The sequence below is a fragment of the Macaca mulatta genome, chromosome 12, assembly GCF_049350105.2.
Source record: "Macaca mulatta isolate MMU2019108-1 chromosome 12, T2T-MMU8v2.0, whole genome shotgun sequence".
Lineage (NCBI taxonomy): Eukaryota > Metazoa > Chordata > Mammalia > Primates > Cercopithecidae > Macaca > Macaca mulatta.
Genome location: NC_133417.1, coordinates 129,006,298 through 129,129,330, shown reverse-complemented (window position 1 = coordinate 129,129,330; position 123,033 = coordinate 129,006,298). Strand labels below are relative to the sequence as shown.

General features: G+C 42.8%; 1 protein-coding gene and 1 pseudogene across 2 annotated transcripts; one reads left to right on the top strand and one right to left on the bottom strand.

The window, feature by feature from the left end:
- Nucleotides 1–12,186: 12,186 nt before the first annotated feature.
- LOC706817 (chromobox protein homolog 1 pseudogene) lies at nucleotides 12,187–14,116 on the bottom strand (annotated as a pseudogene).
- A 26,414-nt stretch (nucleotides 14,117–40,530) lies between these two features.
- On the top strand, nucleotides 40,531–116,003 carry AP1S3 (adaptor related protein complex 1 subunit sigma 3). 2 transcript variants are annotated; one of them, XM_001098858.5, is made up of 5 exons: nucleotides 40,531–40,780; nucleotides 99,051–99,229; nucleotides 100,884–100,992; nucleotides 110,832–110,969; nucleotides 115,762–116,003. In XM_001098858.5, exons 1-5 carry the CDS (start codon nucleotides 40,778–40,780, stop codon nucleotides 115,795–115,797), a joined length of 465 nt encoding a protein of 154 aa, XP_001098858.2. In that variant the 5' UTR covers nucleotides 40,531–40,777; the 3' UTR covers nucleotides 115,798–116,003. The 2 variants fall into 2 exon arrangements, with proteins under 2 accessions (XP_001098858.2, XP_028686985.1); XM_028831152.2 differs by lacking the exon at nucleotides 115,762–116,003 and adding an exon at nucleotides 111,744–112,273.
- The last annotated feature ends 7,030 nt before the right edge of the window (nucleotides 116,004–123,033 follow it).

The window sequence follows — 123,033 nt, the reverse complement described above, 5'->3', positions numbered from 1 at the left end:
TACAAAAAATTAGCCAGGCGTGGTAGCAGGCACCTGTAGTCCCAGCTACTCAGGAGGCTGAGGCAGGAGAATCACTTGAACCCGGGAGGCAGAGGTTGCAGTGAGCTGAGATCGTGCCACTGCACTCTAGCCTGGGCAATGAGAGGGAGACTCCATCTCAATAAAATAATAATAATAATAATATAAGAAGAAGAAGAAAAGGAAAAGAAAAAGAACCAAAAAGTATAAAACAAGTTGTTTTAAAAATCATCTCATCCTACCACCTGGAGAAATCACCATTAAGCTTATCCTGTATATCTTTCCAATGTTTTTTTTAAATGTCTCCATAGATATGTAACACATACTTAGAGATACATTGTTTTAATGGGACCATACTTGTTTTTCCACGTGATACATTATGGATAGTTTGCCCATGTCAGAAAGTAGAGCTCCATGTTAGTATTTTTTATAGCTGCGTGGTTGCAGTAGACATTCGCTCTTGCCATCATCTGGACACATGTTGGGATCCCACGTCTCCAGCTGAGGTCAAGAAAGGCCCTTGTAACTTGCTTTAGCAAATGAAACGTGGGCAGAAGCTCCTTACTGCAGGTGAGAGGCTCTGGTACCATGACACTTTCTTCTGTGCCCCTCATGAAGCGTGTGTTGGTGAAGTGTAATGCTAAGCCATTCTACAGATCACAACCGCTCTAGGACTGCAGTGGACTTTGCATGATCGAGAAATAAGTCATTGTTTTAGCCCACTGAGGTAGGGGTGGGTGGTGTATGTGTCAGGGATGGGAGAGTGGCTAGGGATTTGTGTGTGTCTTAACTACAGCATAATATTAGCGTGTATAGCAGTATTCCATTGTCCTACTATGTGGCTAAACTGTCATGTATTTTACCAGTCTCATAAAATTAGATTATATATGTTTAGATTATCTTTTTAATTAAAACACTAAATATTTAAAAATTTTTTTAATTTAAAAATACACAAGCTCAGCATGCTTATATGTTTATCGTGCCCACTTTTCCAATTATTTTCTGAGGATAAAGTCTTAAAAAGTGGGAATTGCTAGGTGAGAATATGCATGTTATTAAGTTTTTTATTGTTATTGATATTATCCTCACACTGTTGCCAAGATTTGAATTTGTGTTTTTGGATAGGCAATAAAAAGATATCTCTTAGTGTTTTAATTTATGGAATGGCAGTTACTTTACAGTGAAAATAATACCACTTTCCCAAGTGGAAAACTGGAAATTCTGAGGCCAAAGTCCAGCCTCCTTTTCTAGTAACCCTGTACTGCAAAGCAATTATTTACTTCCTATATTCTCTAAAGAGCAGTGATTCTTTTTATTTATTTATTTATTTTTTGAGATGGAGTCTCACTCTGTCGCCCAGGCTGGAATGCAGTGGCGTGATCTCAGCTCACTGCAAGCTCCACAAGCAGTGATTCTTAATTGGTGTTTTATAATACCATATTTTCTTTATTTTGAAATTTTAAAAAAAATTTATACTTTAAGTTCTGGGATGCATGTGCAGAACATGCAGGCCTGTTACATAGGTATACTAATGGTGGTTTGCTGCACCCATCAACCCATCATCTACATGAGGTATTCCTCCTAATGCTATCCCTTCCCTAGCCCCCCACTCCCCGACAGGCCCCAGTGTGTGATGTTCCCCTCCCTGTGTCCATGTGTTCTCATTGTTCAACTCCCACTTATGAGTAAGAACATGCGGTGTTTAGTTTTCTGTTCCTGTGTTAGTTTGCTGAGAATGATGGTTTCCAGCTTCATCCATGTCCCTGTAAAGGACATGAGCTCATCCTTTTTTATGGCTGCATAGTATTCCATTGTGTAAATGTCCCACATTTTCTTTATTCAGTCTACCATTGATGAGCATTTTGGTTGGTTCCAAGTCTTTGCTATTGTGCACAGTGCTGCGATAAACATATGTGTGCATGTGGCTTAATTCTTTCTAGAAAGTACATTTTATTTTTTAATTTTTGAGATGAAGTCTGGCTCTGTCACCCACGCTGGAGAGCAGTGGCATGATCTCGGCTCACTTCAACTTCCGCCTCCTGGATTTAAGCGATTCTCTTGCCTCAGCCTCCTGAGTAGCTGGGACTATAGGCACATGCCACCATGCCTGGCTAATTTTTATATTTTTAGTAGAGACAAAGTTTCACCATGTTGGCCAGGCTGGTCTTGAACTCCTAACCTCAAGTAATCTGCCCGTCTTGGCCTCCCAAAGTGCTGGGATTACAGGCATGAGCCACTACCCCTGGCCTAATTTTTATCAAAAATAGATTAACATTAATGCACAGCAAAGAATGGAGGGGTGCCCCAAAATCGAGCTAATAAATTTGAAAGAACCTGGGACTCAGTCTTCTAGAGTACAGCTGTTAAACCTATGATGCTCTTAAAGGACTTTTACTTAAATCCTCCTTTGTAACAGGGATTATTATCTCTTCCTATAATATTGAGAATAGCCAATAGCTTTTCAGACTCTACTGTGAAAATCCAACACAACTAATAAAAGTTACAAAACAATCACATGATTTTAGTATTTCAAATTTCCAAGTATCATTCCTTTGTTAAATAAATGTGATATTGAGTTTTGGCAAGATAATAGTAAACAACCAGATTTTTTAATAGCTGTAGATTTCTTTGGTTAATTCTGTGATATCAAGATTGTAGGCTTGCATAATTTGTTGAATTCGAAATACCTTAACTCAACCGGGCGCAGTGCTTCACTCCAGTAATCCCAGCACTTTTTAAGGCCGAGGCGGGCAGATCACCTGAGGTCAGGAGTTCAAGCCCAGCCTGGCCAACATGTTGAAACCTCGTCTCTACAAAAATACAAAAATCAGCTGGGCGTGATGACGGGTGCCTGTAATCCCAGCTACTCAGAATGCTGAGGCGGGAGAATCACTTGAACCCAGGAGGTGGAGGTTGCAGTGAGCTGAGATTGTGCTACTGCACTCCAGCCTGGGCAACAGTGCGAGACTTTGTCTCAAAACAAACAAAAAAACCTTAATTCAGAGAAAGGAAAATTGTTTTTGAACAATTTCACATTTATTTAAATGATTCTTCTAGATCCACCACATGCTTAAACTCTTGTTGTGAGACTCGACCCATGCATGATAATAGCCTGTAACCTGCCTTTCTACGCTAGCTTGGAAGCCTCTGGAAGACAGGGGCTGGTCTTTTTATCCTCAGTGTCCATCACACAAGACCTGCTCAGTCCCTGATCTTTAGACCTTTGATTTAGATCTTGTTTTCATTTATTCCAGTTTGGAGAGCAAAACTGGATACGTTTCTTCCCATGCTTTGAAAATGCCACATTAGGCTGAATGTGTGGAAACTTCTGTTGTGCAATTTTCCTCAAGCTGTTGGGGTTAGAGGAACTCATTAAAGAGCAACTTTTGTAATTAGGAACATCTGGTTGAATGAACACACTGTGGTGTTAGGAAGAAAGGGAGAAAAAAAGGAAAACATACAGTCAGGCAGAAATTTTTTCATTTCTGGACTTACCTGTATAAAAACAGTTCTTTGCTCAGGTGATTTGAGGACTTCATTTCTAAGTTATTCATGTACTTTTTTTTTTTTCTCGAAACAGAGTCTCACTCTTTTGCTCAGGCTGGAATGCAGTGGCGCAATCTCAGCTCACTGCCAACTCTGCCTCCTGGGGTCAAACGATTCTCCAGCCTCGGCCTCCCAAGTAGCTGGGATTACAGACATGTGCCACCACGCCTGGCTAGTTTTTATATTTTTAGTAGAGATGGGGTTTCACCATACTGGACAAGCTGGTCTTGAAATCTTGACCTCAAGTGATCCATCCACTTCGGCCTCCCAAAGTGCTAGGATTACAGGTGTGAGCCACCACGCCCGGCCTATTCATGTACTTTCATATTTCTTGTATTGTCAGGTATATATTATCTATTATCTGAGGGAGTCATATCAGCTGTTATCTGTCAAACAAATCTCAAGTTGAAACTGTGTGCCAACAACATAGGTGAGTTTGCAGACATAAACCTTGGCACAGGCCTAATGGCACTACCTTCCAATAGACCCCCCGAAACAGCCACTTCTCACCATTCTGCTGCTACTCCCATGGGGCAGCCCACACTCATCTATTCCAGTAGCCCCCTGGATTAGTCAGGGTTCTCTAGAGGGACAGGACTAATAGGATCGATAAATCTATGAAGGAGAGTTGACTCACACGATCGCAAGGTGAAGTCCCATCATGGGCCGCAATAGGTCTGCAAGCTGAGGAGCCAGGAAACCAGTCCAAGTCCCAAAACCTCAAAAGTAGGGAAGCCGACAGAGCAGCCTTCAGTCTGTTGCTGCAGGCCCGAGAGCCCCTGGCAAATCACTGGTGTAAGTCCAAGAGTTCAAAAGCTGAAGAATTTGGAGTCTGATGTTCGAGGGCAGGAGGCATCTGACACGGGAGAAAGACAGAGGCCAGAAGATTCAGGCAGTCTAGGCCTTTCATGTTCCTCTGCACGCTTTTATTCTAGCCTTGCTGGCAGCTGATTAGATGGTGCCCACCCAGACTGAGGGTGGGTCTGCCTCTCCCAGTCCACCAACTCAAAGTTACTCTCGTTTGGCAACACCCTCACACACACACACCCAGGAACAGTACTTTGCATCTTTTAATCAAGTTGACACTCAGTATTAACCATCAGCCGGGCGCGGTGGCTTATGCCTGTAATCCCAGCACTTTGGGAGGCTGAGGTGGGTGGATCACGAGGTCAGGAGTTTGAGACCGGCCAGGCCAACATGGTGAAACCTCGTCTCTACTAAAAATACAAAAATTAGCTGGGTGTGGTGGTATACACCTGTAATCCCAGCTACTTGGGAGGCTGAGGCAGGAGAATCGCTTGAACCTAGGAGGTGGAGGTTGCAGTGAGCCGAGACCGTGCCATTGCACTCTAGCCTGAGTGACAGAGCAAGACTCTGTCTCAAAAAAAAAAAAAAAAAAAAAAAATTAACCATCACACCCCCTAAACACTCTCCTTGTTCCTGCCCCTGTCACTATTGGCTTGTTCTCAATGCCGCTATCAAAACATGATTCAAATCATGCCATTCTTGTACCAAAAAAAAAACTTCACAGCTCCCCTCCCATTCATAGTAGAAGTTCCAGTTCTAAAATGTCCATCATTCTCTCCCTGGCATCTCCCACTAGTCTCCCTGCTGACTCCTGTCAAGTCACACAGTTCTCTGTGTTATCCTCCCTCTTAACTTCTATAAGAACAGGGAATTTGTGCATACAACAACATGAGCACAGTGTCAGGCACGTAGTAGGCACTTAATACATAATGATGCTTGTATATGTATAATTTAGGTGCTCTATGCACAAATGAAAAGGAAATTATGTGGATTTGCTTAGGAAGTGAGCCTGTAGTGAAAGTTTTGAATGGCTGTTCCCCTACCGTGATCATTCCTACCCATCCCATTACACCTGCCAAGCTATTGTCACAATCTCCAAAGGCTGAAAGGAGCATTTAAAGGGAGGTTTAGGAGAGATTATAAAGGATAAATTCATGAGGGATGTGATGAGATTTTTTTTGTCTTTCTAAAACATCAAACTCCAGTTCTGGGGGGTCTGATCATCATTAAGCCTTCTTTAAGACAGCTCCACTTTGCAGCTTATGTTTGTATGTGTGGTGTGCTGGTTTGAAAATATTTCTGCAAATGTCTATTTTTTATTTTTTGAGACAGGGTTTTGCTCTGTCACACAAGCTGGAATGCAGTGGCATGATTATAGCTCACTGCAGCCTCAAATTCCTGGACTCAAGTGATCCTCCTGCATCAGCCTCCTGTTCAGTTGGGACTAGAGGGATATACCACCACACTCAGCTTTAAAAAAAAAAAAATTTGTGGAGACAGGGTCTCACTGTGTTGATCAGGCTGGTGTCAAATGCCTGGCCTCAGCTATTCTACTGCCTCAGCCTCCGAAAGTGTTGGGATTACAGGCATGAGCCACCACACCCAGCTCTGCACATTTTCCTATTTATTTATTTATTTTGAGACGGAGTCTGGCTCTGTTGCCCAGGCTGGAGTACAGTGGCCCGATCTTAGCTCACTGCAAGCTCCGCCTCCCGGGTTCACGCCATTCTCCTGCCTCAACCTCCCAGGTAGCTGGGATTACAGGTGCCCGCCACCACGCCTGGCTACTTTTTATTTTTTGTATTTTTGGTAGAGATGAGGTTTCACCGTGTTAGCTAGGATGGTCTCGATCTCCTGACCTTGTGATCCGCCCGCCTCAGCCTCCCAAGGTGCTGGGATTACAGGTGTGAGCCACTGTGCCCGGCCTAGCTCTGCACATTTTCAGACCTTCCTTCCACTTATTGAGTGGTGGGGTCTGTGTGTCCCTCCCCTTGAACTGGGGCTAATCACTAATAGAATCACTAACAGAATATGACAAAACTGACACTGTGCCATGTCTGAGGCTAGATGAGAGTATGTCATGCAGTTTATATCTGGCTCTCTGTGGGAAGCCAGCTGCCTGAGACTGCCAGGTGTTCTGGTTGACAGCTGAGCTGAGTTCCCAGCCGACCACCAGCAGCATCAACTACCAGCCATGTGAGTGTGCCATCTGGACATCCAGCCCCACTGAGCTTGCGGTGCAGTTGCAGATCCAGCCGGCAATGGTTGCAGATTTCATACAACAGCGTGAAAGGCCCCAGGTGAGGATAGTCCAGCTGAGCTCTTGAATTCCTGACCCGTAAAATAGTGATCAAAATAAAATGGCTGTTTTAAATCACTAAGTTTTGGAGTGATTTGTTACACAGCGATACTAACCTGAACAATAGGCCCCTGGTCTCTTCATTCCTCGTCTCGGGGGCAGAAGGCAGAGCAGTTTTCCAAGCAGAAAAGGTGATGTGGTTAAGGGACCTGCCCAACCTCGTCAGTGTAGAGCCAGGATTCAATTCCAGCCCTTGTTGGCTCCCATGGGTGCTTATTCTTTCTGCTAGAGCACTCTAGAAACATTCTTTCTCAACTGGAAGCTTATGTGCTGGCATTCTTAGTGTTTGCTGGTTTTGTGTTTGTTTGTTTGAGTTGGTGCTTCCACTCTGTCACCCAGGCTGCAGTGCAATGGTGCAATAATGGCTCACTGCAGCCTCCAACTCCTGGTCTCAAGTGATCCTCCTGCCTCAGCCTCCCAAGTAGCTGGGACTACAGGCGTGCACCACATGCCCAGCTAATTTTTGTATTTTTTGTAGAGACGTGGCCTCCCTATGTTGCCCAGGCTGGTCCTGAGCTTCTAACTTCAAGTAATCTTCACACCTGGCCTCCCAAAGTGCTGGGATTACAGGTGTGAGCCATGGTGCCCAGCCTGCTTCTTTCTCACATTTACTGCTGTCTCTATATAAGTCAGAATTAATTGTTGCTTAATGGATGTCACTGCTTTCTGAATTTCCCCTCTCCCATATCAATAGATATTTCAATATCTTTATATCTACAGTCCACTTAATTCATTTACCCATTCAATTTATTCTTGTTGTTTACTGTCTGGCATAGCTTGAACACATTGCTACTTAAAACTGTTAAAGCCAGGTTGCTTTTTGTGCTAACTATAATTTTTAAATTGTAGATAAATAATTTCTAACTGTAAGTATTTAAGTATCTATGGTTTCTAAGTATTGGTATGTAAATGACCAACCTGTAGTTTATCGTATTTTTGCTGTGTTGACTTCTGAACCATTATATTTAGTTTTTATATTGTTTACATTTTTACATTTATTTTTACACTAATAGCACCAGATGTTCTGTTAATCAGGAATGCCAGATAAAATATGTTTTTACATCTTGCTAGACTTCTGTTAATATTACATGGACATATTTAATAGAACAAAGATATTGATGAAATGTGGAAATGTGAGCAGCTTAGGCCACATGAATAAATGCCTTTGCCTGCTAACATCTTCAGCCTTTAGCATGTGGGGTGTGGGGTGGGGGAACTAGTCTGAAATACTTGGTTAGATGCCTTTATTGTCTATTGAGAAGAGGAGGCTACAGACATTTCATTATCCCATTGCGGAAAGCCATACCAAATATTTCATTTTAGAAGGGGGAATGTGGGCTGGGTGCCGTGGCTTGTGCTTATATGAGGCTGGGGAGGGAGGATGGCATGATTCCTGGAGGTCAAGGCTGCGTTGAGCCTAGATCACACCACTGCAGTCCAGCATGGATGACAGAGACCCTGTCTCAAAGAGAGAGAGAGAGAGAAAAGAAAGAAAGAAGGAAAAGAAAGAAGGAAAAAATAAATAGAAGAGTGACATTGTCCACTGAGAGCTCTGTGATGAAGACAGCCGGTAACTATAGTACTTCCTTTGGCATGTGGGCTACGTGCAAATTACAGCGGCTTCAGAACACCTCAAGGCTTTTCAACCTTGACTTTTTAGTTTCAATTACAACTTAAATTCAGTGGAATCCTGTTCACCTTCAATCACTCTCTGGTGTCATCCATTGGTGCAAAATTTAAGGAGGTTCTGCCTCTTAGAATCTTGCAAGAGCAGGATTGATACCCCTCAGTCTTGACTCCTTAAATTCTCCACCCTAATGGCCAGGCTTTCCTCACCTTAATCCCAACCCTGAGTCACATTACCCTGATTTGCTTAGTATTTATCACAGTCTGAAACTACCCTGTTCATTTATTTACTAATGTCAGTAAATTATTTGAGATGGCGTCTCCCTATGTTGCCTAGGCTGGTCTCCAACTCCTGGGCTCAAGGGATCCTCCCACCTTGGTCTCTCAAAGTGCTGGGATAACAGATGTGAGCCACCATGTTCAGCCCATAGTCTTTTATTTTATTTCATTTTGGGATAGAGTCTTGCTCTGTCACCCAGGCTGCAGTGCATTGCACAATTATGGCTTACTGTAGCCTCGACCTCCAGGGCTCAAGGCATCTCCCGACCTCAGCCTCCCAAGGAGTTGGGACTATAGGCATGTGCCACCATGCTTGGTGATTTTGTAATTCTGGCATCCTTCTACATACATTAGCTGCTTTCTGCTGTAAGAAGAACTTTTTCTTTACCTCGTCTGTTTGCTTGTTTATTTATAAATAAATAAATCCATATTGACCTATGAGTTTTAATTTTGCTCAAAAGATTATAATGCTTAATTATTACTATTTATTTTGTTGCTCAAATTGTTCTAAAATTTGCCAGTGGGAGCCCTTTCAGGCTGGCTCCCTTGTCCTCTTGACCTGTCACTTTCATTCTTTGTGTACTTCCTTGCTTTCTAGCACAAGGAGACATTTCAGATTCTTTTGGTACTCTCCTTGTGTCAGCTGTGGTATCTGCCATTTCTTCAAAAAACTGTGGTTCCTTTCATGGTCATTAGAAACCAGATCCAGGTGCTGCGTGTGTTCACTGCTTCTGTGGTGTGCCTACTTCTAGGCCTTCTCAATGGAGAGAGCTTAGGAACTACTAATAGGTGTATATATCTACACACACACAGATAGACTTACACACATGTGTACCTACATACCTGCACACACAGATGTATATTTCTGTACCTCTATTCTGCAGTCTTCATGATAGCTTCAATTCCAATCCAACACTACAGGGCTCACATATCATCCTCCCTTTCTAGATTGATAACTCCCTTCCACGACTGTGAGAAACCTGTCTCCCATTATTCATAATAAATCTGTTTGTTGAATCCTAGAACATACAGAAAATAGCTTCAGATCTCCTAATGCATACCTCCAAGAAGAAGAGGAGGAGGAAGAGGAAGGAAGAGGTGGAGGAAGAGGAGGGGGAAAGACAAGAAGTTGTTTCCTAATTCAAGTTCAATATTTAAGAGTTATTCATCTTGGCCAGGTACAGTGACTCACACCTGTAATCCCAGCACTTTGGGAGGCTGAGGCAGGTGGATCACCTGAGGTCAGGAGTTTGAGACCAGCCTGGCCAACATGGTGAAAGAAAAGGTGGAGGTTCCAGTGAGCAGAAATCGTGCCACTGCACTCCAGCCTGGGTGACAGAGTGAGACTCTGTCTCAAAAAAAGAAAAAGAAAGAAAAAGAAATGTACATTTTAACATAGGGTTATTTCAAATCTTTTTTTTTTTTTTTTTTTTTTTTGAGGCAGTGTCTCGCTCTGTAGCCCAAGCTGGAGTGCAGTGGCATGATCTTGGCTCACTGCAACCTCTACCTCCCAGGCTCAAGTGATCCTCCTGCCTCAGCCTCCCGAGTAGCTAGGATTATAGGCATGTGCCACCACACCCAACTAATTCTTTGTATTTTTTGTAGAGACGGGGTTTCGCCATGTTGCCCAGGCTGGTCTTGAACTTCTGAGCTCAAGCAATCCACCTGTCTCGGCCTCCCAAAGTGTGCCACTGTGCTTGGTCCTTCTTTAATTATGATTAAAAAAAAAAACTAAGTCCTAATTATGCAATGATGTAAAATGTGTGCCTGGCATCTGAGAATGTAAGGTATATATCATTCACATGACTCCTTACAAATTTTTTAGAAAAATTTTACATTGTTTTACAAAGACTGAGATTATACTTGTGTGAATTTGAACCATTTAAAACGTTGGTAACGTAATGGATGAAGAGGAAGAAGGAACTTTTATATATTTTTTTAGATTTCAAATCTTCAAAGATAGTTTTTAAAAAAATCTGTCTTTTTAAAAAAAACTAAAATTGTTTTTAATCTAGTGTTTTATATGTTAAAATGTATTAACTAAGGATAGTGCACAATTAGGCACCTAATTGTGTTGAAAATGCAATTGCACATTTAGAAAAATTCTCCCTGGTTTGTGAAGTTGTTTCTGTGCTCTTATAATCATTTCAATTGCTCTTTAATCTCTCTGTTTAAACTGTGTGTCTACATCTTAATGAATCCAGTGGAAGCTTCTAATTAAGTGCATAGTGCTGGATTTATTTACACCAATTGCCTAAGTCTCAAAACCAAGTCACAGCAGGATCCAGGAAAACAGTTACATCTCAGAGAATAAAACACCGTTACAGGATTTATTCCAGTGTTTACACTAGTGTCTAGAAGCCAAATACTGAAAAGAACATAAAAGGAAGTGGGTGTGCTTTGAGTAAGTCTTGAAGCCTACTTAACTTTTTTTCCCCCCATCAAGGGCCTTATTAGAGTTAATTTAATGAACAACAAAAAAACATGATTCGGCTCGCACCTGTAATCCCAGCACTTTGGGAGGCTGAGGTGGGCGGATCATGAGGTCAGGAGATCGAGACCATCCTGGCTAATATGATGAAACCCCGTCTCTACAAAAAAATAAAAAATTAGCCAGGCGTGGTGGCACGCACCTGTAGTCCCAGTTACTCGAGAGGCTGAAGCAGGAGAATCACTTAAACCCAGGAGGTGGAGGTTTCAGTGAGCCAAGATCGCACCACTGCACTCCAGCCTGGGTGAGAGAGCAAGACTCTGTCTCAAACAAAACAAAACAAAACAACAAAAAAACATGATTCAATATATTCTTCGATGCATCTCTGATGAAGCGAAGGAAATTGGTTATTACCCAAAGCCAATTGGTGATTTTAACAGAGTCAGGTTAAAAGATAGGGCATTGAAGATACAGATGGATCCCTGCCTCCTGGACATTACATTGCAATATAAAGAAATGAAACAGGGAAATGTTGCTGAAATTCTGGTGTCAAGTGACAATTGATAATCTATTTAAATCTTTTTTATATATATGTATAGTTTTATTAAGACAAAAACTGACAGTGTAGTATGAAGTTTACATTTAAACAAAGTTTACACAGAAATCTAACACATGCCTAAAAGGATTTTACAATGTAGCTCTAGATGCAAGTCTAGATAATACCAAGAACTGATGGATCTGGCCGGGCGCGGTGGCTCAAGCCTGTAATCCCAGCACTTTGGGAGGCCGAGACGGGCGGATCACGAGGTCAGGAGATCGAGACCATCCTGGCTAACATGGTGAAACCCCGTCTCTAAAAAAATACAAAGAAACTAGCCGGGCGAGGTGGCGGGCGCCTGTAGTCCCAGCTACTCGGGAGGCTGAGGCAGGAGAATGGTGTGAACCCGGGAGGCGGAGCTTGCAGTGAGCTGAGATCTGGCCACTGCACTCCAGCCTGGGTGACAGAGCAAGACTCCGTCTCCAAAAAAAAAAAAAAAAAAACTGATGGATCTCAGGACTCAAGACAGAGCATTTTGGGTATCAGTTACTTCTTAGGATTTCTTTAAAAAATTGTGTGTGTGTGTGTGTGTTTTAAAGTGAACCACTGCCCAATATGAAAGTTTAATCTTCTGAGACCAAGGCTTTTGAAATCACTAAACTCTTGGATCAATTCAGTGAAACTTGTGCTGTCAGTGACTGAACCCTGCCAACAATGATTTCAGAGTTCAACGCTCAAAAAAGGGAATGACTCCAAGAGTTCTCCCCACTAAGAGCATGGGTCCTTGTCTTCCCTACTGTCTTATCTCCTCTACCACCCTCTTCCTCTTTCCTAACACCTCAGCCAGTGGCTTGGATGAACAAGCTGATACTTATAACTTCATTACTGGAAGAGAAAGGGTCTTCTAATTTCAGGAGTTAGCACCTCTGAGACAGAATAATCTGCTTGTATACTCTCCAATAAAAGACCTTCCCTCCTCATCAATTTCCATCTCCAAAATGGCAACTTTGTTAACTTATGAACTGACTTAGTCCTTTGCAGGAACAGCAATAAGTTTAGGCAGGGAACACCTTGACTTATAGGTTTCAGACACTCACAGCTTTTAAACAGTCTCTCACAGTCCTTATTTATGGTGCCAATGACATTTTTTTTTTTTAAGGTAAAATATTCTGGACATAGAAGCAAATCATTAGTTGTCTGTTCTTTTCCATTGCTTCACCATTTCCCTATCAGGCCCCAAATGTTAATCAAAATGATGCTACCCATCCCCCCCCTCCCCATCCCTCCCTCCCCCAAATAATACACCAGTAATAGCCAAAGACTGCACACATGCTATGCTGTAAAAATGCAGAGTTACCACTATTGGGAAGAAGGCTGTGGGTTGTGGAGATGCTCTTTGAAGATCTACAGTATGTTTTTGCTCTCCCACACCCCCAATTCTGCAAGTTTTGTCCTTCATAGAAGGCCCTTTGCTTTTCTCAGCAAAGTGCAGAAAAGGTTGCCTTGAAACCCTTATCCCCTTTCCCCTCCACTGGGATGGGTGTGTCAACTATACAGCTTGAAATGGCTTTAAAGCACTTGGGCCGCTGCAGGGCACAGAAACTATACTGGCTCTCCAAAGGACATCTTCTCAAGCCACCTCTATGGTGTCGAGACAAGTAGAACCCCTTCCCTTCCCACTTGAAACCCACAGTCAGAGGTGACAGGGGTGGTACTCAGGAGTGTTAATTCTTATCATCTTTTTTGTCATCATCCTCCGAGGGGTAGGAATGCCACGTCAGCCTTTCCTCATAGAAGGATGTGACAACCTGTGGGCACTTGACATTGGCTGCCTTGGCAGGGACCAGGAAGCCTCATCAGAGTTTTTCCATTTCATCAGGAACATGAGCTCTCCACTGGAGTCTGTAGCTCCAATAATCCCCTCCGGCTCCTCGAGCAAAGCCTGGTGGCTTTTCTGACTCTTCTTTCTTCTTCTTTGGTTTGCTCTCCTCTCCCTTATCTTCAGAATCAGAATCAGCTCTGCGTTTGCCTCCCTCTGATTTCTCTATCTCATGTGCTGTTTTCTGTAACTGCAGAAACTCAGCAAGGAGGTCGGGGCAATCCAGGTTCTCTTCTGGCTCCCATGTGTTGTCCTCATCTGAGAAGCCCTACCACTTTAGGAGGTATTCCACTTTGCCCTTGACCACTCGACGGTCGAGAACTTCTTCCACCACGTATTCCTCTTCCTCCTCTTCTAGCACCTCCTCCACTTTCTTCTCGCTTTGTTTTTTCCCCATAGTGCCCGCCAGCTTTCTGGTGTAAAGGGTGACGCTGCTCAGAGCAGCGCCCAGGAGCCCGAGAGGAATCGGTGCTGCGCTACTGGTGCGTCGCGTGGGGTCGGCTGGGGGAGTGGCGCCCAGGAAGGCAGCAAGCCGGGTGGCCGCAGTGGAGCCCCTCACTGAAGCCCGGCAGGCCCGGGCAACGGCCCTCCCCTTGGCCGAACGAAAGAGCCTGGCACGCTGCGCTGCCCACCGCCGGCAGATAATCTATTTAAATCTTAATAAAAATTCCAAAGTCTTTGAGGAATATACAGGATTTCATAAGAAGGAAAAGTCCATCTTCCTGGGAAACTTCAGTTAATTAGAGATGACTCCTTACTGAGGTTGAGTGGGGATTGCCAGTTGGTTAAAGACCAGTTAGATCGATGGGTGAAGAGGCTCTGGGGGTTGTGTCAGTCATTCCAAGATGTATTCAACAGGAACCAAGCAAAATGGTGGAACAAGTCAACTGCTGAGGTAGGGTCCACATGGTTAGTACAGGAGGATAAAACGTTTGGAGGGAAAAAGAGAAGCCTTTCCCTGCTTCATCCTATTGACCTTTTGGCTAAAGAGACGTGATTGAAAAGGAAGTGGCTGATGCCCTAGGTGGAGAGGACAGTGAAAGCAGCTGGCTATGGTCTCACTTGGGTTGCATTGTCTGTGTCCTGGGTCCTTCCGTTTCCTTTTCTCTTTCCTTTTCTTTCTCCTTACTTTCCTCTTTCCTTTCTCTTTCTTTCCTTTCCTCTTTCCCTTCCCTTTCCTTCCCTCTTCTTTTCTTCCCTTCCTCTCCTCTTCCCCTCCCCTCCCCTTTCCTTTCCTTTCTGTTCACGTCCTCATTTTGGTAGAACACCTCCGATAAACTTCTCCTTTTTTTGAGATGGAGTCTCACTCTGTTGCCAGCCTGGAGTGCAATGGTGTAATCTCGGCTCACTGCATCCTCTGCCTCCCGGGTTCAAGAGATTCTCCTGCCTCAGTCTCCCGAGTAGCTGGGACTACAGGCGTCTGCCACCACGCCTGGCTATTGTTGTATTTTTAGTCGAGATGGGGTTTCACCATGTTGCCCAGAATGGCCTTGATCTCTTTTTTTTCTTTTTTCTTTTTTTTGAGACGGAGTCTCGCTCTGTCGCCCGGGCTGGAGTGCAGAGGCCGGATCTCGGCTCACTGCGAGCTCCGCCTCCCGAGTTCACGCCATTCTTCTGCCTCAGCCTCCCGAGTAGCTGGGATTACAGGCGCCCGCCACGTCGCCCGGCTACTTTTTGTATTTTTTAGTAAAGACGGTGTTTCACCGTGTTAGCCAGTATGGTCTCGATCTCCTGACCTCGTGATCCGCCCGTCTCGGCCTCCCAAAGTGCTGGGATTACAGGCTTGAGCCAGGTCTTGATCTCTTAACCTCGCGATCAGCCTGCCTTGGCCTCCCAAAGTGCTGGGATTACAGGCGTGAGCCATAGCGCCTGGCCTCCATAAACTTCTTAAGGAAGAATGCCTGGGAGATGATTACGTTTTTAGTCTGTGATATGGTTAAGCATTTTGTCCTCACCCAAATCTCATCTTGAATTATAATCCCCGTAATTCCCACATATCGAGGAAGAGACCAAGTGGAGGGAGGTAATTGGATCATGAAGGTGGTTTCCCCCATGCTGTTTTTGTGATAGTGAGTGAGTTCTCACGAGATCTGATGGCTTTATAAGGGGCCCTTTCTCCTTTGCTTGACGTTTCTCCTTCCTGCCACCTTGTGGAGAGAACCAGCTACAGGCAGTTCTTTATAATAGTATGAAAATGGACTAATAGTGGCCGGGCGCCGTGGCTCACGCCTGTAATCCCAGCACTTTGGGAGGCCGAGGAGGGTGGATCACCTGAGGTCAGGAGTTCGAGACCAGCCTGGCCAACATGGAGAAACCCTGTCTCTACTAAAAATACTAAATTAGTCAGGCATAGTGACGTGTGCCTGTAATCCCAGCTACTCGGGAGACTGAGGCAGGAGAATCTCTTGAACCTGGGAGGCAGAGGTTGCAGTGAGCCAAGATTGCACCATTGGCACTCCAGCCTGGGCAACAAGAGTGAAACTCCGTATATATGTATACGTATGCTATATATATACATATATACGTATATATGTGTATATATACTATATACATATATACGTATATATGTGTATATATACTATATACATATATACTCTATATATACATATGTGTGTGTGTATATATAGTGTTTGTGTGTGTGTGTGTATATATATATATTTGCTGTCAGCCTATGATTTTAGGTTGTGTTCCTTTGAGGCCAAGCCTGTATGGATGCAAAGTTGGTTACCTTTCTTTACAACTAGGCTGCTCTCTCCTTTTCCAAATGGCCTGGCGTTACTGCTTTTATTGTGTGAGCACCTGAGTCCAGAGAGGGCAGAGAAGGTAAAGGTGAAGGAGGGGGAGAAGAATTCCCAGTATGCATTGTTATTCTTTTCCAATCAAAGTACTAAATTCTTTACCTGGATTATTTTATGTAATCCTTTAAATAACTCCTTGAGGTAGGAATTTATTTTTATTCCCATTTTATAGGTGAAAAAATGGTCCTCAAATTCTGCTTTTTCCCTTTCCCAAACACATCCTTTTATTGCCTGCCCAGGGATTCTGGGCTCCCAGAGGTGGCCAAAAGGAGGGGCTAAGGAACACGTTCATGCCAGCCTAGGGTAGAAAGAGCTTGGACTTTGGACTCAGACTTATCTTGGTTTGAATTCCAGTGCTGCTACTCACTGGCTATGTTAACACTTGCAAGTTATGCAAACATTGTGGACATTCACAGGTTTTATTTTCTGTAAAATCAAAACCAGTGTGCAATAATATAATGTATGCAAAGATTAAGACATGTAAAGTAGCTAGCCCGGTATCCTCGGTGGATAATAAATATTGGTTTCTTTCTGCTTCCTTCTTTCAACTGGAGATGATGGAGATGAACTGGAGCTTGAAGCTGCCTTGTGGAAGGAGATGGAGGAGAAGGAGCCTTTGTGGGAAGTGACCGGGAAGGCAAAGCTCACCCTGCAGTGGCGAGTTGCCATGTCTATAGACTGGTTGTTGCATCCTGAGTTCCTGGTTCACGGCCTAAAAAGAATGTAGGGTGAGGCTGGGCACAGTGGCTCACACCAGTACTCCCAAACTTTGGGAAGCTGAGGTGGGAGGATTGCTTGAGTACAGGAGTTTGAGACCAGCATGAGCAACACAATGAGATGTCATCTCTACAAAAAATACAAAAATTAGCCCGGTGTGATGGTGCATGCCTATAGCTCCACCTTCTCAGGAAGCTGAGGCAGGAGGATCGCTTGAGCCTGGGAGACTAAGGCTGCAGTGAGCAAGATCATGCCACTGCACTCCAGCCTGGGTGATGAAGTGAGACCCTGTCCCAAAAAAGAAAAGAAAAAAAGACTGTAAGGTGTTTTTCCAAAAGGCTAGTACTGGGCAGTGCCAGTCAGTTCTCTGACCCAGCCCTTAGAATACTTGTTACCCCTAGTTTCCTGGAAGAGGGAACTATAAAGACTGAATGAGCAGGGTGGGAGGTGTGGGTGAGGCCCCACTCTCCAGGGGTGGCCAGGATGCCTCAGCATGGTGGACACCCTCCAATGGAGCTGCGGGGCTGAGAATCAAGGTCCAGAAAGGAAGAGTATCTGGAACCCAGGAACATTCCTCAGAGGGATCTTTTTTTTTTTTTCTCTTTTTTTGAGATGGAGTCTCACTCTGTCGCCCAGGCTGGAGTACAGTGGTGTGATCTTGCCTCGCTTCACCCTCTGCCTCCCAGGTTTGAGCGATTTTCCTGCCTCAGCCTCCCGAGTAGCTGGGACTACAGGTATTTTGTATTTTTAGTAGAGGCGGGGCAGAGTGAGACTCTGTCTCAAAAAAAAAAAAAAAAAAGAAAAAGAAATGTTTGGAAAGACATCAACAAAATATACTTACAGAATTAATGAATGAAGTTTCTAAGAACTTCATTCCTAACCCTGGTGCATAAAGACCATTTTCCCACATAATGCCTTCAATTTTCTCTAGGTCAGAAGATGGGGAAAAGCTCTTACTGGTAGCTATTACTCAAAATGAACACAGGAGGTCTCCACTGCCATGCCTTGGCCTAAAATGATCTTAGTTTTCCTTGGAAGTCATCTGCATCTGCCTCTCATAAGACTGTTAACTTAGTCCTTAAGGTTCAGAACAAAAATAGAAAATGTTTATGTGGGCTGGGCGCAGTGGCTCACACCTGTAATCCCAGCACTTTGGGAGGCTGAGGCGGGCGAATCACGTGAGGTCAGGAGTTTGAGACCAGCCTGACCAACATGGTGAAACCCCGTCTCTACTAAAAATAGAAAATCAGCGTGGTGGTGCTTGCCTGTAATCCCAGCTACTTGGGAGGCTGAGGCAGGAGAATTGCTTGAACCCGGGAGGCGGAGGTTGCAGTGAGCCAAGATTGCGCCATTGCACTCCAGCCTGGGCAACAAGAGTGAAACTCTGTCTCGGTGGGGGAAGCGGGGGGCGGAAAAAGAAAACATTTATGTGCTGCTCTGGTAGATTCATTTTGACCAGATATCCAACTCTGAGCATTCAGGCTCTGATTTTGCCTGAAAGTGTAAGTTTTATGCCAGAGAACCATCTAGGCAAATGTTCAGTGATGACTAAATGGGAGAGATGGAAAATGTAAGACATTCCCAGTCACCTCCCAAGGAAAACGATTTCCTGTGTTGCACAGGGAGGCTCAGGTAAGCAAGCACCCCACTGCTATGGCCTGGGGGAAGGGGGACACCATTTGAAAAAGGATTCAAAGAGAAAAAAATGAGACTGGGCGTGGCGGCTCATGCCTGTAATCCCGGCACTTAGAGAGGCCGAGGCAGGAAGATCACTTGAGCCCAGGAATTTGAGACCAGCCTGGGCAACATGGTGAGGCTCTGTCTTCACAAAAAATAGAAAACTTAGCTGGGCGTTGTGGTGTACGCCTGTGGTTTCAGCTACTTGGGGGGCTGAGTTGGGAGGACCCTTTCAGTGCAGGAAGTTGAGGCTGTGGTGAGATATATAATTGCACCATTCACTCCAGCCTGGGTGACAGAGAACCTGTCTCAAAAGAGAGAGACAGACAGAGAGAGGGAGGCACAGGGCTGTGTTCACGAGTTCTTTACCGATGAGGACTGATGAGGTTTGGGTGCTATTCTGCTCAATAAGCTAAAAGAAACAGGATGTTTTCTAATAAAATTCCATCTCTGTATCAGAGCCCAGCAGGCCTGCCTCACCTGGATCTCCTCTCACCTGCTGCTGCCTCGATTCAGTCTCAGGCACTCTCTGTCTCTCCCATGCCCTTCACCTGGTTGGTCTCCTTTCAGGCTTCAGGGTAAATGTTTCTTCCTCAAAGAATCTCTCCCAGAATCCCCCCATCTCAGTAGATTTCCCCATTATTCTCTATCACTGGCCCCTGGTTTTATCCATCAAAGAACTTTCATTATTTTTATTTTATTTTATTTTTTGAGACAGAGTCTTGCTGTTGTCGCCCAGCCTGGAATGTAATGGCACAATCTCGGCTCACTGCAACCTCTACCTCCCGGGTTCAAGCAATTCTCCTGCCTCAGGCTCCCGAATAGTTGGGATTACAGGTGTGTGCCACCACGCCTGGTTAAGTTTTGTATAAACTCACCTAGGGCAGGGGTACCATCTGTTTCAGATGCATCCTGTTGAAAGGATGCACCACTGGTGCGTCCTGTTGAAAGGAAAACTTCAGCTGAATTAAATTTAAAGGAGTTTAATTGAGCAATGAATGCTTCGTGAATCGGGCAGCCCCCAGAATCACAGCCGATTCACGGAGACTCCAGGGTTGCCTTATGGTCAGAACGAATTTAGAGACAAAAAAAGGAAGCGATGAACAGACATGGGCAGTGAGGTACAGAAACAGCTGGATTGGTTACAGGTTGGCATTTGCCTTATTTGAACACGGTTTGAATACTCAGCAGTCTGTGAGTGGGTTGAAGTATGGCCACTGGGGTTGACTCAGGTGTTGTTACCGGTGCATGCTCCCAAATGAGGTTTTCAATCTTGCCCGCCTATTAAGCCAGGTTGCAGTTTATCTACGAGGATTTAAATATAGAAGTACGGAGTCCTTCTCAGGCCATATTTAGTTTGCTTTAACAATGTGTACCTGGCACATAGTAGGTACTTAATGTAGAATGGCTGAATCGAGCTTAATAAGGAAATAACTAATGGTGGGTGAATGAGGTGCTTGTGAATAAGGAAAGTGGCCCTAGGAGCCTGTAATCATTTAACGATTATTAATAAATTAATAGAAAATTAATGCAAGTTCCCCAGTCATTTATGTCCAAAAGTGAGGTATATTATCTGCCTTAAATCTGGTATTCTTTACCTAGATCAGCCTTCAGGGCTTCACTTGTGATGAGAGAACTGGGTATGAAGCAAGTGGGCTGAAGCGAACAGAAAAAGAATTCACTCTGAAACCTGTGGAACGTGTGTGTTATAGGCAGAGAGAGAGTCGGAACTCTAAAGCCTCTCCTGGTCATGGGGTAGATGCGGTCCAAGTAAGTTCTTTGCGTTTGCCTAGGACAGTGGTTCACAGATTTTGGTATCAACGAGAACAGTTAACTTCTATTTATTTATTTATAATAGATGGGCTATGCACTCTGAAGGAGGAAAGAGGAGATTGAAAGTTCAGGAACACAACAAGATGAAAACAACATTTTTGTTTTGAGACAGGGTCTCACAGCTGGGTGTGGCGGCTCACACCTGTCATCCCAGCACCTTGGGAGGCCGACACAGGTGGATCACAAGATCAGGAGATCGAGACCATCCTGGCTAACATGGTGAAATCCCATCTCTACTAAAATACGAAAAATTAGCCAGGCGTTGTGACAGGCACCTGTAGTCCCAGCTACTCAGGAGGCTGAGGCAGGGGAATTGCTTGAACCCAGTAGGTAGAGATTGCAGTGAGCCGAGACCATGCCACTGCACTCCAGCCTGGTGACAGAGCGAGACTCCGTCTCAAAAAAAAATAAATAAATAAATAAAAATAAAAATAAAAGAGAGAGAGAGACAGGGTCTCACTCACTCTGTTGCCCAGGCTGGAACACACTGGCCTTATCTTGGCTCACTGCAGCCTCAACCTCCTGGGCTCAAGTGATCCTCTCACCTCAGCCTCCTGAGTAGCTGGGACTGCAGGCATGTGCCACCATGCCGAGCTAATTTTTTTAAAGTTTTATTTTTAGTAGAGATGGGGTTTCGCCAGGTTGCGCAGGCTGGTCTTGAACTCTTGAGCTCAAGCTATCCACCCACCTCAGCTGTCCAAAGGGCTGGGATTACAGGCATGAGCCACCGCGCCTGGCTAGAACAGTTAACTTTTATCAAGCACTTGCTAGGTACCAGGCATCACGCTAAACACTTTTCAGGTAATTATTGTGGTTAATTCTCACAAGAAAACTGTAAGTTGGGTACTAATATTATTTCCATTTACCGATGAGGAAACTGAAGCATGGAGAGGTGCTGTAATTAGTCCAAGCTTGCTGTGGTTTTAGTGTGTTGCCTCAGTGACTCTGTGCACACCAAGCCTGGGGCCACTTCTCTGGAGGAAGGGTTTCCATGGCTTCCCTGAGGCCTCAGCAGAACTTGGCCCCTGGGTGTGTGAGTTCTCTCTTTGAATCCTTGGAACCTTGGCCCACATCCAGGGTGGCAACTCCACACCTCAGGCTGGACGAAGAGATGTGAATGTGGTGTGCAGGACAGGGGGCCCTCTTCAGAATTTTGCCCATAAACATCCACGGTTTGGGTAGAATAAGTACAGCTAAATGAGTGGAGAATGAAGGACAGGCATAGAGGAAAGCTCTAAGTCCAGATACAAACTGGAGGCTGCAAGGATAAGGGCAGTGGAAAGACCACGGGCTTGAGAGCCAAGATAACCCAAATTAGAGTGCCAGTGCTTTGCTAGTGAGATGATCTTAACAAGTTACTTAATCATTCGGAGTCTGTGTTCTTGCTGATAAAAGAGAGATAATAACCTACAGAGAAGACCTGGAACTATCTCAGTGCTTTCTAAAATATGTTAGGAAAGAGGAAACAAGTGTCAAGGAAAAGAATGTGGTTTAAGAAAATAGAGAAAAGGAGGATGAGTTTGCAGAGAAAACCTCCATGCTGAGTGAATTCCTGGAAATTGATTGCTTCACCCATGCCTAACATCTCTAGGTCAAAGGGGCAGAATGTTTGACTTAAAGATAAGATGGACAGCCAGGACCTATTACCAATTTAACACTGTTTTTAGACCCACATCAGAAAAAGCCAACATGAAACTACATTCTTAAGGTGGCATAATATCATAAAGACAGAAATTAGAAAGTAAAGTACTTGATTGCCTTATTTTTTTACTATTATTTTTTAAACAGAGATGGGGTCTTGCTATATTGACCAGGCTGCTCTTGAATTCCTGGTCTCAAGCAACCCTCCTGACTTGGCCTCCCAAAGTGTTGGAATTACAGGCATGAGCCACTGCAGTAGCCCTGATTGTTTTAAATAGAAGAAGGTAAAGTATTTTCTCACAAAAATTTCTGAATGTGGGAGGCAGCCTACTGACATTTTTTCACGTAACAATCTCCACTTTACAGATCCACCAAATACCAGTATGCTTTTATATTCCTTACCCTGCAGAATCCTATGCATGTGACCAAGCAAACCCTGCTTCTGTGTGTGATGACTGTTCTGCTTGTTTGTTGAGTTTCATGTGAAATTCGAGTGGGGCTTGCACTGCTGGTGATATCCCAAGGCATCTCATTCAGCTCTCATCATTGCTTTTATTTATTTATTTATTTATTTTTGAGACAGAGTCTTGCTCTCTCACCCAGGCTGGACTGCAGTGGTGCAGTCTTGGCTCATTGCAACCTCTACCTCCTGGATTCAAATGATACTCAAGCCTCAGCCTCTTGAGTACTGGGATTACAGGTGCCCACCACCACACCCAGCTAATTTATTTTTGTATTTTTAGTAGAGACAGGGTTTCACCATGTTGGCTAGGCTGGTCTCAAACTCCTGGCCTCAAGTGATCCGCCCACCTCGGCCTCCCAAAGTGTTGGAATTACGGGCATGAGCCACCGTCCTCAACCCACCATGGCTTTTAAACATGCTTGTAAGACTTCACCATCTTCACATGCTTTGGAAAAAGGTATTTTGAGCAGTGAGTGTGCAAGGCAGGTTTTCCATGCTGAATTTTATAATTTTAATTAACAATAGTTAATATTTTCCACTAGTGTTACCAGAAAGGGGTCCCTATCCGGACCCCAAGAGAGGATTCTTGAACCTTACGTAGGAAAGAATTCAGGGCAAGTCTGTAGAGTAAAAGTGAAAGCAAGTTAATTAGAGAAGTAGAGAAAAAAAAGAATGGCTACTTCATAGACAGAGCAGCAGGATGGGCTGCTCAACTTAGTTATAATTATTTCTTGATTATGTGCTAAACAAGGGGTAGATTATTCATGAGTTTTCTGGGAAAAGGACAGAGATTTCCCAGAACTGAGGGAACAGGCTATATAGGGTAACTTCTATATAGGGTCTTTTAGAGTATATCGACTATAGTCTTTTAGACTGTCTAGGATAACTTCTATATAGGGTAACTTTACAAATGCCATGGTACTTGTAAACTGTCATGGCACTGGTGGGAGTGTCTTTTAGCACATTCGTGTAGTTGTGATATAATGAGCAGTAAGGACGACAAGAAGTCACTTTCATCACCATCTTGGTTTGGGTTGGTTTTGGCCAGCTTCCTTACCGCATCCTGTTTAATCGGCAGGGTCTTTGTGACCTGTGTCGCATGCTGACCTCCTATCTTATCCGGAGATTAAGAATGTCTAACCTTCTGGGAATGTGACCCAGGAGGTCTCAGCCTTATTTTCCAAGCCCCTATTCAAGATGGAGTCACTTGGGTTCAAACACCTCTGATGGATGGGTACGGTGGCTCACACCTGTAATCCCAGCATTTTGGGAGGCTGAGGCGGGTGGATCACCTGAGGTCAGGAGTTCAAGACCAGACTGGCCAACATGGCGAAACCCCGTCTCTACTAAAAGTACAAAAATTAGCAGAGCATGGTGGCACGTGCCTGTAATCCCAGCTACTCGGGAGGCTGAGGCAGGAGAATCACTTGAACTCAGGAGGTGGAGGTTGCAGTGAGCCAAGATTGTGCCACTGCACTCCAGCCTGGGCAACAGAGTGAGACTCTGTCTTAAAAAACAAACAAACAACAACAACAACAAAAAAAAAACACCTCTGATACTAGTAGTAATAATAGCTATACTTATTGAGTACTGACTAATCCTACCAGCATCTTTAGGAGGTATAGGAATTATTATATTCATTTTATAGATTAGGAAACTGAGGCACAATGAAGTGAAGTATCTTGCCCAAAGTCATTTGGCTGGTAGGAGAAGAAGCTGGACCAGTGCTCAAGGCTTCTAGCTGCAGATGCTTCTCTTCTGCTGTAAGACAATCCAGGGCTCAGCACAGGACTACAAATCCACAATACCCTGGGTAAGGCTTAGCTCTCAAACATTTCGCTTTCCAATTCACTTGAGGGCTAGGTGACTGATTGTTCTCCATCCTCCCCAACCCTCCAAGCCCCAACCATGCTATGGATTTTGAATCACCATCCTTGAGGTTTGTTTGGTCCCTTGCCCAATATATACATTTATCTAGTGACTGCACTTATGCTGAACCTACACATGGTCATAGGATTACACAGGGAGTTCACCTAAAAGCAACAAAACCAAGGATTACTCATCAGAAGCACCAGGGCTAACGATTCTCTGGCTGATGTTGAAATTTAACACCAACTATGGAGTTCAGTGTGTTGGATAGGGGGTTGGCAATGTGTGATACTATCAAGCTTCAGACCAAACCAAAGACCTTTCATGTATGAAGCTCTGTCCTACACAGCTCTGAACATGGCCCCAAACACCACTTAGTTGTACTGAGCAATTACCTACACCTTCTCCTGGAGTTCTAGGCCAGTGGATATGTCAAATAGCCATATGCACCTTTTTTCTTTTTCTTTTCTTTCCTTTCCTTTCCTTTTCTTTTCTTTTTCTGAGATAGAATCTCACTCTGTCGCCGAGGCTAGAGCACAGTGGCACGATCTCGGCTCACTGCAACTTCCATCTCCTGAGTTCAAGCAATTCTCATGCCCCAGCCTCCTGAGTAGCTGGAACTACAGGTGCATGCCAACACTCCTGGCTATTTTGTATTTTTTTGTGAGACGGGGTTTCACCTTGTTGGGCTGGGAAGGCTGGTCTCAAACTCCTGACCTCAAGTGATCCACCTGCCTTGGCCTCCCAAAGTGCTGGGATTTCAGGTGTGAGCTGCTGGAGTTGGCCTAAGCACTTTTTATAGTGTGGCAATTATTTGAGCATTCAGATTTCCAAAGTAGGATGCATGTGGATGGTGAGTAAATGGTAGCAGAACTCAGATAAGAGTGGGATGCAGCAGTCAGGAATGACGCCCGTTCTTTTAAACCAAGACCCTGAGTGGGGAAGGCAAGTCAACCAACATTGACTGTAGGATCAACTCAAAAGCTGGTCTTTACATGGGAACACATTCTGGTTGCTCTAATGGCTTTAAGTCTTAGCATCCATTACTCCAACATATACCGTGTTTTTGACTGTGACTATAACTGCCAGCCCATATCTAAGGTGCATTTGGATGCCATACTTTTTCCTTTTTGATATAGCCGTGATAACCATCAGCATGCTTTGTTCAAGTACTTCATATTCAGTAGAACTTACCAGATAAGAAACTCAGGAGCTGCTCCTCTCTGAGCCAATGAGAAACTCAGTTGCTGCTCCTCCCACGGGCACTTATCTTTAGTTGAGTTAGCCTTTAATCAGATTGTCATTATGATTGGGCTCTGTTCTGAAAGAAAGACCTCATAAATCTTGTTTGATGATGCCAAGTAAGTCATGTCTATTTGCAGATTTCAAAGATTATTTCTAAGAATTCAGGCTAGGTGTGGTGGCTCATGCCGGTAATCCCAGCACTTTGGGAGTCCAAGATGGACAAATTACTTGAGCTCAGGAATTGAGACCAGCCTGAGCAACATGGGTGAAGCACCATCTCTACAAAAAAAAAAAAAAAAAAAAAAATGATAGGCATGGTGGTGGGTGCCTGCGGTACCAGCTACTCAGGAGGCTGAGGTCAGAGGTTTACCTGAGCCCAGGAGGTCGAGGCTGCAGTGAACCAAAATTGCATCACTGTACCCCAGCCTGGATGACAGAGTAAGACACTGTCTCAAAAAAGAAAAGAAAATAATTCAATAGCCATTAGGGCAGGCTTTGCATAATCACGTAGACAAAAATGTCCTCTTTTGCTGGGCATGGGGATTCACACCTGTAATCTCAACAATTTGGGAGGCCGAGGTGGGTGAATCACCTGATGTCAGGAGTTTGAGACCAGCCTGAGCAATGTGGTAAAACCCCATCTCTACTAAAAATACAAAAAAACTAGCAGGATGTGGTGAATCATGTGGTGTGTTCCCTGCTACTTAGGAGGCTGAGGCATGAGAATCACTTGAACCTGAGAGGCAGAGGCTGCAGTCAGCTGAGACTGCACCATTGTACTCCAGCCTGGGCAACAGAGCCAGACTCCATTCCACCCCCCTACCCCCCAAAAAAGTCCTGTTTTTCCTTTGAATATATACTTTTTTTTTTTTTTTTTGTAAAGACAATCTAGCATTTTATATTAGTCTGTTCTCATGCTGCTAATAAACACATACACAAGACTGGGTATTTTATAAAGGAAAGAGGTTTAATTGACTCACAGCTCCACATGGCTGGGGAGGCCTCACATTCATAGCGGAAGGCAAAGGAGGAGCAAAGTCACATCTTGTATGGCAGCAGGCAAGAGAGAATGAGAGTCAACTGAAAGGGGGGACCCCTTATAAAAGCAACAGATCTTGAGAGAGTTAGTCACTATCACGTGAACAGTATGGGGGAACCTCCCCCATGATTCAATTATCTCCCACTGGGTCCCTCCCACAACACATGGTTATTATGGGAGCCACAATTCAAGATGAGATTTGGGTGGGGACACAGCCAAACCATATCATTCCACCCCAGCCCCTGCCAAATCTCATGTCTTTACATTTCAAAACCAATCATGCCTTCCCAATAGTCCCCCAAAGTCTTAATTCATTTCAGCATTAACTCAAAAGTCCACAGTCCGAAGTCTCATCTGAGATAAGGGAAGTTCCTTCCACCTATGAGCCTGTAAAATCAAAAGCAAGTTAGTTACTCCTAGATATAATGGGTGAACAGGTATTGAGTAAATACACCCATTCCAAATGGGAGAAATTGGCCAAAATGAAGAGGCTAAAGGTCCCATGCAAATCCAAAATGCAGCAGGGCACTCAAATCTTAAAGCTCCAAAATGATCTCCTTTGACTCCATGTCTCACATCCAGGTCACACTGATGCAAGAGGTGGGTTCCCATGGTCTTGGGCAGCTCCACCCCTGTGGCTTTGCAGGGTACAGCCTCCCTTACAGCTGCTTTCACGGGCTGGCATTGAGTGTCTGTTGCTTTTCTAGGCACACGGTGAAAGTTGTCAGTGGATCTTTCATTCTGGGGTCTGGAGGCTGGTGGCCCTCTTCTCACAGCTCCACTAGGCAGTGCCCCAGTGGAGACTTTTTATCGGGGCTTCTACCCCATATTTTCCTCCTCACTGCTCTAACAGAGGTTCTCCATGAGGTCCCCACCCCTGCAGCAAACTTTTGCCTGGACATCCAGACATTTCCATGCATCCTCTGAAATCTAGGTGGACGTTCCCAAACCTCAATTCTTGATTTCTGTGCACCCACAGGTTCAACACCATGTGGAAGCTGCCAAGGCTTGGGGCTTGCACCCTCTGAAGCCGTGGCCTAAGCTGTATCTTGGCCCCTTTTAGCCATGGCTGAAGTGGCTGGGACACAGGGCACAAAGACCCTAGGCTGCACATAGCACAGGGGCCCTGGGCATGGCCAGGAAACCATTTTTTCCTTCTAGGCCTGAGGGCCTATGATGGGAGGGGCTGCCTCAAAGGTCTATGATATGCTCTGGAGGTATTTTCCCTATTATCTTGACAATTAACATTAAGCTCCTCGTTACTTATGCAAATTTCTGCAGCTGGCTTGAATTTCTCCTTGGAAAATTGGATTTTCTTTTCTATCACATGGCATCATCAGGCTGCAATTGTTCCAAAATTTTATGCTGTTTCCCTTTTAAAACTGAATGCTTTTAATAGCACCTAAGTCACCTGTTGAATGCTTTGCTGCTTAGAAATTTTTTTTCCGCCAGTACTCTAAATCATCTTCCTTAAGTTCAAAGTTCCACAGACCTCTAGGGCAGGGGCAAAATGCCACCAGTCTCTTTGCTGAAACATAGCAAGAGTCACCTTTACTCCAGTTTCCAACAAGTTCCTCATCTCCATTTGAGACCACCTCAGCCTGGACTTCATTGTCCATATCACTCTCAGCATTTTTGTCAAAGCCATTCAACAGTTCTCTGGAGAGTTCTAAACTTTCCCACATTTTCCTGTTTTCTTCTGAGCCCTCCAAACTCTTCCAACCTCTGCCTGTTACCCAGTTCCAAAGTCACTTCCACATTTTTGGGTATCTTTATAGCAGCGCCCCATTCTATCAGTACCAATTTACTGTATTAGTTTGTTCTCATATTGCTAATAAAGACATATCTGAGACTGCATAATTTATAAGGAAAGAGGTTTAATTGACTCACAATTCCACGTGGCTGGTGAGGCCTCACAATCACGGTGGAAGGCAAAGGAGGAGCAAAGTCAAGCCTTGCATGGCAGCAGGCAAGGGAGAATGAGAGCCGAGTGAAAGAGGAAACCCCTTATGAAAACATCAGATCTCATGGACTTACTCACTACAAGGAGAACAGTATGGGGAAACCACCCCCACCATTCAATTATTTCCCACTGGGTCCTTTCTATGACACATGGGAATTATGGGAGTTACAATTCAGGATGAGATTTGGGTGGGGACACAGGCAAACCATATGATATTTATAGTGTGATAACATTTGAATAGTATTAATTAGTAGATATAGGTGATATGGTTTGGCTGTGTCCCCACCCAAATCTCATCTTGAATTGTAATTCCCACAATTCCCACATGCTGTGGGAGGAACCCAATGGGAGGTGATTGAATTATGGGGGCAGGTCTTTCCTGCGGTGTTCTCATGATAGTGAATGAGTCTCACAAGATCTGATGGCTTTAAAAGGGGTGTTTCCCTGGATAAGCTCTCTTCTCTTGTCTGCCTCCATGTGAAACATGGCTTTCACCTTCCACCATGATCGTGAGGCCTTCCCAGCTACATGGAACTGTAAGTCCATTAAACCTCTTTCTTTTGTAAATTGCCCAGTCTCGGGTATGTCTTTATCGGCAATGTGAAAATGGACTAATATGATAGGTCATCTGGATTAAGATGCCATTAAACCCCTAGTGCAGAAGATGAAAGTGACTCTAGGTATATTTGCCTCATTCTTTAATAATTTTACATTCTCACAGTTTCACATTATGCTACGTCTACACAAATCCTAAGGATGTCATGAACAAACAATAAGGCAGACCAACCCTTGGTGATATGTATGTAGCTATGTTTTGTTTAATGAATTCGTGGTCTTTAGAGATAATGGGCAAAAGTAATTTATGGATGGACCTGGAGCCTGGCAGTCCAAGCCTTTTCCTGAAGAGGGAGGGACCTACTCAAGGCATCCACTGCAGAGCACATCCCTGGTGACTATAAACCTGTGGCAACTGGCTTGCTGGCTTTTGCACTTTCCTTAGGGATCTGTCTGGCACCCACCATGGCTCTGGCTCTGGATTCGAACCCCTCTTTTCATAAATCCTGACTGCATGGAAAGCATGTTGTAAACATGCTCAGGTAGAAATGGAAACAACTCGAGAATTTGTATACGGGCCTTCCCTGGTGATTAATTTCAATTGGCAATAAGAGCCACAACCTAAAGGAACTGAATGAGGAATTCAAAGAGTTGCTTCTATGGGGGCATGTGTGTGTGTACGTGTGCACATGTTTATGAATTAAGTTATACACAGACTTTTAATTTCATGGCCAGATGACCAGCTTCTTCTCAGATCTGGAAAAAAAAAATGCATTTAAAGTCTCACCCAATTGGGCTCGCAGCTGTTTGAACAGTTTCTTCCAGCATTATGTCCCTATGCCCTGCAGCCTAATACCTTCTCAAGTTCATCTCCCCCCAGGCACAGCCTTGTTCCAGCCACACAGTAACCCCTTGCCCTGTACTCTGCCCCCATCATCCTCATCCTGACTGAGAACTAAGCTCTGATTTTTTTTATCTTGCCCAAATTCCTAAGGGGTCTGGAGAGTCATGCCCTACAAACCATAAATTCTCATCAGATGGGTTTTATTTAGCCCTATATATCATGAGTTACTTTCCAACATGACTCTGGCATAACATTACAAGATAAGGAAGAAAATAAAAATATTTTACCCCAAAACATATTTCTTTGCCATATCTTGAAAGGCCCTGCAAAGTTGTCCTTTGTGGGAGAAGATTTGCATCTGCGAAGAATCTCCATTAACATAGCTAGATCTTTTTCTTCCAGGTCCCCCCGACCCCCCACCCCACAATGGTAAAGATATTAACTAAAAGTCTAGCACCTTTTAAAGATCTGAATAGGAAACATTTGTCATCGGTTGTCTCTAAGGGCAGCCACTGCAAAAAGAACCTTGTCCTCCACAATTTTTTATCTTAACCTGAACATTTCCTTTCTATCAATCCCAGGTCTTTAGACAAACTCAACCAATTGTCAACCAGAAAATGTTGGAAGTTCCCTCCTACCCCGCCCGCCTTTGAGTTGTCCTGCCTTTTGGGACCAAACCAATGTGTTTCTTAAATGTATTTGATTGATGTCTCATGCCTCTCTAAATGTATAAAAGCAACTCACCCCAACCACCTTGGGCACACCTCCTGAGGACTGGGTCCACAAGCCATGGTCACTCATATTTGGCTCAGAATAAATCTTTTAAAATATTTTACAGAGTTTGACTCTTTTCATCGACATGATTCAAAACCCTGTGATAAATCTTCCTTGTCTAAATTATTTGACTGGCATAAGTTGTCTTCAAAGTATGGGTCTCAACCTATACTAGCAGGTTTAAAATACCCACTTTCCTAACTTTCTCCATGTTCCAGCTAAACTAGGGGGTGAGTGTGAAGATGAGAGCTGTCCAAAGACTGAACTTGGGGTATGACAACATGTAGAAGTTTGGAAGATGAGAGGGATTCAATAACAAAGGGACATGGCCAATGAAGTAGAAGGAGAGCCCAGAGAGGGGTGCTGTAGAGGCCAAGAGAGCAGTGTTTCTTCCTGGAGAGGGTCAGGAGCAGTGTGGTCAAAGGCTGCTGATGTGTGAAATGAGATGAAGTCTGAGTGTTGCCCATTGGATCAGACAGTGCAAGCTCATGGTGATCTCATCGGTAATCTTATAAAAGTATCTTGGTGGAGTGCGAGAGCAGAAGCCTAATGAGAGTGGATTGAAAGAATGTGGGATGAGATCATACCACACCCAGCAGGAATTTATTCCTAACTCAAGAATCACATGAGTTGTCATTACTGATAGGAACTGGTGAAACGGAGACTCTCATATACCAGTGGAAACCCAGTACAATCTTTCTTGATGAATAGATAGATACTGATGCAATAAGCCCTGATTGTGCAACTGCACTTCATCCTGGGCAACAAAGCAAGACCCTGTTAAAACAAAACAAAACAAAAACCCTAAACAACAACAACAAAAACACACACACAAAACCCTTTATGAATTTATCCTGATATAACCAGAAGCTTGGACACAAATTTTATGCACAGGACTTCTGTTGTAGTATTTGTAAAATAACAACTGGAAACATTCTCTGTATTTCGTTTTAAGAACATAGACTCCAGGAATTATATTACTTATCCAATTATAAGGAAATAGAGAATGAACAACCCGAAATGGTCTATTAAATGTCCTTTAAGTATCATGGATTTTTTTTTCTTTTTTAAGTTAGAAATTGGCCGGTGTGGTGGCTCACACCTGTAATCCCAGCACTTTAGGAAATTAGGAAACTGAGGTGGGCGGATCACTTCAGGTCAGGAGTTCGAGACCAGCCTAGCCAACATAGCAAAACCCCCCATCTCTACTAAAAATACAAAAAATTAGCTGGACGTGGTGGCACGTGCCTGTAATCCTAGTGACTCGAGAGTCTGAGGCAGGAGAATCGCTTGAACCTGGGGAGACGGAGGTTCAGAGAGCCAAGATCATGCCACTGCACTCCAGCATGGGTGACAGAGTGCAACACTGTCTGGAGAAAAAAAAAAAAAAGCTAGAAATTGATATTGGGAGATTCTCATGTATAATAAGTGAAAAGTCCACTATGACTATCCTGGTTGAAGCCACCATATCATCTCTCACTTGAAATGTTATGCCTATTAACAAGTCTTTTATCCTCTCTCGTCTGCCATGGTTCTATTCTTGACACTGTAGCAAATAGGATTATGGAATTATTTATTATTATTATTATTTAGACAAAATCTCACTCTGTTGCCCAGGCTGGAGTGCAATGGCATGATCTTAGCTCACTGCAACCTCTGCCTCCTGGGTTCAAGCGATTATCCTGCCTCAGCCTCCTGAGTAGCTGGGATTATAGGCATGCGTCACCATGCCTGGCTAATTTTTATATTTTTAGTAGAGATGGGGTTTCACCATGTTGGCCAGGCTGGTCTTGAACTCCTGACCTCAAGTGATCCACCCGCCTTGGCCTCCCAAAATGCTGGGATTATAGGCGTGAGCCACTGCATCCGGCCAGATTATGGAATTATTAATAAACATCTCTAAAGCGTGATCTTGCCACTTCACTGCTTGTGTAAGCCTTAAATGGTCTCCATTTCTTGGTCTCCCATTCTGAATCATTAATGAGACCTCCAAGGACCTGCATGATCCAACCGCTTCCTGAACTCTGGCTTTCTTGCTGCAATATTCTGTGGCCACTTCCACTCCAGGTCTCTTGCTCATGACACAGGCTGTCTCCTCTGCTTCAATTGCTCTTTGTGTTTCATTTCTGCTCCAGACCAGCTTAACTCTCGCTCATTCTTCAAGCCTAAGTTTATACTTCTGTTCCCTGACTCTTTTATGTCCTGAATCAACTTGGCCACAAGTGACAAACCAAATTGGTTCAGTTTACTGCAAAGTCCAGGGTTAGCATCAGGTTTGATGCAGGCCTCAAAAAGTGTCACTAGGATCTGTGTATCTCTCCTCCTCTTAGTCCAATCCTTGATGTGGGCTCCATAGAGAAGCTCAGCCTTCATGGTGCTAAACTGGCTGCAGCAGCTCCAGCTTCTTCCTTCGCATTCAAGCCTAACAGGAAGAGTGGATGCACTCTAAGAGGGTTCCACAAAATGTCCCAGAATGTACTCTGTTTTTTTTTTTTTTTCTGAGACAGAGTCTCACTCTGTCACTTAGGCTGAAGTGCAATGGCGCAATCTCGGCTCACTGCAACCTCTGTCTCCAAGGTTCAAGTGATTCTCCTGCCTCAGCCTCATGAGTAGTTGGGATTACAGGTGCGCACCACCACGCCCAGCTAATTTTTGTATTTTTAGTAGAGATGGGGTTTTGCCATATTGGTCAAACTGTTCTTAAACTCCTGACCTCAGGTAATCCATCTACCTCAGCCTCCCAAAGTGCTGGGATGATAGACATAAGCCACCGCGCCCAGCCCAGAATTTAGTCTTATTGGCTTGAATTATTTGACTCTGGGAATATGCTTATTTTAGAACCAATCATTATTGCTGTGGGAAAGCAATATTCTGATTGGCCAGGAGAGCATCATGTGCAACTCCTAAAGTTAAGAGTTTATGTGTGGGTTGGGTCCCCAAGCCCAAACTGAAAATTACAGGAAGCAGGTGAATGGACCTGGGGAGGCAAACAGGAAATGTCCACCAGCAAATTCTTTGTTGCATGTTTGCTAACATCTTATCCTTTCCTTTCAGAGCATTCATGATAATTAAACATTTATGTATGCTATTATTTATTTCATATTTGTCTTCCCCCATAACACTGTACATTCACCCTGAGAGGGACCATGACTCCTCTCTTCACTGTTCTATGCCCAGTGCCAAGCACAGTTCTTATCACGAGAGTAGATGTTCAAACAATATTTGTTCCATAACTGTGCTACTACAAGAAACCCAGTAGGATGCAAAAGAGTACATACAATAGGTGTCTCAGTTCGTTCGTGCTGCTATAACAAAATGCCTGAGTCTGGATAATTTATAAGAAATAGAAATTGATTTATCACTGGGCATGGTGGCTCATGCCTGTAATCTTAGCACTTTGGGAGGCTGAGGCTGGCAGATCACGCGGTCAGGAGATTGAGACCATCCTGGCCAATGTGGTGAAACCCCGTCTCTACTAAAAAAAAATACAAAAATTAGGGCATGGTGGCACTCATTTGTAATCCCAGCTACTTGGGAGGCTGAGGCAGGGGAATCGCTTGAACCCGGGAGGCAGAGGTTGCAGTGAGCCAAGATTGCACCACTGCTCACCAGCCTGGTGACAGAGCGAGTCTCTTGCTAAAAAAAAAAAAAAAAAAAAAAAAAAAAAATAATAATAATAATAATTTCTCACAGTTCTGGAGGAGGCTGGAAGTCCAAGATCAAGGCATCAGCAGGTTCAATGTCTGGTGAGGGCTCAGTCTCTATTCTAAGATGGTGCCTTGTTGCTGCATCCTCCAGGGGGGCGAAAGTTGAGTCTTCATGTGGTAGAAGGGATGGAAGGCTAAAAAGGGACTAAGCTAGTTTCCTCCAGCCCTTTGGTAAGGTACTAATCCATTAATCCACTAATCATCACTTCTCCAAAGGCCCCACCTCTTAAAACTACCACAGTGGGGATTAAGTTTCAACATGAAGTTTAGAGGGGACTCTCATTCAAACCACGGCAGTAGAATTTCAATTTTGGTTTTAAAAACATTTCAGCTGGGCACAGTGGCTCACGCCTATAATCCCAGCACTTTGGGAGGCTGAGGCAGGTGGATTACTTGAGCTTAGGAGTTCGGCACCAACCTGGGCAACATGGCAAAACCCTGTTTCTAAGAAAAATACAAAAATTAGCCGAGTGTGGTGGTGCATGCCTGTAGTCCCAGCTACATGGGGGGCTGAGGCAGGAGGATCACTTGAACCAAGGAAGTCGAGGCTGCAGTGAGGTGAGATCATGCTATTGCACTCCAGCCTGGGCAACAAAGTGAGACCCTGTCCAAAAAATAAAATAAAATAAAAAAATCTTTCTATCCTTTTCTATCTCTGTAGAATACAAATATGCAAGGAAATACGCCAAATATAACAATGGTTATTTCTTGTTGGTAGAATTATTATTATTATTTTTGAGACAGAGTCTTGCTGTGTCACCCAGGCTGGAGTGTAGTGATGCAGTCTCGGCTCACTGCAACCTCCGCCTCCTGGGTTCAAGCAATTCTCTTGCTTCAGCCTCCTAAGTAGCTAGGATTACGTGCATGTGCCACCACACCCAGCTAATTTTTGTATTTTTAGTAGAGACAGGGTTTCACCATATTGACCAGGCTGGTCTCGAACTCCTGACCTCAGGCAATCCACCCGCCTCAGCCTCCCAAAGTGCTGGGATTACAGGTGGGAGCCAGCTCACCTGGCCTCTTGTTGGTAGAATTAGAGGGAGGTTTTTATTTTATGTTTATTTTTTATTTTTTGAGATGGAGCTTTGTTCCTGTTGCCCAGGCTGGAGTGCAATGACGTGGTCTCGGCTCACTGCAACCCCCGCTTCCTGGGTTCAAGAGATTCTCTTGCCTCAGCCTCCCAAGTATCTGTGATTACAGGCATCTGCCATCATGCCCAGCTAATTTTTGTATTTTTAGTAGAGACGGAGTTTCACTATGTTGACCAGGCTAATCTCGAACTCCGAACCTCAGGTGATCCACCAGCCTCAGCCTCCCAAAGTGCTGGGATTAGAGAGGTGAGCCATTGCACCCAGCCTAGAGTGAGGTTTTGAAATAACACCTTCCGATGTTTTCCAAATCTGCAATGAACCTATATTATTTTATAATTAAAAATTTTCTGAAAATACTCTTTAGAAATATATTAAGTAGAGTTTTTCCATTTGGAATAATAGGCCCTCTTTTGAAAAGTAAAGGGTGTTTCTAAAGAGCAAAAGGCCTCATACTAAAAGTTTCACCCTGACAAGATGAATTCCTGAACGCTGCAGAAGGGATTATTGGTGATGTAGATTACTTAAGACATTAATAAGAGGGCAGTAAAGAACAGCAGGACCAGGCTTCAATTAATGCCTGTGAAGGCACTGCGTAAGCTGACTTTGAAGTTGGCCTCTCCTTTGCTTCTTTCCGTTTCTTAAACTCACAGCTTGATCTTTCACAGTTTCTCTGAAGTTAGTATTTTGGTAGATTATCATTATTTTACTTTATTATCTTGTCCCTAACTTGCTCTTCTCCCTTGCTGTGGACTTGATGGTGGCTTTTACTGCACTCTCTCTGCATCTTCTGCTAATATTTAAATATAGAATGATCTGAGAAGTGAAACTCCTAAATCAAGTTGACCAAATGCCAGGGCATTGTTTTATGAGTAAATATACACACACAGAGTCACATGCACCAGCTCATAAACAACCTAACCGGAACCACGTAATACACTGTACTGGTCTTCTATGACATTAGATTTTGAATCTAAAACCCTCTTCAGGATCTGACCAGGGAACTCCTCTTTAGAGTGGTACATCTTGAGTGATAGGGCCTCTGGGTCCTCCCTGGGGTTTTGCTATTGGTGGGCCTGATGTGGAGTCAGGAGTTTGAACAGGAGCATGATGGGATACAGAAGTCGAGACTAAGGCTGGGTGTGGTGGCCCATGCTTATAATCCCAGCACTTTGGGAGGCCAAGACAGGAGGAGCCGTTGAGGCCAGGGATTCTCAAGATCAACCTGGGCAACATAGTAAGATCCTAGCTCTATAGATTTTATTTTTTTTAAAGGAGAAGTCAAAGCTTAAAAATGCATGTTATTCTTCTGAGACAAATGAGTGACGACATAAATGCTGCTTAACTCGCACTGTTGTGTTCTGAGTAGGTCTGTCAGGAGTAGGGCTTTAGGGGGAACCAACTTGAATCTTAGTGCCTTGATTCTAGGCTTATCCCTGCCTCTTATTAGCTTCTTTTTATACTTATTTTTGTTATTATTATCTTTAAAATAGAGATGGGGTCTTCCCATGTTGCCCAGACTGATCTCAAACTCCTGACCTTAAGCAATCCTCCTGCCTCGGCCTCCCAAAGCGCTGGGATTACAAGCCTGAGCCACTGTGCCCAGCATGCCTCTTATTATTCCTTTTGAGCCTCTGAGCCTCAGGCTCTCACCTGTACCATGTCCACGGTGCTCCCTTTCTTACACATTATTTTAGGGGCAGCTAAGATAACCCTGTGAAGTGTGAGGCTCACTGCAGGCTTCCCTCTTTGGTGATTTGGGGTATGGTGTGAGAATCTGGAGGGAAACATACTGGGTGGCAGAGGCCCCAGAGAGCATCCACTGCCCATCTCAGCCAGGCCAGGAGGAAAGGCAAAGGACACTAATACTTTTTAAGTTACCTGCCCCCCTCAACCTCCACGTCTTTAATTACACCCTCTCCGACCATGAGCCACACGGTAAGGGAACCTTCTCCTGCTTTATTTTTTTAATTTTAATTTTTTGAGATGGAGTTTAGCTCTTGTTGGCCAGGCTGGAGTGCAGTGGCACAATCTAGGCTCACTGCAACCTCCATCTCCCAGGTTCAAGCCATTCTCTTGTCTCAGACTCCCAAGTAGCTGGGACTACAGGCACGTGCCACCACGCCTGGCTAATTTTTTTGTGTTTAGTAGAGACAGGGTTTCACCATGTTAGTCAGGCTGGTCTCAAACTCCTGACCTCAGGCGATCCACCCACCTCAGCCTCCCAAAGTGCCGGGATTACAGGCGTGAGCCATCACTCCTGGCCTCTCCTGTTTTAATATTTGACTTAACTGTCATGGCAAGAGCACTGAGAAGATTTCTTCAGCTTTTAAAAATTTTTTTATTTTTTTGAGATAATCTCATAGTGTTGCCCAGGCTGGAGTGCGGTGGGGATCTCGGCTCACTGCAAACTCCGCCTTCGGGGTTCAAGCGATTCTCCTGCCTCAGTCTCCGGAGTAGCTGGGATTACAGGCACCCGCCACCACACCCGGCTAATTTTTGTATTAGGGGTTTCACCATGTTGGCCAGGCTGGTCTTGAACTCCTGATGTCAGGTGATCCACCCACCTCCGTCTCCCAAAGTCTTGAGATTACAGGCATGAGCCATGGTGCCTGGCCTGAGATTTCTTTAGCTTTGAAATTCACCTTTAGTAATTCTGCTTCTTTCCCACTAGCAAAGAAACCCTTACAACAGAAGGCTCTGGATGGTGACACAGAGATGGGCCCTGTCCTGAAGTTACCTAGAAAGGAGGAGAAGCACAAACATTAGATTCTATCTAGTTAGATAAAGCATGATGTCCTGAGTTAGGGAAGGAACAGGCCCTGCGGGGAGAACACAGGAGTTAAAAAGTAGCTCTCCTAGATTCACTTTTCTTTCAGGAAGTGAAATCACCCCACTGCCTGGGGTTTAACTGTTGTCAGACAGTCCTCTTCCAATGCCCCCGGCAGAATGTCACAAGTCCAGGTTTCAGAGCTTTGAGGCTGGAGGCTCTGGCTCTCCTGGGGGCTTGCAGTGATGCCCTAATGTAGAGAACACTCATTGCCTCTGGCCCCTGCCCACCTCTGGGCCTCCTGGCACTTAACTCACATAGAGGCCTTTTTTTGAAGTCTTTCCAGAAGGACTTTTTTTTCTTCTTCTTCTTCAGAGCACTGGCTTCTCACATCCAAGTCTCCTGTCACCTCCCCAGAGGGCACTTACTTGACCACTCAGCTATATCAATGTAGCTTCCCTGTGCCCATCCCAGGAACTCAAATATCTCCTTCTTAGCACTCATTTGAATTTCTTATATTTTATATTTTATTTACTTGTTTATTATGTGTTGTCCCACAAGAGACTGTAAGCTCCAGGAGACAGACCACCTGTTTGTTCCCAGCTGGGTCCCCCAGGCTCCTGTTGCAGGGCCTGGCCTAGTGATGAATATTTGAGTGTGAATGCAGGGGTGGATGGAGTTCCCCTTACTTTCAGTCACCTGGGTGGGCCTACATCCATAGGAAGGTACACAACAGATCCTGGGAAGGACTTTCACTGATTTGGGGTTCCAGGGATCACCCAGGAAATGGTGTTTTGTTTTGTTTTTTTTCCCAGACTGAGTCTCACTTTGTTACCTAGGCTTGATGATCTCAGCTCACTGCAACCTCTGCCTCCCTGTTCAAGCGATTCTCTCCTGCCTCAGCCTCCCTAGTAGCTGGGACTACAGACGTGTGCCACCACGCCTAGCTAATTTTTGTATTTTTAGTAGTGATGCGATTTCACCATGTTGGCTAGGCTTGTCTCGAACTTCTGGTTTCAAGCGATCCGCCCACCTCGGCCTCCCAAAGTGTTGGGATTACAGGCGTGAGCTACCAGGCCTGGCCCAGGAAATGATTCTTAACTTTTGCAGGGTGTAGGATCTCTTTAGCTATTTGATAAAACCAGTGGACTCCCTTTCTCAAAAAAACAGAAATATGCATTCAAAACTTTGTTTACATCTAGTCTGTCTATCTGGTAAATATAATTAAAAGAAAAAAGAAAAAACTGTGCTTACAGGTTGGGGGTTTAGAGACTCTCAACGCCCCAGGTAAAATCTCTAGACTTAAGAAAAGTCAAGGGGAGGAGAGAAATTGGAGAACCTACTCTCTACACCACAACTTCTTAGGAGAGACTTCTTAAAAGGAGGGCGTGCTGCCGGGAGCAGTGGCTCACGCCTGTCATCCCAGCAGTTTGGGAGGCCGAGGTGGGTGGATCACCCTGAATGCAGGAGGCGGAGGTTGCAGGGAGCCGAGATTGCCCCACTGCACTCTAGAGTGGGCGACAGAGCGAGACTCCGTCTCTAAATAAACAAACAAATAAATAAATAAAGTCCTGCTTAAAATGATCTTTGCCCTTAAACTTCAGAGTTTACTTTTTAAAAAGTGAAATAGGGGCAGAAGGGGATAAGAAATCGCTTCTAGTTCCTTCTCTGCCAACTGCTCCCTCCCTAGGAGGCTCGGGATAAGACAGCCTCCGGCACTTTTCTGCGAGTATATCGGAAGTATCTTTGTCAGGTCTGATGAACGTTTGTAGAAGGAATACAGGACACAATCGTGCGGCAGAATCGCGAAAGGTCCCCAGAGTTCTCCGCGCAGGGAGTTCCTAGCGGGCCACGAGCTCTCGCCTGCCCACCTGCTCCGAGCTGCGGGCTGTCGGGGTAGAGGCGCGCGCGCGAGCAGGTGCATTCTCCCCAGGTGCGGCCGCGCTGGGCGGGAGCAACTGCGGCCAAGGCGGGGGCGGGGAGGGGGTACAGAGGAGAGGCAGAAAGGAGGAAGGAGGAGGAGGAGAAGGGAGGAGGAAGGAGAAGGGAAGAAAGAAGATGAGGAGAAGGGAGAAGGGGGGGAGCGGGGAGGTGTGCGCAGGGAGGAGGCAGCGGGGAGGAGCGCGCGGGGAGGAGGCAGCCGCGCTGGGAGGAGTCTGAAAACTTTCAGCGCGAGGGCATTGTGGGAAGCAGCCATGGTCTAAGCGGGGCGCCTCACCTGTCAGCCGCACCGGCTCTTGCGCTCGCCTCTCGCCTTCTCTTCTCCAGCGCTCCTTGCTCGCAAGGCGGGGGCGGCGGCCGCCCAGCCACCATGGTGAGTGCGGGGGAACCGCCGGCCCGGGTAGGCGATGGGGGCGCTCGCGCTCCGGGGAGGCACCTGGAGCGTCCGGGCCGGACGCGCGGCCGGGTCGGGGTGCGGGCCGAGTCCTGCCCGGTCCCCCGAACCGTGCGCCCGGGTGGACCCGCCGCCCGGGACGGTGCGGGCGCGCCAGGATCGCTTGCCCGGGATTCCTGAGGCAACGCGGCGCGGCGGCTCCATTCATTCATTCGATCCCGGTTGGCCGAGTACTTAGTCTGTGCCGGGCTCGGAGCTGGGCGCGGGGATGTCGCGGGGGACTAGGCGGAGCCCCTGCTCTCCAGGAAGCTTACCTTCTAGGAGGGGTATGCGGAGGGAGGGAAGCATGTAATATACAAGTAAAATGAAGAGAACTTCTATAGTAAGAAGCGCTCTGAAGTCTCAAATACAACCGGGTGGAGTGGCAACTTTTGATTTGGCAAAGCCTCTTCAAGGACATGACGTTCTAGCTGCTGGAGGTCCTGGAGGGGCGCTACAGGTGGATTAGAGAGAGCAAAGCGGGGGGTCGGGGGAGAGAAGGCCTTGTTTGTGGCAGGAGAGGTGGGCATGTGCCAGGTGAAGCGGGTTCTTATAGGCCAAAATAAGGAGTTTGGTTTTGGTTCCAACTGAGTAGGGGAAACCTTGGGAACGTGTTAGCAAGAAAACTGACCTTACCCGTTGTGCACTTTTTTTTTTTTTTTTTTTTTTTGAGACGGACCTCGCTCTGTCACCCAGGCTGAAGTGCAGTGGTGTGATCTCGGCTAACTGCAACCTCTGCCTCCTGGGTTCAAGTGATTCTCCTGCCTCAGCCTCCCGAGTAACTGGGATTACAGGTGCGCACCACCACACCCAGCTAATTTTTGTATTTTTAGTAGAGACAGGGGTTTCACCATGTTGGCCAGGCTGGTCTCGAACTCCTGACCTCAGGTGATCCGCCTGCCTCGGCCTCCCAAAGTGCTGGGATTACAGGCGTGAGCCACTGCACCGGCCTTGTGTGCACTTTTAAGAGATCCCTTTGGCTGTGGTTGGAGAATGGACTGGGGTGTGTAAGGGCAGGGGATAGGGGGTCAGGATGGAAGCTGAGGCCGGCTGCAGCCCTGCTGGTGAGCGATCTGGTGAACTGCACTTGGGTGGAAGCGATAGCTCAGGCTCCTCTTGCTCTCTTGCCTGCTGTTTAGGGACAGCCTTTTGAGAGTGTGGTGGTCTGAAAGTCACTAGTCCCACTTCCCCAAGTGTGTGATCACTTCCCAAATCCACAGAAGGGAAGTGACTTGCACCCTGTGGGCCCACCGGAGGCAGGAGTGGGTGGGCCACGTGGGCTAAGAAAGTTGATTAACAAGGAGAGCTGAGCACCTGGCCAGCAAGACCACAGATGCTGGTTCCTGCTAAAGGTTTGGCTGCACACACTGGCGGCGTCATTTTTGTCTGTTGAGGGTTCCTTGTAAATACAGCGTGATGCAAAAACAATGCTGTAAATAATGGAGCAGCTTTCTTGGCTTGCTCAAGTTTCCCAAGGAACAAGGTGACAGATGCCCAGTCCACCAGGGTCATTTGCCTAACGGAGGCTGGAATAAGGCCCTGCCTTTCTGAGTCATCAAAGGCTGCTTTTGTGCTGAGGAATGGGCCAAGGTCTTGTCTCTGAGGAAAAGCTCCTCCTCTGGAAAATACCTATGGTGGAGTTTTATTTTTTCTTGCTGGTGTCATATGTATGATGAGTTGATCAGAAATGTGGGAAGTTTCTTCAGCTTTTCTACAAGATTTTGCCGAATGGGAAGCATTATTGTTATTATTGTTTTCTTCGAGATGGAGTCTTGGTCTGTCACCCAGGCTGGAGTGCAGTGGCGTGATCTTGGCTCCCTGCAACCTCCATCTCCCAAATTCAAGCATTTCTCCTGCCTCTGCCTCCTAAGTAGCTGGTATTACAGGCACCTGCCACCATGCCCGGCTAATTTTTGTATTTTTAGTAGAGACGGGGTTTTGCCATGTTGACCAGGCTGGTCTCAAACTCCTGACCTCGTGATCCACCTGCGTCGGCCTCCCAAAGTGCTGGCATTACAGGCGTGAGCCACCACACCTGGTGGGGAAACATTAATATTATTGGGCATTTGTGATAAGCCAAGCAGGATGTCCTGGTCTTTATATTCATGATCTCATTCAATCCTTGCAACAAACAAACAAGGTTAAGTCTGTTATGGTCGTTGCATTTTATCTGCTCTGAGCTATTCTAGCAGTATGGCTTTGGACAATTCCTTGACCTCTCTGTCTCAGTTTGCCCGTTTGAAAAATGGAGATAATATCTCCTAACTCATAAGGCAGAGGTTCTGAAAGTATGGCCTGGGTACCCCCAGGAGTCCCCAAGACTTTTACTGGAGGTCTGCAAGGTCAAAACTATTTTCATAACAATACTAAGATATTCATTTTCCCATTTCATTCTCATCCTCAGAAGACTACAGTGAAAGTTTCTTGCAGCTACATAAGCTGAGATAGTATAACAGATTGAACACAGATGCAGATAGGAAAGTCCAACTGTCTTTGATAAGCCCAGATATTAAGGAGATTTGCAAAATTGTAAAACAATGCCATGCTTTTCACTATTTTTTTTTTTGTTGTGGAAAATATTGTTATTGGTCATAAATATGTTATTTATGTTTAATGTGTAATAGGTTTACTCTCTTTTTTAATTTTTATTTATTTGTTTTTGAGACAGGGTCTTTGTGTCACTCAAGCTGAGTGCAGTGGTATGATCACGGCTCACAGCAGCCTCAACTTCCTGGGCTCCAGCAACCCTCCTACCTCAGCTTCCTGAGTAGCTGGGACTATAGGCACATGCCACCATGCCCAGCTAATTTTTTATTTTTGAGACAAGGCTTGTTCTGTCACACAGAGTAGGGTGTAGTGGCATGAACATGGCTCACTGCAGCCTCAACCCACTGGTCTCAAGGCATCCTCCTACCTCAGCCTTCCATGTAACTGGGACCACAGGTGTGTGCCATCACACCCAGGTAGTTTTTTGATTTTTATATAAATTAGATCTTACTTTGTTGCCCGGGCTGGTCTTGAACTCCTGAACTCATGCAATCTTCCCATCTTGTCCTCCCAAAGTGCTGAGATTATAGGCATGAACAATTGGGTCCAGTGGAATTTTTTACTTTTTACAGAGAATGGAGCCTACCTATGTTGCCCAAGCTGTATTGTTTTAAAATATATATAATATCTATTTTTTTCATTTTAATTTCAAATACAATAAATATCAGTGGATATAACCTACATAAACAAAAAGGTCTTTGGGATTGGCAGGCGGATCACCTGAGGTTGGGAGTTTGAGACCAGCCTGACCAACATGGAGAAACCCTGTCTCTACTAAAAATACAAAATTAGCTGGGTGTGGTGGCTCATGCCTGTAATCCCAGCTACTTGGGAGGCTGAGGCAGGAGAATCGCCTGAACCTGGGAGGTGGAGGTTGCAGTAAGCCAAGATTGCACCATCACACTCCAGCCTGGGCAACAAGAGCAAAACTCTCAAAAAAAAAAGAAAAGAAAAAAAAAGGAGTGTAAAGGCATCCAAAAAGTTTCATAATCACTGTCCCAAAGTTTAACAGGTACCATGAGTGAATGGGTGTGAAGGTGCTTCAAGCAGCTTTGCCGTTGTAAGTGCTCAGTAACCATCACCTCTTCTCTGTTATTACCTTCAAGTCATAAGAAAGAATTGGCAGCCCTTGCCCAGCAGCTCTGAGATCTTTGTTGAGGCTCACTGTGTAACTCACTGTCTTTCCTGGTGCTTCATTCCTGACTTTTGCTGACTCTTATGCTAGGAAACTGGTAGATGCTTACTGGCAGATCTAGGCACCTAGTACTTTACACACAGAAAATGGTTCTTGATTCCACGGTGCCAGTGACCCTGGTTTCTGGCACAGAGATTTCATATCTGGTGTATTTTGGGACTGTATTTGTATCTGGATCACACTGCAATTGTTTATTTCTCCATCTCACCTTTTAGAAATCTCTACCTTGGAAAACAGTGTTAGGGCTACCATGTTTCAGGAATCCCACGGGCTGAGCCCAGGGTGCTTAAAAAGGCTTATGAGGCGGAATGTGTGTTGAATGGTTGGCAATGTTAACAGATGAAGGAGGATTATGTTGTTTATGTATGTATTTATGTATTTATTTTGCCTTTAACAAAATAGGGGTGTATAGGGTACACTTGAAATGCTTTGGGGTACTTTTAACAAAACCACAAGTGCTGATGTATGTAGTCCATGTACTTCTGAAAAGTTGAGGTGATTCAAAACCATACTGTGAACAAAACAGTAGAGCCACCCATTGAAAGAAACTCAAATGGTGATCGCTTTGGGAACATGAATAACCATCTTTTTGTGCTGCAAATTCTGTTCTCATAATGTGTGTTATTTATGTAAAGTAGGATAGACTTATGCTAAAAAAAAAATCAAGGTTTTTTTTTTGGGTGCACGATTTAAAATCTGACTTGAGAGAACTTACCAAACAGAACTGGAAAGCCATTTTTTATTCAGAATATATTTAAGTTTGAAATAGTAGGAGTACACCCTTCTCCCCCCGCAAAAAAAAAAAAAAAAAAAAAAAATTCCCTGTTCATTGTAGTCTCATGGAGCTGTGGAGGGTGAGGGTGACTTTTGCTGACTCCCAACTATGAACCTGTAGGTCCTGCCACACCCCCTTCCCCTTCTATATCAATTTTATTGTCTGAGGCTTCAATGAATTGTAATAAGCATGTAATGATTTTGGCAGTTTAAGTTCCAGTTTGAGGGTGAAGTGATCTGTTACACTAATGAGTGCTTTCCTCCTTGGAAATTTGATCTAAGCTGCTGGCCAGTAGTTAGTGTAAGGTCGAGGGCTTTGGGATCCGGGGAGAAATGACCTTTGTGGTGTTCAGTTGTCCCAAGAGGGCTCACCTCCACTGGCCCTTCCCACAGGTCTCCTAAAAACATCAGTGAGACTTGTATTTACTCCTTACCAGGATTGTTACTTCTGAGTTTCTATCACTCGTTTTTTTTTTTTTTTTTTTTGTGGTGAGTATTGTCAACTGCTGATAACTTTTGTGTGGCATTTTGCCAACAACAGCTGTAAGGAAGCAGCACGCTGTGTATTTGCTGAACTGTGTTGCCAATATCTCTGTCCTTTTGGGTCCCGTGAATTATTTCATTTTAAGACATAATGATAAAACCCTTTCCAACACACACACACATGCGCGCACACACATACGTGCACACACACACACACACACGCACAAAACTCCTTAAATAATCCCCAGAACAAGTACCCTTTTTTTTTTTTTTGAGACAGAGTTTCACTCTGCTCACTCTGTTGCCCAGGCTGGAGTGCAGCGGTGCCATCTCTGCTCACTGCAAGCTCCGCCTCCCAGGTTCACACCATTCTTCTGCCTTAGCCTTCTGAGTAGCTGGGACTACAGGCTCCCGCCACCACACGCCCGTCTAATTTTTTTGTATTTTTAATAGAGACAGGGTTTCACCGTGTTAGCGAGGATGGTCTCGATCTCCTGACATGGTGATCCACCCGCCTCGGCCTCCCAAAGTACTGGAATTACAGGCATGAGCCACCGTGCCCGGCTGACAGAATAAGTTCTTGATGTCTTCATGAATTGTTCTTTTGATATTGTTTTGTTGTTACAATAGTGAGTGGTTCTCCCAGAGACCTGAAACTTCACTGTGGTTCTGTGGTTCATTTCTTCCCTGGGGCCTGCCTTTGTCTCTCTCAGTCTCCCTTTCTGGTATACCTTGTTTTCCCCGATACTTTCCCTGTTCAACCTTTAGTGTCCAGGAAAACTCCCTTTAAACCTATGATACGAAAGCTCCCCCATAACCTGTGATACGAAAGAATGTACACAAATGTCAGAGGCAAATGCCCCTAAATTCTCTCAGTGGCATATGAAGCTATCCAGCCAGCACCCTAACTAAGGAAATGTATTGGGCACGGTGGCTCACGCCTGTCATCTTAACATTTTGGGAGGCCAAGGTGTGTGGATTGCTTGACTCTGGAAGTTTGAGACCAGCCCAGGCAGCATGGCAAAACTCCATCCCTATGAAAAATACAAAAAGTATTAGCTGGGCGTGGTAGTGCACCCATGTAGTCCCAGGGAGCCGTGATTGTGCCACTGTACTCCAGCCTGGGTGACAGAGTGAGATCCCAGGGTTAGAGGCTCATGCCAGCACTTTGGGAGACCGAGGAGGGAGGATTGCTTGAGCCCAGGAGTTTGAGACCAGTGAGACTCTGTCTCTATTAAAGCGAAAAAAAAAATGTATTTCTTGTATCACTGCTAGTAATAAGGCAAGTTAAAAATTTTAACAGTGAAAAAGGGATACTGAAAATCATTCAAGTTAGAAATAGAATGCTATTGACCATCATGAGGAAACTGGCCTCTGCCAACACCCACTTCTAAAAACTTTCCTACAGGCATCACTGGGCTCTGAAAATCCTGCCTCTCAGTAGCTTCTGAAACTGCCTGGGGAAGAATATGATCCCTCATTAGTCTTTCAGTGTGATGGGGCATGAACCTAGTACATTCAGTTAAGAAAAAGTGCACAAGAGATTCTGTATTTAATGTCCTTGTTGGATCTTCCCTAACAGGATTTTCTGGGCTGGTAAGAAATGATTGGTGTGGGTCGACACTGAAATGCTGCGGGAGACTTCCTTCTACACTAGGTATATCAAAGATGACGAATGAAGGCATGGTTTGCAAACTGGGATGCCCATACCTTCTGTGTACTCATCCTTGTAGACAGGGGTCGTCAAGGGATAAACACGACTCATCCCTGGAGCATAGTTCAGAATGAGAATTTTTTTTTTTTTTTTTTTTTTGAGAGGGAGTCCCACTCTGTCACCCAGGCTGGAGTACAGTGGCGTAATCTCGGCTCACTGCAACCTCCGCCTCCCGGGTTCAAGCGATTCTCCTGCCTCAGTCTCCTGAGTAGCTGGGACTACAGGTGCATGCCTACACGCCCGGCTAATTTTTGTATTTTTGGTAGAGACAGGGCTTCATCATCTTGGCCATGCTGGTCTCGAACTCCTGACCTCAAGTGATCTGCCTGCCTTGGCCTCCCAAAGTGCTGTGATTATAGGTATGATCCACAGTGCCCAGTCAAGAAAATATTTTTCTATTAATATATTAATATATTTGGCTCCCAGATGCAAAATTCACACACACAAACCCTAAGACATATATTGTTTATGGCTTGCTGCTTAGGCTACCCTCCTCGTCTCATGAGGCCACCTGCCTTTCCTGCTGTTACAGTTATTTGGATAGAAAATTGGGAGAGAAAATTTACTAAAGCAGGGGACAGTGAACTTTCTCTGTAAAAGGCCAGATGGTAAATATTTTAGACTTTGTGGACCCTACAGTCTTTCAGTATTCCTCAACTCTTCTGTTGTAAAGGGTAAGTGCCACAGACAAGACACAAATGGATGGAGCTGTGTTTTTTTTGTTTTGTTTGTTTTTTTTTTTTTTTGAGATGGAGTCTCACTCTGTCACCCAGGCTGGAGTACAGTGGTGTGATCTCAGCTCACTGCAACCTCTGCCTCCTAGGTTCAAGTGATACTCCTGCCTCAGTCTCCCAAGTAGCTGGGATTACAGGTGCCCACCACCTCACCCGGCTAATTTTTAAATTTTTTTTTGAGACAGAGTTTTGCTTTTGTTGCCCAGGCTGGAGTGCAATGGCATGATCTCGGCTCATTACAACCTCCGCCTCCTGGGTTCAAGCGATCCTCCTGCCTCAGCTTCCCGAGTAGCTGGGATTACAGGAATGCACCACCACGCCAGGCTAATTTTGTATTTTTAGTAGAGACGAGGTTTCTCCATGTTGGTCAGGCTGGTCTTGAACTCCCGACCTCAGGTGATCCTCCCGCCTTGGCCTTCCAAGCTAATTTTTGTAGTTTTAGTAGAGACGGGGTTTTGCCATGTTGGCCAGGCTGGTCTTGAACTCCTGACCTCAGGTGATCCTCCCGCCTTGGCCTCCCAAAGTGTTGGGATTACAGACATGAGCCACTGTGCTTGGCTGGAGCTGTGTTTTAATAAAACTTTATTTACAACAACATGCGGAAGGCCAGATTTGGTCTGTAAGTCATGGCTTATTGACCTGTTTTCTAAGGCAGCTTCCACTAATTCATTCATGGGTATATTGGACAAATAATTTGGATGCCTGCCCCATGACAGGCAGGACTGGCTACGTAATTTGCGGTGCCCAGAGCAAAATGAAAATGCAGGGTCCTGGCTGGACGCGGTGGCTCATGCCTGTAATCCCAGCACTTTGGGAGGCCAAGGTGGGTGGATCACCAGGTCAGGAGTTCAAGATCAGCTTTGCCAAGATGGTGAAGCCCTGTCTCTACTAAAAATAAAAAAATGTAGCTGGGTGTAGTGGCAAACACCTGTAATCTCAGTTACAGGCTGAGGCAGGAGAATAGTTTGAACCTAGGAGGTAGAGGTTGCAGTGAGATGATCATGCCACTGCCCTCCAGCCTGGGTGACAAAGTGAGACTCTGTCTCAAAACAAAACAAAATTATGGACTGCAGATACTGGGGAGGTGGGGGAAGATAAGGGTTACAGTAATATCACTTTTTTAAAAAAAACATGATTCAGAAGTCTGTGTAGAACTTTTTTCTTTTGTTGTGTAAACAAGTACCTACCTTCAGTTTCATTACTAAGAAGTCATGTCTTCAATGCTAAGCCCACTACATAAGAGAGTCCTGCCTTTCAAAGGCCATTCTGTCTCTGATAATCTAGTCTACATCAACCATTTTTGCAAAAACTATGGGGAGAGGGCAAGACTTGAATATACAATAAGGCAGGTTTGTCTCAGACGGATGCTTGAAGTTTGTTAGTGGTCAACTTTGAAAGGGTATGATGGATATACCGTTGCTCGCCTCTTACAAAATTTTGCTTGTAACAGAAGTCATCTTTGTCAAGGTATAAAAGGCCCTGGGGATGGATTTTTAATGAGTGTTGAGTAGGAAGAAAATGAAAGTTCTTAATAACCATTAAGTGGTCATTACCATGCAGGGTGTTGAGTTTACCTTAGTAAGCATAGCCTCTTGAACAACGTTCAAAAAAAGCATCTCAAAATTAGCTGGGCGTGGTGGTGCTTGCCTGTATTCCCAGCTACTTGGGAGGCTGAGGTGGGAAGATTGCTCGAATCCAGAAGGCAGAGGTTGCAGTGAGCCGAGATTGTGCCCCTGCACTCCAGCCTGGGCAACAGAGTGAGACCCTGTCTTAAAACAAAACAAAAACAAAAAACTCTTTGAAATATGAATAGAGTCCTAAGTTATTAATTTTGTTTTGTTTTGTTTTGAGACGGAGTCTCTCTCTCTGTCACCCAGGCTGAAGTGCAGTGCTGCAATCTCTGCTCACTGCAACCGCTGCCTCCCAGGTTCAAGCGATTCTCATGCCTCAGCTTCTCAGTTAGCTGGAATTACGGGCGCACACCACTATCCTCGGCTACTTTTTGTCTTTTTAGTAGAGACGGGGTTTCACCATGTTGGCCAGGCTGGTCTCGAACTCCTGACCTCAAGTGATACACCCCCGCTTGGCCTCCCAAAGTGTTGGGATTACAGGCATAAGCCACCATGCCTGGCCCCAAGTTATTAATGTCTTATTCAACTTCAGAGTTGTACTGAAAATTTCCTGGAATTTCTGCCCCCTATTTCCAGTCTCTTTTTTCTCCTTGGATGACTTGAAACACAACACAGGACTAGTCTGCTTCTCAAAAGACTCCAGGAGAAATTCAATCAGCATATTTACTATAGGAAAAAATTAAACAACTGACAGGTGTTGTGGATATATTCAAAGTTGATTACTCTGTCAGGGAAAAATGATGAATGGAAAAATAATACTGTTTCAGGGTATTTCCCACCTGTTCATCTGTGTGTTCTTTTTTTTTTTTACGAGATGGAGTCTCACTCTGACATCCAAGCTGGAGTGCAGTGGCACAATCTCGGCTCACTGCAACCTCTGGTCCTGGGTTCAAATTATTCTTTCACCTCAGCCTCCCTAGTAGCTGGGATTACAGGTGCCCGCCACCACGCCTGGCTAATTTTTGTATTTTGAGTAGAAATGGGGTTTCACCATGTTGGCCAGGCTGGTCTCAAACTCCTGACCTCAGGTGATCCACCTGCCTTGGCCTCCCAAAGTGCTGGGATGACAGGCCTGAGCCACCGTGGCCAGCAATCTTTGTGTTCTTAACTGCAGTGGTTATTACTAATAGGAAAAAACCCCACAAGTATAAGATCTATTTCTTGATTACAAGATACTTGTCGTGTTGTTGGGCAAAATTTTTTACATGCATAGCAAATCTAGAGTGGAAAATTAAGCTCTGAAGTATGTCGTTAAATTATATAATTACTGCAGGAATTCAGTGGGGAGGAGATGGGAGACAGGCCTGGGGCTGAGCCTGGAAGGGTGGGATGACCCCGCCTTCAGTTTTCAGAAAACAGTGTGTGTATGAGTGTCTGGATATATGTGTGAGAGGGAAGGGATCAGTGAGCAGAATAAAGAAAGGGAATAATTATTAAGGAAATAGAAATGCTGGAGGAGAACTGGGTGAAGGTCGCCCATGAGCAACTGTTTTCTTTCTTTTTTTTTTTTAATTATTATTATTATACTTTAAGTTCTAGGGTACATGTGCATAACGTGCAGGTTTGTTACATATGTATACTTGTGCTATGTTGGCGTGCTGCACCCATCAACTCGTCAGCACCCATCAACTCGTCATTTACATCAGGTATAACTCCCAATGCAATCCCTCCCCCCTCCCCCTCCCTTGACACTCCCATCTCCACCCTTTCTCCCCAACTCTTCCCCTCCAGTTAACCCCACTAATGACTTATTTATCCAGTATTATTGGAGTGACATTTCCCACGTGTAAATTTTTCACATAACTAAAAAACAAACCTAAAAAATATTTAGAGTTAAAAAATTATTAATAACTTCCTTTTAGGCCAGTTGCGGTGGCTTATGCCTGCAATCGCAGCACTTTGGGAGGCCGAGACAGGTGGATGATTTGAGGTCGAGTCGAGACCAGCCTGGCCAAATGGTGAAACCCTGTCTCTACTGAAAATATAGAAATTAGCCGCGCATGTGGCAAGCACCTGTAATCCCAGCCACTCGGGAGGCTGAGGCAGGAGAATCACTTGGACCTGGGAGGAGGAGGTTACAGTGAGCCGAGATCACGCCACTGCACTTCAGCCTGGGTGACAGAGCAAGATTCTAAACAACAACAACAACAACAACAACAACAAAAACAACCCACCTGCCATTTGAATTTGGGGAAATGAATCAAAAGTAGCTTGTGGCTTATCCAAAGTCAGGAGGTGCCTCAGCCACTCAACTGCATGGCTTAGGGGATGACCTTACCTTACCTTCCGCACAAGGTGTGATGCTGTTGAAACTGCAGGTCTATTTAGGAGTCTCTATGTATATCTTTTGTCTCTGAGTGGATTATCTCATGTATCTTTTTTGGATATTTTTGTGTATCTTTAAAAAACCATCTATAGCTGGGCCCGGTGGCTCACATCTGTAATCCCTGCACTTTGGGAGTTTGAGGCAGGCTGATTGCATGAGCCCAAAAGTTTGAGACCAGCCTGGGCAATATGGCAAAACCCCATCTTTACTGAAATCATACAAAAGTTAGCTGGGTGTCTGGGTGTGGTGGTGCATGCCTGTAGTCCCAACTACTCAGGAGGCTGAGGTGGGAAGATCAATTGAGCCCTGGAAATTGAGGCTGCAGTGAGCCATGATCACACCACTGCACTCTAGTGCAAGACCCCATTTCAAAAAACAAGCACACAAAAACAACGATAAACCATCTACCATCTCCCTCTACGCGCCTATGTGTCTGCTCCCAGGCTCTCTTCCTCTGCCACTTTAATGTGTACTTTGAGAAGGGAAGCTTATTTTTTAAATCTGTTTTTAAAAATGGACAAAAATTGAATACATTTACACTGTACAACAGGCTGTTTTGATATGCATACACATTGCAAAACGGTTAAATCAAGCTAATTAGCATATGTATGACTTCACCTATTTATAATTGTGTGTGTGATGAGAACACAGAAAATATACTCTTAGTCATTTTCAAGTATACAATACATTGTTATTAACTATAGTCACCGTGTTGTACTATAGACCTCTTGAATTTACTCCTGTTGTCTAACTGAAAGTTTGTATCCTTCAACCAATATCTCCCCAATTTCCTCTGTACCCCCAGCCCCTGGTAACCACCGTTCTACTCTCTGCTTCTATGACTTCATCTTTCATTGATTTCACATTTAAGTGTGATCGTATGGTACTTTTTCTGTGCTTGGCTTATCTCACTTAACATAATGTCCTCCAGGATCATCCATGTTCTCACAAATGACAGGGTTTTCTTCTTTCTAAAGGCCAAATACTATTCCATTGTGAATATATACCACAATTTCTTTATCCATCCATTGATGGACATTTAGGTTGATTCTACATCTTGGGCCATTGTGAAGAGTGAGGCAATGAACCTGGGATTGCAGATATCTCTTCCAAATGCTGATTTCGTATCCCTTGGGTATATACTCAGTAGTGCGATTGCTAGATCATATGTGAGTTCTATTTTTAATTTTTTGGGGGGCCTTGATACTGTTTTCTATAATAGCTGTACTAATTTACATTCCCACCAACAGTGTACCAAGGTCTCTTCTCTCCAACCTTGCTAACACTTATTATCTTTCATCTTTTGATAGTAGCTTTTCTAACAGGTGTGAGGTGGCTTTTCACTGTGGCTCTTAATTTGCATTTCCAGATGATTAGTGATGCTGAGCATTTTTTTTCCCATATACTGGTTGGCCATCTGTATATCTTTTTTTCAAGAACTGTCTATGTAGGTTCTTTGCCCTTTTTTTTTTTTTCCAGTTGGGTTTTTTTTTTTTTTTTTTTTTTTTGCTATGGAGTTGTTTGAGTTCCTTATGTATTTTGGACATTAACCCCTTACTGGATTTATGGATTGCAAATATTTTCTCCCATTCCATAGGTTGTGTCTTCACTCTGTTGGTTGTTTTCTCTGCTGTGCAGAAGCTTTTTAGTTTGATGTAATAGAGGAGTTTATTTTATTTTATTTTACTTTTATATTTATGTATGTATGTGTGTATGTATATATGTATGTATTCATTTATTTTTGAGACGGAGTTTCGCTCTTATTGCCCAGGCTAGACTGCAATGGCACGATCTCGGCTCACTGCAACCTCTGCCTCCCAGGTTCAAGTGATTCTCCTGCCTCAGCCTCCCGAGTAGCTGGGATTACAGGCATGCACCACCATGCCTGGCTAATTTTCTATTTTTAGTGAAGACAGGTTTCTCCATGTTGGTCAGGTTGGCCTCTAACTCCTGACCTCAGGTGATCTACCTGCCTCGGCCTCCCAAAGTGCTGGGATTATAGACATTAGCCACTGCGCCCGGTCTATTTTTATTTTTTTAAAGACAGGATCTTGTTATGTCAGTCAGACTGAAGTGCAGTGGAGTGATCATGGCTCACCACACCCTGGGCTCAGCGATCCTCTTGCCTCAGTCTCCCGAGTAGCTGGGACTACGGGTCGTGATACCATGCCAAGCTCATTTTTTCTATTTTTTGTGGCGACAAGGTCTCACTATATTGCCCAGGCTGGTTTCGAACGCCTAGACTCAAGCAGTCCTCCAATCTCGGCCTCCTAAAGTGCTGGGATTACAGGCATGAGCCACTGTGCCTGGCCAGGAGTTGATTTTGATAGCAGCTTAAGACAAACACCATTAGAAAGGCAGAATTGCATATTGCTTGGAAGGATTGCTGGACTGGACGATGAGGGGCTTCGTTTCTGTACTCAGCTGTGCCGATAACTGCGACCTCCCTGCAATGTCTAGCTTCTCTGGGGCCTGTCCTCGGTTGTCAAATGAGAACTGGGGCCTGAGATACAATCTTAAAAACCCTTTCTGGCTCTCAGTCTGTTTTCAGCTACAAGAAAATATTAATATGCCTCTATGAACATAATGTACATTATTTTCCGAGTATGTCAGAATCCAAAGCAAGGCTGGCCTAACGCTCAGTTGTTAAGCATATGTCCTTGTGTCGCTGTTGCCCAGGAGCCAGGCTCATCCAAGTGTGGCTGGAAGATGGGGGTTTTCATGTCCACAGCTGGCTGGAGGGGCCAACAGCCAAGCACACAGGAGGCACGTGGCTGCATTGCTCACGAATCTTGCCTTGCTCGTGAATCTCTGTGTGTGTAGCTGCTATGGTAAGCGCAGTTTTGCCTTCCATCAGATCAAGTGAGAAGCAGCACAGCACTACTATTTTGCTTTAGGCATGTATTTATTGAATACCTACCAGAATTGGGACATTATTAAGACATAAAAAGTTAACAAAACTGGCTCGCTCTAGTGGCTCACGCCTGTAATCCCAGCGCTTTGGGAGGCCGAGGCAGGTGGATCATGAAGTCAGGAGTTCAAGACCAGCCTGGTCAACATAGTGAAACCCTGTCTCTACTAAAAATATAAAACATTAGCTGGGTGTGGTGGCGGGCGCCTGTAATCCCAGCTATTCGGAAGGCTAAGGCAAGAAAATCGCTTGAATCCGGGAGGTGGAGGTTGTAGTGAGCTGAGATGGTGCCACTGCACACTCCAGCCTGGGTGGCAGTGAGAGATTCTGCCTCAAATAAATAAATAAATAGATAGATAAATCAATAAATAAACAACGTTAACAAAACTGATTATGCTTCTGCTCCAGGGAGGGAAGGCATGCATACCTAGAGCAGCTTGGATGTCGTTCTAAATAGAGGGTTTCTCTCAAGAGCATGGAAGGTGAAGGTATGGTCGGGAGGCTCATGGTGCGTGGGGAACTATGTGCTTTGAGAGGGCCCTGAAAGTATGTTAGAGACTTGGGTTAGTGAGAAGCGTATTTCAGGCACGATGGGGAAGGAGGAGCTGGGGCAGTGAGACTGGTTCCAGCAAGGTGTGTTTCGGGTTTGCAAAGCAGATTGGTTTGGCTGCGCATGGGAATGAGTTTGGGAAACACACACATACCCCCAAAACGTCAGTTGTCTAGTCCTGGAGAAAAAGTGGAATCATTTGGTGGAGGATGTTGATTTGCAAAGGAAATTTTCTCCTTGTCATTTGTCTGGAGGGCAGTCCAGGAAGGTATGGCTTTTTTTTTTTTTTTTTCCCCTAGTTTGGAATCACTGAATCATCATTTCCTGGGGATATAGAATACAAGTAAAGTAATCGGTGCTGTTGGGACAAACACTTAGACTGAAATTCTTGCCTTTCTGTGACTTTTTTTGGATGATAGGGATAGGATGTACCCCTATAGATGTTACTGATTTAAAGTATTAAAGTGAAGTTTAAAGTTTTATGTTCATTTTCTGATATATAAGATGAGTTAAACAAGCACACCCCGTACCTCAGAAAAACTTGAACTCATCTTTGCCTTGGACATTTTGAAAAAAATATATTCAGGCAATAAATATTTATTGAACAGCTATATGTCAGTCGATGCATATTAAGTTCCAAACCATTAAGTATATTTAAGAATAAAACATTTAAAAATGTAATGGACCTAAATGCGAAAACTTCAACTCTGGTCCCTTGTGTGAATCACTGGGAAAAAGACCTTTTTCTTACATCGGTTGCAAACTAAATGTCTTTCAGTCTGAGAAAAAAACCTTTTAAAAGTGAGCTTCCTTGAAATAATAGACTTGTCTGATTTATTAGCAAAATTGACATCAAAGTGCCTTTAAATCATGATAGAAACAAATTCTGGAGCTATTAGTTTAGGAAACATTATGCCAATAAAATTTGCATTGTTGCAATCTCTTTTACACATAAATCAGTTTCAGGGTCAAAACACTGATATTTTAAAGGCCACACTAAATCTTTCTAGCAAGTGTTACATTAAGATTTTTTTTAACATAACTATCTTTTAAATCCCATTTTTCCTGAACTCATTTTTTATAACCAGTGAATATAATAGTATTTTATCAGTAAAAGTTCAAAAAGCAGAAAATTTAAGGTAACTAACTTAGCAATAATCACTGTGTTTAAAGCAAATGTTTGTAACATGAGTGCTTCTATAATATACTACTAATTTAGAATTATATTCTGTACTAGAGTCTTGACTATGGAAACTAAGAATTTAGGACCTTGAGCAAAAATGGCCAAAAATGATGCAAAATTCTTTTTTTGGTTAACTGTGAAATTAGATAATCACAAAGATAGTAGGACTTTAATTTTTTTTTTTTTACACAAAGCATCTTGAAGCAGTATTTTTTTTAACACCCTTGAAAGATATATAATTAAATGTCAGTTTTATTGCCAACTGCCAGTTATTTATGGATGCCAATGACTTTATAGTTTATTTCTGTAGCTACACATTGCTAAAATCGGGTTAGATTTCTGCATTTTAAAAGAACGAATTAAAATATTTGGCAAGTGGAAGAAGTGAGCAAACAGTGTGCTTTTTCTCTGATGAGTGATGTAAAGAAAAATTATTTCCAGCAAAAGAGACCTGAAAATATCTGTTGCATTCTCCCTCCAAAAAGCTTTATGCAATTCAGCTACTTGGCAGGTAGATTAAAAATAAACAAAAAGCCAGTGTTTAAAATTGAAGATGTTAAATCTCTCTGCATGTAACTGATCGCTATGACACCAAAACAGTCCAGGGCTGGGTGTGGTTCTGGCTTTCACTGTACTACTTACTACTTTCATGTAGGGAGATGGAAGCCACCAAGTAGAGGAGAAATGCCATATTCATTTCACTACTCACCCTCAGTCACATCACATGATGAGTGTAGCAAAAGGCCCTGAAAAAGTACGTAGTGGGATTTGAGCATGAAGCCTGGTTCACTATCAGGTAATTAGCCCTGCAGTTACTTTAATGGCAATTAAAATAGTATTAAATTATTTCCCCATGCCTGAAGCTTAAATCTATAATCATTAAGTGATGTCATCTTTAAAGCAGCCAGTGGTCCTTAAGGATTTCTGGTATAAGAACAACTTTGAAAATTTGGCCTGCTGCAGTGGCTCATGCCTGTAATCCCAGCACTTTGGGAGGCCAAGGCGGGCAGATCACTTGAGGTCAGGAGTTTGAGACCAGACTGGCCAACACGGTGAGACCCCATCTCTACTAAAAACACAAAAATTATCTGGGTGGGGTGGTGCATGCCTGTAATCCCAGCTAGTCAGGAGGCTGAGGCAGGAGAATAACTTGAACCCCAGGAGGTGGGGGTAGCAGTGAGTTGAGATTGCACCACTGCACTCCTGCCTGGGTGACAGAGCAAGATACCATCTCAAAAAAAAAAAAAAAAAAAAAAAAAAAGAAAAAGAAAATTTGCTAACGTTTCTGGGTCTTTTCCCAAGAGCACTGCTTATAATTCCAAAATTTTTCATATGCTTCTAGGATGCCTACAGACACTCCTTTTCCTTCCAGATTATCTTGGAACCTAGGACTTTGTTTTTTGTTTTTTGTTTTTTGTTTTGAGATGGAGTCTCATTCTCGCTCTGTTGCCCAGGCTGGAGTGCAGTGGCTCGATCTCGGCTCACTGCAACCTCTGCCTCCTGGATTAAAGCGATTCTCCTGCCTCAGCCTCCCAAGCAGCTGGGACTACAGGTGCACACCATGATGCCCAGCTTATTTTTGTATTTTTTGGTAGAGACTGGATTTTGCTATGTTGCCCAGTCTGGTCTCAAACTCATAAGCTCAAGGGATCCACCTACTTTGGCTTCCAAAAGTGCTGGGATTACAGGAGTGAATGAATTGCGCCTAGCTGGACATTTTTTATAGAGGTATAGAATCCAAGATGCATTTGATACCTACCCTGCCACTTATATTTTGACAATTCTGGGAAAGTCTTTCAACTGTCAACAACTTAATCTTTTTTGTCTTCAATATGACGCATTGCCTAGATTTGGGGATTAAACAATATAATGTACATAAAAGTGCCCAGCATCATGCCTGCCATGCAGTGGGTCATTTGTACTGATGAATGTAATTGTCATGTAGAATACCATGTTCTTGTTATTTGGTCAGCATATTTGTCTCTTTTTGGAAAAAGGTCTCCTGGGAAGTTAGATGATGATCAGAAAATTTCTTGGGAGAGCTTAGAATCAGAGTAGTAAGAGTTAGTGGGCCAAATAGTCTCTGATGTTCTTCAACTCATAGCTGTTGTATCTATCTCCACTCCAGTTCAATAAATCAACAGTGGATACACAGAGAAGCCAGACACGGCATCTTTTCCCAGAGATACGGTCCCAAACTCTTCCAAATTTTTTTTTTTTTTTTTTTTTTTTTTGAGACAGAGTCTTGCTCTGTCACCTAGGTTGGAGTGAAATGGCGCAATCTCTGCTCACTGCAACCTCCACCTCCCGGGTTCAAGCAATTCTCCTGCCTCAGCCTCCCGCGTAGTTGGGATTACAGGCATGCACCACCATGCCTGGCTAATTTTGTAATTTTAGTAGAGACGGGATTTCTCTATGTTGGTCAGGCTTGTCTCGAACTCCCGACCTCAGGTGATCCGCCTGCCTCAGCCTCCCAAAGTGCTGGGATTACAGGCGTGAACCACCATGCCTGACCCCCAAATTGTTTTCTTTTTCCGGGACTCTAAGCAGACCATTGCTGTTAACACATCTTTCTTCAGGCAGACCCTGGAGCCAGGTTGACTTTTGGTTGTCATCCAGCCATGTCTTACTAACATTATGCTGTGGTCATGTTGAGTGGACCACCTCTCATACAGAGGGCTAATTTTATTGCCTACAGGCTATTTTATTTTATTTTATTTTACTGAGATGGAGTTGTCTCACTCTGTTGTTGAGGCTGGAGTTGCAGTGACAGAGCTCAGCTCACTGCAACCTCCGTCTCCCAGGTTCAAGCGATTCTCCTGCCTCAGCCTCTCGCATAGCTGGGATTACAGGCGTGCGCCACCACGCCCAGCTAATGTTTGTATTTTTAGTAAAGACAGGGTTTCAACGTGGTAGCTAGGCTGGTGTTGAACTCCTGACCTCAAATGATCCACCCGCCTTGGCCTCCCAAAGTGCTGGGACTACAGGCGTGAGCCACTGCACCTAGACTGGGCTATTTTATTTTAATTGCCAAGTTATGGGGGATTGTCTGTCATCTTTTATGAGCAGTCTGTAATATGTTGACTCTGGTGTCATGGATCTATTTAACATAGACTCAAAAGCCTCATATTGGTAAACAGCAGTCCCACTGACACTGCACATATGTGAAAACGGCATTGATTGCAGGGAGGGTTGAGGCGTGGATGCCGGGAAGACCTCAGGCTTCGGTGTCAGACTGATCTCGTTAGAATCTCTCTCTCTGCCACTTACTAGCCTTTGAGCTCAGTCATTGACATAGGTATTATGGGACCCTATCCATGGTCTCCTGTGAATACTTTCTGTTCCTTGCTGTTGGTTCTCGTGATTGTTATGGTTTGTGGCTACTCACATTTCATGCTTCTCTTAGCAAAGCTACGTGTTCATGGCTTGGAAACCTGGCTTTGCTTAAAAAGACCATTTGATCTCTTCATTTGTTTTTGACAAGTGGCCAGTTGAAGTAGTTTTTTCAGAAGCATGGAGAAGGAAGGAAGGAATAATTGCCCACTATCTGTCAGAGAGGTTTATCATCAAATAAATTACATTGCATTCCTCATTTAAACAATCAACCCAACTGGTGATAAAGTAGTACAGTAAGTCTTCACTTAACGCTGTTGATAGGTTCTTAGAAACTGTGTCTTTAAGCAAAATGATATGCTGTATGCCATAGGAACTTGGAAAAAAGTAACTTGATTCTCTTTTTTAAAGAGGTCTTCCTTTATTGCCCAGGCTGGAGTGCAGTGGCATGATCACGGCTCACTGCAGCCTCAGCCTCCCAGGCTCAAGTGATCCTCCCACTTCAGCCTCCTGAGTAGCTGGGACCACAAGCATATGCCACCATACCCAGCTAATTTTTGTAATTTTTGTACAGATGCGGTTTCACTGTGTTGCCCAGGCTGGTCTCGAACTCCTGGGCTCCAGCTGACTTCCTGCCTTGGTCTCCCATAGTGCTAGTATCAGAGGCCTGTGCCACTGCCTGTCCCTGACTCTTGTTTCTGTCAGTTAGCCTGTGGTAAAACTAGTTTTGTTACATAGTATGTTGTTTTGCTTAAAGTTTCAGTTTTCAAGAACCTATTGCTGAAGTTAAGTGAGAACTTAAAAACTGTATTATATTCTGTGGAATACAGAGTACTGTATGCATAAGAACAGTTTATATGCTCGGATTATTTGCTGTAGAATTAAAACGCTTTTGTATTTATTAGGAAACTAGGACCGATTACCTTAGTTTTTCAGGGTTCACAAGTTTGGTTGGCTTTACAAGTCTATGCATGCATTCATTTTACATTGGTTAGTACCACAGTCCTCAGGAATTTGAAGGTGGCTTGTAAACTTGGGAGGGAAAGTGATTTTTGTTTTGAGACTTGGGTCAGACCCTAAAGAATCATTACTTAGGGCTGACTGGAATTAATTAACCGGATCTTTCTGCTTTCCTTGGATTGCATCCAAAATCAACCCTGGTTGGTTTCTGCCAGCATTAGCTCCTTCATACTCTGCATCTCAAAGATGTGTTATAGACTGTAGCCCATGACTAAAATTTACCAAGCAAGGAGAACTGATGACTATGTTCTTAGTTTGATACCAAAAAGTACTCAAAGATTTTCCAACATGGTTTATGGCACATTGACATTTATTTTCAGAATCAGTGATATTGTTTTGCTAACTGTGTCACCCCATTGGTAAAATGAATTGAAAGTCTAAGTGAAATACTAAATCACATTTATTTAAAATAAAGATTGGGGCCAGGTGCACTGGCTCATGCCTATAATCCCAACACTGAGAGGCCAAGGCAGGAAAATCGCTTGAGCCCTGGAGTTCAAGACTAGCCTGGCAACATAGTGGGACACCCCTCTCTACAGATAAAAGAATTAGCCCGGAGTGGTAGTGTGTACCTGTGGTCACAGCTACTTGGGAGGCTAAGGCAGGAGGATCTCCTGAGCCCAGGAGGTTCAGGCTGCAGTGAGCTGTGATTGTGCCACTGTACAGCAGCCTGGGTGACAGAGTAAGACCCTGTATCAAATTTTAAAAAAAAGTAAATAAAAACTGAGTCTTAGTTCTTATTGTTAGCCTGAAATCTCCTGTGTAGTTTGAGAACACCTGTCATATTTTTTAGTTTAATGTACAAACCTCATTTTGATTGAAGTGTAACTAAGAGTTCTATATTTGAAATGAGAATGTTTTGCAAATAGTGGAGGGTCATGTGACCAGTGAGAATTTCGTTTGTGAAGTTTGTTAGGGTCTTTGGAAAACTAACCCCATGTTCAAGTCCCTGATTACTTTGTCCTGGAGGGCGAGGAATGGTCTAAATGTACATTCAAGTACATTTGATTTCAGAATTAGGTGATGCCTGAGGAGCAGAAAGGCCAACCCCTTGCCATTTTTGCCGCTTTATTAAACTTCTTATAGTGGACATGGTCTCTGCTGAGGCTGCCGGCTATGAACTAGATGGGGCAGAACAGAACGTGAAAGGCAGAGAACAGCCATGTCCCACTGTTAACACAGAAAACAAAGAACAGAGTGCGAGATATCCAGTGATGCCAGCCGTATCCACTGAGGCTCTCCCCACTGTTTTTTTCTCTTGCTTGCTTCACGAAGTCTTTTTCCCAGAGTCACAGAACGTCAGGACCTCTCAGGGTTGGAAAGCTCCTGCCACTTCCATTTTCTGAAGCCACTGGTATGTGAAAAAATGAGGGTAGTGTGGAAACAAGGTTATAAATATTGGGGCACGGCCGGGCGCGGTGGCTCAAGCCTGTAATCCCAGCACTTTGGGAGGCCGAGACGGGCGGATCACGAGGTCAGGAGATCGAGAGACGATCCCGGCTAACACGGTGAAACCCCGTCTCTACTAAAAAATACAAAAAAATAGCCGGGCGAGGTGGCGGGTGCCTGTAGTCCCAGCTACTCGGGAGGTTGAGGCAGGAGAATGGCGTAAACCCGGGAGGCGGAGCTTGCAGTGAGCTGAGATCCGGCCACTGCACTCCAGCCTGGGCGACAGAGCAAGACTCCGTCTCAAAAAAAAAAAAAAAAAAAAAAAAAAAAAAAAAAAAAAAAATATTGGGGCACATCTGATGCTAGCTGGTGGCACATTTTAAAGGCTTGCGCTTAACGAGGTAATGAATGTGTCATTTATAAAATACATTTCCTTCTGCCTTCTGCAGAATGTTTTAAGGATTTATAAAGATGCATGGGCCCACTCTCTGTGCATGCCAGGAGCTTGGGCTGGGAGGAGGACATGTGCTTATTGATGTATAAAGGATGTCTGTCTTTTGGCCTCATTGGGGTTTCTCTGGGACAGCCTAAATAAGGCCATGATTCCAAGTGTGGGACCCTTTGTGGATGTGAGGGCTGCCCCTCCCTTCTTACCCCTTTCACTCAAGGAACTACCTTCTATTCTGAGGATGATTTGTTTGTCTTTGCTATCCCATACATTGGTGTTCACCTTTTAGAAAATGTCTTATGAAGGGATAGAGGGGCTGTGTCAGAGTGTATTTAGCTTAGCTGTGTTCTCCAAACTGGGCTATAGTTGGTAAAAATATTCAGAGTTGGGGATCTGCTGCCAGCCTGCCTGGTTTCTAAGCGCAGTTGTACCGCTTATAGCTGTGTGACCTTGGACAAATTACTTAATCTCTCTAATCCTCAGTTACCACATTTTAAAAGATGGAAAATAATTGTTATCCTCATGTATTTGTTGTGGGGATTAAGTGAGGTAAAATACTTATCACAAGATGTGACATGTAGTAAATGATATTCCAAATAATGTACAACAGTAGTAAATTAATATTATTTGGCACGGAGAAGCTGAACATCATCTCCAGGCGTAAACTTTCAAAGGCACACTTTGAAATTCATAGGAAAATTGCTCACTAAGGTTTCAAAATGGCATATGTGGGCCGGGCATGGGGGCTCACTCCTGTAATCCCAGCACTTTGGGAGGCTGAGTGGGGTAGATCACTTGAGGTCAGGAATTCGAGACCAGCCTGGCCAACATGACAAAAACTCTTCTCTACTGAAAATACAAAAATTTTTATTGTAAAATACAAAACCTGGGCGTGGTGGCACACGCCTGTAATCCTAGCTACTTGGGAGGCTGAGGCAGGAGAATCACTTGAGTCTGGGAGATGGAGGCTACAGTGAGCTGAGATCATGCCACCTCAGTCCAGCCTGGGCGACAGAACAGGACTCTATCTCAAATTTAAAAAAAAAACAAAAAAACCCACACAAAATGGCATACATGAACAGTAATAGAAGAAAAGTGATTTTTGATTGTTTTTATTGACAATTTTGAGTGCCTTACTCATTTTTGTAACTTTACTGCACATTCCTGATTTACTCCTTCTCTCTCTTTCTACTACTGAACAGGAAGATGTGGCACTCAAAGGCAGTGGTTTTTCAGGCCAGGCTTTATAATCCCCGAATACCTTCCAAACTCTCTTAAACCAGAGTAGCTCTAATTTTACATTTTATTCTTCATAATTAAGTTTTATTTTTCAGAACTAGAGTTTCCATGTTTAGAAAAAAATCCTCAAAATGTAAAAGCCACTTCTCTAAGAGCAAGGAATTGGAAAGGGAACCAAAATTTACTGCTCTGGTGTTTTATAAAGGCTCACATGCTGGCTGGGAGTGGTGGCTCACACCTGTAATCCCAGCACTTTGGGAGGCCGAGGGGGCTGATCATCTGAGGTCAGGAGTTCGAAACCAGCCTGGCCTGCACTTCTTAAAAGAATGTTACCCTAAATGAGTCTGTAAGAGAGGAATCTTTTAATACCATAATGATTTATTATAATATAAATAATAACTACCTACTTTATTAGGAGTTTTCTATTCATCATACAGTATTTGTTGAACATTTTCTGCATAGTATTTTTTGTTTTTTTTAAGTGGGACAGCACATCTGTGCATTTAGGTATGTAGACCTTTGTGTGTTGTTTCTAGAAAGGAAATAGTACTGGCCAACATGGTGAAACCCCATCTCTACTAAAAATACAAAAATTAGCCAGGCGTGGTGGTGCGTGCCTATAATCCCAGCTACTTGGGAGGCTGAGACAGGAGAATCACTTGAACCCAGGAGGTGGAGGTTGCAGTGAGCTGAGATCGCGCCACTGCACTCCAGCTTGGGTGATGGAGTAAGACTCTGTCTTGAAAAGAAAAAAAAAAGGCTTACATGCCTGCATGTGTAAATGGAAGAAGACTTGGGTCAATAAATGTGATATTTGTGTTATTTTATAATATTTGGCTTCCGAGAAGTATGTAAAACAAATGCTTTGTGACTACTGACCTGAGAATCGCTCTCCGGATTCCAATATTTTGAAGAATATATAGTTATCATTGGCTTGTGGATAAAGGTCTAGTGTCAGATAGTTAAAATCGAACCTTGGAAATCATCTCACGTTCATCTCCCTGGAGATGCTGGTCAACTTACATGTAGAACTGGTTCTTGGCAAAATCTGGGCTTCTGACCACAGTTTATGCCACTGTGCCAGATTGTTTCCTATGGCCATTATTTTATCAGCTCAATAGTAAATAGGCAGAGAATAAGCAGGCCTTAAGACAATTATAGGACACCTAAAACCTTCAGCCTCCTGAATAGCTGGGATTACAGGTGCCCACCACCACGCCCAGATAATTTTTTTGTATTTTTAGTAGAGACAGGGGTTTTGCCATGTTGGCCAGGCTGGTTTCGAACTCCCAACCTCAGGTGATCCACCCGCCTCGGCCTCCAAAAGTGTTGGGATTACAGGCATGAGCCACCATGCCCAGCCAAATATTTCACTAAAAATACAAAAAAATTAGCCGGGCGTGGTGGTGGGTGCCTGTAATCCCAGCTACTCGAGAGGCTGAGGCAGGAGAATGGCGTGAACCTGAGGGACAAAGGTTGCAGTGAGCCGAGATAATGCCACTGCACTCCAGCCTGGGCAACAGAGCAAGACTCTGTCTCAAAAAAAAAAAAAAAAAAAAAAAAAAGGTTAAGATAATAAATTTCTCAGACTTCACCACTTTACAGTTCATTCATGTAACCCAAACCACTTGTAATTCAAAAGCTATTGAAATAAAAAAAAGATGGGAAATTTCATGTTATGTATATTTTATCACAAAATTTTTTTTTTAATTTGAAAATTAAAATAATGGAGCTAAAATTTAAACCATAATAAAAAGATGTTGCACTTCTTAAAAGAATGTTACACTAAATGAGTCTGTAAGAGAGGAATCTTTTAATACCATAATGATTTATTATAATATAAATAATAGCTACCTACTTTATTAGGAGTTTTCTACTCATCATACAGTATTTGTTGAACATTTTCTGCATAGTATTTTGTTTTTTTAAGTGGGACAGCACATCTTTGCATTTAGGTATGTAGACCTTTGTGTGTTGTTTTTAGAAAGGAAGTAGTACTGCTTCCCTGGGCCAGGTGCGAACTGAAGAGTAATATATTTAGAAAATTAGATTACAAGGCTAGGCACTGAGGCTCACGCCTGTAATCCCAGCACTTTGGGAGGTCAGGATGGGTGGATTGCTTGAGTTCAGGAGTTTGAGACCAGCCTGAGCAACATGGCAAAACCCTGTCTCTACAAAAACTACAAACATTAGTCTGGTGTGGTGGCGCATGCCTGTAGTCCCAGCTACTTGGGAGGCTGAGGTGGGAGGATTGTTCGAGCCCAGGAGGTTGAGGCTACACTGAGTGGTAATTGTGCCACTGCATTCCAGGCTGGGTGATAGACGGAGACCCTGTCTCAAAAAAAAAAAAAAAAAAAAAAAAAAAAAAAAAAAGAAAAAGAAAAAGAAAATTACAAAAGAGAGAGTGATGGGCATGGGGTCAGGTGTCTTTATTTTCCCCTGTCATATATTAAGCCATTTAGTCTAAATTTTCACTGGCTCAGCCGTGTTTTGCTTTTGTCAAAAGACAACTGTGTTTGAGGTCAGGATCCCCAGATTCTTGTCCTGAACAGTTTAATAAGCCACATAACTTTGAGTAGAGGCTTCTCCCCAGAACTGTGAGAGACAAAAATCATTGCTCCATGGAGCTCTATTATAGAGTAGAATAATGGCAATACATAAAAAGTAAATAGGCCGGGCAAGGTGGCTCACACCTATAATCCCAGCACTTTGGGAGGCCGAGGTGGGTGGACCACGAGGTTAGGAGTTCGAGACCAGCCTGACCAATATGGTGAAACTCCGTCTCTGCTAAAAATACAAAAATTAGCTGGGCACGGTGGCGTGTGTCTGTATTCCCAGCTGCTTGGGAGGCTGAGGCAGGAGAATCACTTGAACCTGGGAGGCGGAGGTTGCAGTGAGCTGAGATTGCACCACTGCATTCTAGCCTGGGCAACAGAGCAAGACTCTGTTTCAAACAAAAAAAAAAGTGAAACAGTAGTGGTGATAGTGCATTTTATATAGAGTGGTCAAGGTAGGCCTTACTAAGTAAGAAGGTTTTTTTTTTCTTTTCTTTTCTTCTTTTTTTTTGAGACAGAGTCTCTTTCTGTCCCCCAGGCTGGAGTGCAGTGGCGCGATCTGGACTCACTACAACTTCCACCTCCTGGGCTCAAGCAATTCTCTGCCTCAGTCTCCCGAGTAGCTGGGATTACAGGCACCTGCCACCATGCCTGGCTAATTTTTGTATTTTTAGTAGACACGGGGTTTCACCATATTGGTCAGGCTGGTCGTAAACTCCCGACCTCAAGTGATCTGTGCGCCTTGGCCTCCCAAAGTGCTGGGATTACAGATGTGAGCCACCATGCCCAGCCAGAAGCGGGGTTTTGAACAGATTCAATGGGGGTAAGGGAGGGACCCATGAGATACCTGGGGGAAGTGTTCTGAGCAGAAGGCATAGCTGGTGCAAAGGCCCTGTGGTCTGGTGAACGAAGGGAAGAGTAGAGGACTTCAGAGGTCGCGAGGGGGCATGTTGAGTATGGCCTTGCAGGCCATGGTGAGGATCTGGATCTTTCCTGGAGAGAGGGTTTCAGCAGGGGAGTTACCTGCCCTGACCAAAGACAAATCTGGCTGTTATATTAATAACAGATTGTAAGGGAGCAATGGTTGAAATAAGTGTTATAATGTTCTTAATGCGATCTCCTCAAACTTCCCCAGTCAGTCCATTTTTATTTATGTTTTTTGGACGGGGTCTCCCTGTGTCATCCTGGCTGTAGTGGAGTGGCACAAACACAGCTCACTGCAGTCTCAACCTCCTGGGTTCAAGTGATCCTCCTGCCTCAGCCTCCCCAGTAGCTGGGACCACAGGCATGTTCCTCCACGCCCAGCTAATTCTGTAGTGATGTGGTTTCACCATGTTGCCCAGGCTGGTCTTGAACTCCTGGGCTCAAGCGATCCGCCTGCCTCGGCCTCTCAGAGTGCTGGAATTACAGGTGTGAGCTACTGTGCCCCGCCAAGCCTGTTAAATTTTATTGAAAAACAAAGTGTGGAGTACTCTGAAGGAAACTGAGTATTTATAAGGAAATAAGTATTTATAAGGAAATTTAGTTGCTAGATTGTTTTCTAGTGCATTAATCTAGTATGTTCTAGTCAATATGCTACAGAGTATCAAAAATGAGGGGTATGTTTAGGTCTGCCTAATGAAAAGATGGGTCATTTAAAATTAGGAAATATACATTCTGCAACTTTCTAACATAAAAGTGATTGGAAAGAGTCCTTTCTTCTGCAGTGCTTCAGGTACTTTATGGATTGACCAAAAAAACAGCATCCCCACCAAACATGTAGCATTGGATTCAATCCCCATTACTTAGCCTAGAGTTCTAAGCTTGTCAGAAGGGAGGGGCCCTCCCAGAGGAGCGGGGCAGCTCTCTGCAGCCCAGCTTCCCTGGGCCTGCCGGGTTAATGTTGCCTCATGTCTGCCAATGATGTTGAGCAAGATGGGGTTCTCCTTGAACCTTGATGCTCAGTGCTGACCATGTCACCTCCTTCTGCTCTGGGGCCTTACTTCACCGTTTAGGAAGAACTTATATCAGCTCTGTTCACTGTTTGTATAAATCCATTTTTGTACTGCTATAAAGAAATACCTAACAGCCTGGACAACACGGTGAAACCTTGTCTCTACAAAAAATACAAAAATTAGCTGGGTATGGTGGTCTGTGCCTGGAGTCCCAGCTACTGAGAAGGCTGAGGTGGGAGGATCACTTGAATTTGGGAGGTGGAGGTTGCAGTGAGCCAAGATCGCACCACTGCATGACCACACCTGTCACTGCCTGGGTGACAGAGTGAGACCTTGTCTCAAAAAAAAAAAAAAAAAAATGCCTGAGACTAGGTAATAAAAAAAAAAAAAGAGGTTTAATTGACTCATGATTCCGCAGGCTGTACAGGAAGCATGCTCGACTTCTAGGGAGGTCTCAGGAAACTTAAAATCATGATAAGGAGAATGGAGAGCCAGACATCTTATATGGGGGAGCAGGAACAAGAGAGAGAGAGCGGGGAGGTTCCACACACTTTTAAAACAACCAGATCTCATGATAACTCCCTCACTCACTATCACAAGAACAGCACCAGGAGGATGATGCTAACTCATGTATGAGAACTCAGCCCCCATGATTCAATCACCTCCTACCAGGCCACCTCTAACATGGAATTTCAGTTGAACATGAGATTTGGGTGGGGACACAGATCCAAACCTTATCACTCTGATTAAAAGAATGCTTACAAATACTGGGCTCTTTCTTGACCCAAACCCAATATCGACAAAGCCATATTTTATTGAGTAGGGTGTGTTGAGGTGGTGTCCCTGAGTAATACCTATTTCTAACTGTCCAGAATTCCAGAAAGCCCAGTTCTTCCCTTCCTGTATTGGAGTAGCTACTATATTTTGTATTTTTCTCTCTGTCTCTCTTTTTTTAGACAGGGCCTTGCTCTGTCACCCAGGCTGGAGTGCAGTGGCATGATCATGGCTCACTGCAGCCTCTATCTCCCAAGCTCAAGTGATCTTCCTGCCTCAGCCTCCTGAGTAGCTGGAACTACAGGTGTGCACTACTACGCCTGTCTAAATTTTTGTATTTTCAGTAGAGATGGGGTTTCGCCATGTCGTCCAGGCTGATCTCAAACTCCTGGGCTCAAGCAATCCTCCTGCCTTGGCCTCCCAAAGGGTGGGATTACAGAGGTGAGCCACTGTGCCCAGCCTATTTTGTATTTCTCTAGCAATCTTTACTTAAATTTTTAAAAATTATGACAGTAATGTGTAATTATTGTAGAAACTTTAGGAAAAAAACAGAAATGTAGAAAAAAGCCATCTGAAATTATGCTCTGGGAGAGCCATTGCAATGTTGTTTATTCTATTAATTTTCTTCTTAAGATGTTATAAAAATAAATATGAACAAAGCTGAAATAATTAGGACCCCAAAAAGAAAGTTTGTGATCTCAGTTTCACACACACACACACACACACACACACACACACATATGTTTATATCTATAAGAATGTAAAGAATGTACACATATTCTAAATATTGAAAGTATAAAGGTAACTTCTGACTGGAAGAAAAGTAAAAGGACAATCGAATTTATATCATATACAGTTAAAATGACATAAAAAGAATCCTTTGTTTATATAAAAAAGTGAAATGCCACCATTACTTTCACACGGCATGCATTTTGCATTTCCTGACGTGATTACCAGGAGGTGTTATTTGGGTGTGGTGCTTTCAATAGTGAAAACATGGTCATCTACTGCACTGGAATTTGTCTTGTTTCTTTTTGACTTGACAAGGTGGCCTGCCAGAGAGGTATGCAGTTTTCCTAGTGTTTGACCCAAGTTTGGCTTTTTATTTATTTTTCTAGAAGTTGAGAGTCTGATGTTCTTTTAAGTTCTCTTTCCCTTTGTAATTTGGTAAAATGTTTTCTTAGTAGAGTGCCAACTCTGGTGACATTTTTGCTTCTGCACTTGGCTGATTAGTGTTAGGAATGGAGGTTTCTGGTATACTCAGCCTAGTGAAGGCACAGAACATATTCAAATTTAACCTCAGAATAATAATTATTTGTAAAAGTTCTGAGAAAGTTATAATTATATATAATACATGGGTAAAAAAGAATAAAGCAAAAGGAAAAAATAACCGAACTCACTGAAACTTCAAAGCAAAGCAGTTTGAGGATCAGCCTTCAAGAAATGCCAGCTATTTCAAAACACATTGTTTAAGATTTATAAGAAGTTAGACATAGTTCTGAACTATAATAAGGCTTTAGCATATATTTGTTAAAGTAAATTAGAATGGTGTTGAATAGATATATCAAGTACCGCTGGATGACTTAGTAGAATAAATTTTGAGACTAAATTTTATCTTGACATCAGACGTGTAGCATTGTATGTTATATTGAAAGGCAGGAAACATAATCTTCAGAAGTATTTTGGGAAATTGTACATAACACTTTTTTTTTTTTTTTTTGAGATGGAGTTTTCTTCCTGTCCCCAGGCTGGAGTGTAATGGTGCGATCTTGGCTCACTGCAACCCCTGCCTCCCAGGCTCAAGCGATTCTCCTGTCTCTGCGTCCCAAGTAGCCAGGATTACAGGCGCCGGCCACCATGCCCAGCTAATTTTTGTTTCTTTTTTTAGTAGAGACGGGGTTTTATCACATTGGCCAGGCTGGTCTCAAACTCCTGACGTCAGGTGATCCACCCACCTCAGCCCCTCAAAGTGCTGGTATTAGAGGCGTGAGCCACAGCACGTGGTCCACAATATGTTAAAGCTGCAGTGGTCACTATTTCATTCTTCCTAAGCCCGCTGATGAGTTTTCAAGGCTTCTGCCTAATGCTCTCTTTTTCTTTGCTGTGCCATTCTGAGGCAACTTCATTTCTGCTGTTGTTTCTCTATAAATATTTTCTTACAGGTTGTTTTCTTTTGACTCATGGTTGTATGTGTGTAAGTTTTAAGCCTAAACCATTTCTGTTGTTAGTTTAAGATATTTTTCAACTAACCAGATCTGCCAATTCCCTGTAACACTGCTGCAAAATTCAGTCTTTTCCTAAAGGTAGATATTTGAGCTGGATGCCCAAACATAATTCGCAGATTTTGCATTAATATCCTTTCTAAAAACACTCTCCTTCCTTTCATTTGATCTAGAAGAGTCTAGTAATTTCTAGAAACGTCTTTATTTTATTTCGTTTTTTTTGGAAACAGTCTCTGTCAATCAGGCTGGAGTGCAGTGGCATGAACATGGCTCACTGCAACCTCCACACCACCATAACCTCTGCCTCCTAAAATCAAGCCATCCTTCCACCTTAGACTCCTGAGTAGCTGAGACTACAGGCATGTGTCACCATGCCTGGCCTAATTTATTTTAAAAAGTTTTTTTGTGGATATAGAGTCTCACTATATTGCCAAGGTTGGTCTTGAACTCCTGGGTTCAAGTGATCCTCCCACCTCAGCTTCCCAAGGTGCTGGGAGTACAGGCATGAGCCACCATACTGGGCTGATCCTCATCTTTTCTATTCTCCTGTCATTAGAATCAATGACCTTGAAAACTAGAAGAAAGGAAATTCTGGCATTGGCAAAGCAAGTGTGCTAACTTGAGAGTGCATTGTGAAGTCAATTAGTGGGTACTCTCCCAGGTTGGCAGCAAAGATCTGTAGCTGCCACTTTGGAGGTATGGGATCTTTGTTCAGCCATTACTTGGCTGGTGGCTTCTGTCTCGCTGGAGCCAGGGGTAGGACCTAAATTTAAGAGCATGAAACTAGCCATCAATTGGGAGGTTCACATGTCTAGCTTTACCTGACTCTCATCACACTCATTTTTTTCTTTGGAAAAGGTGCATTGTTCAGCCTGTGAAATCAGAGATGCAGGGTAGGGTGGATTGTGTAATTCAACATTCCACCTAAGTTTGAATAAAGACATCCTCGCACTTTACATTTGTGCTGTCCACTTCACCTTTCAAAGGTCAGGAAAATTGCATTCATTATTAAGTATCTTTTGGAATTGATACTTCCATCTTTTTTTTTTTTTTTTTTTTTTTTGAGACGGAGTCTTGCTCTGTTGCCCAGGCTGCAGTGCAGTGGCATGATCTCGGCTCACTGCAAGCTCTGCCTCCCGGGTTCATGCCATTCTCCTACCTCAGCCTCCTGAGTAGCTGGGACTACAGGTGCCCACCACCACACCTGGCTAATTTTTTCTATTTTTTAGTAGAGACGGGGTTTCACCATGTTAGCCAGGATGGTCTAGATCTCCTGACATCGTGATCCACCCGCCTTGGCCTCCCAAGATACTTCCATCTTTATAGTTCCTCTCTCTTGTTTTAGTGACTTCAAATTTCCTACATTATTTTCTAAACTCAGGCATACAATTTTCATCACAAAGGCATTACGTGGCCAGTCATCCTGGGACTTACAAGAACAATTTTCATTGAGTACGTCGCCTTTACCACTGTCCTAAGTGCCATGCTGTTAGGAAAAAACTACTGAGTTGTTGCATGAAGCAAAAAGCAATTACATACGGAATTTTGAGCAGTAACATTTAGTAACACTAAAATTGCGCCATGAAACTGGGACATTAAAATCCTTACTGATAGCATTTTGCATACCATGTTAGCCCTTCTTGACTCATCTTGCATATATGTTAAAAAATTAATTTGCTGTATTTGAGTTTGAATAAAGCTTTAACTTTCTGAAAGAGTGAATTTATAAGTAAATTTATGACCTGCTTGGATACGGAAGATCTTGAAGCTGGGGTGGATTGCCTTCATTAAGTGGCAGTAATTTACAAGAAGAAAAACAACACTTCTTACTCGGTTGTTGGTAGATATATTTATGTTTGTTTACATTTGATAACATCATAAAAATTTAAAATTGCTTTCAACAGGGTTCAAGCAGTCATAGGAAAAGGTTGGTCTGTACTATAAACCATACTGAAATTTTCATTGCTAGAAATGTTCAGATTTTAACACAATTAAGTTAATTGTAGTAATGGAAAAACCATCTTACTTTGGTTCTACCATATATTGATTTAGGTAGCACAGGATATAGATTTATTGCAGTTTCACTACGAAAAATGGTTGGTTGTTCAAAAAATATTCCCAGATTATTTGGTTTCCAGAAAGTTACATTTTTTTGAGAACTGTGAATGAACCATGGGGTAGAATCAAAACTCCAGAGAAAATGCCCCTTCCTGAAACCACTGATGAAACTGGTAACAATTTATTTCACACTGTGATCCAATATGTTTCAGAGTAAATGAAAGCCAAGTAGGCTATTAAAACAGTTTGGCTTTGGCCAGGTGCAGTGGCTCACACCTGTAATCCCAGCACTTTGGGGGGCCGAGGCGGGCGGATCATGAGGTCAGGAGATCAAGACCATGCTGGCTAACACGGTGAAACCCCATCTCTACTAAAAATATAAAAAAATAAGCCAAGCGTGGTGGCGGGCACCCGTAGTCCCAGCTACTCGGAAGGCTGAGCCAGGAGAATGGCGTGAACTTGGGAGGTGGAGCTTGCAGTGAGCTGAGATCGCGCCACTGCACTCCAGCCTGGGTGACAGAGCAAGAGTCTGTCTCAAAAAATAAATAAATAAATAAATAAATAAATAATAAAAATTAAAGAAAAATAAAATAAGATAAAATAAAACAGTTTGGCTTTGGTGCATTTGGGATTTGTGTGGTGATTTGTTAAAGTTGTTTAAGAGCTGTTGGCCAGGCGTGGTGGCTCACACCTGTAATCACAGCACTTTGGGAGGCCAAGGTGGGAGGATCACCTGAGGTCAGGAGTTTGAGGCCAGCCTGGCCAACATGGTGAAACTCCGCCTCTACTAAAAATACAAAAAAAATAGCCAGGCGTGCTAGCAGGTGCCTGTAATCCCAGCTACTAGGGAGGCTGAGGCAGGAGAATTGCTTGAACCAGGGAGGCAGACGTTGCAGTAAGCCAAGATCGCACCACTGGACTCCAACCTGGGCAATACAGTGAGACTCTGTCTCCAAAATAAATAAATGAAAATTTAAAAATTAAAAAGAAAGTAAAACTGGATGCTTTCTCAGTAAGGAAGAAAGCCCAGCAGACAGTGACTGTAGCTTCCTCCCCTCCTTCCTTACCATCCTCCCATCTGATTTCTCTTAGAAACAGGGGTTTGCCTGCCAATACAAGGTTTGTTTAGTTATCTTAAAATCTCAAAGGAAGTAATGACTCCTCCTCTCAATAACGTTCCAGACCCTCAGTAAAGATATCCAAGCAATCTTTTCTAAGTTAAGTTCCTCATTACTCTCTAGGAAGAGATAAGGGCCCGAGCCAAACTGTTTTGATCAAGCTAAACTAGTTAGATGGCCTCAGATTTTTGCAAAATGTTGGCAGTTCAAAAACTTTGCTTAGAGCTTTTTCTACCTATTTTATTGTCACTTCTTTGATAAATGTAATACTAGTGACGCAGAATGACTCAGTACTAATGTCATTATTGTCTTCAGTTGAATTTTTATTTCTTCCATCTTAACCTCTGTAAGCCTAGGCCTCTTGGCTTCTCTGCTTGTTTTTATGATTGGCACAGAAACTGTTAGTATTAGATGGGGCCGAGGGAGCTTTAAGTGTTACCCTCTCATGGGCCGGGTGTGGCGGCTCACGCCTGTAATCCCAGCACTTTGGGAGGCCAAGGTGGGCAGATCACTTGGGGTCAGCAGTTCGAGACCAGCCTGGCCAACGTGGTGAAACCCCATATCTACTAAAAGTACAAAAATTAGCCGGGCTTGGTGGTGGGTGCTTGTAATCCCAGCTACACGGGAGGCTGAGGCACAAGAATTGCTTGATCCCAGGAGGTGGAGATTGCAGTGCCACTGCACTCCAGCCTGGACAACAGAGTGAGGCTCTGCCTCAAAAAAAAGAAAAAAAAGAGTTACCTTCTCATTATATGGATGGTTCAATATCATAGCGACTTTAAAAGTGGGCAAGGCCAGTCTAATTGGTGCCAGTGTGTATCTCTTTGCTTTCTACTCAAGGAGGCAATGTTGCATTACTGTTTAGAGAATGGGCTCTGGAATCAAAGCCCAGCTCTGAAACCTTCTAGCTCATTGATGTGGAACAGGGTACTCAACTTTTTTAAGCCCTAGAGTCCTTATCAAGTGGGAATAATAATAGTATCTACTTCTCATGGTTATGAGGACGATTAAATTAGGTACTGCATGTAATGTGCTTCTTCCATGGTGTCTGACACATGCTCTACACATGTCAACCATCAACTATTATAAATAGGTCTCTGGTATTAGCAGAAGACTTCTCTGGTTATAATTATTTGCATGACTGGAAAAAATGAACAGTAGGGGTTTTAGCTTTGGTGGATGAGAAAAAGTGTCAGATGCTAAGTGCAAATAGCCCTGGGCTGGGAATGTGGAGATCATCTTAATTCTGCCTCAAACTGTACCACTGAAGGTATAATCACCAGGTCTCTGGGCCTTGATTTCTTCAGTTTTCTTTCTTCCCTATTTGTATACTTTTATTTCCCTTTCTTGTCTTATTGCATTAGTTAGGATTTCTTGTATGATATTGAAAAGCAGTAATGCGAGAGTTCATCCCTGCCTTGTCCCTGATCTGAAAGGGAGAGCTTCTAGTATATCGCCATTAAGTATAATGTTAATTGTAGTTTTTTGTAAATGTTCTTTACCAAGTTGGAGGCATTCTCCTCTATTCCTTGTTTGCTAAGAAGTTTTATCATGAATTGATGTTCAGTTTTCTCAGATGCTTTTTCTGTATCTATTGATATAATCGTGTGATTTTTCTTTTTTAGACTGTTGGTGTGATAAATTATATTAATTGATTTTTTTTTTTTTAAGAGACAGGGTCTTGCTCTGTCACCAGACTGAAGTGCAGTGGCATGATCATAGCTCACTGCAGCCTTGAACTCAGGCTTAAGTGATCCTCCCACCTCAGCCTCCTGAGTGTCTAGTATTACAAGTGTGTTTCACCATGCCTGGCTATTTATTTTCTGTAGGGATGGAGAATCGATATGTTGCTCAGGCTGGTCTCAAACTCCTGACCTCAAGTGATCCTGTTGCCTCAGCCTCCTGAAGCTCTGGGATTACAGATATGAGCCACCATACTTGGACTACATTAATTTCATTTTTTATTTTTAAGACAGAATCTCACTCCGTTGCCCAGGCTGGAGTGCAGTGGTGCAATCTCAGCTCACTGCAACTTCTGCCTCCTGGGTTCAAGCAGTCCATCTGCCTCAGCATCCCGAGTAGCTGGGATTGGAGGCATGTGCCACCATGCCTGGCTAATTTTTGTATTTATAGTAGAGATGGGGTTTCACCATGTTGGTCAGGCTGGTCTCAACTCCTCACCTCAAGTAATCCGCCCTCCTTGCCCCACTTTGGGAAGTGCTGGGATTACAGGTGTAAACCACCACACCTGGCCATACATTAATTGATTTTTGATTGCTGATCTAACTTTGCATCCTGGAATAAAGCCCACTTGGTTGTAGTGTGCAATTCTATTTATATATGATTGGATTGGAATTGCTAATATTTTGTTGAAGATTTTTTTTCACCTACGTTCATCAGAAGATTTCTTCAGTTTTAGGATAAGAAGTTTTGTACCAAATCAGCTTTATTGTCCTTTCTAATGCTAGAATTTTGTGAGTCTAGGAATGAGTTATTATTTCATTTTAAATACCTCACTGTGGTAGATACTAAATAAATATTTGCTAAGTTGAATGGAATCTGCTGACTTTATCTTTGGAATGTAGATGATCTGGTTTTATAATATTGAACTGTAACAAGATAGAAAACAATAGTGATGATTTTTGAGATTAAAAATAAAAAGGCATAAAATTCAAAGCCAGAGATATACGATGGATTAGTTTGCTAAGCTGCCATAACGAAGTACCATGAGCTGGGTGGCCTAAACAACTGACATTTATCATCTCATAGTTCTGGAGGGTAGAAGCCCGGCAAGAATGATTTCTTCTAGGAACTCTGAGGGAGAATGCATTGCTTGACTTTCTTCTGGCTTCCGGTAGTTTAAGGGCAGTCTTTGGTGCACCTTTGCTTCAGTTGCATTGCCCCAGTCTCTGCCTTCACCTTCACATGGTGGTGTGTGTGTATGTGTGTGTGTATGTCTAGGCCCAAATTTCCTTTTTATGAGTCCACCAGTGACAATGAACTAGGGGCCCACCCTACGCTAGTATGACCTCATCTTAACTAGCTACATCTGCAATGTCTATTTCTTCTCTCTCTCTCTCTTTTTTTGAAATGGAGTTTCACTCTTGTTGCCCAGGCTGGAGTGCAGTGGCGCAATCTTGCTCCATGCAACCTCTGCCTCCTGGGTTCAAGTGATTCTCCTATCTCAGCCTCCCAAATAGCTGAGATTACAGGTGCTCGCCACCACACCCAGCTAATTTTTGTGTTTTTAGTAGAGATGGGGCTTCACCATGTTGGCCAGGCTGGTCTCGAACTCCTGACCTCAGGTGATCTGCCCACCTCAGCCTCCCAAAGTGCTAGGATTACAGGCATGAGCCGCTGCACCCAGCTGCAACATCTATGTCCAAATAAGGTTGACTTCTGAAGTACTGGGGGGTTAGGACTGTAACATATGAATTTGGGGGACACAATTCAATTCATAGCGGGTGGATTATTCCGTCCTTTCAGTGTAACTACCTGTCTATACTTTCTTTTCTTCCATTAAATGTTACTGTGCCATATGGGTGGATGGACAACAGACAGACAATGTTATGAGGAATTGTCTTTATAGAGAGAATGTTCACATTAAGTAACCTAAGCGGCTACTTAATAGTTCATAGTGGTTAACCTTTGATTCTGCAGGTTACTTGTAGCTGGCATTGACTTCATACATGTCAACAGTTTGTTTCTGTGTCTTGTTTCTATGTCTTTCCATTTTTTCCCCTTATTGTTCCTCTTATCTTGTTCTTCCTAGCTCTGTTCTATCCCCTCAGATCCACTTAATTTGCCTTTCCCTGAACATTTCACAGTAGCTAGTTCTGCCACCAGATGGTGTGCAAGGATTAGGAAAACAATTGAAATATGTTGGTCAGAGTCTTTTCAACATTTGATTTCAGGAAAAAGGCTGAAATGACAGGCCTACCTGAGATTCTGAGATTGACAGCAGGCCCCAAATGACATTCTGAGATTGTGTAGATATAATTTTTTATTTAAATTTTCCTCTCATTTATCACAGAAACCTGAGCCGGCAATCTTGAGGGAAAAAGAAACCTGTAACATTTGATGTATATATATAAATGAGAGACTTTGATCTCAGAACAGATTTGACAATAATATTAGGCTGAGATACAGAAGCAAGGTTCTTGGGTCAGAGGACCACTTCCTCAATAGGTAGTCTCAGAAGCCACAGAAAGGAGAAATCTCTTGAGCCAAGCAAAGCTGTAGAGTGTTAGTGTGATGAGGGACTCCAGCCATCATCTGATTCAGCGGCCTCAAATGCGGCCTGCAGCCAAAGGGAGCTTGCAGACCATATTCACACACAGTGTGCTTTGTTTAGCTTGAACAAGGTTTTATTTTATTTTTTATTTATTTATTTTTTTGAGACAGAGTTTCGCTCTTTTGCCCAGGCTGGAGTGTAGTGGTGCGATCTCGGCTCACTGCAACCTCCGCCCCCTGGGTTCACGTGATTCTTCTGCCTCAGCCTCCCGAGTAGTTGGGATTATAGGCACCTGCCTATAACCATAGCTGGATAGTTTTTGTATTTTTAGTAGAGACGAGGTTTCGCCATGTTGGCCAGGCTGGTCTCGAACTCTTGACCTCAGGTGATCCACCTGCCTCAGCCTCCTAAAGTGCTGGGATTACAGGCAAGAGCCATGTCCAGCCTGAACAAGGTTTTATTATTACTAATTGACAACGTTAAGACAACCCCAATATTTCACCTAATCATCCAGATTTCAGGCTTTTGGGAAAAGATTGTGAAGACTCAGCAACAGTGATTGACATGTTTTTCTTGGCCACACTTGACTATGGCAGAGTTGCGGCTGTGTCTTTTGTTGGAGCTTGTGATTCATAGTTGCTGCTCTCTCCTCCACCCCCTATTGTATGATGCTGAACCTTTACCCTTATTTAATATGTTACCTGCCTCTGCCCAGCCCGTGAAAGGCATCTGGGTATGTGACCTGGCTCTCCTATTTCTTGGATGAAGACATGAGGTCTGGAGAGAGAGACGAGGGGAGTTGGTTCAGGCCACACCTGCCTTCTGATCCACCCTAACTGGTGCTATGTATGCACCTAGAAACCGGTGGGAAAAGAGTGGAAGTGATTCACCTTAGAGGAGTGATGCAGCACAAGTATGGAGTCAGCAGGGAAGGTGAAAACTCAAAATCCAAAATTCTGCTGCTGCCACTCAATTATAGAAAAAGAAGTTAGAGGACCAGGTGCCGTGGCTCATGCCTGTAATCCCAGGACTTTGGGAGGCCAAGGTGGGTGGATCACCTGAGGTCAGGAGTTCGAGATCAGCCTGGCCAATGTGGTGAAGCCCAGTCTCTACTAAAACTACAAAAATTAGCTGGGCGCAATGGCGGGCACCTGTAATCCCAGCTACTCGGGGGGGCTGAGGCAGGAGAATCGCTTGAACCCGGGACATTGGAGGATGCAGTGAGCTGAGATTGCACCACTGCACTCCAGCCTAGGTGACAAGAATGAAACTCCATCTCAAGAAAAAAAAAAAAAAAAAAAAAGGATGCTAGAAGAATACACATCCACAAGTGAAAAAATGGGGAACCGTGAAGTAAACACCTTATAGGGAACTTGAATAAATACATAATCAGAAGACCATTGGTCAGCGTTCAAGCGAAAGAAAGGAACTCCAGATTACTCACCTCTAAGTACATCCCTGCTGTTTCTGGGATAAACTTATTATTTAAATAATAATAATGGAAAGGTGATTGATGAGACCAGGCGATTAAGGAGACAAGGCAAGTAAGTCAGCTAGACAGCAAATAGTTTGTTGTTTCCCAAGAATGTCCTTCTGGGTGCCTGTGAAATGGCTGTCAGAGGCTCTTTCCATCAGAATGTGGAAACTGTTAGAGAAATAAATAATGGGGTAGTAATGGGATGATTCTGAAAGGGGAAGCATAGGTTGTTTTTGCCTGCCTTGATGAAGATAAATGGGAGTATAAATGTGAGGTGCTGACCCCTGGATAATTTATTTTTTATTAATTAAATTTTTTTTTTTTTTTTTTTTGAGACGGAGTCTCTCTGTGTTGCCCAGGCTGGAGTGCAATGGTGCGATCTTGGCTCACTGCATCTTCCACCTCCCGGGTTCAAGTGATTCTCCTGCCTCAGCCTCCCAAGTAGCTGGGATTACAGACGCCTGCCACCACGTCCAGCTAATTTTTGTATTTTTGGTAGAGACGGGCTTTTGCCATATTGGCCAGGTTGGTCTCGAACTCCTGACCTCAGGTGATCTGCCCGCCTCAGCCACCCAAAGTGCTGGGATTACAGGCATGAGCCACCGTGACCCGCCTGGGTAATTTATTAACGATTACAGACATTTACTGAATACTCATTCTTTGCCAGACTCTACACTATAGAGGTTGACATGTGTAATATCGTTTCGTTCTCCCATCATCACTGAGGTCCTTACCGCTGTTTTTCCTATTTTGTTGATGAGGAGACTGGAAAGATCAGGTAACTCTTTCACATCGACTTAGCTCATAAATGACAGAGGCAGGATTTAAATACAAGCTCTCAAGCTACTGATTACCAAAGTTTTCCCACTTAACCAAGCTACTCCACTGCCTCCCAGCACCCTCTGCCTGGCCTAGTGATAAATGCCCAGTGAGCCCTGGACAAAATCCGAAAGCAGTGATTGAGCTATACCATTTTGGCCGGATGGCATGCAACAAGCTTGAAAAAGCTAACATTTAAATTTGTGGAATGTAACAAATTTGTTTCAAAAGGTCACTAAAATAGAAGACCGGCAGATGTCAGTGAATCTTCATCCTAAGAACATGTGTAAAAGGTATCTGGGAAACTTCCATCTGGCAAATCTTATTTCTACCCAGAGCATGCTGGTAAAATCTATACTAAGGGTACATCACGAAAGACTTCAGCAGATGGCCTTTTTAAATTAATTTTTTTTTTTTTTAAATTTTTGAGACAGAGTCTCACTCTTGTTGCCCAGGCTGGAGTGCATTGCTGCAATCTTGGCTCTTCGCAACCTCTGCCTCCCAGGTTCAAGCGATTATCCTGCTTCAGCCTGAGTAGCTGGGATTACAGGCATGAGCCATCACGCCCGGCTAATTTTATATTTTTAGTATAGATGGGGTTTCCACATGTTGGTCAGGCTGTTCTCAAACTCCTGACCTCAGGTGATCCGCCCACCTTGGAAGTGGTGGGATTACCGGTGTGAGCCACCGCGCCCTGCTTGCAGATGGCCTTTCTAGGGAGAAGGCAGCTTGGCTTGTGGAAGAGGGAACTGGATTTGGCTGGAGCCCTTTGAGAAGGTGAATATGCCATGCTGCTGAAGAAACAGTGAACATCCCTCCTTTCCACCTTCAGAAAGCCCCTCTGATGGGGGTTCAGACGCAAGGGAGAGGGTTGAGAGGGAGTAGCCTTGGAAAGATAGTCTTGTGGCTTTCAGAGTGCGCTTAGAGGAAGGACATCAGGATAATTGTTTTAAAGGCTCATCCCGACATGCAAAGGTAAACCGTGGAGCCCTGGAGGAATGAGTGTTCAGATGAGTCATGTGTAACATTTTTATAATTGATCTAGCAGAAAGAAGAGGGCAGCTGGGTCTCTTGGTTTGCAGATGCTATTAGGCGCTTCTGGCCAGAGAACTGTTAAACCTGTCAGGATAAAGCTGCCAGAAGATGTGGCAAATACAAGTGCTAATTGAGTTTATCGTATCTGGAGAAAAGTAATTCAAGTTGTAAGTTTCTGATACCCAATAAAACCCTGAGCTTTTTAAAGGAGGGCTTTCTCGAGAAAACCATAGGAGGGACTGACTCCTGGATAATTTATTTTATTTTATATTTTATTTGGTTTTATTTTTTTGAGACGGAGTCCCTCTGTGTCGCACAGACTGGAGTGCAGTGGTGCGATAGTCTTAGTGTTATAGGGGTTAGTTATAGGGGTTAGTGTTCTCTAACCCTTATAGAAAAGCCAAAGTACTTCTCCACCCAGAATATTAATAGAGGGCTAGTTGCTATTTCTCAAAATTTAAGAGTTCCACCAATATGTGAGTCCTCATTCCGAACAAGAAATGGAGTTAGGCATGATTCAGGAAGAAAAATGCAAAATGATAAGGGAATTAAGAAACCTATGGTAGGAAAAAAAGCTCAAGAGGTGAAACCTCTTTAATCCAAAGGTGATAGCTGAGGATCATATGTAGTAACTTACTAAAACACAAAGGATAAACACAGAATCAGTAAAAACTATCAATCCTTTCTACTTAAAACTTATAGACTGAACACAGTGGCTCACGTCTGTAATCCCAGCACTTTGGGAGGCCAAGGCGGGAGGATCACCTGAGGTCAGGAGTCGAGACGAGTCTGGCCAACATGGTGAAACACCATCTTAAAAACAAAACAAAACAAAAAAATGTATTAGGTAGTGGTGGGAAAAGGGGAGATGTTGGTCAAAGGGTACAAAGTTTTAGTTAGGTTGAATAGGTTCTGGGGATTTAATGTACATCTTGGTGACTGTAGTTAATAATAATGTATTATATACTTGAGCATGCTGTACAGATCATCCCATCACCTAGGTATTAAGCGCAGCATCCATTAGCTATTCTTCTGGATGCTCTCCCTCCTCCCACCCCACTCCCCATTGTTCCCCCCATGTGTCCATGTGTTCTCATCATTTAGGTCCCACTTCTAAGTGAGAACATGCAGTACTTGGTTTTTTGTTTCTGCATTCGTTTGCTGAGGATAATGGCTTCCAGCTCCACTATGTCCCTGCAAAGGACATAATCTCATTCCTTTTTATGGCTGCATAGTATTCCATGCCTTGTATGTACCACATTTTCTTAGTCCAGTCTGTCATGGATGGGCATTTAGGTTGACTCCATGTCTTTGCTATCGTGAATGGTGCTGCAATGAATGTACACAGGCATGTATCTTTATAATATAATGATTTATATTCCTTTGGGTATATACCCAGTAATGGAGTTGCTCAATCAAATGGTTTTTCTGCCTGTAGGACTTTCAGGGATTGCAACACCGTCTTCCATAATGTTTGAACTAATTTACACCCCCACCAACAGTGTAAAAGTGTTCCTTTTTCTTCACAACCTCATCAGCATCTGTTGGTTTTTGACTTTTTAGTAATGACCATTCTGACTGGTGTGAGGTGGTATCTCGTGATTTTGATTTGCTTTTCTCGAATGATTAGTGATGTTGAGCTTTTTTTTTTTTTCATGTTTGTTGGCTGCATGTATGTCTTCTTTTGACAAATGTCTGTTCATGTCCTTTGCCCACTTTTTAGTGGTTTTTTTTTTTCTTGTAAATTTGTTTAAGTTCCTTGTAGATGCTGGATATTAGACCTTTGTCAGATGAATAGATTGTAGAAATTTTCTCCCATTCTATAGGATGTCTGTCTACTCTGATGACAGTTTCTTTTGCTGTGCAGAAACTCTTTAAGTAGATCCCACTTGTCAATTTTTGCTTTTGTTGCAATTGCTTTTGGCATTTTCGTCATGAAATCTGCTCGTGACTATGTCCTGAATGGTATTGCCTAGCTTTTCTTCTATGGTTTCTGTAGTTTTGGTTTTACATTTAAGTATTTAATCCATCTTGAGTTGATTTTTTTATATGGTATAAGGAAGGAGCACAGTTTCAATCTTCTGCCTATGGCTAGTCAGTTCTCCCAGCACCATTTATTAAATAGGAAGTCCTTTCCTCATTGCTTATTTTTGTCAGGTTTGTCGAAGATCAGATGGTTGTAAGTGTGAGGTCTTACTTCTGAGTTTTCTATTCTGTTCCACGGTCAATGTGTCTGTTCTTGTACCAGTACCATGCTGTTTTGGTTACTGTAGAATTGTAACATAGTTTGAAGTAGTATAGTAGCCTCAAAGTAGTAGCCTTGTAGTATAGTTTGGGTAGCGTAATGCCTCCAGCTTTGTTCTTTTTACTTAGGATTGTCTTGGCTATTTGTGCTGTTTTCTGGTTCCATATGAATTTCAAAATTTTTTTTCTGATTCTGTGAATAATGTCAATGGTAGTTTAATGGGAATAGCATTGAATCTGTATATTGCTTTGTGCAATATGGTCATTTTCAGGATATTGATTATTTCTGTCCATGAGCATGGAATGTTTTTCCATTTGTTTGTGTCATCTCTGATTTCTTTGAGCAGTGGTTTTTATTAGCTATATTCTTAGGTATTTTATTCCTTTTGTGGCAATTGGGAATGGGAATCCATTCATGAGTTGGCCCTTGGCTTGCCTATTGTTGGTGTATAGGAATGCTAGTGATTTTTGCACATTCATTTTTGTATCCTGAGACTTTGCTAAAGTTGCTTATTAGCTTAAGATGCTTTCAGGCTGAGATGATAAGATTTTCTGAATATAGGATCATGTCATCTGCAAATAAAGATAGTTTGACTTCCTCTCTTCCTATCTGAATATGCTTTATTTCTTTCTCTTGCTTGATTGCCCTGACCAGAACTTCCAATACTATGTGGAATAAGAGTAGTGAGAGAGGGCATCCTTGTCTTGTGCTGGTTTTCAAGAAGAATGTTTCCAGCTTTTGCCCGTTCAGTATGATATTGGCTTTTGTCACAAATGGCTCTTATTATTTTGAGGTATGTTCCTTCAGTATCTAGTTTATTGAGAGTTTTTAACATGGAGGGATGTTGAATTTTATCAAAGGGCTTTTCTGCATCTATTGAGATAATCATGTGATTTTTGTCTTCATATCTGTTTATGTGATGAATCACATTTATTGATCTGTGTATACTGAATGAACCTTGCATCCTGGGAATGAAGCCAACTTGATCATGGTGGATAAGCTTTTGGATGTGCTGCTGGATTTGGTTTGCCAGTATTTTGTTGAGGATTTTTGCATTGATGTTCATCAAGGATATTGGCCTGAAGTGTTTTTGTTGTTGTTGTTGTTGTATCTCTGCCAGATTTTGGTTTCAGGATGATGTTGGCCTCATGAATGAGTTAGGAGAAATCCCTCCTTTTTAGTGTTCTGGAATATTTTCCGTAGGAATGGTCCCAGTTCTTTGTACCTCTGGTAGAATTCAGCTGTGAATTCATCTGATCCTGGGCTTTTCTTGGTTGGTATGCTATTTGTTACTGTCTCAACTTCAGAACAAGTTACTGGTCTATTGGTCTATTCAGGGATCAAATTTCTTTCTTGTTCAATCTTGGGAGGATGTATGTGTCCAGGAATTTATCCATCTCTTCCAGATTTTCTAGTTTATGTGTATAGAGGTGTTTTTGTGTTCTATGATGGTTAGTTGTATTTCTGTGGGGTCAGTGATAATATCCCTCTTATCATTTCTGATTGTGATTAACTGAATCTTGAAAGTAGATCTTAAATGTTGTCACAACACACACACACAGATTTTAACTATGTGAGGTGATGGATATGCTAATTAGCTTGATTGTGGTAATCACTTTATAATGTATATGTATAAAAATCACATTTTATACCATAAATATATACTATTTTTCAGGACATATATTAAAGTGTATTGCTCCACCTACAGGCCAGTAGACTCATGACATCCTTATTCTATGAACCTGTACAGGCTGAAAAAAAACTGTATTAGGTAAAAATCAAACGATTGCTGGGCGCGGTGGTCATGCCTGTAATCTCAGCACTTTGGGAGACCAAGCCAGGTGAATCACTTGAGGTCAGGAGTTTGAGACCAGCCTGGCCAACATGGCAAAACCTCATCTCTACTGAAAATACAAAAAAAATTAGCCAGGCATGGTGGCAGGTGCCTGTAATCCCAGCTACTCAGGAGGCTGAGGTACGAGAATTGCTTGAACCCGGAAGTGGAGGTTGCAGTGAGCTGAGATCATGCCACTGCACTCCAGCCTGGGCAACAGAGCAAGACTCTGTCTCAAAAAAAAAAAAAAAAAAAAAAAGACTGAAGGCAATTTCTTTTCTTTGTATTTTTAGTCTTTGCATGTGTCAAAATGTCATGTCTCTTGATTGATAATTTGGCTGGATGTAGACTTCTCATCTTTCAGCATCTACTATTGCAGGTTCTGGTTTCTGATCCATTGCATGTAAACTGTCTTCCTGGAATCTCAGGCTACTCTCTTTGTCATGGTTGTTCTGAAGTTTCATGTTGATGTGTTTCTGAAATTCATTGTGCTGCACACTTGATGAGCTTTTTAAAATCGGAAGTCTCATCTACTTAGTTCTGGAAAAAATTTTGAATTCTGTCTTTGGTATTTTCTTCCTCTCCATCATCTCTGCGCCATCTTTCTAGATATCATTACACCTTCTTGTTCGATTACCTATAGTTTTATTTATTTATTTTTTATTTTATTATTATTATTTTTAAGATAGAGTCTTGCACTATCACCTAGGCTGAAGTGGAGTGGCATGATCGCGGCTCACTGCAACCGCTGCCTCCCGGGCTTAAGCAATCCTCCTACCTCAACCTGAGTAGCTGGGACCATAGGCATGTGCCACCATGCCTGGCTTTTTTTTTTTTTTTTGAGACAGATTTTGTCATGTTGACCCAGGCTGGCCTTGAACTCCTGGTCTCAAGTGATCCACCCACCTCGGCCTCTCAAAGTGCCAGGATTGTAGGCATGAGTCACCACACTCAGCACCCCCTCTATAGTTTTATATATTCCATTAATTTCCCATCTATTAAAAATTATTTTTGAAGGATGGGATCTCACTATATTTTCCAGCCTGGCCTTGAATTCCTGGGCTCAAGTGATCCTCCTGCTTCAGCCTCTGGAGTAGCTGGGACTACAGGCATTCCACTGTGCCCAGCTTACATCTATTGTTTGAGGGGGTCCAGTTTATTGGAGATACCTTTGACTTTATTTTGGTTATCATAGTTTTTGACTTTTAAGAACTTTTTCTTATCTCTTTTTTAAAAAAGAAACTCTGTTTTATTAACATAGGAACATCATCTTTTAACCATCTCTGAGTATATTGTGTGTGTGTGTGTGTGTTTGTATATAGCAATTTGTTCAGCTCTGTGATTTGTTACTGTATCTGGTGGGTTTTTTTTTTTTCTATTTGTTCTTTTCTGTCTCTTTCTTGTCACAGGCTGTTTTCAAATGCCTGGGACTCTTGTCATCTACTCATATTTAGAAGCAGGGTGCTTAAATGCTGACAGGCAGTTCTGAGGGTGTAGACAGGTTGACTGGAGTCTTCATTGTTAGAACCTAAGGTCTTTTCTCTGCCATTTAGTGGCTTCAGGGAAGAATCATCCAGTCTCTTGAATTAAGAGATGGATTTTTCTGTACAACAAAGCTAGAGATGGAGGTTCAGAAACCTTACATATATAGCTTTAGGTTTAGGATCCCGGAGGATTGCAGACATCTGTAAATCTCTCTCTCTCTCTCTCTCTTTTTTTTTTTTTTTGAGACAGAGTCTTGCTCTGTCACCCAGGCTGGAGTGCAGTGGTGCAACCTTGGCTCACTGCAACCTCTGCCTTCCAGGTTCAAGCAATTCTCCTGCCTCAGCCTCCCAAGTAGCTGGGATTACAGGCATGTGCCACCATGCCCAGCTAATTTTTGTATTTTTAGTAGAGTTGAGGTGTCACCATGTTGGCCAGACTGGTCTTGAATTCCTTGCCTCAGGGGATCTGCCTGCCTCGGTCTCTCAAAGTGCTGGGGTTATAGGTGTGAACCACTGCACCCAGCCAAGTATCTCTTCTTAAGGACGAAGATGATGTAAGTCCTTTGAGTGGGGATGTAAGCCTTAAGTATATAAGAACTGTGGCAATCCAGCCTGGTGCAGTGGCTCAGGCCTGTAATCCCAGCACTTTGAGAGGCCCAGGTGGGTGGATCACTTGAGGTCAGGAGTTCGAGACCAGCCTGGCCAATGTGGTGAAACCCTATCTCTACTAAAAATACAAAAATGAGCCAGGCATGGTGGCACATATCTATAATCCCAGCTACTCGGGAGGCTGAGGCACGGCACGAGGATCACTTGAACCTGGGAGGTGGAGGTTGCAGCGAGCCAAGAACACACCACTGTGCTCCAGCCTGGGCGACAGAGTGAGACTCCATCTCGAAAAAAAGAACTGTGGCATTTACATTGGAGCTTCTCAGATTAGGTAATGCCCTGCTTTGTGTGAACAGTGTCAGCAGCCCTGCTTGGGAGGCTACTGACTCTGGGGGCCGGAGCAAGCTGTGCTAAGAGGTTCTCCAACTGCATGGAGTTCCTAAATTTCTGTACCCTTGGATAAAGCAATTGGAAACTTATTGTGTGGTATAGTGTGTGTGTGTGTGTGTGTGTGTTGCATATGCATGTGCATTTTCACTTAGCTGTAGTCCCTAGAAATCTGCATGTGGCACATGTCAGTTACTCGACAGGGAGACTTTCAGCCATTCTCCCTTCTTTCAGAACTCTGCCTTATCCCTTGTATTCTAGGGACATGGTGCCCCCAAGTGTTGCTCGCAGGCATTCTCTGGGGAGACATATCTGGTTTGTCTTGGGAATTCACCCTTTCAGTGACAACTTCCCCTATTTTGCCAACTCTGTCATCTCATTTCTGTCTCTATCTTCCAAAGTTTGGTTGAAGATTTCTGTCAACCTTCTTAGCTCAGGAACACCTTTCTCCCTTAAATGAAGACATATGCCTTTGCACACTCTGAAGGGTTAAGACCCAGGAGTGTTACAGATGTCTACAAATATTTCTTCTTGTATTCATCCGTCCTTGCATTGCTGTAAAGAAATACCCGAGACTGGGTAATTTATAAAGAAAACAGGTTTAATTGGCCCACGGTTCTGAAGGCTGTATAGGAAGCATAGTAGCTTCTGCTTCTGGGGAGGCCTGAGGAAACTTACAATCATGGTTGAAGGCAAAGGGGCAGCAGCACCTCACATGGCTGGAGGAGGAAGGAGAGGGGGGAGTTGCCACACACTTTTAAACAACCAGATCTCACAATAACTCACTCACTGACTCTCATGAGAACAGCATCAAGGAGATGGTGCTAACCCATTCATGAGAACTCTAGATCCTCATGATCCAGTCACCTCCCACTAGGCCCCGTCTCCAACACTGGGGATTGCAATTCGACATGAGTTTAGTGGGGACACAGATCCAAACCATAACACTTTTTTTTTTTTTTTCGAGACAGGGTCTCACTTTGTCACCCAGGCTGGAGGGCAGTGGCATGATTTCAGCTCACTGCAGCCTCCACCCCCAGGGTTCAAGTGATCCTCCTGCCGTAGTCCCTCAAGTAGTTGGGACTACAACGGCACCACCATGCCTGGCTAATTTTTGTATCTTTGGTAGAGATTATGGGGTTTCACCATGTTGCCCAGGCTGGTTTTGAACTCTTGAACTCAAATGATCTGCTCACCTTGGCCTTCCAAAGTGCTAGAATTATAGGCATGAGCCACCACACCTGGCCTTCTTCTTCTTCTTCTTCTTTTTTTTTTTAAATTTAAAACTTTTTTTTGTAGTGACACAGAGTCTCACTATGTTGCCCAGGCTAGTCTTGAACTCCTGACCTCAAGCAATCTTCCTGTCTCAGCTTCCCAAAGTGCTGGGGTTACATGCAGGAACCACCATAAAACAATCCAGGGATTGTTTTATTATGTTGATTACAATCTACTAAATTTGTTTTGTAACCCACTGGATTGCACCTGTTGTAAAAACAATGCTCTAGTTAATGTGAATGAAACCTAAACTGCAGGTTCACACTTTCCTGCCCTTTCACTTTCTTTAGTTTATTGCCAGAATTAAATGACATTGCTTTGAAATTAGAGAAAAACAGTTATTAGGGCTCCTCCATCTTAACAAGGCAACAATGATCATTTTTAAATGATCCTTACCTATTACTGTTTTCCCTATGCATATGTAATTGTCATCTTAGTTGTGTAGCTAGGAGATACTTTGGTTACACAGTACATACATTTCTTAAGACTTAATTTTTTTAGAGCAGTATTAAGTTCACGACAAAATTGAGTGGAAGGTACTAGATATCTCATATAGCTCCTGCCCCAACACATGTGGAGTCTCTCCCGTTATCAATGTCCCCCACCGGAGTGGTACAACTGTTGCAACTGATGAGCCTATACCGACTCCTCTCTGTAGTTAATTTATTTTTTGTTTTGTAATTTCAACTTTTATTTTAGATTCAGGGAGTACAGTGTGAGCTTGTTACATGTAGAGTTCATTGTTGGTGTTGGACATTCTATCAGTTTGGACAAATTTATAATGACATGGATCCTCCATTATAGTATCATACTGAGTATTTGCACTCCCATAAAATCCTCTGTCCTCCACCTGTTCATCCCTCCCCGACACACTGCCACAACCACTGGCAGCCACACAGTCTGCAATTCTTTTTGCCATTACTACAGGGTCACCTGAGTAGTGTACTATCTCTTTGAGCTAAAGTTTTATTTGTTGAAAGAACTTTGGCATTTACTTAGTATTAGACCTTCAGATAGAATGTTGACTGATTTTTATTGAACTCATGGATATTCTTTTTATTAAGCACTTTTTTTCTAACTACAGAATCATACATATGAATTTTGGAAAATACAGACAAGTACAAAGAAGAAAATAACATTTACAATTTCACTGTTGTAAGATAACCACTGTAACAATTTAGTGTATTTCTTTCATGTAATTTTTTTTGCAAGAATATTTTTACATTTTTACTCTACTACACACACAATATAATCTTTTTTATTTTTATTTTTTTGAGATGGAGTTTTGGTCTTATTGCCCAGCCTGGAGTGCAGTGGCGTGATCTCATCTCACTGCAGCCTCTGCCTCCCGGGTTCAAGCAATTCTCCTGCCTCAGCCTCCTGAGTAGCTGGGATTACAGGCACCCGCCACCACACCTGGCTAATTTTTTGTATTTTTAGTAGAGATAGAGTTTCGTCATGTTGGCCAGGCTGGTCTCGAACTCCTGACCTCAAGTGATCCGCCCACCTCGGCCTCCCAAAGTGCTGGCATTACAGGTATGAGCCATCGCGCCTCGCCATCTTTTTAAAACAACGTTGTATCATAAGCATTCTTACTTTGTTGAAATTATTTAGTAAATATCATTTAAACTCTATTATTGGATATTTAGGCATTTTTTAGTTTGTTTTTGTATGCTAATATAAAGAAGTGTAGTAAACATCTAATGCCTCAATATTTGTCTGCATTTTAGGGCACATTCTTAAGAAATATTTAATTAATTAATTATTATTATTATTATTATTTTGGTAGAGATACAGTCTCCGTATGTCGCCCAAGCTGGTCTTGAACTCCTGGGCCCAAGTGATCTTCCCGCCTTGGCCTCCCAAAGTGTTGGGATTACAAGCATGAGCCACCACACTTGGCCAAAGACAGATTTTAAAAGCAGAATGACTGAGACCGAAGATACGGGCACTTCTCTTGACACTTACTGCTGAGTCACTTTTCAGGAGAGTTGGAGGTCTGGGCGGGGAGTGATTGTTTTTTAAAGATGAGAGAGACTTGAGTTATTCAACATTTGCAGGTGAGGGGCACAGCCTGGCAGTGGGGGAGTGACGATGCCGTGCTCTCCAAGAGGTAGGTGAGGGTTGAAAGCCAGGATGTGAGAAGCGTTTTGCTCTCTGATGCAGGAAGAAAATACATCGTGTTGGGGAGTGGGTGTGACAAGTCTGTGCACACAGTGATACAAGTGTGGGAGGAGCCAAAGGAGTCCCCAGAATGACTTTTATCCTCTCAGAGTCAGGGAGTGAGGATGGAGACTGGGAATATGGGGGCATGGTGGTGATATGAAATGACCCACGTGGGGGATCAAAGGGGAAGATGCTTGGAAGTCCTTTGCATTGAGAGGTACGTGAAGGGTCTCCGAGTACCACAGGAGATTCAGCCGAGCTTGGTCATCAGACCTTAACAGTGGCACCAATTTGCAAAGCCCTGTTTGGTTTTTCTCAGGGGTGTCTAGTGACCTCCATGTAGAAGTAAAGGTGAGGGTGGATGGGCTGATTGGGTTTGGGAATTTGCAGAGTGGTTGTAGATGCAGGAAAAAGGACTGAGGAAGTGAAGATCAGAGCAGTGGCGTTAAGTGATGTGTCATTATCTGGGCCACCGGACGACGGCCTCTCAGGTTGATGGAACCTGTGTTAGAGCACAGATTGCTGTAAATAAGGTGGTAATAGCCCCTATATGTAGTGTAACGGCCTTCAGAACCATGGGCCAATCACAGCCTGAGTATTTGTCTGAGCAGCTCAGGTCCTGAGATAGGAGCTAGTCCTGAAAGGCTGGTGTTTGGAGTGTGACAATGCTGGGGACAGGGCAAGGTCTCTCTTCTTAGAAGCTGGCTGTGGGTCCATTTCATGGATCCAGGTCAAGAGCAGGGAGTTGTGAACCAAAGCTGCTACTGGAAGCCTTCAGGGTTCCTCTTCGCCTAGAAGGAAAATGCCGACACCGGCCAGAGCGCGGACTCAGCAGACTGGTGCTGCTCCGCTCCATGCTTCCCTCAGAGGACTACCAGTGTCCCCCAGAACATGCTTCAGAAAGAGATTAGAAAACGCCCAGAGAAGTTTGCGTTCTGAGTCTAAATGAGAATTTGGGGCTGTGCCCAATTAGGTCAAGGATTGCTCTAGTAGACACTCTGAGGACAAAGAAAGCTGGAATCACCTGATGTCTTTGGGTTTGAAGGATAATCTGTTAACAAGTGAGACCTCTCAAGATGGCGGCTGACAGAAGTTGCCCCTTTGGAGGTGGGGATGGAGGTCTTGGTGGGACCAGCTGCCCACTTGGTGCCAAGCATGTGAGTCAAGTGTAAGAAGTCAGCACGCCTCATTGGATGTTACAGCTGTTGCTGAAGTTGGTGTCTCTTGGGAGAGTCCCTCCATTGTTCCTTTTGTCCCAACAATATTATTGAAAGGGAATGCTGGAGTGTTGTTTTCCGAAGTCAGATGCACTTGTTTATGACATCTACTTGCATTTAAGTTGGCTCTTGGCAAACACTGAAAAAGTCTTCCCACGCCTTTTTTTCTACTCTCAAGCGAATACCAATCAAAAATGGTATTTTTTTAAATTAACCTTTTGAAGAGTATTATTCAAATGCGCCCTGAATGACTAAACTGATAAATTGGATAAAATTAATTGCTGGAGGTGATGAACTCTTGTGAATCATTACAATTCATTCTTCCAGTTTGTTCAAGCTACCTCATTAAATCTGGAGAGGTGACAGACGCGACAACACAAGCCCAGTTCTCAAGCAGAGCAGAACTTGAGAGGGCTAAATCTCCGAACACTGCCTCAGGCAATGCAATTACTGGATAAGTTTGAATCTATTGCTGTTTTTGAGTTTGGAATGCATATTTGCATTTTATATGGGCTTAATGGATGTATTATTTTCCTGATCATCCTTTCTCCTTGAATTTGTTGTTAGAATGAAACGTTGCTCTTTGTTTGTTGTTCTACATTGTTGATTCTTGTTTAAGAAGGCAGGCATCTGATCCTGAGATAAGTTTGCACTACAGACCAACTAGAAAAGCATCCATTATTAAACCCAGCAACAGTCACACCTCTCAACAGAACTTCCAACGTTGATCTAGGTGCCCTGGATTAAAAGTAACATTTAGCCTATGGAGAATTCCCAGAGGATGCTCAACGATGATGATTATGAGATCTGAAAATAGAACCAATAAAGATAAGACATAAAACCTGGTTTATTTAGTCTGGAAGGAAAAGGCTAAAAGAAGACTTAAAGGCGGCTGGGCGCAGTGGCTCACGCCTGTAATTCCAGCACTTTGGGAGGCTGAGGCGGACCAATCACATGAGGTCAGGAGTTCAAGACCAGCCTGGCCAACATGGTGAAACCCCGTCTCTACTAAAAATTCAAAAATTAGCTGGACATGGTGATGGATGCCTGTAATCCCAGCCACTCCGGGGGGCTAGGCAAGAGGATCACTTGAACCTAGGAAGAGGAGGTTGCAGTGATCCAAGATTGTGCCACTGCCCTCCAGCCTGGGTGACAGAGTAAGACTCTGTCTCAAAAAAAAAAAAAAAAAAAAAAAAGACTTAAATCCGTGAAGTTAGTTATTCTTCCAAAGATACTTGATACATTCTCCTTTTATATAATCTATGGATAAAGTCAGGGAAAACTGGTTTAAATTATAACAAGAAATTTAGGTTAGATGGCAGAAGAAAAATTTCTAGCAGGAAATGCAAGAGAACACCAGGCAAATGTGTGGACTTCATTTTCCCAGTAAAAATGGAACTGTTCACTAGGCATTGGATTGAATAATCTTACTCACCGTGATGATGCAATGCTGAGCCTTATTCTCTTGTGATCATATAACCATTCTATTTTATGCCCTTAGAATGTCAGTCACTTTTATGATCTCTTCTTGGAAGCAAAAATACCCTTCTCAATACAATTCTCAGAAGGTAGTGTTTGGTTATTGAATTTGATTATTATTATTATTTTAGATAGATATGGAGTCTTACTATGTTTCCCAGGCTACTCTCAAACTCCTGGGCTCAAGCAATCCTCCTTCCTCAGCCTTCCAAAGTGCCAGGATTACAGGTGTGAGGCACCACACCTGGCCAAGATTGTTGAATTGTTTATACCTGTGTTGTAGTGAAACAGATACTAAAAAAAAAAAAAAAAAAAATGCTGTGTTAAAATTCCAGACTGAAGGTGATTTTTCTTAAAGCCGCTGATGAGGAGGGTTTTTAAATTGGTTTCTCATAACCTGTGATGTCTTGGGCCTCATATCATTATTATGATGGATGTTTCTTTTCTAAGAAGATTACCTATTCACTATTCACAATAGAAAGTGAATAGAAAGATATGTACTCACTTCCATGCCCATCAATGGTGGAATGGATAAAGAAAACATGGTAATATACATATATATCATGGAATACTACACAGTCTAAAAAAGAACAAAATCACTGTCCTTTGCAGCAACATGGATGTAGCTGGAGGCCGTTATCTTAAGGGAATTAACACAGGAACAGAAAATCAAATATTGCATGTTATCACAAGCAGGAGCTAAACACTGGATACTTATGAACATAAAGATGGCAGCAATACACACTGGGGACTACTAGAGGGGGAAGAAAGCGGGCGGGGCAAGGGCTAAGAAACTAACTTAAGGACTATACTCAGTGCCTGGTTGACAGGTTCAGTTGTACCCGAAACTTCAGCATCACACAATATACCCATGTAACAAATGCACACATGTACTCCCTGAATCTAACACAGAAATTGAAATTATTTAAAAATTAATTTGTAGTTACCAGAAAAAAACCTCAAGCTGGGCATGGTGGTTCATGCCTGTAATCACAACACTCTGGGAGACGGAGGCGGGGGGATTGCTTGAGCCTAGGAGTTTGAGACCAGTCTGGGCAACATAGGGAGACCTCGTTTCTACAACAAAATTTAAAAAGTATTAGCTGGGCATGGTGGCACATGCCTGTAATTCCAGAACTTTGGCAGGCCAAGGTAGGGGGAATCACTTGAACTTGGGAGGCTGAGGCTGCAGTGAGCTATGATCATGCCACTGCACTCCAAAAGAAGACCTCATATTCTGTAGGCTTGAGTTTGAGACCAGTCTGGACAACATAGGGAGACCTCGTCTCTACAAAAAAAAAAAAAAAATATATATATATATATATATATCTATATATATGTGTGTGTGTGTGTGTGTATGTGTGTGTATGTATGTGTGTGTGTGTATGATGTGTGTGTGTGTGTATTAGCCAGGCATGGTGGTGCATGCCTGTGGTCCCAGCTACTGGGGAAGCTGAGGTGGGAGAATCGCCTGAGCCTGGCAGGTTGAGGCTGCAGTGAGCTATGCTCATGCCACTACACTTCAAAAGAAGAAGACCTCAAATTCTGTAGACTGAGGGAGTGGGGGCAGTTAGGGGAAGATCTGAGTAAAAAGCATGGTTTCATTTGACCCTCAGATATCACCACCTAGTGAATTGTAATGGTTTATGTCACAACATTTAGGCCTCAGCCTTTTCAATAGAGTTGAATCTTTTTTTTTTTTTTCGAGACAGAGTTTCGCTCTTGTTGCCTAGGCTGGAGTGCAGTAGTGTGATCTTAGCTCATTGTAACCTCTACCTCCCAGATTCAAGCAATTCTCCTGCCTCAGCCTCCGAGTAGCTGGGACTACAGGCATGTGCCACCACATCCAGCTAATTTTGTATTTTTAGTAGAGACGGGGTTTCTCCATGTTGGTCAGGCTGGTCTCGAACTCCTGACCTCAGGTGATCCACCCACCTCGGCCTCCCAAAGTGCTGGGATTATAGTCGTGAGCCACCGCACCCAGCCTGAAGTTTAAGCTTTTATCTGTAAAATGTTTTCTTAAAATCTAATAATTTTTTGTTCCCAGTATATATAATTTCCTTCATTATATAATTAACTGAAACAATGCACTTTATTTTTTAAAAACAAAACAACTGAACAAAATGAATTATGATTCTAAACCTGATCTTCTGATACCATGGATTGAGAACGCTTAATTTTCATAAAATAAAGATTAGGCCATCTGACAATTTCCAAAAATTAAATATACCATACCTGCAAGGGTTTTTTAAAATTTCTTTTTAAGAAAACATTCTACCAGAGCCTTAAAAAATTTAGTGATGGTGTCTCACTGTGTTGCTCAGGCTTGTCGCAAACTCTTGGGCTCAAGTGATTATCCCGCCTTGGCCTCCCAAAGTGCTGGGATTACAGGTGTGAGCCACCAAGTGCTGTACCTTCCAAGGTTTTGAAGTAAATTTCCAGATGTTCTAATGTCTTCTGCTTATTTAAACCTTTTAAAATTCATCACCATCATTTCAAATACACATTTTGAAACTTATTTGAAAATAAAATCAGGTTGTTTCCTGGTGTAGCCAATACACTGTCTAAATTGTTAGGAGTCTATGGTGATGCCAAAGACAATTGCAACTTGAGATGGTTGATTCTGAAGCTCTCAGCCAAGTAACATGCAAAGTGGAGAAAAGAGCTTACATTTAAGGCTGGATGCAGTGGCTCATGCCTGCGATTCCAGCATTTTGGGAGGCTGAGATGGGCGGATCACCTGACACCAGAAGTTCGAGACCAGCCTGTCCAACATGGTGAAACCCCGACTTTACTAAAAACACAAAAAATTTAGCTGAGCATGGTGGTATGCACATGTAATCTCAGTTACTTGGGAGACTGAGGCATGAAAATCGTTTGAACCTGGGAGGTGGAAATTGCAGTGAGTCGAGATCATGCCACTGCACTCCAGCCTGAGTGACAAAGCAAGACTCTGTCTCAAAAAAAAAAAAAAAAAAAAAGCTTACATTTAAGACAGCGTCTCACTTTCTCTTGCCCCTTGCTTCAGCCTCACTTCCTTTTCTTCTCCCCTTTATTTCTATGTTATCATTATGTTTCCATAGTTAAATATGGTGCTGTAATGTAATTTGTAAAGTAAACCCTTCTATTGCCTTAACATTTTTTTTCGTCTTGTAAAGGAAGAAATTAATGTTTTAAAAACAGAAGTACTACTACTTTCTTGATGTATTTTTCCCTATATGTGTTTATAACACTTAAAAAGAATTAAAATAAGGCCAGGTGCGGTGGCTCATGCCTGTAATCCCAGCATTTTGGGAGGCTGAGGCAGGGTGATCACCTGAGGTCAGGAGTTCGAGACCAGCCTGGCCAACATGGTGAAACCCCGTCTCTACTAAAAATACAAAAATTAGCTGGGCATGGAGGTGGGGGCGCCTGTAATTCCAGCTACTCAGGAGGCTTTGCAGGAGCATTGCTTGAACCCAGGAGGTGGAGGTTGCAGTGAGCCGAGATTGCGCCACTGCACTCCAGCCTGGGCAGCAGAGCGAGACTCTATCTCCATCTTAAAAAAGAAAAAAAAAAAGAATTAAAATAAAAAATTTAGTTTTCTCCTTTAATAAAAGTAAGCTACGTCTGTGATATACACATTTCTTTTTTCTCTGGTGGGTTAAATATAATTTGCCAGATAAGATAGCTTCCATGCTGATAAGTGTTTTTTCGTCTGTTCAGAATTATCTTTCTATGTAAATCCATCACTGAATTTCAGTGTCTTTGCAGAACGGCAGAATGACTTGGTTGATCAGGTTCTGTTTTTTGTGTGCTTTGTTTGTTCTAGATACATTTCATATTGCTCTTCAGTCGACAAGGGAAATTACGGCTACAGAAATGGTACATCACTCTGCCTGACAAAGAGAGGAAGAAGATCACCCGGGAAATTGTTCAGATTATTCTCTCCCGTGGTCACAGGACAAGCAGTTTTGTTGACTGGAAGGAACTAAAACTTGTTTATAAAAGGTGTGAGTAACTTTTTGAGAGCTCAGTTTCTCAGTCTTGCTTTGGTTTGTTCTAATCCTGAACATTTTAGATTGCTATATAGCAATTCCATCACTTACTGAAATCTTTGAAGGCTGGAGCCCAGATATTTGTACCAATAGACTAACTAGAAAATAACTCTCATTTTATTGAAAGAAATTCTAGGTGCCAGGATTCAGGATTCTAGGTAAATAAACTACACCTTGATAGTGCATGCATGCATTTAAGAAAAGTGGTATGAAAACCTGTTACATTCCCGGCATTGTTCTTTTTGAATTTTTTGGAGATGGAATCTCACTCTGTCACCCAGGCTGGAGTGCAATGGCATGATCTCGGCTCACTACAACTTCTACCTCCTGGGTTCAAGCGATTCTCTTGCCTCAGCCTCCCAAGTAGCTGGGATTGCAGGCATCTGCCACTATGCCTGACTAATTTTTGTATTTTAAGAGAGATGGGGTTTCACCATGTTGGCCAGGCTGGTCTGGAACTCCTGTGAGTTCCAGGTGATCAACTCAGGTGATCCACCTGCCTCGGCCTCCCAAAGCACTGAGATTACAAGTGTTAGCTATCATGCCCGGCCTTTCCTGGCATTGTTCTAATGGCTGTAAATACATCAGTGAACAAGACAGATGACATTCCTGCTGTCATGTAGTATACATATTTGTTAAGTAACCAAATAAAATATTTTCAGAAATGGGGTTGTGTTCGGTGGGACAGCTCTTATTATGCCTATTACTTGAATTTGTAATGAGTACATTGAGGACACAGAGTTTTAGTAGTCAGTTCCCAGTCACAGTAATTGAGTGTTAATTGCTAGAGCCAGGCTTCAAATCCAGATCCTTTTGGCTTTAAAGCCTGCGTATTCTTTTTACCATACCTGCTTGCCACGGCAAGACCATTACTAGAAAGGACCCACCATAGGTGAGAGAACTAAGCCTGAGAGGTAACATGATTTTGCCCTTGGAGACCCAGGTAATTGATGCCTAAGCCAGGAACAGAACACAGCTAACTTGACCTTGTATGCAACACCCCACTGCAACTCCTGGAAGGAGTTATGCTCCTTAGATATGCTCTTGCAAAGGGTGTCTATAAAACTCATTGGGAAAAACAGAGGTAACCTTCACAGACTGATATTCAATGGACTAAATTACCAGCAAGTGCCTGCAAAGCTCCATCTGCTGGGCCCAAGGTTGGAGTCTGACAAGTTGAGGAGGGAGGCCCACACAGAATGACTGAAGTCCATTGTGAAGCGGGAGAGTGGGGAGCGTGGGCTCCTGACAGCCCTGGTCAGGGCTTTCTATTTTACAAAAAACAATTGACAAGCTGGAGAGGGGTGTGACGACACCCTGATTACCAGGGGTGAAAGGATACTGTCCTCCTGATAATAGCTCTTCAAGGTACAATTTTGTTGAGAGCCTTTCATGCATAATTAACGGAAGTAATCCAACCCCCACAGCATTTTCATATTTTCTGATTTATATTTCAGGAGGCTATTGGGGGTGATGAATAATGATTTCATTCTTGGATGAGGAGAGGCTCGGGGGGGAGGAGGTGACTTTACATATTCACGGGAAAAACTGTCTCCAGGTTGCTTAATGTATCGTCATATTTTCCTTTTGTTATTTTTCATTTCAAGGTATGCTAGTTTATATTTTTGCTGTGCAATAGAAAATCAGGACAATGAGCTCTTGACGCTAGAGATTGTGCATCGTTACGTGGAGCTGCTGGACAAATATTTTGGAAATGTAAGTGTTGTCCTTGTCGGTTAGGATTAGCTACAGTCCCCATCTCAGCTCTTACTTCAGTTCTGTCTCTCATCGCATTCCTTTTCTCTCTCACATCTAAAATATGAATTGAACTTGAACCAAAGATCACCTTAGTCCCCTAAGATTAGAATACAAGACTTTTCTCCCTACCTGTAATTCTCAGTAAATGAAAGACCCAAAGCTTTCCTTTTTCCTTTTTAAATAGAGACAGGGTCCTGCTATATTGCCCAGGTTGGTCTTGAACTCTTGGCCTCAAGCAATTCTCCCACCTCAGCTTCCCAAAGAGCTAGGATTATAGGTATGAGCTACCACGCCCGGCCACCCAAAGCTTTCGAGAGGTGGATATATCTTTATCTTCAAACTACAAATGCACCAGAGACCTTATTTCAGTGAACCAGAATTTAACTCTGAAGGATTTCTTGATATTCTGTTCTTTATACTTCATTGACATTGTCATCTCTTTTCTGTTTTGACTTTTTATCCTTTCTCTGGCTTTTTTTCTAAGCTATAAGTATTCTTAGTTATTTATGCATAAGAAAAATAGCAACAAACAACAAAACCAGATCCTTTTCTTTCACATTGTTATTCAATAATCTTTTTGCACTTTCTGCCAAGCGATATGCTATACTAGGTGCTCCTGTCCTCAGAACTCATTCACTTGGCCGTGCTTACAGCATGGGTCCATCTTGACTCTCCAAGGAAATCAGCAAGTTACCACTGAACCCTCCTGTGGGTTGACACCAGCGATTCCTCTTGAGTCTTCACCTGCCTTCACCTGCTTCTCGCTGCAGCACCGTACCCTTGTTCACCATGACGCTTTCTTTAAATTCTTGATTTTGCCATGACATTGATTTCTGCTGACACTTGTCCTGTTATTTCTGAAGGCCCCTCCTTGGTTTCTTCCACTCAGCCATCCCTAAATGCCCTCATTTCTTCCTAACTCTGTGTGTACTGACTCTCTGCCCTGGAAATCCCTTACTATGTGACTCTTCTTCCCCTGGTTGGTGACAGTCTTCACTGGGCTTCTCATGGTCCAGAACCAAACTCATCTACTGAAAATCTGTTCTGTCTTGTGATTGGAATTTGTTATGTTCCAGGATCCTTCCGTGCAAAAGGATGCTGTTTCTTTTGTCTTTTTCTACACTTTACCGGAATCTGCCTCTATCTATTCAAATTGGGCTGACATTCATTTCCTTCTTTCCACTCTCACTGGTATAGGTTCACTTGGAATTTCAATTTTGCTTTTCTCTTAAACATCCTACCTGGCTTTTTATGCCTCTGAGCTTTTCTCTGTTCGCCCTCTTGCCTTATGAGTTACCATCTTCCTTAAAAAACCCAGATATAGGTGTGGCATTCCTTCACAGCCACTTTCCATCATGTACAATAAATAAAGTCAATCTCCTTAGCCTGTCGTTTAACCTTTCAAAGCATGGATCCCTGACCACTCCTCCAGCCTTATTGCACTTCCCTTTTTTATTGATTGATTTATTTATTGAGACAGAGTTTTGCTCTTGTTGCCCAGGCTGGAGTACAATGGCATGATCTCTGCTCACTGCAACCTCTGCCTCCCGAGTTCAAGTGATTCTCCTGCCTCAGCCTCCAGAGTAGCTGGGATTACAGTCCTCCGCCACCATGCCTGGCTCATTTTTATATTTTTATTAGAGATGGAGTTTCACCATGTTGGCCAGGCTAGTCTTGAACTCTTGACCTCGGGTGATCCGCCTGCCTTGGCCTCCCAACATCAGGCGTGAGCCACCGCCTCCAGGCTACATTTCCCTTTTTATATACCTGAGAGTTCTCCAGCAACAAGGAATGACCTTGGAGTGTCCCTCATTGGCACCCAATTTGCTCGACCACCAAATTGCAATTCTGTTGAGACCATGCTTTGTGACTCACTTTATACCCCCACCGCTTAACTTGTAACAGCTGTGGGCCAGATCTGATAGCAAATGTTCCAAAACATTTAATCCAGTTAACAGTCTCAAGAAATAAATCACTGGATTTAGAAAGCATTTTCTTCTCTTAATACCCTCTTCCCTTACTCACTGAAGATTTTTGTTAAGTGTTATGATAATCTGCTTCCAGAAGAGTTTTTTTTGGTTATTCTCGTTAACAGAATGAGCAGTATTTGCAATATTGAACAAATTTTATCAAATTTGTTGCAACACTTTTCATAAGGATGAACACTGGATAGATTTCTAAAACAATTTTTCCTCCCTCCCTTTTCTTCCCCCTTGCAAATGATATTGTAAGACCTAAAATGTTACTTCAGGGATTTCAGGTTGTTGGTCAGTATATAACAGCAATAAGACAACTAGACCATCTTTTCTTTCTCCTCTTGGTGTACTAAGTTTATTTTCATTTTTTTAAAGGAAAAATTTGCAAATGTATAATAGCACGTTTTCAAACATATTATTTAATTTAATACTTTCTACTATTCAAATGAATTCTCACATTTTTGTACTTTTCTTTGAAATAAACTACAGACTTTGCCTTTTGCAAGAGCCTGAAGAAGTTTCCCTGAGGTCTGAGCATTCCCATAACCTGCCTTCTCTTTCTCCTTTCTGAACTCTGGCCTGACCTGTCGCATTTTCATAGATTAAACCAACTGTGATAATGTGAATTGTGGCTGAATTTTGATCTCAATCTATCTGATCAAATTTCAACCAGACATCTCAGGGCATTCTGCTTCTCAAGAGAACTTGAGTGACCTTCGCCCATGCTAAACCCAGTTAAAGTACAAAGAGAGTCAGAATGAATTCCCATTTCTCTAACATTAATTTTCCATTCTATTTTGGTATACCTTTGGAAGCTCTGTCTTTGTCATGTACCAAAATTTAATTTATTAAAAAATTCAATGAATCTTTCATTAAGCTAAGAGCAGCTAAGAGCAATTCAAGGCTGTGTGCCCAGTAGAAGTTCAGTTCTTATTAATTAACAGTAATGAGCAAAGACTTCCAGTACTGATTCTCATTGACATAATCTCAGCAATAAAATATTTCTCTTTGGTTTTCTTTTCCTCCCATATTAATACTAAAGCTTTCCTTGAATTCTGCCCTTATATAATGTTATCTAGGGGAAAACTTGGTACTGAGCTTCTCTTATAACACTGGAAAATATTATCTGCTGAAGACAGATGGATGAAAATCTCTGGCTACTAATTTAAAATATATAATTTTTTTAGCACTTTTCAATTCCAAGGAGATTTACAAGGATTAACTAGTTAATCTTCCAATCTTCAGTAAGTAGCATTAACCCCAAATTATAGAGGCTCAGGGGAAATGCCTCAAAGTCTCATGCCAGATAAGAGTCTGAGGATTTAGATACCTGCCATATTTCTGCATTACAGACTATAGTGTGCATTTTTACTGGTGCCTCCATGTGTGAGGGTGTTGATGTCCCAGAGAGCTTTTGAACTTGATGTAGGGAGTTTTTTGTGTGTTTGTTTTTTGCTGTTGGGGAAGAGTGCTATGAGTCCCCCAGATGCCGGTGTAGGCTCACTGACTCACCAGTTCAAGGATTTGGGGCCTATCATGTATCTCTGTTTTACAGATGAGAAAAATGGCCCTCAAAAAGGTTAAGAGAAGTGTTTACTTTGCTAACCTTGTAGGGCTGCTGGGAGGGGCAAAGAGATGGCGTGATAGCAATACTCAACAAACTCTTCATTGCTATATAGTTGTACATTGCATTATAATTATTCTTGTTTTGTTTTATTTTATTTTTTTTTTTGAGATGGAGTCTCGCTGTTGTCGCCCAGGCTGGAGTGCAATGGCGCGATCTCGGTTCACTGCAACTTCTGCCGCCTGGGTTCAAGCAATTCTCCTGCCTCAGCCTCCCTAGTAACTGGGATTACAGGCGTGCACTACCACGCCTGGCTAACTTTTGTATTTTTAGTAGAGATGGGGTTTCGTTAGGTTGGCCAGGCTGGTCTGGAACTCCTGGCCTCAGGTGATACACCCACCTCGGCCTCCCAAAGTGTTGGGATTACAGGTGTGAGCCACTGTGCCCGGCCTGTTCTTATTTTATATATAGCTTTATGGTACTTATATAGTTTACTGTTATTTGAAGCATTTGCTGCATGTAACTTGAAACATTTTGTATTTACTTTAGAGCATAATTTAATAAGGACATGTGCTTCTTAGATTCTGTCCAAAAGGATTCAGTTGGTGAAATGCCAGAAATAATCTCACTGCATCATGAATTCTGCTGTAAGAAAAGAACCTGAAGCCAAAGTACAGTAGAGCACAAGGCTAGGACATTGAAGATAAAGTTAAATGATAGTTTCTATCTTTGCCCATGTTGCCCAGTCTGGTCTTGAGCTTTTGACCTCAAGTGATCAGCCCGCCTCCGTCCCTGAAAAGTACTGGGATTACAGGTGTGAGTAATTAAGCAGTACTTCAGAAACGTGAATTGGGACTGGGAACGGAGGCTCATGCCTGTAATCCCAGGACTTTGGGAGGCCAAGGTGGGGGGGATCACTTAAGGTCAGGAGTTCAAGACCAGCCTGGCCGACATGGTGAAACCCTGTCTCTACTAAAAATAAAAATAAAAAAATTAGCCAGGCCTGGCGGCATATGCCTGTAATCCCAGCTACTCAGGAGGCCGAGGCAGAAGAATTGTTTGAACCCAAGAGGTGGAGGTTGCAGTGAGCCGAGATGACTCCACTGTACTCCAGCCTGGGTGATGGAGTAAGACTGTCTCAAAAAAAAAAAAAGAAAAAGAAAAAAAATTGAATATGAACTGGTCTAAGGGTCTTCCTGGATGTTTTCTCTCATTCTCAGATGGCAGCAGACTCAAAGAATAACCATAGGGTAGCACTTTCCAGTTGCTGTATGTGAAATAGTTGCTCAGTTGTAACATTCTTTATAATGCCTATGGAACTTGCATATTCATTTCTCTTCAGATCTAAAGATAGTAACTGTATATCAAGGGGTGTGTGTGTGTGTGTGTGTGTGTGTGTGTATCGTGTCTCTAACTCTGCATACCACCTTACCTTACCCTTATCCCTTGAAACTAGTACAGTAAATTAATTGCCCCATGGCTGCTGGAGGACCCAGACCTGGAGATACGTCAAAGTGGGGTATAAGAAGTTCCTAGAGAATTTTCATTAGTATCTGTCAGGTTCACTTTGCAGGATTTTAATTGTTTGTTTCTCCTAATGAGGCTCCTGTCTGTCGTGGATTCCTGGTCTACGCCTGCCATGAACTCTGAGGTTCCTCAGCTTGCTACTGTAACTCCTGACTTCTGCCTTTTCTGACCTCTGGTAACTGCTTACTTCTCGTACCTTCTTTCATGTACACGGATGTCTGATCTATTGTGATTTCTCTTTGTTTCTTTCTATTGTTTAAAACTGCAAAAATGATGCATATTTTTACATACCCCTCTAAACATATAGTTTTTTAAAATGGGATTTCATTCTGCATATTATTCTGCAACTTTCTTTTTTTCCCCCTTACTAGTCTATCTTAGAGCTCTTGCCATATTTGTGCATGTAAATCTACCTCATTCTTTTCAGCTTCTACATAGAAAATGCTTGCAACATATACAACAGCAGGGAAAGGAGACAGTATCTGTGATACCGAAAGAATCATTCACATTTCTAAGATAAATATTACAATAGAAAAAAACAAAGTCTTTAAGAAGCAATTTGTAGACAAGGCAAGAAATGGAAAAGGCCAGTGCACATCTAATAAGATGTACAGTCTCACTAATAAGCAGGGAAGTACGAATTGAATTAATGTTCATCTGAAAATTTAGAGACTATCCACTGCTGGAGATGGCGTAAACAGGTAATCACTCCTACTGTTAGTGAAACTTTTAAGTTTTATAGACTACTTTGGAGGACCACATTTTAGTATTTATCAGTTTTAAAGATATAAATCCTTTGACCCAACAATTCCCCGAGGAATTTATTCCTACGCTATACTCAAATTAGTGTACAATACACAACAAAAATTATGGCAGCATCATTTAGAATAAAAAGTGGAAACAGCCCAAAGTCTGCCCATATCCATAAAGGAACTGCTTAAATGAACAATGGTATACCCCCAGTATGCCATGGTAATTCTGTGCAGAAGTTGGATTCATTTGGATCTGTCAACTTAAACCATGTTCCTTGTGGAGTTTGCTAGTTTATTGACCTAACTTGTAAATTATGGAGGAATTTGCTAAAATATTGACATCTATTTCATGCAAAGTTATAGCATTCAGTACAACCATAGAATTGTATCTGGGATGCCATTAATCTCTAGCATATTAGAAACAAGGCCTATATCTATTTATTTTAATTTTTTGAGAAGGAGTCTTGCTCTGTCACCCAGGCTGGAGTGCAGTGGCATGATCTTGGCTCACTACAACCTCTGCCTCCCGGGTTCAAGTGATTCTTCTGCCTCAGCCTCCTTAGTAGCTGGAATTACAGTCGTGCACCACCATGCCTGGCTAATTTTTATATTTTTAGTAGAGACAGGGTTTTACCTTGTTGGCCAGGCTGGTCTTGAACTCTTGACCTCAAGTGATCCACCTGCCTCAGCCTCCCAAAGTGCTGGGATTACAGGCATGAGCCACCGTGCCTGGACAAGACCTCTATTTAAACTTGCTCCTTCATTTATCTTACAAGCATTTTTTTGTGTCTTACAATGTGCCAGAAACCAGGGATATAAAGATGATGAAGACAAAGTTTCTGTCCTGAACTCACAGTATGGGGGGAGTGATTAGTAATCAATAAGCATAAACTAGTGCACAGAAGATGTAGGTGAGAACCCACAGGAAGTGATGTGAAATTTGAATGGGGAAAAGGGGATTTGGGGAATCGCCATGTGCCTGACTTTTGAATTTGGCCTTGAAAAAATGAGCTTGTTTTGCCAGCAGGAGAATAAAGAAAAGGACATTTGAGGACACGATCCAAGAATTCTTGGAATGTGCAGAGGGCAAAGGCACAAAAAAGCACCGTGACATTTTGAGTTTGTGGCATGTGTGTCAGATGCACGGATGAGCACTGGCACAGGAAACCAGACAGCAGGGCCTAGGCTGGTAAAGATTCCTATATGCCTTTGTCCTGAAGACCTTACACAAGAGAGGCACAAGATCAGCATTTTAGCAAAGCATTAGTGGTCAGTGGTCTTGAGCAGGCACAGCCGCCACCTGGAAGGTCATTGCAGTGGCCTGATTGAGAAGTGTTGCAGGCCTGAGCAGCAGCTGTGAAAGCAGAGAAGGGAGGAAGGGTAGGGACTTATTTAGACAATAGAATCAGTAGGAACTGATGACCAAATCCAGAGGGATGAGATCAAGGGAGGGAGAGGAGTGAGTGGGGAAGGAGAAGTATGTTGGTTGAACTCTAGAATGAATTAGATGGCGCAGTTAGAAAGAGGTTGCAACTCCTAAGCAAAATAGGGATTAAAGGAAAAAGAATAATCTTGATGTCAGTTTGGAACATGGGGACATGGATTGAGGAATAGGCAAGTAAATATGTCTAGTTAGTGGGTGAAAATATTGGACTAGTGGCCCAGAGGGAGATCAGGGCTAGTCATCTAGGTTTGTTGAGCTCCCCGCATGCTAGACATAGCTGTAGAGAGCCAGCAAGATGATCCAGGAGAATGCATTTTGCAAAGAGAAGAGGCTCCCTTGAGGAACATGAATATTCAAGGAGAAGATGGATGGCTAGAATATAAGTAACATGAAGCAGAGATGTTTGTCTATTCTGTTGATTGATATGTGCTAGGCACACCTTAAATACTTCTTAAGCAAATGCAGGGTAGGAGGGAGATAAATTATCCAAGGAATCTGAGAAGGAATTATCAGAGATAGACGAGAAAAACAGGCATTAAGCAGTATTGCCAAAATTAGGAGAGCAAAGGAGAAGAGATTTTCAAGGAACAGAGATTGGTGAAGAGGACCACATGCAGGTGAGAGGTAAACGTTGCGGAGGTCTGGAGACTTTCTTCTTTTTTTTTTTCTCCTCCCTTTTTTAAAAAATTATACTTTAAGTTCTGGGATACATGTGCAGAACACGCAGGTTTGTTACATAGGTATATATGTGCCATGGTGGTTTGCTGTACCCATCAGCCTGTCATCTACATTAGGTATTTCTCCTAATGCTATCTCTCCCCTGGCCTCCCACCCCATGACAGGCTCTGGTGTGTGATGTTCCCCTCCCCGTGTCCCTGTGTTCTCATCGTTCACCTCCCACTTATGAGTGAGAACATGCAGTGTTTGGTTTTCTGTTCTTGTGTTAGTTTGCTGAGAATGATGGTTTCCAGCTTCATGTCCCTGCAAAGGACAGAAACTCATCCTTTGTTATGGCTGCATAATATTCTATGGTGTATATGTGCCACATTTTTTTAATCCAGTCTGTCATTGATGGGCATTTGGGTTGGTTTCAAGTCTTTGCTACTGTGAATAGTGCTGCAATAAACATACATGTGCATGTGTCTTTATAGCAGAATGATTTATAATCCTTTGGGTATATACCCAGTAATGGGATTGCTGGGTCAAATGGTATTTCTGGTTCTAGATCCTTGAGGAATCGCTACACTGTCTTCCACAATGGCTGGACTAATTTACACTCCCACCAACAGTGTAAAATTGTTCCTATTTCTCCACATCCTCTCCAGCACCTGTTGTTTCCTAACTTTTTAATGATCGCCATTCTAACTGGCGTGAGATGGTATCTCATTGTAGTTTTGATTTGTATTTTTCTAATGACTAGTGACAACAGCTAGAATAGACAATTGGGATCTAATTAAACTAAAGAGCTTCTGCACAGCAAAAGAAACTATCATCAGAGTGAACAGGCAACCTATAGAATGGGAGAAAACTTGCAATCTGTCCATCTGACAAAGGGCTAATATCCAGAATCTACAAAGAACTTAAACAAACATACAGAAAAAAGAACAACCCCATCAAAAAGTGGGTGAAGGATATGAACAGACACTTCTCAAAAGAAGACATTTATGCAGTCTGGAAACTCACTGAGCAGAGTTTCAAGAGAACAGCTTCAGTTGGGTGGGTGGGGTATGGTATGGAAAGAGAAGGTGTCAGTGAGTAGAGGAATAAGTAGGGAGTAAGACAGCAAGGATAGTGTGTGAACACGGGAAATGACCCTTATTTGGATGATGGGAGCGATCTTGCCATACTTGCTACACTGAAATAAACACCAAAATCTATCAGACTCTGCTTTGCTGTGTGTCAGGGGTTCTTGCTGTGAAATCCCACAGTCCAGCGGCCTCAGCATCACCTGGGAACCTGTTAAAAGTGCAGATTCTCAGTTCTTATCTAGACCTCCTGAGTCATAAACTCTGGGGGTGGGCCGCAGCACTGTGTGTTTCAATGAGCCTTTGGAATGAGTTTGAGAACCACTGGCGCTGTGACATAATTTTGAGAAAAATTAGCACAGTTGAGTTAATTTTCCTCTGAAGAGTTAGTTTCTGAGAGAGTTCTAAAGCTAGAAGCCAAGATTTATAGAGCAGAGAGCAGGAGCAATGAAGCTGTGCCCTCCTGCCTGGAATGCAGCTGTGGCTCAGTTTTCTTGGTGCAGATAGAAAGAGGAGCCGAGTGGCCTCATTCCCTTACTGAGCCTCAAATTTCCTGTTGCAACACAAAACATTATTATCTAAGGACATGCTTTGCTTTAATAGAATGTGGCATTCCATTTATTAAAGGCCTGGCATTCCCTGTTCTTTTTTTCTGTCCTTAAAATGCCATCTGATATTTTAATTTTTGGTATGCCACATGAGTACAAACCGAAACAGCTCGAGATTCGGGCAGATGTTTCCCCTGATACAACTGCAAGTTTATCAAAACATTTGTTTTTGTTCTACCAGGTCTGCGAGCTGGATATTATCTTTAATTTTGAAAAGGCTTATTTCATCCTGGACGAGTTTATAATAGGTGGAGAAATTCAGGAAACATCCAAGAAAATTGCTGTCAAAGCCATTGAAGACTCTGATATGTTACAGGAGGTCAGTACAGTTTCCCAAACCATGAGAGAAAGATGATGATGATGATGATGATGATGATGGTGTTAATAATTATAATATTAACCAAGACTTATTGAGTACTTACTCTGTGCTGGGTACAGTTTCTGAACTATTTATATGTATTAGCTTATTTAATTCTCACAACAACTCGAAAAGGTAGGTGGTGGTATTCCTCCCACTTTACAGATGAGTAAACCGAGACCCCAAGAGGTTGAATGACCTGCTCAATTTCACACAGCTAGGAAGTGTGGAATAGAGATTTGAACCCAGGTAATTGGGCTTTAGAGTCTTTGCTCTTCACGTTTGGCTGAGCTTTGGAGTGCAAGAGTCCTTCACTGCCAAAAAGGTATCAAATACTTAGTGCTATTCTTTTCAAGAATAATTTTATGAGATGTATAAAAAGACTTTCATTAAAATACCTGTGCTGCCCTGGGAAAGGAGAATAGCAGTACGTTGTTATTTTGTTTGCCAGGGATATTAAAGCTTTATTATTGAACATGGCATTTATCATTTTAATTAAAATTTCTTACACCTTTTGGGAAGGCTGTGTGTGTGCTCCTGTTTGCATAAAGAAATTGGGAACACCAAGGCTTGCTTGCCAAGGTGTAAATGGGCCCAGAAGCATCCATTTGGTACTGCCCTGGACTCTGGGATTTCTATATAAAATAAAGTGGGAATGTTCTTTTAGAAGCAGCACAGATTTACATCATAATTCCTCAAGGAACTTACCTACATTAGCCCCTTCATTCCTCCCAGGACACTGTGAGAAAGAGCACTTCACTGACCTCTGCCGTCCCAGATGAGATGCTCTGAGGGCCTGGTTTCCATCCCAGCCCGGCCACCTCTAGATTCTTCTTCCCACAGCCTCAGTGGGTCTTCTCATCTTCCTATTTTCAAATAAGTAGGTGAAGAGGATCCACAGCATTGTAAAGTACCTTTTTAAAATTGGCATTTGGCTGGACGCAGTGGCTCACTCCTGTAATCCCAGCACTTTGGGAGGCCGAGGCAGGCAGATCACTTGAAGCTAGGAGTTCGAGACCAGCCTGGTCAACGTGGTGAAACCCCATCTCTAGTAACAACACAAAAATTAGCCGGGCATGGTGATGGGCGCCTGTAATCCCAGCTACTCGGGAGGCCGAGGCCGTAGAACCACTTGAACCCGGGAGGCAGAGGTTGCAGTGAGCCAAGATTCTGCCACTGCACTCCAGCGTGGGTGACAGAGCAAGACTCCATTTCAAAAAAAAAAAAAAAAGAAAAAGAAAAAGAAAAAATGCTGGGCACAGTGGCTCATGCCTGTAATCGCAGCACTTTGGGCCGAGGCGGGGGGATCACGAGATCAGGCGTTCAAGACCAACCTGGCCAAGATGGTGAAACCCTGTCTCTACTAAAAATACTAAAAATACAAAAATTAGCGGGACATGGTGCTGGGCGCCTGTAATCCCAGCTACTCAGGAGGCTGAGGCAGGAGAATCGCTTGAACCCAGGGGGCAGAGGTTGCAGTGAGCCGAGATCATGCTACTGCACTCCAGACTGGGCAACAGAGTGAGACTCTGTCTTAAAAAAAAAGAAAAAAAAAAGAAAATGAAACTCTCAAAGGTGATAGTGGTCATTAACCACAGGACTTGCAATATGTGGGAGCAACAAACAGTAGATGTTTTACCCCGACTAACAGCCTGTCAAGAAGAGGGGCTCAAGGCCAGGTGCAATGGCTCATGCCTGTATTCCCAGCACCTTGGGAGTCCCAGGCAGGAAGATCGCTTAAATCAAGAGTTTGAGATCAGCCTAGGCAACATAGTGAGAACCTTGTTTCTACAAAAAAAATGATAAAATTAGCCAGGTATGGTGGTGTGCACCTGTAATTCCAGCTACTCAGAAGGCTGACGTAGAAGGACCGCTTGAGCCCAGGAGTTTTGAGACCAGCCCAGGCAACATAGTGAGAACCTTGTCTCTACAAAAAGTAATAAAATTAGCCAGGTGTAGTGGTGTGCATCTGTAATTCCAGCTACTTGGAAGGCTAAGGTGAAAGGATCATTTGAGCCTGAAAGGTCGAGGCTGCAGTGAGCAGTAATCACACCACTGCACTCCAGCCTGGGTGAGTCTTGGAAAAAAGAAGGGAAGGGCCAGATTGTATCTCATGAGCAATAGGATACCGTGTGCCCTCGTGTGGATGCATGCGAAACTGGTAGGTGCACCCCAACACTGTCACCCTTAAAAGCGTAAACCATGTTAACAGCTAAGCCAAACCACAGTGCAGTAGGAAGTCGTAACATGCAGTGTACTATACGCATAAGAAACACCACAGAGCTAGATGTATCCAGAAGAGGCCCCAAGATACAGACTCCAGCTCCTGTCTTGCAAAGGTAAGGGCAACTAAGGTTCTCCCAGCTCTAAAAGTCTGCCCCAAACCTTTAAAGTGGCAAGCTCAAGAAAATACCAACTTTTACCTTATTTGTTTACATAGTTTGAGTAACAGCCTGGCTTGGCTCAGACAGGGCAGCCAGTGTGGTGTTTAGCAGACTGAGTCATCTGGTGATGTGAGCAGTGCCAATGACTAGAGGCCACTGAACCACCAAGACAGGGAAGTGTCACCTCCAGGCCCCTCTCAAGGCTGCAGGCAGGGCCTAGCAATGCCCCCATCTGGTCATGGGTTTTTGTCAACTTTGCAAAAGTAAGATATTTTAACTGCAAAGAGTACATAGCCATACAATATAATATATGATAAAGGAGTGTCAAACAATTAATTAATGAAAATAGCATGCAACTGTTTTTTATTTGGTGATATTTGTCATCTTCAAAATTCATAATCTGTGCTCATTTCTTTTCTCATTCTAAGTACACTTTGTACCTGATTTTGTACCTGTAACTTTATATTCCCATGTAAATGGTGTAAACTCTGGATTCCACAAAACCAGCATGGCCCAATGGCCCGTAGGATCCCTCTGCTAAGTTAAAAGATCCCACGGGCAGCAGCTGTAGAGGGGTACGGGACTGTCTCGGCCAATGCCCACTTAGGAGGTGAGAGCTTTGTTGAGCAAATGTGGATGACTGAACACAAGTATTTTTCGGCAGAGGAACTCTGGGATTCTAGATAGAGCTGGTGAAAACCAGTTAGAAAACCTCCTTTGAAGGTAAGGGCAGATTTCTAGCCCTGGTATCTCCTGAGCAATCTTGCTCAGCCAGTAGCCTTGGTCTCTTCAGCCCATGTCAGTCCGCGTATTTCCCGGCAGGTTCATATGATTCATATACCCTGGGGTTTAAACTTAAGAGTGATTTGAACTTGGATTGCTAAATGAGCAGATGGTGACTCAAACGAAAGAGGCAGATTGACTTTTTGTCCTCTTGAGCTTTCCTATTGATTCCACCTGGGGCCCTGGTGTGACACAAATATATATGTTTGAAGTAGGAGAGCGTGCAAGAGAAAGCCCATCTGTCTGGCATGGTATAGGACCGGCAACACCACTGTTAACTTTGAACTCTACCTGTAATTGTGAGTCTGTTCAAACATTTTTTTTTAAATGCTGGAAAAAAAAATTATGGCTTTGGGGTATGTTAGCAAACTTAGTAACTGATGGGCAGTATGAAAAAAATGAGATCACATCCTTTGCAGGGACGTGGAGGGAGCTGAAGGCCATTATTCTGAGCAAACTAGTGCAGGGACAGAAAAACAAATGCTTCCTGTTCTCACTTAAAAGTGGGAGCTAAATGATGAGAACACATGGACACATAGAAGGGAACAACACACACTGGAGCCTTTCAGAGGGTGGAGGCTGAGAGGAAGGAGAGGATCTGAAAAATAACTAATGGGTACTACGCTTAATACCTGGATGACGAAATCATCTGTATAGCAAATCCCCATGACACACATTTACCTGTGTAACAAACCTGCACATGTACCTCTAACCTTAAAAGTTAAAAAGAAACATAATTGGTATACTTTGGGAGGAAGCCTTTGAAAACGTATGGCAGAAATTATATATTTTTTTCCTGTGAACTTGGTAGAGAAGTAAAGAAATGAATTTTGGTCTGTTTATCTTTTTTGTCTTGACAATATGCATAATAAAGATGCTCTGCACAATATTGGTAATGATACATATGTTATACAGATATAATTCAGAATTCTCTAATACAGGTACCTGGATGTGGTCCTCCTGATCATTTTAGCAAGCATGTTTATCTTAAGTCAACAGTGATATCTTGGCAACTTTGCTTTGGCATTTCTCTCTCTCTCTTTTTTTGTTCTGTTTTTGAGACAGAGTCTCATTGTCACCCAGGCTGGAGTGCAGCGGCCAGCAATCTTGGCTCACTTCAACCTCCGCCTCCTGGTTCAAGCAATTCGCCTGCCTTGGCTTCCCGAGTAGCTGGGAATATAGGTGCATGCCACCACACTCAGCTAATTTTTATATTTTTCATAGAGATGGGGTTTTGTCATGTTGGCCAGGCTGACCTCAGGTGATCTGCCCATATCAGCCTCCCAAAGTGCTGGTATTACAGGCATGAACACTGCGCTGGCCAAGTATTTCTCTTATCAGACATTCCCTTTATGATCAAGCTTAACTTTTTCTCAGTTGAAAGTTACTTAATTCTAGCTCCATATGGATGTGTATACAAATTATACTCAAACTTTGATTAGAATGCAAAGATTTTATGTCCATGTATCCTTTTGACAACTTGTTTTCGACAATGGCAAATAAATAAAAGAATGCAGAAGATTTCACAGTCTGAGGAAGGATGTGACTTAAAGGGAAAATTGTTCTAATTTATTGTTCGCTTTCAGACAATGGAAGAATACATGAATAAGCCTACATTTTAACTGGAAATCTACTTGAAGACTCCAGCACTACGTGTTATGAAGCTGTAAATAAGCAACGCCTCGCATCCGGTTTTTTGATGGAGCCTCAGGCACCATGCCAAAAATAATTTAAAGGGATTCTTTGTTAACTAACAAAGTTAAAGTTGTTTAACATATTTATAATTACTGTGTGTCTGTATTATTAAAAAAAAAACAAAGAAAAAAAAGTATGTGTCTGTATTATACTGTATAGGGTACTTGTAGCTCTAAATGTTTCAAGTAACTACCACCTAACCCAACAGACAATATTTGTAATGTTTTAACTCCATGTTATATTTTTAAGCTAGTTTAGATAAATTAGACGCAATTTTTTGTTTTGCATTTGATCTTCTACTGACAGGTTAACAACGATATTGGAATAATCCATGATTTTGAATGTGAAGTATATATGATGTCATTAATACATTTTCTAAATGTTTAGTTTTTTAACTTGTATAATAATTCAAAATTATGTTAATAGTACAGAGTTTATATGTAATGCTAGACATTTTTCATATACTTAATAGTACTGTAACTGCAATTCACATACAAAGTGTCTGATTTTAATGTGCTGAATTCATTTTTTGTTTCAGAATTGGGATTAAGAAAATAACCAAAGAGTATAGAACTTAATAAGTGTTTTCGATGCCTTAGAAGCTGCTATCTTGACTGAGGTTTTAATTTATCTTTTAACTGAATATAAGGGACATTCCAATAAGGTTTTCTACAAACTATATATTTATTAAGGTTTATAGAGACCTAGAGATACAGTGTCTTTGACTTCCTTTATTATTCTAAAATAGTATAAGAATTAATAACAACAGCAATAATAATTATTGCTACTATTTTTTAAAATTCATGTTCCAAGCACTCTTAGATGCTGGAAATGTCATTTCAAATATGTTTTAATGTATCTCTAATGCATTTGAAGGCCTATTACGTGGCTTGCTTAGAGCATTTAAGATTCTCATGGCCTATATGGTAGATTCTTTTCCTCCTTTTTTCTTTTCTCACCCTTTCCTCCCCAAGGAAAAGATTTGCTGCTGACCATTATTACTGTAAATATATCACATTTGTGCTTCCTGGAATGAAAATTCTGTATAACCAGGTACTAACAGTGATCCAACATATTATAGGGAAATAGCTTGTATGCTGGGTGTAGTGGCTCACACCTGTAATCCCAGCACTTTGGGAGGCCGAGACAGGTGGATCACTTGAGGTCAGGAGTTCGAGAGCAGCCTGGCCAATATGATGAAACCCCATCTCTACTAAAAATACAAGAATTAGGCCGGGCGTGGTGGCTCACGCCTGTAATCCCAGCACTTTGGGAGGCAGAGGTAGGAGGATCATGAGATCAAGAGATCGAGACCATCCTGGCCAACAGGGTGAAACCCCATCTCTAGTAAAAATATAAAAATTAGCCGGGTGTGATGGTGCATGCCTGTAGTCCCAGCTACTCGGGAGGCTGAGGCAGGAGAATCACTTGAACCTGGGAGGCAAAGGTTGCAATGAGCTGAGATTGCGCCACTGCACTCTAGCCTGGGCGACAGAGCAAGACTTTGTCTCAAACAAACAAACAAAATAATTAGCTGGGTGTGGTGGCAGGTGCCTGTAATCCCAGATACTCGGGGTGCTGAGGCAGGAGAATGGCTTGAACCCAGGAGGCAGAGGTTGCAGTGAGCCAAGATCACACCAATGCACTCCAGGGCGGGCAACAGAGCAAGACTGGAAAAAGGAAAAAAAAAGAAAAAGTAAAAGCTTGTAGTATTCTGTCTTGCTGCCTGCTATTTGATGTTTTACCTATGCATTTTCAATGTTAGCTTTGAGGTCTGGTATCATTCATATTAGAGTGGTTTGGGACCTCCAGTGATTTCCTAGAAGAGTATGTTTCCTATTGGATTCTTTGGGAGATCCCATCTGGTAGATTTTTAGAGAACCTGATGGAAAAATATTCTCTTTAGTTCATCTCAGCAGACATATTTAGGGAAAACAGCAAAGCAAGCAGGAGAACAAAGGGAAAAATTCACCAATTCCTCAATATAACCATTATTCAAAGCGAATAACTCAGATTAGCATGTTATATAATCATTAGGCTTTTACTATCCGATATTTCTTCAAGTTACCATGTAATTACAATTATGGCATCAGCTTGAAGTTTATCATGCATGATTGATCACTCTGTTTACTTTAGCTTACCTTCAGTTTTGTGGTTTAACTTTTTAGTGTGGTAGAATTCTTTCTTTTCTTTTCTTTTTTTTCAGACAGAGTTTCGCTTCTTGTTGCCCAGGCCGGAGTGCAATGGTGTGATCTCAGGTCACTGCAGCCTCCGTCTCCTGGGTTCAAACGATTCTCCTGCCTCAGCCTCCCGAGTACCTGGTATTATAGGCATGCACCACCACGCCCAGCTAATTTTGTATTTTTAGTAGAGTTGGGATTTCTCCATGCTGGTCAGGCTGGTCTTGAATCGTGACCTTAGGTGATTCGCTCCGCCTTGGCCTTCCAAGGTGCTGGGATTACAGGCATGAGCCACTGCCCCTGGCCGAATTCTTTATTTTTCAATACAATTTTGTAAAGATGGACCTCATGTAAATCTATCACAGTTTTTCCAGTTCTTTTGAGATTTGTCACCATATTTGGATAAAGGTATATCTTGAACCTCACTCAAATATACCACACATGTTCTAGATAATTCCATATTAGACACTCTAGCTATGGACAGGGCTTCTCAGACTTCATATCAGTGTCACACATAGAAAGTAAATGTGTCTCGTCCGGGCGAGGTGGCTCATGCCTGTAATCCCAGCACTTTGGGAGGTCAAGGCAGCAGATCACCTGAGGTCAGGAGTTCGTGACCAGCCTGGCCAACAAGGTGAAATCCTGTCTCTACTAAAAATTCAAAAATTAGCCAAGTGTGGTGACGCACGCTTGTAGTGCCAGCTACTCAGGAGGCTGAGGCAGGAGAATTGCTTGAACCCGGGAGGCAGAGGTTGCAGTGAGCTGAGATCGCGCCACTGTACTCCAGCCCAGGTGACAGAGTGAGACTGTCTCAAAAAAAAAAAAAAAAAAGAAAAAGAAAAAAGAACGAAAGAAAGTAAACATATTTATATGGCGCAGTGGGGTAAATTTGAGGGATTTTAGGGACATCTTACATGGGCCAAGGCTAAAATAGTCATTGTGTTTTCTCTATATTATGTAATTACCATGAAACTACCAAGGGAAAGGAAAGACAATAAATGTTAAATTTCTATAAAACTTTCAAAATAAAATGTTTTAACATTTTTTACTGAGGAACTTGGTGTGTTTTCATGAATATACTTTTTTAAAGTCAGATTTATGTTTGACATTGCTACTCATAATTCCTGGTGGTGTCTCTTTAATGTGACCTCTTTATTTTCTTGGTACCTACCAACAAGAAGCAACTTCAAAAGTAAGTGGTAACAAATGGGAGAAGAGTGTTTCCTGCTTTTGCTCCTACTGACTTTTCTCATCATTCACCTACACTTTGGTAATCTGATTTCTTTACAGGTAATTAATGATGTGATCATTTTTTAAATCTAGTGACAGCTCCTTTTCTTTCATTAACAAATGTAAAGTTGACAGTTCTTGTGATAAAGCAAATGGATTTTTGATTCAAACTGTTTTTTCCATATCAAACCTCCTAAAATAATGATAAAGCTTTGGTCAAATGTATTGTTCTAATCTTTTTTGAGACAGAGTCTTACTCTGTTGCCCAGGCTGAGGTACAGTGGCGTGATCTCGGCTCACTGCAACCTCCACCCCTGGGTTCAAGTGATTCTTGTGTCTCAGCCTGCCGAGTAGCTGGGATTACAGGTGTGTGCCACATGCCTGGCTAATTTTTGTATTTTTAGTAGAGATGGGGTTTCACCATGTTGGCCATACTGGTCTTGAACTCCTGGCCTCAAATGATCTGCCCACATCAGCCTCCCAAAATGCTGGGATTACAAGCATGAGCCACTGTACCCAGCCAGTGTCTTCTTTAGAATTCATATTTAATACATATTATAATATATTTACATTTACATATAACATTTATAATTCATATTATAATGATAAACACAGTTCATCATTGGTGAACTGTGTTTAATTTCACCTTTCTAAGTTATAGTCAATACATTTTACTGGTAAATTTTACCTGATAATGTACTTATTCACAATGGTCCCTGAAAATTTTTGATTAAGTTCATTCAGATGGTGGGGAATATGAGTAAAGCAAGCCAATAAATGTTCTCCAATAATCTGCAAAGGAAGACAATTAATTTTTTTTTCAATTCTTACTTTAACTCTTGACAAAAGTTTACCGGTAGACTGTGTACTTTGGTATTAAGCAGCAATAATCTATTTTGTCACATATTGCTAAAAACAGAAAGGTCTGTAACATCTAGGGCTGCCTTTTTTTTTTTTTTTTTTTTTTTTCAGTCAGGGTCTGGCTCTGTTGACCAGGCTGGTGAGCAGTGGCATGATCATGGCTCACTGCATCCTTGAACTCCTGGGTTTATGGGATCCTCTCACCACAGTCTCCCAAACAGCTGGGACTAAAGGCATGCGCTGCCATGCCTGGCTAATTTTTAAACTTTTTTTAGAGAAGCTGGGGGTGGGGGATGTTCTCTCTGAGTTCCCAGGCTGATCTCGAACTCCTGGGCTCAAGCGATCCTCCTGCCTTGGCCTGCCAAAGTATTGGGATTACAGGCATGAGCCACCATACCTGACCTTCTCAGGCTTTATTAGACTCACCTTCTGATAGAACCATTTAATGTGGAATTCAGTCCTACACAAGAACTTTCGATAAGTTCTTCATTAATAAGCTCACACATTAACTGAATCTCAGCATCTTTTCCTTGCATCTGTGCTATCACATAATTTATGCAGTGTTTCCATTACATTTAACCTATTTAAAGTGTTCATTTACTATTTTGCTTACTAGTTTGTTTTGCAGCTTTACAGAATAAATAATGTTTTAAGCATTTCTCTTCAGGGTTTCACAGTTATTAACTAAAAAGGGTCGATTAACCTGAGATGATTTATTTACAACTTAGCCATTCTGGAGTAGAATTATTTTAATGTCTTTGGCATGTTCTCTATCCAGTGATAATATTATTCAAAAGTGGCACTTTTTCTCTTTCCTTTGGAAAATGTTGAGAACTTCCACACAGATTGGTAAAATGAGCAGTTCTGCAATTGTGTGAGTTACATGGGCTTTTGCTATTGTTAGCTGACTTCATAACCATTTTTATGAGGTATACTTGATATTGTTATAACATTTTTTAAAAAATTAAAAAATAGAGATGAGTTATTATTATGTTGCCCAGGCTGGTCTTGAACTCCTGGGCTCAAGTAATCCTCCTACCTGAGCCTCCCAAAGTGCTGGGATACAGGTGTCAGTCACCATACCCAGCCTGCTATGACTTCTAGGAAACTTTGTTTCTTATATTATACTTGCCCTTGTTTAAACTTTTATTTAATCTTGTGTGTAAAATGATTGCTTAGTAGAAAGATGCCAGTATAATTTACTTGATACTATTACTTTACTTGATAACATTTTGAAGAGAAGAAGACATTTAGGCTGAAGAAAAGGAATAATTATGGGCCAGGCGTGGTGGCTCATGCCTGTAATCCCAACACTTCGGTAGGCTGAGGCAGGTGGATCACAAGGTCAGGAGTTCGAGACCAGCCTGGCCAACGTGGTGAAACCCTGTCTCTACTAAAAAAAAAAAACAAACCACAAAAATTAGCCAGATGTGGTGGTGGGCACCTGTAATCCCAGCTACTTGGGAGGCGGAGGCAGGAGAATTGCTTGAGCCTGGAGGCAGAGGTTGCAGTGAGCCAAGATCACGCCATTGTACTCCAGCCTGGGCAACAAGAGCAAAACTCCATCTCAATAAATAAATAAATAAATAAATAAATAAAAAGGAGAATTACGAAGAACTTGGTTCCACATGTGAGATAGTCCTCATACTGCATCAGTAGTGACTTAAACTTTTTTAAACTATTATTTTTTTAGTGGGGAGATTTGTTGAATTTGGGAAGCCTCCGGTTTTAATAAAATTTATTTATTTATTTATTTTTTATTTATTTATTTTTTTGTTGAGACGGAGTCTTGCTCTGTCGCCCAGGCTGGAGTGCTGTGGCTGGATCTCAGCTCACTGCAAGCTCCGCCTCCCGGGTTTACGCCATTCTCCTGCCTCAGCCTCCCAACTAGCCGGGACTACAGGCACCTGCCACCTCGCCCGGCTAGTTTTTTGTATTTTTTTAGTAGACACAGGGTTTCACTGTGTTCGCCAGGATGGTCTCGATCTCCTGACCTTGTGATCCGCCTGTCTCGGCCTCCCAAAGTGCTGGGATTACAGGCTTGAGCCACCGCACCCGGCCAAACATATCTGTATAACTTAGGACTATAGAAATGCTAAGAATAAAGAACTAAGGGAGTTACACACGTTTGTAGTCAGAAATTAAGTTCAAAAAATAATTTAGGTCATTTGCATTTTTTAGTATGCAAAATAAATGGAAAAATTAAAGTGCAATAAAAATATAATTTCGAAAATGAAGGCAGTTAAAATTGAAAACATCGAAATATTTATTATCATTTAATAAAATAAACTTCAAAAAAAGTATGAAAATATAAGTATCTTCACTTATGTAGGATTAAATATATTTCAGATAATCTGTCCTCTATAATGAATTGATTTAATTATGTTTTTCTGTTTTTAGAAATGAGCATCTTTTTATTTCTGGAAACAACTTTTTAATGAGATTATATTAAGCATTAGACTATGACTAATTATAATATTCAAAGCCAAAACCAAAACGGTGGGTAAATAAATGAATAAAACAAGGCACATTAATAGAAAAAAAATGAATAAAATCAATTACGGGTTCCACTTGAAACACCTAATCTCATGATAATAGCAATAATAAGACAATTTGTACATACTTTATTAGTTGAACATTTATTAAAAATATAAGAGCACAGAGCAAATTAATTTGGAAGAAAATTTAAATCTTTTACATACAAATACCCTCAAGAATAATAAATCATGTATTAATAAAATTAAACCAGCTGATAATTTTAGAAAGTGCTTCACGTGCAGAGAATTTTATTCAAGTCCTCTCTGCTCTCTGCCAGTGCTTGCTTTTTTAAAAAAATTTTTTTGAAATGGGGTCTCACTGTGTTACTCAGGCTGGAGTGCAGCAGCACAATAG

Excerpts from the sequence above, each read along its gene's own strand:
- AP1S3 (XM_028831152.2), top strand. Across the intron at positions 99,230-100,883 it reads CTAAAACTTGTTTATAAAAG|GTATGCTAGTTTATATTTTT; the intron begins GTGTGAGTAACT and ends TTTCATTTCAAG. Across the intron at positions 110,970-111,743 it reads ACTCTGATATGTTACAGGAG|GACACTGTGAGAAAGAGCAC; the intron begins GTCAGTACAGTT and ends CATTCCTCCCAG.